The sequence below is a fragment of the Apodemus sylvaticus genome, chromosome 11, assembly GCF_947179515.1.
Source record: "Apodemus sylvaticus chromosome 11, mApoSyl1.1, whole genome shotgun sequence".
Taxonomy (NCBI): domain Eukaryota; kingdom Metazoa; phylum Chordata; class Mammalia; order Rodentia; family Muridae; genus Apodemus; species Apodemus sylvaticus.
This window is the reverse complement of record NC_067482.1, coordinates 81,300,750-81,435,762: the sequence shown is the minus strand read 5'-3', so window position 1 is coordinate 81,435,762 and position 135,013 is coordinate 81,300,750. Positions and strand designations below refer to the sequence as shown.

The window sequence follows — 135,013 nt, the reverse complement described above, 5'->3', positions numbered from 1 at the left end:
AAGAAGTTTGGGTTTGTTTTTGTTTGGTTGTTTGCCTTTCTTTCTTTTTTCTTTTATTTTAAAGATTTATTTATTTATTTATGCATATGAGTACACTGTAGCTGTACAGATGGTTGTGAGCCATCATGTGGTTGCTGGGAATTGAACTCAAGACCTCTGCTCGCTCTGGTCCAAAGATTTATTTATTATTATATGTTAAGTTCACTGTAGCTGTCTTCAGACACACCAGATGAGGGCGTCAAATCTCATTACAGATGGTTGTGAGCACCATGTGGTTGCTGAGATTTGAACTCAGGACCTTCAGAAGAGCAGTCAGCGAGCGGTCTTAACCACTGAGCCATCTCTCCAGCCCTAGTTGTTTGTCTTTCTTTTTTTTTTTCAAAGATTATTTATTTATTATATATAAGCACATTGTAGCTCTCTTCAGATATCCCAGATGAGGGCACCAGATCTCATTACAGATGGTTGTGAGCCACCATGTGGTTGCTGGGATTTGAACTCAGGACCTCTGGAAGAACAGTCAGTGCTTTTAATCATTGAGCCATTTCTCCAGCCCGTAGTTTGTCTTTCTTTTTCTTTTTTTTCTTTTTGTTTGTTTGTTTTTATTTTAGATTTGGTTTTTTTCGAGACAGGGTTTCTCTGTATAGCCCTGGCTGTCCTGGAACTCACTCTGTAGACCAGGCTGGCCTCAAACTCAGAAATCTGCCTGCCTCTGCCTCCCAGAGTGCTGGGATTACAGGCAGGCGCCACCACTGCCCAGCTCCCGTTGTTTGTCTTTCAAGACAGGGTCTCTCTGTGTAGCTGTGGCTGTCCTGGTGCTCACTCTGTAGACCTGGCTGGCCTCACTCTGCAGACCAGGCTGGCCTTACTTTGTAGACCAGGCTAGCCTTGAACTCAGAGATTCATCTGCTTTTGCCTCTCGTGTCCTGGGATTAAAGGCATTTGACAGCACACCTGGCTAATTTTTGACCAAAGATCATTTATCATACCAAGACTCAGGAAGATCTCAAATTAAATTTGTGAAGATAATTAATAGATACCAGCACCAATGTGACAGAGATTTTAGAATATCTGAAGAGATTTTAAAGTAGTCACTCTAAAATGCACTTTAACAACGGAGCTGGTGAGGTGGTTCAGCAGTTAAGAATGCTCACTGCTCCTCCAGGGGTGTTGAGTTGGGTTCACACCAGCACCCATGTTGGGTGCCTCACAACTGCCTGTTAGTTCAGCTCCAGGAAGTGGTGGTTCACACCTTTAGTCCCAGCACTCGGGAGGCAGAGACAGGTGGATTTCTGGGTTCAAGGCTAGCCTGGTCTACAGAGCTAGTTCTAGGACAGCCAGGGCTACACAAAGAAACCCTGTCTGGAAAACTATAGATAGATAGATAGATAGATAGATAGATAGATAGATAGATAGATAGACAGATAGAGCAAGCCTCGATGTTTAGAAAGATCTAGAAAGACATGGCACCCATACTTAAATCCTAGTGTATGATAACAGAGGCAGGATGGGAGTTCAAGGGTAACCTGAGCCAAATAACACACCTGGTTTAACAAAACAAAACACACACACACACACACACAGAGACAGAGAGAGACAGAGAGAGAGATAGAGAGTAGAAGAGCCAAAGAACTAGGCCAGACTAGCCTTGAGCTTGCCATACTTTGACAGTTTAACATTGAAAATCTTTAGAACCTGATACTTTACAACTAAGAAACATAGTAACTAAAAACTTAAAACTTGTGGGCAGGTTCAAAGGCAGGATGGACTGGAACCTCAGACAGGATCAGGAAGACAGAATATACAATAGTAGAAATTTCCTAGCCTAAAAAAAGATTTGATCTTTTTTTGATTTAGCTTTTTTTGAGACAGGGTTTCTCTGTGTAGCCCTGGCTGTCCTGGAACTCACTCTGTAGACCAGGCTGGCCTCGAACTCAGAAATCTGCCTGCCTCTGCCTCCCAGAATGCTGAGATTAAAGTCGTGCACCACCACCGCCCAGTATGAGAAAATTTCAACAACTTCAGCCCATGGTTGCTGGTTCCATCCTTTCTGTGACTATGGAGAGGGGATGTGCCAAGGAAAAAGAGCATGACAGAGCAAAGCTAGTTCCTGGCCAGGAACAGGGTCAAGAGCCATTGTCCAAGGTCATGCCTGCAGATACCCCTTCTTCAAACTAGACCCCGCCCTCGTCAGTGCTGCATCTCGGGTTTATCCAAATCTATGATTAAAGTCAACCTTTGACTAGGACAGAATCTAATCAGCTCTAGAAAACCTCCTGAGACAACCTCAGAGGTGTGCTTCATTAATCTCCTAGGTGTTCCTTAATGCAACCAAGATGATGGCCAAGATTAGCCATCATAAAAAAAAAACCAAAATAAGCCAGAGAGAGAGAGAGAGAGAGAGAGAGAGAGAGATTAACTATCATAGAGTTTTGGAAGAGGAGTTGAAAGAGAACAGCTGAAAAACACTCAAAGGAACCACCACTGCCTGCCCCCCATGGAAATACAACGAAAGGCATACGTGTGCAGACCCAAGACACTGAATGCAATTCTGGTGAGGATGAAGAAACCAAAACACATTAATGCCAGGAAACCCCACAAGCAAACGTCTGAAGCTAAAGATTGTTCAGCCGGATGTGGTCCTGTAGCCTGCAGTTCCAGGGCTTAGGAGATGGAGGCAGGAGGAAGGGTCATCCTCAGATACATAGAAAGTTTGGGGCCAGCCCAGACCAAATGAGACCTCGTTGTAAAAACAACAGAACTGAGAAGCTCCTAGGATCTCATTCTTCTCCTGCAGAGGGCCCAGGTCCAGTTCCTAGCACAAATATCAGAAGCTCACAGCTGCCTGGAACTCCAGCTTCTGCAGGCTCCTGCTTCAGTGTGCACCCCTCCCCCCCACATATGCATGCACATCATCAAAAATAATAAAAATAGCTGGAAGTGGTAGAGCTCTTGGGAGGCAGAAGCAGCACACCTCTATGAGTTCGAGACTAGCCTGGAACTCTACATAGAGTTCCAGTACATCCAGAGGTTTATAGTGCGACCCTGTCTACACAACAACAAAATAATAAAATAAAATATCTGGTGATGGTGGTTCACGCTTTAATCCCAGCACTAGGGAAGCAGAGACAAGAAGATCCCTGCGAGTTCGAGGCCAGTTTGGTCTTCATCGTGAGTTCCAGGACAGCCAGGGCTATGTGGAAAGACCCTTTCTCAAAGTAACAAGGATAACAAAAATAAATGAACAAATATAATCATAATATAAACAGAAACAAAAACCAAAACAGTACTGAAGGCCTGGCAAGATGATCCGGGGGTGTCTTAGGGTTTTACTGACAGACAACATGTGAACAGACACCATGACCAAGGCAACTCTTACAAGGATGACATTTGATTGGGGCTGGTTTACAGAGGTTCAGTCCATTATCATCAAGGCAGGAGCCTGGCAGCGGCCAGGCAGATGTGGGGCTGGAGGAACAGAGTTCCACCTTTTGTTCCGAAGGCAGTTAGCAGAAGGCTGGCTTCCAGGCAGCTAGGAGGAGGGTATTAAAGCCTCCCAGTGACACACCTACCCCAACACGGCCTCACCTCCTAACAGTGCCACTCCCTGTGCCAAGCATGCAAACCACCACGGTGGGTTAAAGTGCTCTCTTCCAAGCTCGGTGGTTTATACATAGGATCAAGGTGAAGGAAGGAGAACGGACTCCTCCATATATGTACTATGGCTTGCACACATGTATGTGCACCCACATGTGCATGCACTTCCGTGTGTGTGTGTGTGTGTGTGTGTGTGTGTGTGTGTGTGTGTGTGCTTTACTGTGTAATTTTATGACTGTGTAGCTTTACTGTGTTCAATACCCACAGTCCTTTGTCCATTGCTTTTTGTAGGCCCTCTGGTCACCACTACTCATATTATCTTCAGATGTTTGCCTTTTTCTCTTTCATTCTTTCTTTCTTTCTTTCTTTCTTTCTTTCTTTCTTTCTTTCTTTCTTTCTTTCTTTCTTTCTCTCTCTCTCTCTCTCTCTCCTTCCTTCCTTCCTTCCTTCCTTCCTTCCTTCCTTTCTTTCTTGGTCTTTTGAGACAGGGTTTCTCTGTGTAGCCCTGGCTGTCCTGGAACTCACTCTGTAGACCAGGCTGGCCTCCAACTCAGAAATCCTCCTGCCTCGGCCTCCCAGAGTACTGGGATTACAGGTGTGCACCACCACTGCCCGGCTTTTTTTTTTTTTTAGAAGATCAAAGAACTGGAGTCATGCATTATGGGTCCTTTTCAGATTGTCTTTTTCATGATTAATATATTAATATACATTCAATGTTTCTCAGTCTCATTTTGTGTGGTTCAATGGCTTTATTTTTTGTTTTTACCACTTGAATATTCTACTGTATAGTTTATCCATTCACCTATTGAAGGTCATTTTTTTTTTGCAAGTGTTTGCAAGTATGAACAAACCTGCCACAAGCAGTATATTCAGGTTTCTTTTTGGGCATGTCTTTTGCTCAGTTCAGCTGGGTTGATTACTAAGGGTGTAACCACGGGAATTAGCCTTGCACGAGAATTTTAGTTTTGTTTGAGCTACAGATCACTAGAGAAACCTGGAATGTCAATTACACAGGGACATCTCCTCAAAGGAGGAATTACCTGTTTTCCACCCAGGAGGCAGGGAGTGGATACTTTTGTTTGTTTGTTTAGTTTTGTTTTTGGAGACAGGGTTTTGAGACAGAGTTTCTCTGTATAGCCCGGGCTATCCTGGAACTCACTCTGTAGACCAGGCTGGCCTTGAACTCAGAAATCTGCCTGCCTCTGCCTCCCAAGTGCTGGGATTAAAGGCTTGTGGCACCACTGCTGGACTGAGAGTGGATACTTTTAACGACCTGTTGACCTTTTGCTATCTGTACAGGCAGACTTTACTCAAACCTCCCAGAATATTTATTCCAGACTCTCCCTCCCTATGCCTTTCTCCTCAGCTCCCGGGTAAAAGAACCGATGCTGGGGCTGGAGAGATGGCTCAGGAGTTAAAGAGCACTGACTGCTCTTCTGAAGGTCCTGAGTTCAAATCCCAGCAGCCACATGGTGGCTCACAACCATCCGTAATGAGATCTGACAACCTCTTCTGGTGTGTCTACAGTGCACTTAGGTATAATAATAAATAAATAAATCTTAAAAAAAAAAGAAAGTAGAGCCGGGCGGTGGTGGAGCACGCCTGTAATCCCAGCACTTGGGAGGCAGAGGCAGGCGGATTTCTGAGTTCGAGGCCAGCCTGGTCTACAGAGTGAGTTCCAGGACTGCCAGGGCTACACAGAGAAACCCTGTCTTGGAAAAAAAAAAAAAAAAAAAAAGAAAGTAAGTTGGCATCAGACTCTCTAGATTTCATCCAACCTGGCAGGCTGAATCAGGCTGAATTGAGTTTCCACTTTCACCTCTCTGAGGTTCATTTTCCTGCCCACTGTGCCTCCTGCAGGGACCCCCCCCTCAAGTTTTGAAAGAAAGTACTGTCTCTTTCCCAAAGTGCACGTGCCACCGTGTGTTCCCATGAGCAGTCAGTAGATGAGCTCCTGTTGTTCCACATCCTTGTCTGCATTTGATGACGTCAGGATCTGGAGTCCGGCCACACTACTCAGGGTGAAGTGAGATGTCACTGCTGCCAAGAGCACATTTTCTGAAAAAGATACAGGATCAGTCTTGCTGGTCTCAAAATTTGTCACTGTGACTTGTATTAGGCCTTTTGGCACTGTGACCAAATACTAGACAAAATAGCTTCAAGGGAGAATTGGTTTATTTATTTATTTTATTGTTTATTTTATTTTTGGTTTTCCAAGACAGGGTTTCCCTGGCTCTCCTGGAACTCACTCTGTAGACCAGGCTGGCCTCGAACTCAGAAATCTGCCTGCCTCTGCCTCCCAAGTGCAGGGATTGAAGGTGTGCCCCACCACTGCCTGGCCAGTTCTCCTACTTTCAACTAGACCATTCAAACTTTGAATCTGTCTGTGGATCATTCCACTCATGAGGACAGAGCCCTTATGATCCAGTCCCATCTCTGAACTCAGCTTGAACCAGGAACCAAGCTTTCAATACAAGAGCCTCTTGGGGCAAACACTCCATATTCAGACCATGGCATTAAGAAAGTAAGTTGGCATCAGACTCTCTAGATTCACTACACTCGGTGTGGTGTAGTGTTGTTGGAGAGAGCACAGAGATTGATGGGCAGAAACCTAGAAACAGATGCTAACGAATAATGCCCAGCTGATTTATTTTAGGGGTGTGTTTGTAGCTCAGGCTAGCCCATAATCTATGTAGATTAGATTAGTCTTGAATTTGTGACAAACCTTGCATTTCTGCTTTCGGAGTGATAGAATTACAGGTGTGGGCTCACACTCCTGGCTGGCCAGTTGATTCTTTTGTTTCAAACATACAAAATAAATTCAGCCAGGCCGTGGTGGCGCATGCCTGTAATTCCAGCACTCTGGGAGGCAGAGGCAGGCAGATTTCTGAGTTCAAGGCCAGCCTGGTCTACAGAGTGAGTTCCAGGACAGCCAGGGCTATACAGAGAAACCCTGTCTGGAAAAAACCAAATCCAAAAAAACCACAAAACAAAACAAAACAAAACCAAAATAAATTCAAGGGCTTGGAAATTTAGGTCAATAATTATAGTGGGGCTTTCTGGACCTGCTAACAGCTAAATAATGAAACAGAGACTTATTGATATTATATTAGGCCTTTAACTGAGCTGACTCTCAGCTAGCTCAATCTAAATCAGCCCAACTACCCTAGCCGACGGCCCACCACGTGACTAGTTCTCTATTAGCTATTGTTCACATAGAAACACCTCCACAAGAGTCGGCGAACATCCCCTTCGGTTTTCTTTTCCCAGAGACTCTTTCTCTGCCCGGAAGTTCGGCCTCTGATTCCTGTCTAGCTATAGATCTTTACTAAAGTCAATCAGCAAGCGAGGAAGGTGAATATTTACAGACTAGAGAACCCAGGGACAGGCCGCAGCTCTACACTGGTACAGAATTAATAATTGAATATAGAGAGACACACCTTCACACGGGGCGCCCCAATGAGTGGCAGTGTCTACTATACTTACCAAGTGCAAGGTTTTGAGTTTGGTTTTCCGCCTTAGGAACAACACAAAACAGACACAAATCAATACAGAAGCCTTGGTCTTTTTGTCAAATGGTGCTGGAACTGCTAGACACATGTGGCCAAAAAAAGAACCCTGACCTTAACTCCACTTCTTATACAATTACTCAAGATGAGTCACAGGCAGAATTAGAAACAACAAAACAAAACAAAAAGCCAACCGCAAATGTGGGAGGGAGCTGGGCCAGTGTCGCAGCTCAGCAGGGAAAGGCACGGTTTGAACCTGATAACTTGAGTCGTGGAACTGATTCCACGGAGCTGCCTTTTGACCACTACTTGTGTGCCGTGGCATGTGTGCGCACATATACATCAGGCATGCGCGCGCACACACCCATACACACAGACACATTGTTTTTTTTTTTTTTTTGGTATAGAATAGAGTTTATTCAGAATAGGGGATGGGAGTTAGTGGTAGAGAGAGAGAGGTAGAGAGAGAGAGAGTGGAGGCCAGCCATGACCACGTGGAGGGGGGCGGGGGAAGAGCCCTGCAGGGGCAGAGAGGTGAGAGAGTATGGGAGATCGGAGAGCAAAAGAGACACATTGTTTTTAGAGAGGAGACTACTTGGTGGGGGTTGGGCACTGGCGGGAGGTGAGGAGGCATAAAGAGGGTGGTCGCCTGGTGAAGATAGCTGGTTGAAAGGCATTGCACACACAGGTGACAAGGGCTTGAGGGAACACAGGCCCAGTGGTGCAGGTCTGCTGTGATAGTTAATGTTGGGCATCAATGGGGGCTGGTGAGATGGCTCAGTGGGTAAGAGCACTGGCTGCTCTTCTGAAGGTCCTGAGTTCAATTCCCAGCACACACATGGTGGCTCACAACCATCTGTAATGAGATCTAACACCCTCTTCTGGTGTGTCTGAAGACAGCTACCGTGTACTTATATAAAATAAAAAATCTTAAAATAAAAAAAGATGACATTTTAGCTGGGCAATGGTGGCGCATGCCTTTAATCCCAGCACTTGGGAGGCAGAGGCAGGCGGATTTCTGAGTTTCAGACCAGCTTGGTCCACAGAGAGAGTTCCAGGACAGCTGGGACTATACAGAGAAACCCTGTCTTGAAAAACAACAACAACAACAACAACAACAACAAAAAAAAAAGTTCAGATCCCAGAACCAATGGATTATATCCAAAGTTGTCCCCTAAAGTAGCAGTGCTGGTGACAATGTCCTAAACAGGATTTTGTCCGGGTAAACAGAAGGATCTTTGCTGGGAATTAAAGGTGGGCTTGTGTTTACCAGGAGCCTCTCTTCAGGCACCACCAAAGGTCAACAACCTGGGGTTAAAGCATCTAGTTCCCAAAAGGCCTGTACCAGCTCAAAGGCCATCTGCTAACTCTCAAATAACATCTTTTTGGGTTTCTGTCATTTTCCTTTTCTCAGCATCCCTTTGACCCTGCCAGGAGATGGTGTGGGCAGTTTGATCCCCAATAAACCTTTCTTTCTAGCCACGGAGTGGTCTAGTTTGGTGCTTACATTGTACCCTCTCTCCTACCATGTAAATGACTGGTGGGCTCGAAGGCCAAGCTGTGATTTTGGCTTCAGGAGGCGAAGCCACCAGAGTAAGGTGGCTAGGAAGAGTAGCCATCTTGGTGAGCTCTGTTAGTGAGAGACCAGGCCTTAGTGTACAAGGTGGAAGAGCTATTGATTCCCCCCAGCAACCTCAGGCTTCCGTATGCACGCACACACATGTCTGTGCATCCCACATGTGCAAAGCGCACATATGCAGGAAATGGGTGTCGGGGGAGCTGGGTATGGTGACACCTGCCTTTGTTCTCAGCATTCAGGAGGCAGAGGCATGTGGATATCTGTTAATTCAAGGCTGGCCTGGTCTGTGTAGAGGGTTCCAGGCCAACCAGAACTACAAAAACGACTCTGAGGAAGAATAGGTAAGCCAGAACAGCATTCTCTTTTCTCTGCTTCCTGGCTGCAGACACAATATGCATAGCTGTTTCACACGCCTGCCACCATGACACCCTCGAGCTATGAGGCAAAATAAGACTCCCTCTTCAAGATGTTTTGGTAACAGTGTGAGAAAAGGTATGAGACAGGGTTTCTCTGTGTAGCCCTGGCTGTCCTGGAACTCACTCTGTAGACCAGTCTGGCCTCAAACTCAGAAATTCGCCTGCCTCTGCCTCCCAAGTGCTGGGATTAAAGGTGTGCACCACCACTGCTTGGTTTTTAAAATTTTTAAAGATTTATTTATTATTATATGTAAGTACACTGTGGCTGTCTTCAGACACACCAGAAGAGGGCGTCAGATCTCATTATGGATGGTTGTGAGCCACCACATGGTTGCTGGGATTTGTAAAACTCCAGTCAAGGCATGGGCTTGCCATTTCTCCTGACTTTTTTTTTTTTTTGAGACAGGGTTTCTCTGTGTAGCCCTAGCTGTCCTGGAACTCACTCTGTAGACCAGGCTGGCCTCCAACTCAGAAATCCGCCTGCCTCTGCCTCCAACAGAGCTGGGATTACAGGCATGTGGTACCACCACGCGGCTTTTTTGGTTTTTCGAGACAGGGTTTCTCAGGGGCTGTCCTAGAATTCACTCTGTAGACCAGGCCACCTCACCACTTCTTCCTCATGTTCTTCCTCCTCCTTCTCCTCTTCTTCCAGACAGGTGTAGCCCTGGCTATCCTTGGAACTTACCGTTTCTTGACTAGGCTGGTTTCAAACTCACAGAGATCCCCGCCTCAGACCTCTCCTCCCCCCCTCCCCGGGCTCAAATTAAAGGGGTACTCCACCACAGCCAGGTCCAGCACTTCTTTTTAAATGTTTGCCAAACATCTGGGGTTGTAAGCGAGTTGTCTTTTCACAGAGAAATGACTTGGTGTTGTAAGGCTCGGGGGAGTCTTAACTTACCGGAGTGACCCCTGAGTGGACCACGCGGAGATGGGAATCGATGCAAAAAGTAAGAGGACTTTTATTATTATCCAGCATGCTGGGGTCGCCCTACAAAAGGAGACAGAAGGAAGCACACTCTCGTGGCCAAAAGACTCTGGGCCTTTCCTAGCCCCAGGGACCACACTGTGGCCTGAGGAATGTAATTTAGCCTCTCCCTTTTGGGAGGGGGAACACCTGCCCCTCTGGGAGGGACCAGTGTTCTATGACCTTTTCAAAGTTTCTGAGTTAACCCTTTCATTGTGACACAGGAACTGCACTAGCGTATTTCATATTTTTCGAAATGACATTCAGCATGGCTGCCTGGGTTTGCCTTTCCCTCTCATACAAGCCTTCGGGGTTCAAATTTAACAAATTAAAGTCGTGTTGCTTTGTCAAGGGCATTCTGAAGTGAACTTAGAGGTTTGGGCTAACTGGTTAAGCCATCTGAGGAAGTGTGGGGCCACACTGTGATGGTGCAGTTTTCATTCCGGGCCTTGTAACCATGGAAAGGCCCTCCTATTCCCAGCAAATAGTTCAATACAAGTCTTTTATTCTGGAAACTGACTTGACCTTATTGACCCTGACCAGACCTCAGAGACTGACAGGGTCTAACAGGTTAGGCCTGTTAGAAAGCCCCTGACCACCCACAAATATGGACTGTGTTAATGTGGGTAACCCCAGGACTCCTTCCTGCACAGCCCACCACAGCCTGCATCTTTGTACTGAGCAGGTTAGGCTGATTCCATGACAGACTTCAAGTTGGCAGTTAGGGAGACTAGGCCTAAGAACTGGGCAAGCCCAGGCAAGTCAATTCTTAACAGAAAAACCCCAGGCCCCAGCCTTCCCACCCAGGTACCGGAATGTAATGTCCCAGACACCTGGCCTGGGGCAAGGACTATGGGTCTGCAGCAGTTTCCACAAGTCCTCAGCTACTTCCTCAATATGAGCTCCAGACCTCTCCAGCAAGTTTCCAGCCCTACACCTCGGTAATGGAATGTGCGTAGAGATGGACCCAACAGGTGAACGTAGAAGAGGTCACCTACCCTGGAATTCCCTCACTTGCTTTAAATCAGGCCTGCAGGCTCCCTTGGGGGTCTCTCTCTAGCTTGGTAATGGGAGACTCAGCATGCTGGGCTTCAGAATAAAACACTCAATGTGGTTACACACTATTTGAGTCTGGTGTCATTCTTCAGAGAACCAGGGACCCTTACAGATTCCAGTTTCCTCACCTTCCCAGAGCCTGGCCAGTCACTATTTCTACAAGCCGGTCTGTTAACTGCCTCCCTATTCCCTCAGGGCCTGTGGGCAAGGCTGAGCGAGAGCTCCGTCCTGGCCCACGCATCCTTCCTGAACACTGTAGTGGAGAGCCTGACCTGGGTGTGTGGAACAACTGTCACCTATTTTCTACTTCCTTTCCCTTGATGTGTTCCTTCCATCATGTTCATCTTTATTTTTTATTTATTCTTTTATTTTTTGGTTTTTTGGTTTTTTGAGACAGGGTTTGTGTAGCCCTGGCTGTCCTGGAACTCACTCTGTAGACCAGGCTGGCCTCGAACTCAGAAATCCGCCTGCTTCTGCCTCCCAGAGTGCTGGGATTACAGGCGTGCGCCACCACCACCCAGTTAATCTTTATTTTAATATTTATTGGCCTTTATGATTTATTTTATAGGTGTATGCCTGAGTTTAAGTGTACTGTGTCATGTGTGCTCAAGGCCAGAGGGCACGGGATTCCTGGGGCTGGAGTTAATACGCAGTTGTGAGTACCATGTGGATAAACTGAACCCAACCTGGGTCGTCTGTAGGAACACTTAGTATTCTTAACCTTTGAGCCATTTCTTTACCTCGCTGTTTTCTTCTTTCATGCTGATTTTCCTGGCTTCAATTACCTACGGGGGAGGGGGTTGTCATGTGTCTAAACGCACACTGCTAATGTCCTGACTCTTCATATCCGACCGATTGCCTGCATACCTGTGAACTCCTGGCCCACGCTCTGCACACACTTTCCAGCTCCATTGCTCCCTGTGCTGCCCTCTGCTGCTGGAAACGATGCATGAAAAACTCACTTTATCAGGAAAGCCGGACACCTCGCCCAGGCACTGTTTCCGGTCTTACCGGAAGCCTGCGCTGAAAAACCCCAGGGCTTTTCCCAATAATCGGGTCAGCTGCTCAGCACGCAGTACACATGCGTGTGTCTGTAGTGCATGTGCACTGCTCTGTCATAACTTCACTGTAAGGCTCTCTCTTCTTTTTTTTTAAATATTTATTTATTATATGTGAGTACACTGCAACTGTCTTCAGACACCAGAAGAAAGCATCAGATGTCTTTTCTCTTTTCGGATGGTTACGAGCTACCATGTGGGTGCTAGGATTTGAACTCATGGAAAAACAGTCGGTGATCTTACCCACTGTGCCATCTCTCCAGCCCCAGGCTCTCACTTCTTCTTCTTCTTCTTCTTTTTTTTTTTTTTTTTTTTGATTTTTGGGTTTTTTTTTCGAGACAGGGTTTCTCTGTGTAGCCCTGGCTGTCCTGGAACTCACTCTGTAGACCAGGCTGGCCTTGAACTCAGAAACCCGCCTGCCTCTGCCTCCCAGAGTGCTGGGATTACAGGCGTGCGCCACCACTGCCCGGCCTCAGGCTCTCTCTTCTTAAAATAATTATTCATTTATTTATTTTTACTTCATGTGTATTGCCCGCTCGTATGTCTGTGTAGCATGTGCATGTAGAATCTGCATTCCCTGAAACTGAAGTTACAGGTAGTTGTTAACTGCCGAGTGCATGCTGGGAATTGAACCAGGGTCCTCTGGAAGAGCAACCAGTGCTCTTAACCACTGAGCCATCTCTCCAGTTGCTCCACCCCCAAAAGGTTCTCAAAGGCAAAAATGTTATTCTTCATTGTTAGTACAGTTTCCGACTTATTCATGTCTATCAGCATCCTCAAAAAGCCAACCACTCACCAGCTAACGCTTGGCCGCTCAGCAGCCGAGATGAGGATCTTCGTCCTTCCCTAGCTGGCTAACGGACCTGTTTAATGGACAAGCAATGCTGCCATCTTTCTGAGAAAGGAAGAGTGGTGTTGGGTGATGGCTCAGAATGACAGTGGGAAAGACCCAGCAAGACCACTGACAGATACTGATGTGATCCTAAGTGAGGGACATGAAGCAGGAAAATCAGGAACTTCAGGCCATCGCAATAGTTTAAATGAAAATGGCCCCGTAGTCCCCCATAGGGACTGGCTCTGTTGGGAGGTGTGGCCTTGTTGGAGGAACTGTGTCACTGTGGGCAGGCTTTGAGGTCTCAGAAGCTCAAACCAGGCCTCATGTGTCTCACTGTCTCTTCCTGTTGCCTGTGGATCCAGATGTAGCACTCTCAGCTACCTCTCCAGTGCCATGTCTGCCTGTTTGCCACCATGTTTAGCGCATGACCATAATGGTCTAAACCAGCCCAATTAAATGTTTTCCTTTGTAAGAGTTGCTGAGCTCATGTCTCTTCATAGCAATAAAACCCTAACTAAGACGGACATCCTTGGTTACATACCAAGTTCTACCATCTCTGACAGAGGGAGAGAGGGAATTTGGGGAGGTAGAGGCTGATCTCTTTGGTGGTTCATATATTCAAATGTGTAGTCACCAGGGAGTGGTACTATTTGAAAGGATTAAAGGGCTTAGGGGGTGTGCCCTGGGGGGTGAGCTTTGAGGTTCTATAAAGCCTATACCAATTTCAGAGTCTCTCTTGTTATTTAAAAACATCTATTTTCCTAAGCAAGAGTTAAATCTAAGTTACACACACATACAAGGACTGAATTATGTAGTAAACCTTTAGTTATAAGTTTTAAGCCAAGTTTTGTTACAGATTTTATAAATTTTACACCATATCCAATCCATATCCAATGAACTTACAAATCTTAAGATAGTTTATAGTATTAAGAGTTTTTTTTTGAGAGCAGAGTGCAGAGAAATCATAGGGATAAAAGTGTTTTTTTTTGTTGTTATTGTTGTTTTTTGTTTTGTTTTTATAAAGGACAACAATTGGGTGGGGGTGGGGGGAGTTGGCTTACAGGTTCAAAGGTTCAGTCCATTTTCATCAAGGCAGGAACAGAGCAGCAACCAGGCAGGTACTGTGTAGGAGGAGCTGAGAGTTCTACATCTTCATCCTAAGGTGGCTAGTGGAAGACTAACTTCCAGACAGCTAGGGTGAGGGTCTTAAGACTAAGCCCACAGTGACACACCCACTCCAACAAGGCCACACCTCCAAATAGTGCCACTCCTTGGGACAAGCATATACAAACTATCACACTCCACTCCCTGGTCCTCTTAGGCCTGTTCAAACACATGAGTCTATAGTAGCCATATGTAGCCATAGCATAATAAAAAAAGTACATTTAGTTCAACTTCCAAAGTTTCCATAGTCTATAGCAGTCTCAACAATGTTAAAAGTCCAAAGTTCAAATCTTCTGAAATTCATCCAGTCACTTAACTGTAATTCCCAAAGCAAGACAGGAAACTAACTGGGCAAACTCCAAACTCTGCATCTCCATGTCTGATGTCAAAGTGTTCTTCAGAGGGGGCTGGAGAGATGGCTCAGTGGTTAAGAACACTGACTGCTCTTTCCAAAGGTCCTGAGTTCAAATCCCAGCAACCTCATGGTTGCTTACAACCATCTGTAATGAGATCTGATGCCCTCCTCTGGGGTGTCTGAAGACAGCTACTTATAATAAATAAATAAATCTTCAAAAAAAAAAGTGAGCCGGGCAGTGGTGGCGCACGCCTGTAATCCCAGCATTTGGGAGGCAGAGGCAGGCAGATTTCTGAGTTCGTGGCCAGCCTGGTCTACTGAGTGAGTTCCAGGACAGCCAGGGCTACACAGAGAAACCCTGTCTCGAAAAACAAACAAACAAACAAACAAAAAAAGTGTTCTTCAGATCTCCAGTTCCTTTTCCATCTATGCTGACTGTAACAAACATCTCTTCCTGGGCTGGTTCCACTCCGTTAGCAGCCTTCCTCAGCAGCTATCCTGTGGCTCTGGCATCTAGAACATCTTGGGGTCTCCTGGGCAACTTCAGTGTTACAGCGTCTTGTTTCCTTGTATTTTTGTTTTGTTTTGTTTTTTGTTTTGTTTTTTTTTGGATTTGGTTTTTTCGAGACAGGGTTTCTCTGTGTAGCCCTGGCTGTCCTGGAACTCATTCTGTAGACCAGGCTGACCTCGAACTCAGAAATCCTCCTGCCTCTGCCTCCCTGAGTGCTAGGATTACAGATGTGCGCCACCACCTCCCGGCCAGCTTCTTGTTTCAATGTCTGGGATCCACACATGATCTTCTGGGCTCCTCCAAAGGGCTTGGGTCACTTCTCCAGCTCTGCCCTCTGTAGCACTCTAAGATCAGGTTGATCCACTCCACTGCTGCTGCTGTTTTTTTGGTACTGGCATCTGCAGTATGCTGGGGTCTTCCACTGCAACTAGGCTTTACCCACAGCCTCCCATAGTTTCTCACATGACCCCTTCCATCCTGAGCTGTCAGCTACAACTAGGGCTGCACACCTTTACCAATGGCCTACCAAGGCCTCTCACAGTGCTGAGCCTCAGTTGCTCTCCATGATCCCTTCATTCCTTCAAAGCCAGTAGCACCTGGGTGATGTTTATATTTATATGTTAGCAAGTCCAGCTGCGTTATGAAGTTCAACCTTGGCTATCTCTGGAACACAGCTTCTTTGAGCTCTCAGAAAACACTTCCCAGGTTTAAAACCTAACACCTAGCAATCCTGACTTAGGAATCCTAGTAGCTCTCAGCTACTGCTCGGGGGCTGCCTGCTCGCTGCCAGGCTCCCTGCCACGGTGACAAGGGACTAAACCAAAACTTCCCAATTAAATGGTTTCTTTCTTTTTTTTTTTTTTCCTTTGAGACAGGGTTTCTCTGTGTAATCCTGGCTCTGGCTGTCCTGGAACTCACTTTGTAGACCAAGCTGGCCTCAAACTCAGAAATCCTTCTGCTTCTGCCTCCCAAGTACTGGGATTAAAGGTGTGCCCGGCGAAATGGTTTTTCTTTTCTTTTCTTTCTTTTTTTTTTTTAAAGAATTATTTATTTATTTTGTGTATATGAGTACACTGTACCTGTCTTCAGACACACCAGAAGAGAGCACAGGATCCCATTACAGATGGTTGTGAGCCACCATGTGGTTGCTGGGAATTGAACTCAGGACCTTTGAAAGAGCAGTCGGTGCTCTTAACCACTGAGCCATCTCTCCGGCCTTTTTTTTTTTTTTAAAGATTTATTTATTATATGTAAGTACACTGTAGCTATCTTCAGACACCAGAAGAGAGTGTCAGATCTCTTTACAGATGGTTGTGAGCTACCATGTGGTTGCTGGGATTTGAAAACTCATGACATTCGGAAGAAGTCAGTGCTCTTACCTGCTGAGCCATCTCTCCAGCCCCAGAAATGGTTTCTTAATGAGAGCTGCCTTGGTCATGGTCTCTTCACAGTGAACTGTGCGTGACTAAGACCATCTCCAAACAAAATAAGTTATACATCCGACAATGCCCCTGAAGTAGGACCTTAAGGCTGAGCCCTGGCTGTCTCTGCTTGGTCGGTCGTGTCACCGCTGTTGCTAACCTACCGACCTGGACTGCTGGTGTAGTCATGAAGTGTTGTTACAAATGGCAAGAGCCACCACTGCTGACCTGGGAACTGAACTGCCTGTTTCCAGCCAACACAGACAGGAGCTGTCCCAAAGCACCTTCCTAAACTTACCCCACATCCTTTATTCCCCACCACCTCTGGTGATGGGCTAAAGGGAGGTTATTAAAGTGTTTAAGAACCATCATTAAAAATAAGGTTTGAAAAAAATTAAAGCCCCCCCTCCCAAACACCAAACAAAAACTAATAACCAAAACCCCCCAGGGGCTGGGGAAATATTCTAATCAGCCTGCAAACATGAAGTTGCGGTCCATCTTTCGAACCTGGGCTGAAAAGCTGTGCTTGACTGTATAGGTGTGTAATGCCAGGTAGATTCCTAGATTTGATGACCAGCCCCCAGGCAAGAGATTGCACCAAAAAGGGGAAAATCTTCACATTTGAGAGCATTAGTGTCAAGAATATATAATGAACTAAAAAAGTTAAACACTAAGAAAACATACAATTTAAAAATGGGTTACAGAATGAAACCCATTTCTCAAAAGAAGAAAGAAAAAAGGCTAGGGAACATTTTTAAAATGTTCACTATCCTTAGGCACTATGGAAATGCAGATTAAAACTGCTTTAAAATTCCATCTGGTGCTGGAAAGAAGGCTCAGTTGTTAAGAACACTTGTTGCTGTTACACAGAGGACCTGGGTTCATTTCCCACATGGTGGCTCACAAACATCTGTAACCCCCATTCCAGGGGATCCTACACTTCTGATTCCTACAGGCACCAGGGATACACATGGTTCACAGGCATACATGCAGCCAAAACACTCCTAAACATAAAATCTAATTAGCTGGGCAGTGGTGCACGTTTTTAATCTCAGTACTTGAGAGGCAGAGGCTGGTGGATCTCTTAGTTTTAGGTCTACATAGTCAGTTCCAGGACAGCCAGGGCTATACAGAGTTACTCTGACTGGAAAAACAAAACAGAAAACCAAAAAATTCCATCTGCCCTCAGTCTGAAAGGCTTTCAATGACCCTTTTGCTCCCAAGTAACTGCAGGCTGCTGTTTCTACACATTCTCTAGTTAGTTTTAGCTCCCGAGTAATGGCACAGAGACCTTTATTTTCTATTAATAAGCTGTTGGCACTGTTGGCTGTTAGAACTGTTGGCCGGGCAAGTTCTAAGCTATTCTAACCCTTTACAGTTAATACCCAGACCAATGCCCCGTCACTTGCCAATCCGGCTTTGCCCTGTCTCGCTCTGATCATAAGTACCCTCATGGCGACTTTTTAATCACAACCTCATGGCAAGTCGTCCCGTTCCCAGCACACAGTCTCTCCAAGTCTTCTCTCCTTGTGGTCCTTCTATACTTCCTCTCCTCTTGGGACCCCTGGTTAGGACCGGAAGTCCAGCCTTTCTGTCTCCTCCGCCCAGCTGATTGGCTGATCAGCTCTTTATTGACCAATCTTAAGATGAGTGGCTAGTGGGAGCGGCGGCACATATGCATAATACGACATTACTGCGTCCTACTCAGCAAACTGCCAATATGACGGTATGGAATTTCAGGTGTGGAACTGTCATTTTTAGGTTGGTGTGTGGACACACTTTTGTGTCAACTTGACACAAACTGGTCATTTTGGAAGAAGGAACCTCAGTGAAGTAAATGTCTCCAAATAGGCAACCTTGCAGGCATTTTCTTAGTGACTAATTGATGGAGGCGCGCTCATCACATTGTGGGTGGGGCCATCCCTGGCCGGTGGGCCTGAGCTCTATAAGTAAAGAAGCCATGAGAGGAAAGCCAGGGAGCAGCACCCTCCGTGGTCCCTGCATGGAGACCTCCTGCCCTCTTGGCTCCAGCCATGTTGGAGTTCTTGCCTGACTTGCATCGATGAATGATGGGAGTGATATGGAAGTGTAAGCCACATGAGTCCTAAGGTGAAACTTTGGTCATGATGTCTCATCACAGCAACAGAAACCCTAAGGCGGTTTGTGACATGTCTGAAATCGACTATCTTGATCATTAGTTGATATAGGAGGGCCAGTCCACTGCAGGCGGCCCCTCCCCTAGGCAGATGGTCTCGGTCTAGCTGCATGTGAGCCCAGACCACCAGTGAGCGAGCAAGAAGTATTCCTTCAGCCGGGCGGTGGTGGCGCACGCCTGTAGTCCCAGCACTCTGGGAGGCAGAGGCAGGCAGATTTCTGAGTTCGAGGCCAGCCTGGTCTACAGAGTGAGTTCCAGGACAGCCAGGGCTATACAGAGAAACCCTGTCTCCAAAAACAAATAAACAAAAACAAAAACCAAAAAGAAGTATTCCTTCACGGTTTCTGCTTCAAACTATTATTTTCTTAAGTATATGGGTGCTTTGTCTTTACGTTTGCACACCAGAAGAGATCACTGGATACCATAGGACTACAATAGTGGACAGTTGTGAGCCCCAATCTGGTGGGTGCTAGGAATTGAACTCAGAACCTCTTAATTCTTAATTGCTGAGCCATTTCTCCACCCCCCAGATTATGTTTACTTTTTAATGATTTTATTTATTTTACATGCATGGTTTTGCTTGCATGTGTGCGTAGCTGGAGTTACAGTTGTAAGCTGCCATGTGGGTGCTAGAAATTGAACCCAGGTCCTCTGGAAGAGCAGCCAGTACTCTTCTGATCCATCTCTCTAGCCCCCAAATCATATTTTTAAAAAGATTTATTTTTATGTGTGAAAGTGTGGGCCTGCTTAAATACTTGTATACTTTGCATGCATACCAAGTGCCAAAGGAGGGTATAAGGTGATGCTGGATCCTCTGGAACTGGAGTCACAGAAGACTGTGAGCCACTGACTGGTGCTGGGGATTGAACCTGGGCCCTCGGCCAGGATAACACAAGCTCTAAACTGCTAAGCCATCTCCCCAGCCCCCTACTTCCAGTTCTATTTTTTTTTTTAATTTATTCCCTTTACACCCCAATATCAGCCCTTCCTCTCCTCCCAGGACTCCCTCCCACAAGCCCTCCCCCATTCCCCTTTTCTGTTCTGAGGTAACTGAGGCCCCAAAGGACAAAGTGCATGCTCTCTTTCATGGACTTCTTAGGAGGGAGTGTCTAATGTGGAGTATATATACCAGCTGGGTGTGAGGGAAGGACATTCCTCATAGGAGAGGAGACAGGAGGACACAGGCAAAGAGGAAGGAGGGGAGGATGCCGTAGGTGGAGAACGCAGGCAGGTGAGAGGGAGGGTTAGCCAGGATAAAAGTACAAAGAAACCAAAAGGAACACCAAGATATGCCCATGTGTGCAAGGCCCTAGACTTGGGTGGGTGGTGGCCAGTGCCTGGTATTGTAAGCTTGGCTAACAAGCCAGGTCTGTGGAGGTAGCTGCCCCTGTGGAACTAACTAAACTGGCATAGTAGCCAGTTGCTTCCTAAATACCTGTTTAAACCCTTAGACGAAAGAGGTGCTAAGCTTTTGGAGAAGCATCTTCTCACACTGAGTGACGGTGAATGGACACAGAGGGCAGCTGTTAGCTGCTGAGGATGCAGAAAATGAGTAACAGATGTGAACCATAGTTACCTGCCCACACAAGGCCAGCCAGGGAAGAGAGATCGCCTCCAAGGACCCTACCCTCCATACAGCTCCACCCTGCTTATTAAATCCCCCTTTCTACTAGGTATATGAATAGGAAAAGCCAGTTTGATTCTACAAAAACAAAACAAACAAACAAAAACCCCAAACTCAAGTGTAGGTTCATAATGGCCCAGGGTACGGGATACCTTAAACATGAGGACCGCAGGGATTGGTCCCCTCCCCACTCTGAACCTGGCACCATACATCTGGCTTCCCACCATCAACCCCAGTAGAACTTATTACCCTGACAGTTATCAAGCCTCACTTGTTTGACCTTATAAAGTGCCGTGCCCTGAGCCCTGTCCTACAGTCCCTGAGTATGTAGATAAAGTATCTCCCAACACCCCTGTCCTGCTCAATGGTCCATGGCCATATAAACCTTGCCCCAGAGATCTTGGCTACCTCCCCAGGGGGCATAAATAGCCCTTCCCCCGAAAATAATGAACTAGTTCTTCAGTAGCTGTTCCCAGGTGTGTTTATTGCCAGCGCTTATTGCTTATGGAAGCCCTGTACTGCACTTAGCCACAACTGCCTAAGCTTCCCCCACTCTAGTCCAGCCGTGTGCAACACAGCCTGGCTGTTCCAAGGGAGAGGGGATATCAGACAGCAAACAGGTATATGCTGACCACAGGCAGATACAAACTACTGTCCTGTCCTTCCCGTCTCTGAGAGTAAGTTCCTATCCCAGGCCATTCTCTCCTGGGTGCTGACTGCAGCCATTAGACATGCCTACAATCGAGATACATGGGGGTGGTAGGAGAAAGGAGACGCTGAAGGCCCAGGCGGTGCTGGTGAAAACTAGGACCCATGCTGGAGCAAGGCTCATATTCAGGCTGGGTGCCGAGGCTTCAACCTTGCAGGCTAAGACTGTCACCTAAAGCCCACGTGGAATGCAGACTCAAATATAAAGTGCGCAGTCCAGAGTGCAGAGCACTGTCCAGGGAGGGCAGCTAACCCAGTGTGCACCAAGTACCTACTTATATGGCTGCTGCCCATGAGGGGGTTAGGAAGCTTGGGGCACACATCCAGTTGGCAAATGGCAGCTGGCCCCCACCCCAGTGAGAAGACTGTTGTCAGGCAGGTGGCAGGAGGCGAGCACAGAATGACAGCAGACAGGCTGGCCATGATAACTTAGTTTATGGGTCAAGCCGATGCAATGCGAAGTTGGTTGCTCTTTTTTTCATTTCCTTTTTTTTTTTTAACCAAAATAAATAAATCAGGTCTGTCCCTGTGGAGGTCAAAAGAGGGAGAAAGGACAGCTGGCTCCTTGGGACACCTTGCCCATATCCACTGATCTGCTTTCGACCTGCCTTGGCACAGTAAAGAAAAGAATTGTCAACAGCTTCCGAGTGTTCAAGGGAACAACAGAAACAATTAAGTGGCTGGGGGAGGGGCTAGGAGAGAGGAGTCAGCAGGACCAAGAGGCAGCCAGCGCCTGGGCTTTGGGACCCAAGGGAGCGTCTGGGCCTTACTCAGGGCCAATCACTCCAGGATGGCAGCTGGGGCCCAGTTCCCACATACAGCCCGGAACCCAGGAAGGGCAGCAGAGCTAGACCTGTCACCGCTTACGCCTCCCCAAGCGCCCCATGCCATTCTCCACTCAACATCTAGATGACACCCAAAACCTCCAGCTGCAGTTCCTCCATGAGCGCTCTCAGCTTGGCCCTAGCAAGAGGAAAGTCCTTCTGGTCTTGAGTCTGTGACTTGATGGTGATGAGAACTGAGTGCTAGTGTGCTGGGAAGCCACACAGGGTTTCTGTTCCCACCCTGGAGGAGTCCGCAGGGAGTATGGGTGGGGCCAGGGCTGCCTTCCCTAGGAAGTCCTGAGAGGGCTCCCTTTCCTCAGCCTGCTCCTTATGGTCTCCATGGGAGGTGTGCAGCCTGAGAGGCCAGCACAGGCCGGGCAGTATGTGGCCTGGGGGGCAGCTGAGCACTGGAGTGGACAACTTAATTCCTATGAGAACAGGGGCAGTGTGTGGCGCAGTGAAGGGGGCGTGGACAGTGCTGAGGCACTATTCTTTAGTAGAGAAGCAAAGAGCGTCATGGACATGGGGGCCATGGCCTCGTCAACTCCAGGAGCATCTAAGAGAATTTCTTGAAGGCGTCCAGGTCAAAGGCCGTGTCCAGAAAGCGCTGCAGCTCTGTCAGGTGAGTTTTCTTGTTGCCAGTGGCTGGAGCGGCTGCTGGGTCTCGGCCAGCATACCTGAGAGAAACAGAGGGAGCAGCCGGGTAAGGTCAGAGGTGGCTCCTGCCTGTCCTCTAGCTAGCTTCCTTCCAGGTCTGCCAGGCCTCCATCAGGGCCTTGGGTCTTACCAGACAGGCTTAGCACGGTCAATGGTGGTCCGAAGTCTTGGCTTGACGTAGTCATAGTAGCCCTGGTTCTTGTGCTCTTCCTGGCACCAGGCCAGCTCAGCGTTGGGATACTTCTGCGCCTCTTTCAGCAGGAGGTCAAAGGGGAATGGTGACAGCTGGAGAGAGCAGGGTGACATCAACTAGGGGACACTCAGGTGGGGTTAAGCAAAGGGAGGCTGGGGTTCCAGAAGGAAACGCTCCGCAGCTGCCCAGATGAGAAAGGTCAGGAAATGATGTGCCGTCAAAGCACCGCGGTGCAAAGCCCCCACAGGGGACACAACACCTACCCACCATGCCACTTGCTCTCACCTGCTCAATCCTTGTAATAGCCACCTCCTCTTCCATGTTCCTGGCTTTGCGCTCTCGGGTGAGGTCATAGTACACCTTGCCAGTGCAGAACAGAAGTCTTTTGACTTTGTGTGGGTCCTGAGCTGCAGGCCCATCTTCTGGGATCACACGCTGGAAGTGGGTTCCTAGAAGAAAGTTTCCACATCTGGACTGGTTCTTGCTCCAGGCCTATCCACAGCTGTTATGAATGCGCAGAGGGCTGTCTCACAGTGGCTGAGATCTGTGGTTTCTGAGAGTTACAGACACCTCTCCCTCTCCTGTCTGTGAGATTTGTTCAGACTAAGAATGATACAAAATCAGGCCTGGGGCTATACACCTTTAACTCAAGTACTCGGGAGACAGAAGCAGGTAAATCTCTGAGAATTTGAGGCTAGCCTGGTCTACATAGCAATTTTCAGGCCAGCTAAGGCTACATAGAGACAATAACACACACACACACACACACACACACACACACACACACAGAAAAGAAAAAAGGTGTAAGATACAATGTAAACAGGAACATCCTGTCCAGAGCGGGTTATTTTTAAAAGGCCTGCCTATTTTACACTTTAAGAACAAATAAATCAAATCATCTGATAGAGAGGACCTGGAGACGTGGCTCAGCAGTTAGGAGCCCTGGCTTCTCTTCCATGAAACCCAGGTTCAATTCCTAGCACCTACATGGCAGGTCACAACTGTCTAACTCCAGGGGAGTTAGGAGTTGCAGGTGATCTGATGCACTTAAACAGACACACAGCCAAAATACCAATGCACAGAAAAGACAAAGAAATTAAACAAACAACTCCTACCCTCCCAAATCCTACAGGGGGCTGAAGAATTGGCTCAGTGGTTAAGAACATTCGCTGCTCTGCTGCTCTTGCAGAGGACAGGCTCTGACTCTCTCTCTCTCACACACACACACACACACACACACACACACACACACACACACACACGGCAGCTCCCATGGGGATATTCTTCTGACCTCCTCAGACACCAGACATCCACATGGTACACATACATATGTACATCCTGGCAAAACATCTATATTCACAAACATATTTGTAAAAAATTGTTAATGTTTTTCATGTATACAGTATTCTGCATGCATGTATGCCTGCAGGCCAGAAGGAGGCATCAGATCTCATTGCGGATGGTTGTGGGTCACCATGTGGTTGCTGGGAATTGAACTCAGGACAGAGCAGTCAGTGCTCTTAACCTCTGAGCCATCTTTCTAGAGCTGTTCCCCCCAGTTTTTAAAAAGATGCATTTGTTTTATTTGTTAAGCACATTGTAGCTGTCTTCAGACATCCAGAAGAGAGGGCATCAGATCTCATTACAGATGGTTGTGAGCCACCATGTGGTTGCTGGGAATTGAACTCAGGACCTCTGGAAGATCAGATAGTGCTCTTAACTGCTGAGCCACCTCCCCAGCCCAATAAAACATATTTTTAAAAAGAATGAAAATGCCGGGTGGTGATGGCGCACGCCTGTAATCCCAGGACTTGGGAGGCAGAGGCAGGCAGATTTCTGAGTTCGAGGCCATCCTGGTCTACAGAGTGAGTTCCAGGATAGCCAGGGCTATACAGAGAAACCCTGTCTCAAAAAAACCAAATCCAAACAAAAAACCAAAAAAACAACAACAACAACAACAACAACAACAACAAAACCCCACCTTACAAGTTTACAAATAAAAAACGTTAACACTCAAGAGGACATAGCCAAACAATTGTTGCAAGAACTAGTGCTCACAAAACAGAAGAGACTTAAGAGACTGTTTTCACAATTAAACATTCAAGTCCAAATGACAGAAGGTATAGATGGAAATCCATGGCAGAAATTATAGTCAATGGTAAGAGACTGGAAACTGTTCCTCTAGGGTAAGAACGAAGCTAGCATGCCCACTCTCACCACTTCTATTCAACAAACTGTGTAAGTCCTAAAGAAAATGTAAGTGGGGAGGCAGAGGCAGGCGATTTCTGGTCCACAGAGTGAGTTCCAGGACAGCCAAGGCTACACAGAGAAACCCTGTCTCCAAAAACAAACAAACAAACAAACAAACAAAACCCAGAAAATTTAAGTGGCATCAAATGCACACCGGGGAGTGAGGTGGGTGAGATGTCTAAGCAGGCAGAGTACCTGCTATGCAACCTTCACACGGTTCAGTCCCGGAACCCACATAAAAGCAGAAGACCCAAGTCCTGCAAGTCGCCTCACTTTACACACACTACCCCTACACAAATAAATAAAAATAAAATCCAAATGATAACATTGTACAAGAGAGTATTACTCACTAAAATTCATATAACAACTCAAGGAACAATGAATAATCAAATTAAAAAAAATTCAGAAGAAACAGTTTCTGCTTTCAAAATGAACTATAAAAGCTACATTAACAGGGTGAGCTGGGCGTGGTGGCACACACCTGTAATCCCAGCACTTGGGAGGCAGAGGCAGGACGATTTCTGAGTTCGAGGCCAGCCTGGTCTACAGAGTGAGTTCCAGGACAGCCAGGGCTATACAGAGAAACCCTGTCTCGAAAAAAAACAAATTAAAAAAACCAAAAAACCAACCAACCAACCAACCAACCAACCAACCAACCAACCAACCAACCAACCAACTAACCAACCAAACAAACAAAAACCAACAACCAGTGTGGCACTGCCCAACAGGATGGACCAGAACAGAGCACAGGAATGAGCCTGTACACCCACAGTCAGATAACTTTGACCACAGGTATCAAGGCCATTGCATGGTAAAGAATAGTCTTGACTAATGGTGCTGGAAAACTGGAAACCCACATCCAATGTCAGGATCTTGAAGGATCTTGTATACCCATGTTCAAAACAGTGTTACTCATAGGAGCTAACCAAATGCAGCAGCTCTGTAAAACAGATCGTCTTTTGGATAAGATCAAGTGTGGATACTGTTCCATCTTAACAGGACAGGAGATGACAGCACACACTGTATCACACGTGAATCCTGTGGACATTACACTAACTGAAACAAGTCAGTTATAAAAAGACCTGTATAGACTGAGCTCTCCTATTCTTTAGATCCAAAATCTGAAAACTTTCTGAATACCAACATTACATCCCAAGCAGACTATTCATCTGTTATGTGACAGGCTTCAGTCAGAGCACAGGTACATTGGAGATACAGAGTGACTTTTATTGCATGTACATAAGCTACACGTAAAATAAGCGCAGCCTGCATTTAGACTTGAGTCTATACAAATATTCCAAAATCAAGAAAAATCCCAAGCATTTTGGAGAAGCATTGCTCCTCTTTCTGATTCTAGTAGAACGTGGTCACCAGAGCGAGAGTAGGAAGGCACGGTGTGTGGCAGAACTTACTGGGTGCAGAGTCTCAGTTCTGCCTGATATAAGTTCTAGAGACAGATGGTGAGATGGCTCAGTGGTTAAGAGCACTGACTACTCTTCCAGAGGTCCTGAGTTCAATTCCCAGCAACCACATGGTGGCTCACGACCACCCATAATGGGATCTGATGCCCTCTTCTGGGGTGTCTGAAGACAGTGACAGAGTACTCATATAAATAAAATAAATAAATCTCTTAAAAAAAAAGAAAGAAAGAAAAGAAAGAACATTCTCTAGTGACACTTAACACTTAAAAAAAGGTTGACAGTAGATTCTACATTATGTAAATTTTACTACATACAACAAATAGAAAATAACAAACAAGAGGTTCACTGTATAAGGCTCTAGGGACTGGTGGTTGAGAGGAAACAGCCTTTCTGGCTTCAGGAACCCAGGAGCATTTGGGTGGCTTCAAGCTGTATTAATTAGCACCTGCTTGTGCTTTCCACATAGAAATCTCAAGCCACAGACTGCTATCTCAGCAGTGCAGCTGGTCTGCCCCTGCCCTCCCCCATATCTTCTCCTCTTTGCAAAGAATTTACTAAGGCTTGTACTCCTGAGTTGTGGTGAGCTGTTGCCCATGTGCCTATTTGTGATCCGAGACTCACTGTGGTATCTTTTTTTTTTCCTTTTTTCTTTTTTTTTTGAGACAAGGTCTCACTATGTAACTCTGGCTGGCTTGGAACTTGCTCTGTAGAGTAGGCTAGCCCTGAATTCAGAGATGGGTTTGCCTCTGCCTCCAAAGTGCTGGGATGAAAGGCATTAGCCACCAATTCCTGCTACTTTATTATAGTTCCAGAGGAACTTACAGTCAGAGGTCTTTATATGATGACTAAAATTCTAGAAAGAGCCAAAGAAGATTGGTAAATACAAGACCCATAAACCCCACAGAACTTCAAAGAGCTCCCAGCACTGATACCCTCCAGGAAACACCCACGGCCCCACACCTACCTGGCAGCATCTCATCAAAGCTAGTTCTTGCCTCAGGGTGGCGCAGGAGGGATTTGGGAGTGAAGACGATTAACTGAAAGACAAAACATGCTCACAGTAGACTATATCTTAAAGATTCTAGAATGAGGGACCGAGATAAATGACATCTAAGCAGTGACCTCATGGGAGACTCACTGGCAAATTGCAGGAAGAAAGAAACACTAATTTCTCTGCTCTTCACCTCCTCTGGGGGTTGTTTACTCTCCAGGGTCATCTTCCTGGCCTGTAGCATCTCCTAGGTGTCTCAGAGATAACACACCTTTAGCTGCTCTATAGCTGGGACAAGGCCTATCCCCAGGGCTGTTCTGACTTGTAGACCTGCAGGCAACTAGGGACACAGCAGTCCTGAGGTGAGTTAGCCCTGCATGCCGCTCTGACAGTATCCTAGGGTGGCAGGGCTCTCCCTGTGTCCTTATCCCTCTTTCTGACCATTTTGCTCACTTGCACAATATAACATCACATCTATTCATGCTTCAACACCCAGCTCAAGAGCTACTTTCCGGGGTTCCTGGAATTCCTTGGTCCCTGCTGGGGACTTTATACCAGGACTATACTTGTCTTCCTGGCTGGACCGAGGACTGTATCTTGTCTGACTCTTACATGCTGTGTTTGCCAGCACATGAGGACTCAGTTGGGAGTGAGAATGTTTAGTTCCCACATCTCATTCGTATTCCCCTTTAGGTATCACTCAACCAACCTAAAGCAAAAGACACCAGGGCAGGCCTTCCTGTTTTAACACAGGAGGCTGACACCCTGGTCATTCTGGAGACCCCAGCACTGACCGGCTTCCGGAAGGGCAGCAAGATCTGTCGTCGCAGCACATGAAAGAAGTTTCCAGGGGTAGAACAGTTGACAACAATCCAGTTGCAGTCATAGAGTTGATTGATGTCAAAGTTTTCTTCCTGCAGGTCCTAGTGCATGGAAGGAAATGGCCAGAGGCCAACAGCAGTTGTGAGCCTTCTGCCTGGGACAAGAGGCGACATGAGGCAGAGGGGACTCAGGATGTCGCACAGGAGACTCAAGGACTCACTGAAGACAGTGAGGAACAGGTTCCACAGGTTCCCTGAGTCTGAGCCCCATTTAATCCTTGGCAGCTCCTGAAGGCTGCTGTTTAGCAGTGGATGCATGGGATACAGGCGACAAGGGTGCTGGTACAGTCAAGTCTACTTTTCCTTAGAAATGGACTCCTAGTAGTCCTGAGTTCTTTTAAAACTGCCTGAAAGCAAGGGCAGTGTCACCTAAGAGTTCACGCTGAGGTTTGTTGGCTTTCTGCAACAACAGGGAAAACATGAAGTAGTCTATTTCAGTGAGCTCATGGGGCCACACTGGTCCGCCCACTCTAATTCCTAAGGCAGAGAAGGGTGAACTGAGATCTGACCCCTTGGGACATTCAAACGGAACTCTGTCCTAGACACCCAGGCAGCGGAGGATCAGGGTCTGCTTTACTCACAGGCAGGACATCTGGGTCATCATTGCACATCTGCAGAAACCGCTCTGGGCGGGCAGAGGAATGCTCGGGACCCTGAAACCAGACACACAGGTTACCTCTCAAGCCCTTTCTTTTCTTTAATGTCAGAACTCATTTGATTTCTCCCCTTCCACTAGCAAAGTGCAGAGCAGCAGGGAGGAGGGAACTGAGCACTTGAAAGACAGCATCAGCGCCATCTGCTGTTTGCCCAGAGGTGGCCATGCACCAGGGTGCATGCAGATGGGCCCCTCATGCCCTCCACAGTGTTAGCTAGTCCTCCCATCTAAAATGGGTGGGACGCACCAACAGAAAGAACCCTCTGGTCTTGTTAGGGATGGGTCTTGAGTGCTGTGGACAAGGGAAGCTCTCACCATGCCTTCCATGCCGTGAGGTAGCAGGAGCACAATGCCGTTCTGCCGCACCCACTTTGCCTGCCCTGGGCAGATGAACTGGTCAATGATGCACTGTGCCATGTTGTTGAAGTCACCAAACTGGGCCTCCCAGAGAACCAGAGCGTTAGGGCTAGCCATGGCAAAGCCCAGCTCAAAGCCTACAATGGACAGAAAGGAAGAAAGACACTTTCAGGACTACCATGCAAGGACTGCAGAAGACTGAGGTGGGGATGGGGTTGGCCTTACCCAGAACACCATACTCAGACAGCGAGCTGTTGCATACGGTATAAGGGGCCTGATTTGGCCAAAGGTGGTTCATGGGGATGCAGGTTCTTTTGTCAACATTCTGATCATGGAGCACATGGTGGCGATGGCTGAGGCAGAATGACAAGATTAATAAGCAAGAGTACAGGCATCTGAGCCAACCATTTGAGCCTTGAAGCACTAACAGACCTATTGTGACAACCTGGCTTCTGCCAGATACTGCAGGGTAGAGCCCTCGCAGTACATAAACGGAGCATCCTCAACAGGAGAGGTGAGGTGGCCTAGACACTGAGAATACAGTGCCTTCTGGAAACGACCCTCCCATCCCTGGAATACAGATTCCAAAGCCCTTCCCTTCCTTTTCGACCTGAAGGATACACATTTGTGTTTACCTGAAGGTGCCCCGCTCCACATCCTGGCCACTCAGCCGGACGTGGATGCCTTCCTTCAGGAGTGATCCAAACGCCATGTACTCTGCCAGGGCCCAGTCCACAGTCCGGTTCGTCACGAGCTCTCTGCGAGTCTTCAAGATCCGGCTCAGCCCTGCAGAGAAGAGAGCATTCCCAGCAGTGCAGGCTGAGCTCCTGTACTCCAATGACACAGCACAGCCTTTGCCCCCCAGTGTAAGGAGAGCAAAGTGGTGCCCTCTCCGTTGCTGCTCTGCTGCTTTCCATGTGAAGGAACTTCAGTGGGAGCTGGGTCTATCAACACACCCTCGGGCTCTGGACAGGGAGGTTCCAAAGGGCATGGCTAGGGACACCATCTTCAAGGTGTTGATCTAGGCCAATGTTTCCACATGCAAGTGCAGGGTTGCTTACCTCCATGGATAGTAAAGTTCTCCACAGGTACAGAGCTGGCCACTTTCCCAATGTGGCTTAGGACATCCTCCTCCAGACCAGTGGAGGGGCAGGTCATGCTCCTGGGCTGGCCATCCAGGGTGAAAAAGCCTAGGGGAACAAACACAAGTCATTAGCTTTGGAAGGGACAGCTACAGCACAGACTTCAACAGCAGCCCTGCCTTTCTAGAAACTCTACCACAGCATCACATGGCTTTGGGCAAATAAAAGGTAGGAGACAATAAAGCCTGGATGGCCTCTGTGGGGACCACAGAGGCTCTGCTGAAACAGAACATTCACTGCATGTTATATACACAGGAGGGGAGCAAGAACTTTTTCTGGGAAGAGGATTCGTGGTTACATCCACTTTCACAAGGAGTCTGTCGACTGTGATGATCCCTTGCTTACCAGGCCACGGGGAATCCAGCCAGTGCTTGATGTGCAAGATCTTCTCGTCTTTGGATCTGGTAAATGCTTCCTCACAGATCTTATCGTACTTGGAGATTTCCTCCTGGAAGAGTGGGTACATGGAGCTAACTGAGCACAGCACTCTCACGTTGTGAGGCCTACTGCACCCGGCCTTCCAGTCCTTCCATACTTTTGCATACCCAGCTACATCTGTATTAAGACTTGCCAGTCTCCAACACACACACAGCCTCTTCAACATCTAAATTCTGCTCCTCATTCCTACATCACCTGGCTGGAGATTCTGTTCAGTCTGAGTCCTGAACATGATTTTTCTTTTCTTTCTTTTCTTTTCTCTTTTTCTTTTCTTTTCTCTTTCTTTCTTTTTTCTTTTTTTTGTTTTTTCGAGACAGGGTTTCTCTGTATAGCCCTGGCTGTCCTGGAACTCTGTAGACCAGGCTGGCCTCGAACTCAGAAATCCGCCTGCCTCTCTGAACATGTTTTCATAAGAACTGGCTTCAGAGCTGTGCCATCAGCAGCTGTCCCCTGTGGCCCGTGTGTCTGGACTGCTGCTCATACTGCCTGCGTGTGGCAGAGTGCTTGCTCTGTGCAGGTCACACAGGATCTTTAGTGAGCGGGATGGATCCTTGCTCATACATCTCTCCACCCAAACAGTGTCAACAGCGAGCCTATCGGGTAGACACCTCACCTCATTTTTACAATACCTTTCTCCGCCTCTACTACTTCAACAAACATTTTGATATCCCAGATCCTCACTGAAGCTGAAATGCTGTAACTGTCAAGACTTCACATGTTTTTACTTGGGTCCTAATAAGACTGGCCTGGAACAATCTCTAGCTTGCCATGACCTAGGCCTGCCAGGACAGACCTCATATTCAGGCTGGTTGACGACGCCCTGCGACACTAGCAGCTCCGCATACTTCTGCAGCACAGGCTTCTGCTTGCGGATCTGCTTGTACATGAGTGGCTGTGTAAACATAGGTTCGTCCATCTCGTTGTGGCCATTTCGTCGATAACACACCTAGTCAGAGTAGCAAGAGAGGGCCGTCAGCGACTGACCGGTCTGTGAAAAAGAACCCCACTGTATGTGTGGTTATCTGACATCTCATCTGTGCCATACATACAACAAGGCTGTCACTACTCTGCCTTAACTTCTGCTACAGTTAAGATCTTGTTTTCTCTTTTACACGGTGGATTTGGCCCTGGCTGTCCTGGAACTCACTCTGTAGACCAGGCTGGCCTTGAACTCAGAAATCCACCTGCCTCTGCCTCCCACAGTGCTGGGATTACAGGTGTGTGCCACCAGCGCCCGGCGAGAATAGAAATTCTTGATTTGTAAACCAGTCTTAGATAGGACCACATGGGTTACACAGCCCTCACCGAGGAGTATTCAGAGGAGAGCCTGGGCAAACACTCTGGGACCAGAAGGATGCTGTCTTATGAGTGGCATTATAAAGCCCCATGTGACTTAGCAAGAGTGGGAAGACAGGCCAGAGACTCACTGGCACACTTACCCTGGCATCACTTACCAGATCAACAACAACATCCTTGTGGAAGGTGTTTCTCCACTCAGCTGCCACCTTGCATACATACATGACAGCTTCAGGGTCATCTGAGTTGACATGGAAAATGGGGGCATTCACCACTCGGGCCACATCAGTGGGGTAGGGAGAGGAGCGGGCCATTCGAGGGTCTGTGGTGAAGCCAATCTGTAATTATGGAACACAAGATCTGGAACAAAAGTCTGTCTTATCAAACAATCTGTAATAACTACTTTTACTAGTGTGGTAAATAAAGAATGGATAGTAAGATATGTATATAGGGCTCTAGTTTCTTTCTTTTTTTTTTTTATTTTTGGTTTTTTAGATTTGGTTTTTTTTTTGAGACAGGGTTTCTCTGTATAACCCTGGCTGTCCTGGAACTCACTCTGTAGACCAGGCTGGCCTCAAACTCAGAAATCCGCCTGTCTCTGCCTCCCAGAGTACTGGGATTAAAGGTGTGTGCCACCACCGCTGGGCTTCCAGTTTCTCAAAGAAAAAACCAATTACCTATAACTGTGGCTCAAGACAGAAAAACTCTAAAACAATAATGCCTCCTCCTTAAATAATATAATTAAGACCTTTCCACTGTAAAAAGTAGCTGTGTTATTCAAAGACATTTCTTTTTAGCTATTTATTGTGTATGGGTGCACCAGAAGATGGCACCGTAGTCTTAGGACTATAGTTACAGAAGGGTGTAAGCAGGCCTGTAGGTGCTGGGAATTGAACTCAGGACATCTGGAAGAACAGTCAATGGTCTTACCTGCTGGGCCAGCTCTCTAATCCCATGTGTTACCCAAACATAATAAAACCCCACTTTTGTATATTATCATAAAACAGTGAAGGTTTTGAATGACCAGGAGGACATATCAGGGGCTAATCAGACACCCTGGGTTACCTGGTTGTTGACAACCACATGAACAGTGCCATGGGTGGTGTAGGACGGCAGGTCGCTGAGATGGAAGGTCTCATACACGATGCCCTGGCCAGCAAAGGCAGCATCCCCATGCAGCAGGATAGACATCACCTGCAAAAGACCCCAGATGTAACACATTTGACTGTTAAGTCTGAAAAACAAGCAGTTGAGATGAGTTTCTATTTGTTTTTTCTGGTGTGTTTAAGTGCACGATCCGGGAAGAAGGGTGCACAGCACAGGGCATGTGTGCAGCTCAGAAGACAACCTTGTGGAGTTCTGGGGAACAAGGAAGCTCCTTTACCCACTGACCTGTCCCATGCAGTAATTCACAACCCACAAAGTAACAGGAGTTCAGAAGGCTCCCATCCTTTCTACCCAACATGCTTACCACATCCACATGCCACCATTTGCCAACACCTGCCCAGAGAAAGCCACACACCTATTATGTCATCCCTTCTGCATCCTGTTAGAATCCTCCTACACCTTACAAAACCTCCCATCCAAGAAGCAACTCCAGCCCTAGACACCCAACTACCCCAGGAAACGGGTTTCTTTAAGTGTCATGTCTCTGGCTGCTCCAACATACCAGCCTGGTCTGATTACTTGGCCTAGTCACTGCCTGCCAATTTCCCATCAAATCATCTTCTTGGCAATGAGTATTACAGTGATTTTGGTGGGAAGAACTATATTGATTCCTTCTTAAACCTTTGACCAGCCTCAGCAACATGTAGCCCCACCTCAGCTAGTTCCTTGAGTGGCCAGTGGACGATTGTGATGGTTTGTATGTGCTCAGCCCAGGGAGTAGCACTATTAGATGGGGTGGCTCTGTGGAGTAGGTGCACCACTGTGGGCATAGGCTTTAAGATCCTCATCCTAGCTGTCTGGAAGTCAGCCTTCCACTAGCTGCTTTCAGATGAAGATGTAGAACTCCCCACTCCTCCTGCACCATGCCTGCCTGAATGCTGCCATATTCCTGACTTAATGACAACCGGTAAGTCAGACCCAATTAAATGTTGTCCTTTATAAGAGTTGCCTTGGTGATGGTGTCTGTTCACAGCAGTGAAACCCTCAGACAACGATGATCCTGATTTCTTACTCCTGCATCTATTAGTTGGCATCCTCTCCTTTCTCTCTAATTTATGATCATATGCTCGCAATTCCCATTTTATTCTACAGGTGCACATAAGAGATCCTGAATGTCATCAGTCACTCTACAGGTGCTCACAGCACTGCAATGTGCCTTTCAGGGTGCCTTACTTCTTGGCACCATAGCGCGGCAGCCCAGATGTGCTATTACCAGCCCTGATTCCTCCAGGAAAGGATGTGAACTTAGAACTCACAGCTGTTTGTTTACCAACACTAGTCTCTAAGCATAGAGCTAGTAAATATATAGTTGTGTATACCACATTTATATACTACTTATTTATTTATATAAATATATACTTGTATAAAAATAAATATTTTATATATTATAAATAAAATATAAAAAGAACACAGGTTATTTCTGTGTCTTTGCATTCCACACCTATCAACATCTCCGGCTACCCAGTGTTTACCTATTGGCTTAGCATCTCTGGTAGGAACCATTCTTTGGCTATATAGCCCATGCTTCTCCCAACCCCTTATACTAGTCAAGAGTTCTCCAAAAACACAGAACCAGTCAGCGAAGATGGGCATGGGATGCTTAGCCGGTCTGAGAAAGTGAGCTGGCATGTGTAAGTATGAGGCTGGGCAGGGCAGATACAGGGAAGAGGTGAGGGTGCAGTGAGTCTGAAACTACTGAAGAGGCAGAATTGCTTCACCTTTTGGTACTCCGGTGTTTAAAAGACTTCCAATGAAGTGGAATGACTATTCATGATCCAAGAATAGTCTAAAACTTGCTGTAGACAAGAATATCTTTGTGTGATTTTCCAGCTAACCAGCTCCTTTGACTGAGATTTTTAAAAAAGACCAATAATGTTGAATATTTCTCTGCAACCTTTCCCATTATTTCATTCCTTCAGGACACTTCTAACATTGTAAATAATGTCTACCTTATTGGCTTTTCTTTTCTTTTTTTTTTTTTAGTTTTTTAAGACAGGGTTTCTCTATGTAGCTCTGGCTGTCCTGGAACTCACTCTGTAGCCCAGGCTAGCCTCGAACTCAGAAATCCGCCTGCCTCTACCTCCCAAATTCTGGGATGAAAGGCGTGCACCACCACCGCCAGGTGCCTCAGTGGCTTTTCCCCACATTTTCAAATGCAGAAGTCACCGAAACCTATTTACAATCTCATTTTATTACCCAGTACCAAATATCTGGGCCAGTCCCATCACATAACCCTAGTGGTTTATTTATTTTTTATTTTTTTTTAAGATTTATTCATTTAAGTACACTGTAGCTGTCTTCAGACACCCCAGAAGAAGGCATCAGATCTCATTATGGATGGTTGTGAGCCACCATGTGATTGCTGGGATTTGAACTCAGGACCTTCGGAAGAGCATTCAGTGCTCTTAACCGCTGAGCCATCTCTCCAGTCCCATATCAAGTATTTTTAACCATGGAGTCATCTCTCCAGCCCTGATATGTCTGACTGCCTTATTTCTCACCTAACTACTCTACATCTATGGCTGTTTATTCTAAAGTGCTTCACAGTTCACTGTGCAATTCCGCTTCACTTACAACATGTTCACTGACTTCCTGACATTTCCCTCCTTCTATTAATCCCTAAAGTTCCTTGAAAGAAAGTTAACAGTGTCTTTTTGTTTGTTTGTTTTTTCTGAGACAGGGTTTCTCTGTATAGCCCTGGCTGTCTGGGAACTCACTCTGTAGACCAGGCTAGCCTCAGACTCAGAAATCTGCCTGCCTCTGCCTCCCAAGTGCTGGTATTAAAGGCATGTACTACCACTATCTGGCTAACAGTGTCTTTTTAATTTATCAATCAATGTATATTACCATGTACACTGATTTTTTTCATTTTTACATCACAATTAGTAAGAACTATACAATTTACTATGCAAATATAAAATTTGCTACAACTAAGAATTATATCTTAAAGTTAAATAATAATAAGATTACAGTCAGATAAGGGATTTTATATTTGAGCAAGCCAGCCAACCAATACCCAGCATTCTCTGTGACAAAAAGGAAATGCCGTCTGCACCCCACTCCTTTTCCTTGCAGTCCCCCTTTCTGTCCACAACTAATGGACAGAGAATAATACTATTGATGGTTCCTCCACCAACACTGTGAAGACACAGGTAGCGCCTCCCCCAGTCTTGGTGATTGTAAGTGTAGGAGGGCAGTGTGATGACGTCTGTACTCAGACCTCCCAGGGGCCTCACCTTCTTCCCTTCAGTGTCTCCACAGTAGAACTGCTCAGCTTTGGTCTTTCCCATCACTACAGGGTCAGCAGCCTCCAGGTGGGAAGGGTTAGCCACCAAGGACAGAGTGATGTTCCTGTCAGTCACACGGTTGATCCTGCGGTGATACATGCCCAGGTGGTACTTCATGTCCCCGGAACCCTGACGATAAAAATAACAAGTGATGCCGGGCAGTGGTGGTCAAACCTTTAGTCCCAGTGCTTGGGAGGCAGAGACAGGTGGATCTTTGAGTTTGAGGCCAGCCTGGTCTACAGAGTGAGTTCCAGGACTGCCAGTGTTGAAAGAAAAAACATTTTAAAAAATCAAAAAGACAAGTGATATTGGTTGGAGAGGTTCATTCTCAATGGCAGGTCCACATATGGGATTCTGACTCTTAGGGCCTAACTGCAGGAGGATAGGAGACTCTCCCCAATAGTATGACTCCCAGGCACAAATATATAGTTACTTGGGCAGAAGGAATATTCTTGCCCCGGCAGGAGGACTATAAGGTTGCAGGGTAGAGGAGGCTGCAGTTTCCAATAAGGAAGGCAAACTGTAAATGGTGTGCAAGAGCAGAGCTTCAGTTAAGAGGATTTTGAGAAACCTGTGGCTCCAGGGGGTCTCAAGCAAGCTGAGACAACTGCAGTGGACATATCTCCATACAGAACCTCACCTCATCAGCTGCCTCCAGCTTTGAGTCAAATTGACAGAATATTTGCTCCAGCTCCTTCCTGATGACATTTGCAAGCACGTTCAGTCGCCCTCTGGGACACAGGGAACAGTGAGTAAGCCCCAGGACAAGGCTGCTCCACCCTGCCCCTACCCAGGACACAGGAGCTCCTTGGTTTGTAGTCCCAGAATTGCTGTGATTCAAAGCTGACACGAACAGCAACTCTCTGGCCATTGGGCTTGTTGAGCCAAAATCCACAGACAAGAGAAAGGCAGAAAGTGCAGAACTACTTGCCCAGCTACCCGCCTCTCCCAAATCTCAGAGAACAGCCACTGTTACAAGTGAGATAGCAGGAATGGCACTGGGGTTGGTTTACTACGAGATACACTTTCATTATGTAGCAAAAGCTAGTTTAGAACTTACTGTAGCCCAGGATAGACTGCAATTTTGTGATTTTCCTGTCCTAGCCTCTCAAGAACTGTGACTATAGGCACACACTATGATGTCCACCTGGATTTAATTTGAACAAAATTCTCTCTAGAATGAAATCCAAGTGTAAGCATGTTTAGCTTGGAGAATGACTCTGCAGTCGTCCTGATGTGAGAGTGTAAGGCCCTTGAAAAGCAACCCATCTTAATACTCTCAGATCTTCCACCCCATGAAGGAGCAGCTGGGCCTTCTGTGCCTTCCAGGCCCCGAGGGCCTCAAGTACCTGTGCGGCATCCCCATGATCACATAGTCCACTCCATTTGCACTTGACATGTCAATGATTGTCTTGAGGGCAGGGATCAGCACCTCACAGCCTTCCAGACCAAAGCGCTTCTCAGAGGACCACTTTCGCTGTAGGAACTCCTCAAACCTGGATGGAGAACCAAGTAACTTGAGGAGCAGTGTCCATAGAGCCAGCCTCATTGTAAGCATTCTCAAGTGACAAGAGGGTACAATGCAGGCCAACTCTATTCTCCTGGCCAAACTTAACACATACTTGTTGCTATAGTCATTTTCATGCCTGGAGGACAGGCTACCTACACCCCATAAATGGGCCTGGGCACCCATGGCCAAAACCACACCTCTTTACCTGGTGGACCGTACAAGCCTGGCCAGCAGGGTCCGCTTCTCCTCATTGGTGAACTGCATGATTCCAGGGGTCTCAAACTTCTGCCGGATCCACTGGCATTGCTCCAAATCATTAATGAACATGAACTCCACACCAATGTGCTGGCAGTAGGCCATCTGTTCACATAGATACAAGGACACAAGAGTCATTGGCGAACATGGACTGCATTCCAGTGTGCCAGCCATAGGCCATTTGCCTGTCCACCACCCTCCATACCAGCAAGGGTATGTTTAAACCAGTCGAACTCTATGAAGATACCACTGCCCTCTTATTCAGACCAGAGGGAAGCAAACTTCCTTTTCCCATGCAAGGTACTGTGACAGAAGGCAGAAATCAAGTTGCAATCCTCCTGCCTCAGCCTCCCTAGTTCCGGAATCAGCCACACTTAGCTCCTGAGGTCCTTCTAACAGAGCCAAGTAACACTTTCTTAGCATCTGGGTCAGGGTACACTGAGAACCTGAGAGATAAGGGTCAGGCTAATGAACAACAAACGCATTATCTTCATGGTAAGTAGCAAAGACCATGCTAGCTTTGGACTGGATCCTTTTCTAAGAAAGGTAGGCTGTCTTTACAGCATGTCCACCATCTATGAGGAGCAAAGCCAGTGAGCTTGTTGGCTGCTTAAAGATTTTGAACTCACTATGTAGAGCAACTTGGCTTTGAACTCATGAAGATTCACCTACCTCTGCCTACCAAATGCTTGGATTAAAGGTATTCACCACCACCACTACCACCACTACAACGGCATGTGACACCATGCCTGGATGAAAGCACAGGTCTTGAATAGATCCAGCAAGTCTACTTGAATCACACCTGAGAAAGGAGGGACAGTCAGTTCTGCAAAGGTGGAGACCAGCAATGGAGCTGGCTCTTAGGGAGAGAAAGTTAAGCAGGGAAGAGAGACAGCTATAAAACTGGAGGGACCGTGTTCATTCCCCTCAGGGATGCCCAGCTCCAGCGTTCTTGCAGACTCGAGGTCCTTGCTGAGCCTTTACCATCTACACTGCTATCTTGGAGGCCCAGACCATGGGCAAGAAAGCAAGCCAGGAGCAGCGCTGAGCTAGCAAGGCAACAGCGGGGTGTCCGATGCTGCGATGCCAAAGACCCACAACCTCAGCCATCTTCAGAGTGCCCAGGGACTCATCTGGTCTACACAAATGTGCCCACCTGGCATTGGTAGGTAAAAGCGTATTGAATTTATGGTCAGATGCCTGCTCTTTGAACAGTGGGGATTAAGCAGGCTTTGCCTAAACTTCTGTTCACAACATACTACAGCTTTTGTAGCCAAAAGAAAAATCATATTGCTGGGAAGACTTTTGAAATTAAAGGTATTTTAATCAATATATATGACATTTCTTTTTCCTTTCAGTTTTTTTGAGACAGGGTCTCACTATGCAGGCTTGGCACTTTGCTATTAGACCAGGCTGGCCTCAAACTGAGAGATCTTTCTGCCTCTGCTTCCCAGGAACTTCTAAATTAGACTAAGCTATCCAGAGCCTCATAGCTCTCACCAACCTATCGTCATGTCTCAGGTTTTGCACACGACGACAGCAGAGTAAGGTGTGATTCTGTATAATTCAGCCCCAGAGAAGCTATTAACACCAAATGTCTTCCTAGCACACCAACAACTGGCGTATCTGCCTCTCATTGCCATATGTGTCCTCCTGATGGGGCAGTGCTGAGGACAGAAGACTTCCCTTGGTCACTACTGAGCTGACCTCTGCAGCTGTCTATTGCCTAGGTCCAGCCTTTGGTTTGTATGAGGGTGGTGTGTGCCCATATCATCAAGACTCCTAGAAAGTGACACAGGTTCTTGGTGTAAATGGCTTTCATCTGATTGCTGTCACTAGTAAGTAAGAAAGATGAAAGCTGGGACATACAGAAAAGCCCAGTCACTTGGGACACGGCTTCTTATGGGAGAACTGGCTTGTATGGGGCATTATCTGTGTGGTTTGGACGGGAGAACTTCCACGCCAATAGGAGCCACTAGAAATACACGAAACCCAGAAAGCCTAAGCCATAACTGTTATCCACAGAGCAACCCCAACTCAAAATAAGGAATGCACATAAACCCTCTCATTGTCATACAGGTTGTGACACTTAACTTACATGTGATGTGTGCATGTGTTAAGTTGTGGCACAAACAGAGCTTAGCAAATATATTTTCAGTAAGCTCAGTTTTCCAAGTAGAAGTGGGTGAGATGAATTTTCCTATTTTATTTGAGCCAATATATTAAACACATCATTTCAATAGTTAAAAGCTATTCAGGCATTTCAAGTTCTGTAGGCCAGGTTGGCTCAAACTCAGAGACCTGCCTGCCTCTGCCTCCTGAGCATTAGAACTAAAGGTGCATCCCATCACCACCCAGCATCGAGTGCTCAAGAGGGAACAGGCGGCTCCCAGGCGGAAGGAGGCAGGCTTAGACGGCATAGTCAGTGCGCTGACAGTAACACACAGGTGAGACCCCAAGTTAAACATGTCCTCAAGTTTATCACTCCTTCTTAACTGTTCTTCCTGATACCGATACAAGCAGTTTCTCCTTCTTGCTCTCCTGTGAAGGGCCCACAGATGAGGCAGCTCCTAGTTGAGATGCTTTTGACGGACACAGAAAGTTTCCCCCCTGACATTCAAATATTTTCTACCACTTGTGCTAAGTGTAGACTTGGAACATGCAAAAGATGAGCTCACTGGAATAAACATTAATCACTGGGGGAAGGAAAGGTTCTGACTTAGGGGACCCAGGCTGACTCTGACGTCCAACCAGGGCAGGTGCCCTTCAGAGTTCCATGACTGTGGCTGTTTCACACTGGGTTCATGAATCTGAATACCATAAGCAGCAACATCTAATAATGGTCCAGGGCCTCTCAGCAAATCCACTCTCTTCTGGAACATGCACCACAGCTGCCCTTATATACAGAGCTCAGGTAAAACCTTGTCCAAGAGAGACGGGCAACACACAAGCAGCCTGACACACGTCAGGCTCTCAGCTGCTGTTGGCAGTGCATACAAACGGGTCCCTAAGTACTAACAAAGTTCAGGGAGAAATGAAAGGAAGTGGTAGAACAGGGGCAGCCACCACTGTGTAGTGCACACTGGCTTGAGGCCTGTATAAAGGTTAGAGGACATTTTTCAGAATGACAACTTGCACCTGAAATAAAATCTAGAGGGATTCAAAAACAGTTTTTAAAAATGTTTTAATTGGCTCTTTGTGCTCCGCTCTCCCACATACTCTTACCTCTCTGCCCCTTGGGCTCTCCTCCCCCCTCTCCATGTGGTCATGGCCGGCCTCCACTTCACTTCTCTCTCTCCTCTCTCTCTCTCCTCTCTCTCTCTCTCTCTCTCTCTCTCTCTCTCTCTCTCTCTCTCTCTCTCTCTCCCAATAACTCCCATCCCCTATTCTGAATAAACTCTATTCTATACCAAAAAAAAATTTTTTTTAATTGAAAAGTAGGTTTCTAGCTATAAAACGGGAAAAAAAATATTATCTTTTACTTTCTTAAAAACACAGGACTGCTGGGCGGTGGTGGCGCACGCCTGTAATCCCAGCACTCTGGGAGGCAGAGGCAGGCGGATTTCTGAGTTTGAGGCCAGCCTGGTCTATAGAGTGAGTTCCAGGACAGCCAGGGCTATACAGAGACATCCTGTCTCAAAAAAACCAAAAAAAAAAAAAAAAAAAAAAATCTAAAAAACCAAAACCAACCAACCAACCAACCAACCAACCAAAAAACACAGAACCAAAACCAAACAAATAGCCAGGTCTGACATCTGTTAGATTTTTCCAAGAACTGTTCTTACCTCTAGCCGACGGATGATCTCCCGAAGAGGAAGTGCTGGCTCCTGTCCCCCGATGAAAGTGGTAGTGGGTAATTGGAAGACCTTGTCAAGATCAGACTCGTGTAGGCCATAGAACCCTACAGACGATGAGGGACAAGGCATACCCATGCAGGGATCACAGTTTAGAAAGGGAAGAGAAGGATACCCCCAAGGAGCAAAAAAAAAAAAAAAAAAGAAAGAAAGAAAGAAAGAAAAAATATCACATACCACTGATGTATATGAAAACAAGCAATATTTATCATCAGAACCAGAAACCTTAACAATAACTACACACTAAGATTATTACTAGGTAAACCAGAATAAAGCTATTATGCGCATATTAGTCTAGTGCTTGGCAATTATTTACAATTTAGAGTTAAATTTATTTGAAGGTTCAAAGATAAAAGCCAATTTGGGGAGGTGGAAAGAGTCAAAAGAAATCAATCAAAAAGTAAATAAAAAGTTAAGAATTATAGTAGAAAATGGGAACTGATAGAGAACAGCAGACCATATACATGAGTAGTCATTCAGCAGTAATGTGAGTACATATTACATAGTGAGTGACAAGGCTGTGAGGGAGAAATAGTCACTAGGAGCCAAGCGGCTGGTGGGAGACTGTTCTTCAGGACACAACTAGGGTAGCAGAGAAAAGGTTAAAAGCCTTTAACCTTGGACTAAGGGCAAGCGTTTCCCTGGAATACCCAAACTGCTAGGTGTTCTAGGGTGTTCTGCAGTGCCAGTCAGTTACAGCTCCAAGCCTCACTTTCCCTCTCCACTCTCCCTCGAGCAGTCACTACAGGGGATCCCCGTCATCTGAAAGCTGTTTCAGACTGGACAGAGCACCAGGCTTGCTTCATCTTGAAACCAGTAAAGGAGCAAACTATCAAATGACACCATCAGTCTGTTTCCAGTTTGGCGCGTACTCTGGGTGTTTTGTTTTTGTTTTTTTTTTAAGATTTATTTAGTACTGCCGGGCAGTGGTGGCGCAAGCCTGTAATCCCAGCACTCTGGGAGGCAGAGACAGGTGGATTTCTGAGTTTGAGGCCAGCCTAGTCTACAGAGTGAATTCCAGGACAGCCAGGGCTACACAGAGAAACCCTGTCTCGGGAAAAAAAAAAAAAGATTTATTTAGTATTATATCTTAAGTACACTGAGGCCTTCAGATGTACCAGAAGAGGGCGTCAGATATCATTACAAGATGTTTGTGAGACACCATGTGGTTGCTGGGATTTGAACTCAGGTCCTTCAGAAAAGCATTCGGTGCTCAGGGAACGAGAAAAATGCAAAAAGCCTGCAAACACACGCATGGACACAAGCCCCAGGGGGACTTTTTTGTTAGGTTCCCTGACAGCTGTTCATTAGTTCTGAATTTGCCTTGCTATGTAGACCAGGACGGCTTTGAACTTTAGGTAAGCTTTCTGCCTCTGTAGTGGAATTACAGGTGTGCACTAACATGTATGTCATTGTCAGTCTTCAACATGAGTGGCCCGGGAACCTATCTCTTCATGATTCTCATTCACTCAAGCTACGTCACCACCACCACCCCTTGCCTTTTTTGAGACAGGGTCTTTAAGCACAGCCCTAGATGTCCTCAAATCACAGATAAGCCTACTTCTGCCTCCTGAGTGCTGGGACTAAAGACATGCACCACCATGCCTGGCTTGGGGTATTACATCCTTAAGTCTTAAAGATCAAGTTATATCCAAACCCCTTTAATTTCATTAAAGCAAAAGGGAAAAAAACAAACCAAATCAAACTAAACAAAGTCCCCCACCCCCAACCCCCAGCCTGCAGGAAGCTGGTGGAGAATGTGGGTTACCCAGGCCCACTCACTTGTCTCTTATTTATTTTTTTTAAAGATTTATTTATTAAATAAGTACACTGTAGCTGTCTTCAGACACTCCAGAAGAGGGCGTCAGAGCTTGTTACAGATGTTTGTAAGCCACCATGTGGTTGCTGGGATTTGAACTCAGGACCTTCAGAAGAGCAGTCAGTGCTCTTAATCGCTAGGCCATCTCTCCAGCCCCCACTTGTCTCTTATTAATATATCATCAATAATGGACCAGCAGTTATGGGCGTCTGTCTCCTATAACCCAGCTTGTAAGCAACAGCTCCATGGTATTCATGGAGAAAAGCTAAAATATTTCTGTAGTTGTGCTTTTTAAGACAGGCTCATGTTATACGGACTGAATTAGCTTTGATCCAGTAGTAGTCTCCTAAATACTTTGATTACAGGGGAGCACTACTATGCTTGGTTTAATAATATTGTTTTTAAGAAACTACTTAGGTTCATAAAGCCCTGCCCAGGCTAGGCATGGCTATCAGAATCCCAACACTTTGGAGCTGAAAGCAAGAGGACCAGGAACTCACATCAGTGCTGGCTTCAGGAAGACTGTATCTCAGACAAAGCAGCAATAGCCACCAAGTAAAACAAGACAAAATACCAGAAATCTCCTGGTCAGTAGAAGGTCAGGGGCCAGAGTGACAACAGTAGACTATTCAGTATACAAAGTATCCAGGTCAGGACTGACGTTAGCAGTCACATATTCACATGCAGATGAGAACTGTGTGGCTACACTGGCAGCAGAAGGAGGCGTGACTCTTGGAAGGTCCTTTAGGTATAACACTGGGTTGTAATTCACAGCTCTTGGGTCTTACTGATCAGAAGGGCTGGATCCATTTCTACATCTTCAGTCATCTGGGAATGAGTCCCACATACATGCTTTGGGGAGGTGGAAAAAAAATCACTCTTTTCTTTCTTTTACTTTACTAATTCTAACTACAAACTTTAGACTTTGTTAAAACAAAAACAAAAATGGTAAAAGAGCCCTGCTGAAAGGGTGAAGGAAGGAAGGACAGCCAGGGAAGCCCTGGGTTCTCCTCCGCTCCCACGTCCTAGACAGGAAGCAGAGACTGAGCAGCAGAGAAACCTCAAGAAGTACAGACAGCAAAGCCTGCGGAGGGGCTCGAGGGGACAGTCAGGAGGGCGGCTCCGCAGACCAGAACACTCCTGACCAGTCCTGCTGCACTCTGGCCCACTGTCTCTCACTAACTTGTGACAAGCCTGAGCATCCACATCGAGGTTTTAGGGAAGACCCAAGAGTGAGTCTAAAACTGCCTCTTCTCGGAGGAAAAAACAGGAACAAGGCAATGCTCCTGACAGAGAAGTGTCCAGAGAAGATCTGTTATGACAAACCTATATGATTCCAAAATTCACAATACCAAAATGTTTTTGTTTCTATTAAAAAAATTCAGAATACATAACAGAGCTGGTGAGATGGTCCGTGGGTGAAAGGCACTTGCCCCCAAGCCAGATGGATGAGCTGATCCCCTGGTCCCATGCCGTGGGAGAAGAGAACGGATGCCTTTATGTTGTCTTCCAATGGCCACAGCACTCTACACACTAAACAGAGCATGGCAACGTATTCCAGACTTGGGAGGTGAGTAGGAGGTTAAGGTTAGCCTCGGGTACACAATGAATGAGGTTAGCCTAGGCTACATGAAAAAGCCAAATACAAATAGCAATCATCACTATCACCCTACTGTATAAAAATAGAAATGGAAACTTTAAAAGGTAGGCATAGAGCGGGGCGGTGGTGGCGCACACCTGTAATCCCAGCACTCTGGGAGGCAGAGGCAGGCGGATTTCTGAGTTCAAGGCCAGCCTGGACTACAGAGTGAGTTCCAGGACAGCCAGGGCTACACAGAGAAACCCTGTCTTGGGGGGGGGGGGGAGGTAAGCATAAAATTCCTAGCATAACAAGAAATAAAAGGAAAGAAATGAAATGAAGCAGAAATATTTTGGCAGAAGTAGTGGCACATGCTTTTAATTGTACATTTAGAGGCAAATAGAAGGATCTCTGTAAGTATGACACAAGCCTGGTCTATGTGACAAGATTCTGTCTCAAACAAACCAAAAAACCCAAAACAAAAACTAAAAGCAAAACCAAAGCAAGAATATTTCAAAATGGCTGGGCAGTGGGGGTGCATGCCTTTAATCCCAGCTCTTGGGAGGCAGAGGCAGGAGGATTTCTGAGTTCAAGGCCAGCCTGGTCCACAGAGTGAGTTCCCAGAAAGCCAGGGCTACACAGAGAAACCCTGTCTGGGGGTGGGGGGGAAGAATATTTCAAAATGAGTGAGGTGCAATAGCCAACAGTCATCCCATAAACAGATGTTAGAATTATCTAAGAATCAAATAACGTCATCACAAAACCATCTCAATGAGTAATTATAAATACAGTGACAAAAAAGCTGACTCACAAATTGAAATTCTTATTCTTACAAAGTGTCCTCTGACCTCCACAGGTGTACTATAGCACGTGTGCCCACACGTATACATACACAGAAAGATTAGTAAATACATTTTTAAAAAAGGAAATAAAAACCCCCAAAATACATTCACTAGATAGGCTCAATGTCACAGGTAAAGAGACTTAGTGGATCTGAAAATAGAAAAATAGACGCCTACCTACTGGATGAAAGCTAACATTAAAAAGCACTGAGGACATATGACAATGTAATTAAAGATTTTCCATTTATGTGGGGGCAAACTTCTGAAAGAGGGTACCTGAAAGGATACTTAGAAAATAGCTGAAAACTTCCTTAAATACATCAAAAGAGTTAAACTCCTAGATTCAGAAAGCTGACTGAATCCACAGGATAAGGCACAGATGCCAAAATGTGTAACTTGAGAAAATTTAAAACAAAGGAGAGTCTCCACTTACAGAGAAAAACAATACAAAGTAAAAAGAGATTTAGAGATTTTCTCAACATAAATCCTAGAAGCTAGAAAGTGGTACGCTGCTCCACAGCTGAAAGCAATCATATCTGTCTACTTAGAATCTTACAAACAAAACAAGGGGGATTAAGAGTTTTTCAGGTAAGAAAAACAAAACAATGTGTCTGCCCTGTCCCTCAAGAAAATCAGCTAAGAGCACAGGGGATGGCCCTAAAAGAATGGGCAAAGGAAATTAATTCTTCAGACAGATGGAGACAAGAGAAAGAAGCGATCTCACAAAGAAAGCAAGCACACAGAGCAGGAGTAAACATGACAGACCCTCCTGTTCATGGGCCTGCTGAATAGCTGGTGGTGGAGGCAAATGTCTTCAACACTGTCTGCTGTGGCTCCACTTCAAATGTAGGAAAAATATTTAGGACAGACACATTATAAATGGAGATAAAAGGAGGTAAGTTTTGTACTCTAGCTGACCTGAGAAATAATGTCATAAGCAGACTGGTAAGCTATGTCTATAGAGTGTAATTCATTTGAGCAGCTAAAAGAGCTAAACAAATAGATACATTCATAGAGATGGGGCTTTAAAATAAGAGTTTAAAAATCCAGGGGCTGGTTCAGTGGGTAAAGGTGCTTGCTGCACAAGACTGACCACCCGGGTTTACCTCTTGGAACGTATGTAAAGGTGGAAGGAGAGAACTCCTTACGCTGTGCTCGGATCTCTGCATCTGTACCACGGCTTGCACATGCCCCTCTCCTGCCCCTTATAACACATTTTTCTAAAAACCAACATTCTTTTTAACCATTTTTCAAGAATAAAGATATTCTATAGTGGTACTTATAACCCTCCCTTTGGCTTATACAAAATAAACTGGAATTTCCCTAGGAGTTTCTTCTAGGGAAAAGGCAAAGGCTGAAGCAGAGCCAGAGCTGCACTGGTCTCCTGGACAGATTCTCACAGCTCTGACAGACGTCAGAGAGCACACCCGAGATGAGGGCTGCAGCGAAGCTTGGCCAGCCTTCTGGGTTATACACAGCTCTCGCCCTCCTACTTAAACCTAGACTTTACGTTCAGATCCCAGAGATGGTCTGAGGAGGGTCACTTTACTCCTCTTCCCAATGTGACCAAAAAGAATTGAATAATTTTTGTTTCTCACCATTGCTTTTTTTTCTTTGTTTGAGGATGAGTAGCTGAACCTAGCTTGTTATGGCTTCCAGGGCCCTAACTGACACTAATAACTCCATAACAAAATGAAAAATACAAAAAACAGCAAAGAATAAAACAGTACACGTACACTCTTAATATATCAGTAACCACACTAAATATAAATGACATAAATAAAGAGAATTGGCAGAGTAGATTTTTAAAAACTAACAAAATAAAAATTCCACAGAAAAACTAGGACCTAAGCACATGATTGTTTATAAGAAACCTACAATACTGTGACATGACTAGATGGAAAATATTAGAACAGGATATTATGTAACATCAAAACAATACAAAGTAGGGAATATAGTACCAGGTAAAGTACACTTCAGAGTAAACATTTACTAGAAGGACAAAAAGATACATTATGACAAAAGGATCAATATATATACTGAGAAGACAGCAATTCTAAATGCAGGAGCAACAGATTTTATATAAATGTAACATATCAAAAGCTTGTATTCCCAACACTGAGGACAAGGCAGGAGGATTTCGACAAGTTTAGAGGCTAGCCTAGGTTGCACAGTGAGTACAAAGCCAACTGGGCTACACAGTGAGACCATGTCTCAAAGGGAAAAAAGCTACAAACAATCTGACCCAAAAATTAATAAGAAACTCAAGAAATGGGCAAATCTACATACATAGGTAATTGGAAGATTTCAAAAACCCCCCTTCTCTCTCTTAAGAGTATTTTTTTTTAAAAAATCAGAAAATTGTTATAGATCTAGGAGAACAAACTTCAAACAAGACTTAAGTGATGTTTACAGAACACTTCACCCTACAACAAGCAGCACTCTTCAGAAATGACCATGGGCCACACATCAAGACGGATGACAGACTAGGCCATTAGAACTAACAAAATATGTAGAAGGACTGAAATCATAACAGAATCAAATTAGAAACCAGTAACCCTTAGATACTAAACAATAACATTTACAAAACAAAACACCAGTATGGGGTAGGAGAAGGCACTGGATTTATTTATCAAAGCTTTCAGGAAATCAAAGGAGTACCAATATAGAAACTTAAAGTAGAAAAATATATACATCAGAAAACAAACAAACAAAAAGGCTTTAATCAATAATCTGTTTCTAACCCTGGCCCCAGGACTAAACAGGAAAAACAGACAGAAACCAACAGACAGACATAAAAACTAAAAGAACAGAAATCAGTGTAGTTGAAGGGCACAAAACAGTGAAAACCCAGGGAAACCCAGGGCAGCTGCTTTAAGATCTGCACACAGACTCGCCCTTTGTAAAACAAAGACAGCACAACTTATGGGCTGTGGGCGAAATAAGATGTCACTAAAGACCCCCAAGATATCAACAAGATAAAAAGGGAATATCATAAACAATCCAAGTAGCGGGGCGGTGGTGGCGCATACCTTTAATCCCAGCACTTGGGAGGCAGAAGCAGGCGGATTTCTGAGTTCGAGGCCAGCCTGGTCTACAGAGTGAGTTCCAGGACAGCCAGGGCTACACAGAGAAACTCTGTCTCAAACCCCCCCCCCCCCAAAAAAAAAAAAAAAACCAACATCAAAAAAATAAACTCTCCAGGTATTTTACAACTTAGAAGAAATGAACCATGGAGGAACACTTCTCACGTTACCTGTAAGTTTAACCTAATTCCTAACAAAATAAGGTTTCATGTAGACAGAAACATTTATTCTAAATGAAAGACTCTAAAACTGTCACAATAATAGTAAAAATAAAGCTTAATAATTACAATAATATAAATGTGAAATTGGTGAGAGGAGATGAACAACTAAAAAAGAAATCTGAAAATCCAAAGTAGATCCACGCAGATAAGACCTACCTTTCTTTTTTAACTTATTTTTTTTGGGGGGGGGGGGGGGGAAGAGTTCGAGACAGAGTTTCTTTGTGTAGCCCGGGCTGTCTTGGAACTCATCTGTAGAGCAGGCTGGCCTTGAACTCAGAAATTCACCTGCCTCTGCCTCCCAAGTGCTGGGACTAAATAAAGGTGTGTATCACCACTGCCAGGCAAGACCTATTTTTTTGAAACATGAATTTTTGAGAAAGTATTATACGTAGTTATCTGTATATGTGAGACATCCAGGTCCCAAGGCATGTGTGTGGAGGTCAAAGGCTCTCTCCTTCCACCATGTGAGTCCCAAGAATGAAACTCAGAGGGCTGGAGAGATAGCTCAGCAGTTTAGAGCATGGCTGCTCTTCCAGAGGTCCTGAGTTCAATTCCCAGCAACCACATGGTGGCTCACAACCATCTGTGATGGAATCTGATGCCCTCTTCTGGTGTGTCTGAAAATAGCTACAGTATATTTATATAAATATAATAAATAAATCTTTAAAAAAAAAACACAAAAAGAATGAAATGGGTTTGTTAGGCTTGGCTGCAAGTGCTTTAACTCACTAGCCAGATTCTACTTAATTTTGAGAAAAGTGCAAAAATCTTACTCAAGGAGAGACTTTCCAGCTAACAATGCCAAACAATTAGAGACTACGGGCAAAGTAAATATTTAAATACATCTCAATTTAGACACTGATCTTGTATACAGAGACATTTAAAATGGATTCTAAGCTTAAAGTTATAAGACATTTATAGCCCAGGCTGGCCTCAAACTTAAAGCAACACTCCTGCCTTGCTTCCCAAGTGGTAGGATTATAGGTGCAGTCCACTGCACCAATCAAAATATATAAAGGGAGATCTCTGGGATCTAAGGCTATGGGAAAAGTTAAAATTGACAACAAAAGTACAATGAGATGGAAAGTTTAATAAAGTGTACAACACAAAAGTGAAATCTTTTTGCTTAGTAGAAGAGCAGAAGTCTTCACCATGTGAATCCTTTAAAACAACTGCAATTCTATACCATGTGATACTATTCATCGCTAAAACACTAACAACCTTGGGGTGTCTCTACATACCAACCTCAAATGTTAACCCTGACGTTCCATTTTTATAGCCCTCATAAGATGACACCATCACAGAGATGGAGAAGACAGAGCAGTTCACAGGGGGTTACACTTTGAGGCAGGGTGAGGCTTGACTCTGGTGTGACATGCGCTACAGTCACAACAATACTGTAGAGGATAACTACTAAAGGTTGTGAAAGTCATTAATTCTTACAGATGCATGAGTCTTCATTTGTCTCAAAACACAAAGTTTAATATTTCTTAAATATTATGAAAAAGACAAAGGAAAAGAAAAATGTCTAAGAGAAGCCTGAAGAGAAAGAAACTGGCCAAATGAAAGTACGGCATAGGTAAAGATAGCAGGCAGATGGCCCCACCACCTCAACTCTGGATTCCTCAAGGGCATTCTCCCCAGAAACAAGGGTCACAAAGCACCCCCAGAAAGCTTTGACTACTACTACTCTGGTTGTTGTTTAATAAGAGAATGGTTTAGAAACCTTGTTCAAAATGCCCTGGAAGCAGAACCTGAAGGAATCCAGAGTCTAGCAAAACCCACAAACAACACAGAGGAGAGCACAAGCCACCATGCAGAGCTCATGTGGCCGCAGGCTGCCCTCGGGCTCCTGCAGGAACTAAGGGTGAATAAATAACGCTGCAAATGGACGTTGACAGCACGGTGACAATGAAGCATGGATAAGGTGAAATGCTCTTCAGAACACAAAATGAGCAGAAATGACCCTACACTAGGTCACAGTTCTACTTGCTGGTTATTAACTAAGTGAAAGGAAAAATATTTTAAAACAATTAAAGAATTGTAAAACACTGATTGATGGTGTGTCAACTTTCCCAAAATAACATGCTAGGAAAAGTTGCACATACTAATCAAATGAAGTCCTCAACTCCAGAAAGGTCAAAGGCTCATTATTTTCATACCTCCTACTGTTAGCATTCGAAGTCGTTCCTTGAAAACTGCAAGATCTGAGAGGCAGAGTGGGGTAGCATGGGTGAGCGCAGAAGGAAAAAGACAGGTGAGAGTTAGTTTAAAACCTCAACACCAAAATTCTATACCATCACCACAGAAATAGGCAACACAGACACTGTAATACCAACGAAGGGATGGAGGAACAGATGGATGGACACACACACACACACACACACACACACACAAAAGGATACAAGGATGGGTTTTGTGATCAAGGGTTCAATCACTGTGACCCGTTTTGGCATGTTTTGACTTGTTCATAGAAGAGCTGGAATATGGTAAATCAAAGGACAGGAAGGCCACTCCTTTGACACTGGAAAGCCACCAGGCAGCATCATTTGATCCCATCGCTCTAACCTAACCTCAAGAAGCCACCGACAATTACGTGTTTCTAGACCACTAGGTGGTAAAAGACAGAGGAAAAGAAAGTGAAAAGACCTGATGGGTGAAGCAGCCACCATTCAGAACTGGATTCAGGGAGCAGTCGATTATAAAGAGTAAGAGAATCTTTGGTCTTCCTGCATAAGACGGCAGAACTGGAACAGAAGAATTTAACACCCAATGATCCTAAACAACACACAGCTATGCACACCTTACACTCCTTCTACCTGGGAGCTTTCAGGAATTTCTGCCCCAGCTTTCCTGGCCACCAGCAAAGCTCAAAACACCAGATATATAAAACTCTTCACCCATGGTCACCATGGTCAGAGTGTGCACATGATGGGCAGCCAGGCACTTCCCTTCAAACAGAGGTTCAAACTAACTGAACAGATCTCAGTCAGCAGGCAGTCTCATTAAGACACTGATGCAAACACCAGGCAAAGTTCTGCCTTCTTCCTCCAGGGGCAAGCATCTCAGACCTAAGCATGCAAGCTCTGCACAAAGGCAGCACTGCTCGCTTAAGGCGAGGGTGGCAATTTTAAGTTTAGAATCAAGACAGGTCAACAACCTGATCCTCCAAAGCTCACACAGGGAAGGCTTCAAAGGGAACAGAAATTGCTCATTCTTGTTAAAAAATCTGAATACCATATGGGATATCTGGGTTGCTATCTGGGTACTAGGTATGCAGATACTTTTATTCCCTTTTTTGTACTTTGAAAAAAAAAAAAGACAAAAGGATGCAACCAAAAAGTGAATGAGAACTACTGTGTTGTCATTATAGAAAGCACAACTGTCTGCCAGCATATCTGAGTACTGTGAAGCCTTCTTAGCAATTACATTTTGGGTGTAGCTGTGTCACTGGAGTAGACAAGCTGCTAGGGACACAGCTGTGTTACTTCTAAAAGATAAGGATGCACATGGGGCTCAGGGTGACAGATTTACCAGTCCTCAGGCATACACAAAAAATCCCTGTTGAACACCTAGTGGCTTTGATGCCCTTTGAATACAGCTTCGGGAGACCTGTTTGCAGTCACCTAAGGAAGCTTACTGACTACTACTCTCCAGCTAACTGAGGTTACACAGCAGGCAATGCTAAACCAACTGGCATTACTCCAAAACTGTGATTAAAAAGCAATTCTAGAACCAGGTGGGATGGCACACACGTGTAGCTCAGCTCCGCGAAAGGCTGAGGTCGGAGGGTCGTGTGAACACACGGCTCTGAGACCAATCTGAGCAGGAAGAATGACTGCAGCTCAAAAACCCCAGGCAGTTGGGCGGTAGTGGCGCAGCCTGTAATCCCAGCACTGGGGAGGCAGAGGCCAGCCTGGTCTACAGAGAGAGTTCCAGGACACCCAGGGCTACACAGAGAAACCCTGCGCTGGGAAATAACAACAACAACAACAACAAAAATAATTTACAAATAGTAAAGGTACAATATGTTTGAGAATTTTCATATTTTTCCTTATATTTGTTTACAAAATGTTAATCTGAATTCTTTAATTATACTTAAATCTCAGATTAGGAAAGTAGTCATTATGTCCATGTGAAGTTACCATGGAATACATAACATGAGTCACAGATTTAGTTTGGGTACGATACTTGAAATGAAAAATTGAGGACAAAAGATCATGAGAACAAGATGCCAACCGTCCCTTCTCTGTGGCAAACTAAGCAAGAAGGAAATGACAGCACAGGGCACAAAGCCTGCAACAGCGGGTGCCACACTGCAGTTAGCACTGCAGGCTGACTGGCTTCTGATTAAGCTGCGACAATGACAAGCTCATTGTCCAGAACTCTGTCATTATGTAACATACGCTTGTTTCAACCTTGGCTCCTAAACCCAGGAGCCTTCTTTACGGTCATCTTGGAAAAGCCTCAAGTACCCTCTTGCCAGGAGAATGTGGGAAGCTACCTGCACTACAGCAGAAGCAGAAAACCCACGGAGCAAACCATGGCTATGGAGGACGGGAAATGTGTCCTTAAGGGAAGTCCATAACCTTGCACACATGAAAAATGTGCCCCTAGTCCAGACTCATGAGTACAATCCTAGAATATAACCCATAACTAAAATCATCTGTAAAATTTTAATGAAAAGCCTGTAGTCCTAGTTATTCAAGAGGATGAGGTAGTGGGGCCCTCTGAGTCTAGCCTAGGTGAGGGGTTGGGGGGCGGTGGGGGGAGTGGAAGGCATGGAGACAGACAGGAAGGAGAGAGATAGATACCAGAGGTGCTGGCTCACAAATAAAAGCCCAGCATTCCAGAGACAGAAAGATTAAGCTGGCCGACACCACAGAGACATACAATATAGGTGTGTTCCTCTAGAATTACAATATAGGTGTGTTCCTCTAGACTTACAATATAGGTATGTTCCTCTAGAATTACAATATAGGTATGTTCCTCTAGACTTACAATATAGGTGTGTTCCTCTAGAATTACAATATAGGTATGTTCCTCTAGAAGGCTTTTTTTTTTTTGGTTTCTTTTGGTTTTATCCAGACAGGGTTTCTCTGTGTAGCCCTGGCTGTCCTGGAACTCACTCTGTAGACCAGGCTGGCCTCAAACCCAGAAATCCATCTGCCTCTGCCTCCCAAGTGCTGGGATTAAAGGTGTGTGCCACCACTGCTCAGCTTTAATTCTTAATCTTAGGTGATATCATCACATCTGTCTTAAAGATGAGGTAACCGGCTGGGTGTGATGGCATACGCCTATAATCCCAGCACTTGGGAAGGCTGGCGGATTTCTGAGTTCAAGGCCAGCCTGGTCTACAGAGTGAGTTCCAGGACAGCCAGAGCTATACAGAGAAACCCTGTCCCGAAAAACCAAAAAAAAAAAAAAAAAAAAAAAGATGAGGTAATCTGGGGCTGGAGAAATGGCTCATCGGTTAAGAGCACTGACTGCTCTGCCAAAAAGTCCTGAGTTCAAATCCCAGCAATCACATGGTGGCTCACAACCATCCATAGTGAGATCAGACGCCCTCTTCTGATGTGCCTGAAGACAGCTACAGTGTACTTACATGTAATAAATAAATCTTTGGGCCGGAACGGGCAGGGACTGAACGAGCAAGATTGACTGGATCGGGCAGAGGTCCTAAATTCAATCCCCAGCAACCACATGAAGGCTCACAACCATCTGTACAGTTCCAGTGTTCTCATATACATAAAAATAAAATAAAAGATGAGGTGACTTGGGACACAGAAAGGTTAAGCATCTAGTTTAAGGTTATCCAGTCAGGGATTATAAAGTTTGTATTACAGTAAAAAGGAGATGCTGGGATTTACATGCTGTCTAAACTTAGTATCAGACCTATGTACATCAAAGGTGGCTGTTCATACTACTTCTCCTAGTTTCAAACATCTGACAATTGACACCTTTTTAACTTACAGATACTTTAAGTCATCATTTAAAATTCAGAGTATCAGAGATGGGATGTAGCTAAATGTATTTGCCCTGTTTCCCAGAGGCCCTCAGCTGATGGGGTGGGACTTAGGAGGAAGGTCACCATGGTGGCAAAGGGCTGCATTGACCAACACCTGGAAAACCCAGGCAGGAAAACCTTAAGTTTCAGACCAGGCAAGGCTATACAGAGAGAGTAAGATCTGCTTAGAAGTTTATAAATTTTCTTATTAAAATGAATAAAATTTACAGGATCAGGTGGCACATCTTTGTAATCCCAGAACCTGGGAGACGGAAACAGGAAAACTGAGGAGTTTGATGCCAACCTGGGCTACAGAGCAAGTTCTATTCCAGCTTGGGTGACATGAGACCCTATCGTAAAAACAAACCAACAACACCAAATGTGCGTTTCTCCTCCCTGACTCTTAGCTCACCCACATGCTCCTGGTCACAGGGAAGTGTCAGAGGATTTTAGAGAGCTCTGGGCCATTTCTATGTACTTGAGTTTTATGATTTATATCCTCACAGAAGCACAAACACACTGAGGACATCATCCAAAGTGGATATGAAGCAAGACTCCAGGAAGGCGGGAAAAAGGCAGGGCAGACTACTGGAACAGAAACTCAGAAGCTGGACTCTATTGGAAATCCTTAAGGTTTTTAACTCTTCAAAGACTGCTAATCTTGCCTTGACCTACAAGTCTGAAAGGGGAAATGGTAGCTTGAAGGCCCCCAATTTTTCTAATGTGCAGATAGAGAGGTACATTTTAATGCAGGTTCTATTGGTATAGGGAAGGGCCAGTTTTTGTCTCTGCTTCTCTCTAGTACAAATTTTTATCATAAATGGAAAACTAGCATTTTGTGGTCTCTAGCCTGACTGATTGATATAGGAGGGTCCTAGAAGGTCTCTGTTCACAGTGGGGTAAGAAGTCCACAGCCAGTGGCTCACTCTGAATGAAGCACATGGAGGGGACTGTACAAGTCTGAAGGTTTCAGAGTATTCACTAAACTCATGTGACACAAACAGGAGGATGAAGATTCCTACACAGTGGAAGGACGACACGAGGGAGAAGGCACTAGTACCACCTAGGAACCATGCAAAAAGACCATGGCTTATGAGCACAAACGTTTGCATCACTGAATCCCAGAGCAAGGCTGAACTCACAAGTTTACATCTAGAATCTGGTCCTGTTTGGTCAGATTCAGAGAAGTTCTACTTTGCTCCCGTGGTATTTTATATCCATGTTTTGTTCATGGTTCCTGTCTCATAACTTTCTCTTCCAAGCTAGGTCACAGACACTAGAGTTCCTCTTTCTCAAGGAAGAACATAATCTTCCCCAGTCTTTCTACCACAATTGACCATAAATTCCTTGATCTACTCTCTGACTGCAGTTCAGGCCTCCTTTCAGAAGGTTCCAGCAATGTCTGAGAGCAAGGAATGGCAAGAAAATGGTAAGCGTTAAGTCCCTGGTACCCAACTGCATTTTAGCATGCTGGTTCTTGCTTTGATCACACCTGTGCAATAACGGCTCCACAGAAGCCCACAAGGGTTGTGTACTGCAGACTACATACTGTGAAACACGTGACAGCTGAACAAAACTACATGAGAAGATGGTGGTGCACTCCAAATCCATGCTAGAGTATTTGAGACACTTCCAGAGTTGCCCTCAGCTTCTCTTCACCTGACAGATTCATTCTTAAAATAGCCTTTATAATAAGGTAGTAAATACATCCAAGCGTTTTGCTGGGTTCTGCACACTATTTGAACATCCAGAGTATGGTGACACAAACCTTTAATGCCAGCACTCGGAAGGAGACAGACTTGGGAAGTAAGCCCCCTTCCTGAACCTGATTCCAACTCCAGGTAGACAGAAGTTAGATTGTCTTTACATTTACTTGACTGTCATCTAAATGCCAGCTTGGGTGCCTGTCTAGCTGTCATCTGTCTGTCTGTATGCATGTACATACCACAATGGAAGTATGGAGGTCAGAGTACTAGTTGCCGGAGTAGTACTTTTTCCACCATTTGGGTTCCAGGGACCAACTCAGGCTGTCAGGCTTGGCACCAAGCACCTGCTGTGCCATCTAGGTAGCCTCAAGTAGTTGGGTTTCATCCATGGTTCCTGGCTCATAATTTCTTCCCTAACACAGGCCATTGAAGCTAGAATTCCTCTTATCCAACATGGATAATACTAATCTTTTCCCACACTTTCTGTTTTGGAATTCACCATAAATAAATTCTTTTCATGGAACAATCTATCAGAACTGAATTAAATGAGAGGAAACTCAGCTAGTACTGACTGCTGATTAGCTGGTGGGGAGAAGTCTCTATACCTTCTCTCTCTCTCATTCACTCAATGTGTGTGCGTGTGCATGTGTGTGCAGAGTAACTCGTTAGGTATCTCTGCCTTATTGCCTTGAGATGGGGTCTTTCACTTAACCTGGAGCTAGGCTAACAACACCAAGACCCCAGTAACCTTCCTGCCTGCACTTTCTGCACTGCTGGTTCACATGTCCATGTGCCCTTGCATGAGGCTTTACATAGGGCTTGTCCTCAGATCCTCATGCTTGCATAGCTTGTAGCCACGGAGCGGCTGGTCCAATGTTACTGGGGGGGGGGGGGGGGGCGGGGCGTGGGTAATCGTATACCTTTTGAGATCACAAGCTTTTTGTGTAGATTACCAAGAAAAAACAAAAGGCTTGTTTTTCTACATATTTCCTAAGTCTGCTAAAAGGGAATACAATACAGAGGAAATCCTGTAATATCCATGAGTATTCTTGAAAACTAAAGAATTTATAAACTGTCAATGCCAATTCCAAGGTCAATAATGTCCACTGTCTAACTGTAGCTGTAAAAAAATCCTTGGTTACCACTCACCAATGCCTATAAGACCACAGGACACGTAAAACTCCAGAGACTATTCCTCAAAGTGCCTTCAAGGATACTAATTTCATCTTCTCCCTCAGAGTACTATTAGCAAGTTGGTGATCATCGATTCATTAGCATGCAAGGTGCCTACTGTGAACACTCTGGTCATTTCATAATTAGTCACATCATCATTTCTTTAGTACAGGTTAGCAGCATGGTGACATAAGCAAATTAACTCTGGAAGCAGCTTCAGTGAGCACTGGAATGCCGATTTACCTCACAAGGAGGACCAGGTACAGGCTGGCATATATTCCATCAACAGTGACAAAACCCCAATTCTCCATACATGCACCTCCCAAAGGCCCTGGTCTCCTGACGCTGTAGGGAACGCCTCCCAAAGTTTCCTCAGTGTGATCACCAGCGTTTACAAATCAGGAAACCCAAATAGCACACCTTGCTCTGGAATTCCTTCCTTAGGAATATGAACACCCTCTAGCCCGACCAGGCCCCACCATACTCCAGAATGGGACAGTGGTGACAACAGCAGCCTTGCAAGGCTCATCGTGGCCTTGGAAAGGCAGTGTTGTGCAGGATATGAAAAGCTGGAGTCAGAAGAGCTATTGTCTGAAGCAGTTGGCCAGGTTTTCTCGGTGCCACAGACCCTTTGAAATTTTTTTCCAGATTGAGACTTAAAACAATCTGGCTGAAAATTGGGATAATTAATATCCTTAAGATACACTAAGACTATGAAATTATTGCTGAATTTCAAGTGATCAGAACGAAGGAAACTTAAGAGTCTTTCCCTCCTGTCTGGATGTCCTGGCTAGCACAGGCTGTGCACAGCGAGAGGAGCTCAAGCAGCGCAGCTGACTGCTCGCAGACCCTCACCAAGTTTGTCTGTGGATGAGATAATGTCAGCGGGCACGGAGGAGTCCAGATCAGCATCCAAAATCCCCAGGGGGTCCAGCTGCGCTACATGGTGCCCTCGTATCTATGAGTGGGCCAACGATGAGAGGGGAGGACAGACACAAAAGGACAGGAGAAAAAAAAGAGGGAAGGGGCAAAAAAAAGTAAAATTACATTAAAATTAGCATTTACATATTAATTCTCACCCACGTTTGAAGAAACAGTTACCGGAGCATCATCAAAATTTACACAACTAATTCCGAGAGGATCAAGTTTTGCAATGTGGTGACCCCTGACCTGGAATAATAACACAAGCAAGTCATTAAGCAGATCCAGTGAGCTGTGGGGAGGGGTAAAAGACTTATAATTCATACAAATCTTTCTTAGAAAGGAACATAGCTCAATGAACCCATACAACAGAGGTTTTCCTTTTTTTTAAATTTATTTTATGTATGTGAGTACACGGTAGCTGTCTTCAGACACACCAGAAGAGGGTGTCAGATCTCATTACAGATGGTGTGAGCCACCATGTGGTTGCTAGGAATTGAACTCAAGTCCTCTGGAAGAACAGTCAGTGCTCTTAATGTCTGAGCCATCTTTCCAACCCCAGAATTAGTTTTTTTTTCAAAAAGTTTAGAATAGTTAATTTCTAAAAGCATTACTGTGAGCTGGGCCTGGTAGCACAGACCTATAATCTAACTCACTCACAAGGCTGAAGCAAAGAATCAAAAACTTAAGACCTCCCTGGGCAACTTAGTTAGAGCCTGTCTCAACATAAAGAGAGCTAAAGATGTATCCAGCTCAGCCTCCATGGCAGAGCACTGCTTTACAAAATGCAAAGCCCAGTATAAAACACACACACACACACACACACACACACACACACACAGCATTATTGTGTTTAACTGCTCTTTTATGAAGATAAAAAAAAATGAACAAATTTCTCAAGTCATAATAAACTTGGATATTTGAAAAGTGATTCTTTAGATCAATAGAAATGAGATACGCTGGGAGATCTGTTACTCCAGTGTGGAGACAATTTCCCTGAGGAGGGAAATGAAAGCTCAGGCTGTGACTCGAAAGGGATAAACAAGGTACCATCTTATTAAGAGAAGGTTTGCCTACATTATATTATTATTATTATTATTATTATTATTATTATTATTATTATATTGTGTGTCTGTCTGTGTCTATGTGTATGGAGGAGTAAGGTTTATGGTCCTAATGAGCACTACATGGATTAAAAAACACTTGATTTGAACTATTTTAAAACGCAGAAGATGGGCCTAGAGAGGTTGCTCAGCACTTAAAAGAGTTTCCATATGACCCAGGTTCCATTCCCAGCACCTACACGGGGGCAGACAACCACATATGACCCAATGCTCTCATATGGTCTCTATGGGCACCAGGCAAACATGTGGTGCACATACATACATGTAGGCAAAATACCCAGATACGTAAAATAATACAAAATTAAAAATCAAATAAGAGGATGGGGTATAACTCAGTGGCAGAGCCCCTGCAAACCATCTATGTGCATCTCTGTGCTGTGTACAGCCTCCAGCACCTTCAAAATAGAAACGCGCAGGAGGCTTGTGCTGTTGCAATGTATTATAATATTGAATTCTGTACCCGAAGGCCTACAAGTGGATTCTCACATTTACCAGCCTTTGTTGCACAAGCCGTGCTCCTTAATTTAAAACTGATGAGGTTTGGTCTATAGCTATGTACTGTAATGCCCAATACTGGCCCCTGCTGCCTAGGGAGGAGGGGATTCTTACTTAGACCAAGTAAGGCCATGTAACACTGCCCCCAAGTTATCCCTAATGGGGAATAAAGATGCCTACAGTCAAGAGCTGGGCAGAAGGGACATAGGGAGAGCTTGGGTTCAGAGGCAGGGACGACGAAGAGACACAAGTCTCCAAGTGAATGATGCAAACATGGCCACGAGGGCTGTCCAGTTGGAGTGGGAGTGGTCCAGGCAGAACAGAGCAAATCGTGTAATTATTGATAGGGAGGCAGATACTAATAGCTTAGAGGGTAGATATCTGCCCAGCTCTAGTGCTTTAAAGGTTTATTGTAAATGTAAAGGTTTTATTTCTTTTTTTCTGGGAACTGAATGATCAAAGGCAGGACAGAAACCCCAAACTGGGATTAAATATATTCCCTTAGGTGGTTTTTGTTGTTGTTGATGTTGTTTTAAGTTCTAGATATTTCTATCACAAGTTCTTGCTAGCAACTTGAGACTAGCAAGTGCTGAGAAATCACTGGGAAATTAGATTAAAAATGTTACTGTAGCCAACTGTATGAAGGATATGGTCAGGACATTATATTTATCCATTTATAGCGCTCTGTATTTCTCCTTCCCATATGAGCACACACGTCCTAAGAAGAGGCCTCGAGGAAGAACACGGCAGGAAGATGACTGAGGACCCAGAACACTCCTGAGCAGCCACCACAGGAAACTGAAGCATGAGGCAGAAGTGAAAGCTCAAGGCAAGCTCCTGGGCAGCCTTCTAGAGAAGCCTGTGGGCCTGGACTCACTCCCACTGGAGCTTCTAAAAGGAAGGTGGGTGACTTGGTTCTTGGTACTTTTCCTCCTCATATCTACTTTAAGGTCAGAATTCTGGCTTCCCAACAGAGGCAGCCACGGAGGAAGGCCTTCGCTTACTGTGCTCGGACAGAGGAAGGAGAGCGCTAAGCCCAGTCAGTCCTGCTGGCCATGTGTGGGAGGCTGGCTGCTTACTGGCAGAATTCAGGTATGGCCTCCTTATTTCACCCACATTTTACAGACTCAGTTCCTCTTCTCTACCCCTGGTTTCTGTCTCCAAACTGTATGGATTTACTTTCATACAGTATACAGATATCAATCCATCCATAGCCCTGCCCCCTCACCAGCTGTGAACACCTCCCTTTCCACGCCCACATCCTGACTTGCCTTGAGCTATTATGAGACAGAACATTAGAGTGGAAGATTTGCTCAGTTAGATGTCTTGCTTCTTTTCTCTTGTACTTGATTTAGCCTCACTAAGATCAAAGAAAAGGAAAAAGCTGGCATTTGGAAGAGAAGGAAATCCATGCACGCCCAGAGAGGCCCAGGAACACTGTATCTGATATGATGTCGACGGCCAGCCCCTGCTCACCTGATATGCCCTGATGAGAGATTGCACCGCCAAATGGTCCTCCACGAGTTTGTCGACGTTAGGTTGTGCTTCCACCAGGGACTGTGCATGGGCCATGGTAGCCAGGGAGCTTCGACTCAGGGAAAGGGGGCTCTGGTAGGCAGTGCCCGGAGGGGCTCCAGCATTGGTGTTTCGGAAGAAAATGTCCCATGACTAAAGACAAAAAAGCAGAGTTACCTGACTCTCCCTTAAATGTCATATATAACTGTTCTCTGTAAGAAGGCAACATTGCCCTTTCCTCATAGTCTTTAGATTTCAATAATGCATTTTGTATTGTAAATTATATATTATGTAACCCACCTCACACAAGATGTAAATTTTAAAATATTTAAAGCTATAGGAGTTTATATGTGTTTTATATTGTATTTAATATATTATATATTTTATATATATTTAAAGTTTTGCTTTTTTTTTAAATTACAGGAACTCTTTTTTTTTTAATGACTTATTTATTTATTATCTATAAGTACACTATAGCTGTCTTCAGATACTCCAGAAGAGGGAGTTAGATCTCATTACAGATGGTTGTGAGCCACCATGTGGTTGCTGGGAATTGAACTCAGTACCTTTGGAAGAGCAGTCAGTGCTCTTAACCGCTGAGCCATCTCTCCAGCCCAAGTTTTGCTTATTTTTATTTCTGTGTATATGGGCATGCATGCTTATCTGTATGTACACCACGTGTGCCTGAGGAAACCAGGTGAGGGTGCTGGATTGCCCTAGAAGTGCAGTTCCAGGAAGTTATTAGTTGCCCAATGTGGATGCTGGGAAACAAACTAAGTCCCATTAATGCTCCTAACTGCTGTGCCACCTCAGGAGCCCCTTGTAAGTTTAGAGATAGAGATGAAGACTTATTTCCATGCAGAAAAAAAATGTTGTTAAAAGAAAGAGCTTTGAGTGGGATGGTGAGGTTTGAGGGCACGACCTGACGATGGGAGACACACTATCTGGCTTTGAATTCAAGATCCCCTTGCTTAGGTCTTCCCAGTGCTGGGGTTACAGGCTCAAACTACCATAACACACCCCTGGACAGTGAAACACTGACTTTCCATCAGTAACTGATTAGATTGTCTTGATTTTTTTTTTTTCAAGACAAGGTTTCTCTGTGTAGCCCTGGCTGTCCTGGAACTCATTCTGTAGACCAGGCTAGCCTCGAACTCAAAAATCCACCTGCCTCTGCCTCCCAAGCACTGGGATTAAAGGCATGTGCCACCACCGCCCGGCTGACTGTCTTGAAATTTAAGAGAGGTGGATTAGACTTCTGTGCTCCCTACAATCTCTGCAAAGATACGCCCCCAGATGTGTTTTCAGGGTGTGGTGATGTCTGTCTATCAAAAGTATTCTGTCTGTGCCTGGGGCAACTGGCAAAGATGACTTAATAATGTAATTGTTTTATCATGCTAGGAATCAAACCCCAGACCCTAATGCTAGGCATGTGATCTGCCAGTGACCCTCCTCCCCACTCCCACCCTCATCCCATTTGGTCATCTGGTTTTGTGGACTCAGCTCTTTCATAATGCTATCCAGGTACCAACATAACAGATTTATGAATATATCTATCAGTTCTTGGTATACAAACCAGAAGGCTCTTTGCAACCACAGACAAGCCTGACTAACTCTTACAGATCGGGATAGTCTGTCATTCTAAAATATTTATGAAGAATTTTCTGAAATGTTACAGTAAGAATGTATTCCTTTGGTATTCATTAAAACATTTTTTTTTTTTTTTTTTTTTTTTGCTTTTTGAGACAGGGTTTCTCTGTGTAGCCCTGGCTGTACTCGAACTCAAGAAATCTGCCTGCCTCTGCCTCCCAAGTGCTGGGATTAAAGGTGTGTGCCACTACTACCCGGTCATTAAAACAATTTTTAAGGGCGCTGGAGAGTCGGCTCAGCAGTTAAGAGCACTGGCTGCTGGTCCAGATGACTGGGCTCAGTTCTCAGCACCCACGTGGCAGCTCACAGCTGTCTGTAACTCCAGTTCCAGGGCATCTGGCATCCTTACAGTTGTACATGCACGCAAACATCAATGCAAATAAAAATAAATCTTAAAAAAGTAAAAACAAGCCGGGTGGTGGTGGCGCACGCCTGTAATCCCAGCACTCTGGGAGGCAGAGGCAGGCAGATCTCTGAGTTCAAAGCCAGCCTGGTCTACAGAGCGAGTTCCAGGACAGCCAGGGCTACACATAGAAACCCTGTCTCGGAAAAAAAAAAAACAAAAACCAAATCCAAACAACCAAACCAAAAAAAAAAAAAAAAAAAAAAAGTAAAAACAATTAAAAAACAAAAACCCCAGAACCATTTGGGCCAGGCAGGTGGAGCATAGCTTTAATTCTTGCACTTTGGAGGCAGAGGCAAGGTGAATGATCTCTGTGCATTAGAAGCCAGCCTGGTTTACAAAGTAAGTTTTAGGTAAGCTAAGGCTGCCAAGTAAAACCTTCTCTCAAAAACTAACAAGCAAACAAAAACCATTGAGAATATGACTACATACCCTTATGAATATGGTAAAAACACTGTATGCTTTAAAATGACATTTGTACTATTAAACTATACTCCAATGAAAATTTTTATAACAAGTATAACCTTTCTGGTTAATTGCTGGAAACTGACTAGGGAAGAGAGATCTGATTGTTATCTTCAGATTCCTACTATGAAACCTACTATAAAACATTCAGACAAAAGCTGATTGTCTGAAACATCAAAAGAGTTACAACTTTCCTTTCAAAAGAGTTTATCAAGTGTTTGCAATTTCAAGATATCAATTTCTCAAAACCAGGATCTCAACCATGCTCTCTGAATTTGGCATCCACCAAAATTCACTCTGGCTCTTTCTCTAATGTGAGAGAAAACACTATTTCCACTGAGGTGGTGGGGAATGGAACAGAGGACTGTTAGCATCCCACTCAGACCCTGTCAGGTTCTACCTAAGGTACTAAAATGTGTACCTAAGGTACACATGACACTTGATGGATGTCCCCAGGGGCTTTTGACTTCATGGCGCCTTTCCAGCAGGTCCAACAGATCCCCACATTTTGGAAGCAAAAATGACCAATGACAGCATACTTTGGCTGTTCATCCTTCTTCTGGAAGCAGACATTAATAAAGACTGCATGCCTTGGCTATAGGTGCGTGTTCTAGAAGCAGAGACGACCAGGGAACCGCAACTGTCCATCCTCGTGCTAGAAGCTGAGGTGATCAATGACAGCACAGGGGAGTGAGTGTTTATCCTTGCTCTAGAAGAAGAGATGACCATGGGCCACAGTCCAAGAAATCATTAGATAGCTCTCCCTGGCCTAACCAAAGCCTCTCCAAAGCAAATTAGGCAGGAGATAATCCAACCTTATCTCATCCCAGCACCACATGAACTAACAGAACCTCGGGAAGGCTCTATCACTCCAAACAAGCCACAGAAGCTGGCTTAACTTAGTCCAAGCCTCTCAGCAAGTAGCCCATGAAGAGCAGTATAACCCAAACCACCTTCTTTTTACCTTTATAGCACCCCACAGGGTGGAGGAATCAAACCCAGAGCCTCTCACACACTAAGTGGGCTCTCTACTATTAAACCAATGCCAAGCATGGTTTCTTCATTTATTTTCTGACAAGGTCTCAAGTGTCCCAGGCTGGTCTTAAACTTGCTACACAGCTAAGGATGATGTTCAACTTCTTCTCTTGCCTCCATTCCTTTAGAATGCTAGAATTCTAATGGTGTGCCACGGGCACAGGAAGAAGAGTTCAATGCTAGAGCTGGGGTATAGATCCGTTGATACATAAGTGCGAGGACCTGAGTGAGATCCTCACATAAAAGAGCTATGCAAGATGGTGTGTACCTATAATTGTTATGCTGAGGAGGTAAAGATCATCCCTGAGGCCTGCTAGCCAGCCAGTTTAGTCAAAAAACAAGGTAGGGAAGCTAAGGTCAGCGCTCAGTGCTGGCTGCACAAGCACGAAGGCCTGAGTTCAGACCCCAATCACACATGTGAAGGGGTCAGGGTGGCATCACACCCAGCTCCCTGTGACCTTTTGTGTTTTCTAAAACTCCAGTGATTTTCAGTAATACAACAGACAAACTCTGCTTGCACTAGAGCCAACCAGGGAAGCAAACCAACCAACCCAAGTTCATACCAGTTCTCTTGAGTGTCCATCAAGGAAAACAAAAGGAGAGCAGCTCTACTGGATCTCTTCTCAGGCAAGTGGCACAAACAGAGCGGCTCCCAGACTGGGTTGGGACTGCTCCTGAAGATCCCCTTTGCACCATGACTGGTGTCACACTAATAGGTTTTCTGATGTGGGTAATCATCAAAGGCTTTACTTTACTATACAGCAATCTCACTACACTTACTTGGCAAAACTCACACTACATACAAGTAAATTTAAACACGTTAGATCTTTTAAACAGAAAGGGAAGGTCATTATTTGGCCCACAGATAGCCAAAACACCTGTTCAAGGCTAGAAGTTCCACTACCTGCTGACCACACTTTCTTCCCAGCAGCCTTAAGAAAACTTCCCCCTTCTCTCTTGCCCCTGCAAGTCTGCATTTTAGCCATGACTCCCATTTCCCCAGCCCTACCTTCATCTCTTCTACCCTGCTGCCAACATCCATGCCGATTAATATCCCAGCTCTGAGTCTGGGATTTGCTGTAGTCTTTAGAGACCTTACTGACCACCTACTTTGAGACCCTCGCTGGCCTTCCCTCCAGCGTCCTGAGATGACCAGTTATTCACCTCACACAGGTGTACTTCAACTCCTGCATTTATCTCTATCTTGAAAGTTTCCTTTACCCTAATAGTCCAGCTCTGCTGTCTCCTCCTACACATATCTCAACAAAGATTCTATGTATTTATCATTACTTTGTCCCATGTTGCCACTGAGATATTAGTGTCTGGCCAGCACAAGAGGAAACCTTTATGGGCTGGAGAGATGGCTCAGAGGGTAAGAGCACTGACTGCTCTTCCAGAGGTCCTGAGTTCAATTCCCAGCAACCACATGGTGGCTCACAACCATCCGTAATGAGATCTGATGCCCTCTTCTGGTGTGTCTGAAGAAAACTACAATGTACTCACATATAATAAATCTTTTTTTTTTAAAAAAAGAGGAAACCTTTGCAAATGTTAGAAAACCTTCAGGGGAAAAATATCAATCCCTCCACCTCCATCCCTGCTCAGTGTGAACTGGAGGACAGAGACCACCCACTAAGAAAAGTAGCAGCAGTGGCGACATCAACAAGAACCTACCCGCTGGGCAGTGGTGGCACACGCCTGTGATTCCAGCACTCTGGGAGGCAGAGGCAGGCAGATTTCTGAGTTTGAGGCCAGCCTGGTCTAAAGAGTGAGCTCCAGGACAGCCAGGGCTATACAGAGAAACCCTGTCTTGAAAAAACAAACAAACAAACAACCCCCCCCCAAAAAAACCCCAAAAAACAAACAAAACCCAAGAACCGGCCCAACCCCAATCTTCTGGTGAAATGACGAAAAGCCTGGGCAACCCACTTCAGGTCCGTTTGTGTGAACCAAATTCCCTCCCTCCCTAGCTCTGCTAGCACCTGACCAAAGCCCACGGCCAACATTGAAAAGGGCAGCAATGTCTACTATCAGAAACAGCTCCATATACCAGCCAGAAGCTAAAAGGAAAACCACAGCTGCTCCCTGGGGATGTGATTTCACAGCACAGAAGCAAACTCATCCTACAACAGGAGTGGGTTCTTGTCCACGAGACGAACAGAGCTGGACTCTGACTCCAGAAGGATGAAAGGTGGAGACTGAGTAATGCTGACCTGGGCTCCGGTCTCCAGGTCCACCATGCCCATTTCTAAGGTCATCTGCCTCTCGAATCTCTTACTTGGCATGTTTTGTAATTAATGAGGAAAACATCAGTCTCTTTACCTAGATTAGTACTAGACCGTACAAAGTTCACAACACTCAAATCTCATGAGAGATGAAGCTGTTTGTAAAAAGAAAACAGTAAAATATCACATGGTATATGGGCAAGGCTACAAATGACACTCAAGGGACATGAAGCTGTCAGGAAAATTAGTTCTGGACAAGACAGGGGCTTTAGGTAGAAGTGCCTATCTCAGGGCACTAGTCTCTGCAATTCTCAGAGTATGCATAGCTGTCTCCTTTTTCTTGTGTATGGTACATGTATGCATACATGATCATGTATATGCAAATATAGGTCATATGTGTGCATGTGGAGATGGAAGTCAGGGGTATCATCTTTCTCAAATGTTCTTTACAACAACCTTTTCAGACAGGGTCTCTCAATGTACTCTGGGCTCACTGGTACTGCTAGGCTGGCTTGTTAAGAAAGTCCCAGAGATCCAATTGTCCCCCCGCCCAGGTGTGATGGGACTATAGGTGAGCACTGACCACTGTGCCTCGTTTTTTTTTCACCGGTGTTAGGGGATCAATTTAAGTCTTTGCTCTACTAACTGAACTGATCCATTGCACTAGCCCAAAATACACTTTTTTTTTTTCATTTAAAAGAGTTGAGCGGAGCAGTAGTGGCGCATGCCTTTAATCCCAGCACTTGGGAGGCAGAGGCAGGTGGATTTCTGAGTTCGAGGCCAGCCTGGTCTACAGAGTGAGTTCCAGGACAGCCAGGGCTATACAGAGAAGCCCTGTCTTGAAAAACAGAAAGAAAGAAAGAAAGAAAGAAAGAAAGAAAGAAAGAAAGAAAGAAAGAAAGAAAGGAAGGAAGGAAGGAAGGAAGGAAGGAAGGAAGGAAGGAAGGAAGGAAGGAAGGAAGGAAAGAAGGAAGGAAGGGTTGTATAGCATGTGGGTGGGTGGTGGGGCACTGTTTTTGTTTTGTGACAGGGTCTCCCTCTAGTCTCCTAAACATTGGAGTTAAAGGTGTATAACTACCATGCCCAGCAAAAACATGGGTTTTTTGTTTTTGTTTTTGACTGGTGTCACACTCAGAAATTCGCCTGCCTCTGCCTCCCGAGTGCTGGCATTAAAGGCATGTGCCACCACTGCCTGGCAAAACATGGGTTTTTAAAAGTCCATTCCTGGGGCTAATGGTATGATTTTGTGGTTAAGGGCACTTGCTACCAGGCCTGGCAACCTGAGTTCGGTCGCTGGAACCCACGGTGGAGGGAAAGAACCAGCTCCCAAGAGCTGCCCTCTGACTTCCATATGCACGCCATGGCACCTACCCCCACTCTCAAAACAAGTACAAAAACAATGTTTAAAACTCCATTTCTGGTCCAATTCAAGAAACACCCATTAAAGGTCAACTACCTGCATCATGCTCAAAGGTTTTAGGAACAAGACGACAAATTAAAATGAGCTTCTCACTCTCAAGAAACACAAGAAAAGTAACTATGTGAATGCACAGAATGCCCAGTGTACAAATGCTGAGAAGGGACAGCACCATTTAAAGGGAATCTCAGGCCCCGCCCGAGGCTTGTAGAGCAGGTGGGACCTGAGGAAGCTGAGGGAAGAACCACAGCTGAGCGACAGTGAGTCCAGGACAGCCAGGGCTACACAGAGAAACCCTGTCTCAGAAAACAGAAAGAGAGAGAGAGAGAGGGGGGGGGGAGGAGGGGGAGGAGGAAAGAAAGAAAGAGAGAGAGAGAGAAAGAAAGAAAGAAAGAAAGAGAGAGAGGGGGAGGAGGAAAGAAAGAAAGAGAGAGAGAGAAAGAGAGAGAGGGGGGGAGGAAAGAAAGAAAGAAAGAAAGAAAGAAAGAAAGAAAGAAAGAAAGAAAGAAAGAAAGAAAGAAAGAAAGAAAGAAAGAAAACAAACCAAGGGGGCTCACACCGACTGCTCTTCCAGAGGTCCTGAGTTCAATACCCAGCAACCACATGGTGGCTCACAACCATCTGGAATGGGGTCTGGTGCCCTCTTCTAGTGTCTCTGAAGAGAGCAATGGAGTACTTATATACATAAAATAAATCAATAAATCTTTTTTAAAAAGAAAAGAAAGAAAACCAAAAGCACTTAGTGTTCCTGTACTAGTGCCAGCCAAGGACTAATTAAGAACGTGACAATAATCTAGGGATATGGGTGTGGCAGGCTCAAAGGCCAATTTACCATGGATAAGTTTTTGATAAAGCCCAGCACTATCAAAAACACCCTCAATTATTAAGTTCAAATGCTAATTATACTTACTGTTATCAAAATAAGCTACAGGGAAATGAGTCAAAGACAGAAGAAAGCTTCCTTTTAGCTTTCTGACCCAAAGAAAAGGCAAATAAATAGATGTTCCCTAAATGACCCAGTGTCCACCAATGTCACCTACCTACAGGATGGCTAGTGCTACTCTGAGGGGCAAACCCTGCTGTCCTAGCCACAGCATGCAGACAAGGTCAGCTTCCTGATTTCTGCCTGCCCCTCCAACCTGTGAATCTGTTCTGACCTGTGGGCTCTTGAGTTCTTCCAGGAAATGTCCTGGGAATGATTTTAAATGTGAATGTGTGACTGACTACCTTATGTGAACAGGTCTCAAGACCAAGGCAAGAGAAGCCAGAGAAAAGGCGAACTACAAATGTTCAAAAGAATTCCAGAGGAAGAGCTGAACCTGGGACGCTTCTATCCACTCAGTCAATCCCCAGGCAGGAAGCTTCTTTCCCAGTCAGGACAGGACCACTGCCCATCACCACCCCATTTATGAGGCAAAACTTCATGGTATGCTGTGAGTCATGCTTACCTTTGCCCACTGCAACAAGCCAGTGAAAACCAGAGACCTGATGGAAGCAAGCCTGTAATCCTACTACTTTTGAGGCTGAGGTATTGTTACACGCAGGCAAAAACAAAAAAAACAAAAAACAAAAAACAAAACATAAACCAAGCAACCAACCAAACAAACAAAAACCTAGAGTAATCATTAATTAGATGTCAGTAAAAACACCAAATGAACACAAGCACCATTACGATAACATTGTTGTTTTTATGGTGTAGTATGGGTGACAGACCAAACTTTCTGTCTGGGTACAAGAATTGTGATGAATACCCAAGAATAACAAAGCAAAGCTGCCTTAGCTCTGACCTATAGCATGTCACTGTAAGCATAAGTCATGCTGTAGTAAACTATAGGTGGCCACGGTATCAGATCACAGTGAAGCAGGCTGGCGGCTAGCCAGTCAGTCAGCCCTACATGATCTTCCATCCACACACATTCCCTGCCTCTCCATCTCTCAATGTGTTCCAATGTCATGAGCAGCCGTCTGAAAACTGAACCCAGATCTCAGGGAATCTGCAACCACTCCTCACCACGGAAACTTCCCTATGTACTGAGGAGGTCAGTGATTACTACTAGCTCTGACTGAGGTTCTCACAGACTTTCCTGGAGATGTCTTGGCTACATGGGGCTACTATGAGACAGAGGGGCCTTCAGCTGATTTAATCAAGAAATACAACACACTGATACCACTTGAAGATGCAGTTGGTAGAGGAGGCTGAAGAGATGGCTCAGCAGTTAAGAGCACTGGCTGCTTTTCCTGAGGTCCTGAGTTCAATTCCCTGCAACCATATGGTGGTGGCTCACAACCATCTATAATGGATCTGATCTCCTGGTGTGCATGTAAACAGTACTCATATGCATAAAATAAATAAGTCTTTTTTTTTTAAGGTGCAGTTTGGGAATGGTTTGTTATACCAACACTCTTGGAAACCAGGCTTTTCCCATAGGGAAGAATTATAGGCAATATACCATACTCTTAAGCAGACAGAGGACATTCTGTAGAAAGGGCCCAGATCTGCACGTGACACAACTCATGAGGCCATTGAAAAGCAATTATCTGTGGTCACATGTGCTGATTTGGCTCGGGCCCACCCTCACAGCCTTCACAGCAGAGGCAGGGCCTTTTAAGGGGAGTCCGGGTGTGGCTGGGTAGGTAAACTGCTGTTCCAAGGTTTCAGGTAGAGTGCCGAAGTCTTCAAGTCATCACCTCCTCACAATCTAAACACCGAGTCAGCAAGAGTCTCAAGGGCCTCAAGAAAGCATTGAATGGGGGGGAGGAAGCCAAGTACAGGAAGTCTCAAGAATGAACAGGCTGGCTCTACAATGTGCTATCTTCTGCTTTCTAAACATTGGCATCAGCCCCTTAGGAAACCTCTCCTAGTCACCACGCCATGTGGAGAAAATGAGCTGCTTCTTGGACTTACAAAGCCAGCTCTTTGATTTCCTCACAAGGAGAACATTCTGGCTGCTCAAGGATAAAGTGCCCTGAAGCAACTCAATTATCTTCATTCTTGGGGTTTACCTTTCTCTCAAGATCTATTTTGGGGCCGGGAAGTGGTGGCGCACACCTTTAATCCCAGCACTTGGGAGGCAGAAACAGGGGGATCCCTGAGTTTGAGGCCAGCCTGGTCTACAGAGTGAGTTCCAGGACAGCTAGGGCTACACAGAGAAACCCTGTCTCGAAAAACAAAACAAACAAACAAACAAAAATCTATTTTGGTTTCTCCCTTTTCTATTCTGATTTTTTTGTTTTTATTTTTGCTTTAAAATATAGTAGTACAAGGGGACAATCAAAAAACAAACAAACAAAAAAGTGTGTCCTGAAAGCTATAAGTAATCCTCAGAGTAGCTTCTCCATTTCCACTTGGCCTGACTCAGTTCTCAAGGCCGCCCTGCCAGTATCACTCTCCTACTGAAGAGGGTTCACACACTCATGGCACCTAACAAAATACAAAATAAGCAAGCTCCTTTTGACTTAAGGGGAGCTGTGAAAGTTCTTTTAGATTCCTTTAGAACCTAACTATTCTTCTGTCTGAGGGCCTTTCCTCTCAAGTCGCCTCTTGATGAGGTGGTTCTAAGCCCTTGCTAAGTCCCCCACCTCCAGCCCTGCCCTTCCTCATCTCTCACAGCACAGAACAATGCGCACGTCCCTTCAGAAGTTCAAGGGTTCTCCTTTCTGCTGACCCAACTCACACACAGCTAGTTAACAGACACCTATCAACATAGTTCTCACACCAACGAAACTGACACACGAGACAGGTGAAGAGGCTGCTTTACAATTCCTGCTTTTAGGAGTATCCCTAGTTGAATCATAAATGTATACCCAGTAGAAGTACAAATACTGTGAACAAGTCTAGGCTGGCATAGTTTAACACAAAAAGCTGCAATTGCTGAAATCACTCTTCATAGAAGTTGTTGAAGATCATTAAGAAGGTAGCTTTCAAGTCCTGATTGTTGAAATTCTATCTAAGTTGACTACAGACTTTATATATTATTTTCATAATTATTCAAAATCAACTACAAGCTTCCATGGTAACCACTTTACTGATGTCTTCTCAGCCCAGGCAGTAAAGTGGTTATCATGCAAGCACAAGGACCTGAATTTGATCCCTACATCCCATACAAAACAGAAAACAAAGCAAAAAAAAAAGGCAGAGGGGCACCACCTACCTCTAGCATCAGACTTCAGAGATGGGCTACCTGGCACTCACTGACCATCCAGCTCAACCTACTTGATGACCTCCAGGAGAGTAAGAAACCCTACCTCAAAACAAAGGTAAATGGCTCCTGAGGAATAACACCTGAGGCTGACCTCTGACTCCATATGTGCAGTCATGTGCATATGTGCACATACACAGACACGTGAGTAATATACTTAAAAATAAAGTGGTACTGGGCTAGGGGTAGAGCTCAGTGGCCCAGTACTTACTTGGTGTGGGTCTAGACACCACAAAGATAGGGGAGAGTGCAGGAATGCACTCCAGAGTGCATACTGGATTCCAAGCACCCTGGAAATAAAAATGAATCACAAATAAAATAAAAAATCTTTGCAGGTCGGGGAGATGGCTTAGAAGATAAAATGCTTGCCATGCAAACACAAAGCCCTGAGTTCAGACCCGCAGCCATGTAAGAGCTGGGTGTGGCAGCACATGCCTATACTCTCCACACAGGATGGAGTGGGGTTGAGATGGGCAGACACTCAGAGCTCACTAGTGTCAGTAAGTTCTGTCTGAATTTAGTTAGAGAACCCGTCTCAAAAGATAAGGTGGGCAGCAAAAAAGACCCCAACAATGACCTCTGACCCACAAAAACACGAGTGCACATACATGCACACCAAAAACAAAACAAAACAGAAACCACCCCAGAAAATGCCTTTTAAATGCAAAAGGACGTTACCTAAAATGTTTTCTAGCCAGGTGCCTTTAATCCCAGCACTCAGAATGTAGAAGCACGCTGATCTCTATTTGAGGCCAGTCTGCTCTACATGGCTAGTTTCAGACCAACTGGGGCTACATAAGACTAAAAAGAAAAAATAATTAACTGGAAAAACTGTTTTCTGAATTCCTTCCAGAATAACCAGTAAAACATCGCCAAAGCAGTGTCCTGTAGACTGTTCGGCATAGCCACTCCCTTTCAAAGAGCACAGGAGGAAGCCCTTTTCCACCACCATGTACAATGAACATACTAACCGCAAGACTAGCGAACCTGTAGGTCCCTGCCTTACGGACACTTAGGCAGCACAGCAGCGGGCAAATGTAGATTAGGGATAGAAATGGTCCTATTTTTCTAGGTACAGTCAAAGCAGTATCACTCCAGTGGAGTGAAAGGTGAATGTGACTTGTCATGTGGACTAGGACTTGGATCTTTCCCCTGCTGCCTAGTTCACTCACAGAAAATAAGAAAATAATTGTTTCATGAGCATGGAAGGAGGGGCGGGCCTGAAAGGGCAATATGCCAAAGGAAAATGACAGTTCTCCACCTAGTTTCTGAATGCAAAGTCCCTCACTCCTGCAGCAGCCACCTGAACCATGGTTCTTACTAGCCTTTAGGAGTGGATGAGCAAGAGACATGAAAAACACCAATCAGAAATGCAGAGCTGAGCCAGGCGGTAGTGGCGCACACCTGTAATCCCAGCACTTGGGAGGTAGAGGCAGGCGGATTTCTGAGTTCGAGGCCAGCCTGGTCTACAGAGAGAGTTCCAGGACAGCCAGGGCTACACAGAGAAACCCTGTTTCGGGGGGAAAAAAAAGAGGTGTTGCATAATGGCGCATACCTGTAACCCTAAAAACAACAAACAACAACAAAACAAGGGAGGGAGGGAAGGAAGGAGGGAAGGAGGTAGAGGGAAGAGTGGGTATCAATGGACGAACTTAGAAAGAAGGGAGACTGAAGTGAGGAGATGTAAGGGGTAGAGGCTGCAGTCGTGAGCTGTGAGAAACTCCATGGTAGGACAGGCAGGAAGGGAATGCAGGACCAGCATCATCAAGATGAGTGCTGGAGCACCAAGGAAAAGGACCTAGTGCTTCTACCCTTTCAGGACTAACCCTACATTTATCTTAGCCAGGCAAGAACCTGGAAGTCACATCAGAGAGACCAGGATACAGTCCTCAAGCTTGGGTACTGTCTCTACTGAGTAAAACAAGACCCAGGGGCTTAGCAGTCCTCAACTTGTTTTAAGACTATTGAAGCCGGGCGTGGTGGCGCATGCCTGTAATCCAGCACTTGGGAGGCAGAGGCAGGAGGATTTCTGAGTTCGAGGCCAGCCTGATCTACAGAGTGAGTTCCAGGACAGCCAGGACTACACAGAGAAACGCTGACTCAAAAAACCAAAAAAAAAAAAAAAAAAAAAAAGACTATTGAGATTACACATGAGTCATCATGCTTGGCTAGTTCTGTTTTTAAAATATAAATGCAGATGTCATTATTCTATGTGTCCCCAAAATGGTTGTTAAGATATTAAAGGAAGCTTTAAATGCTAAAACAGGCCATTGGCAAAATTCTTAAATGCCTAGGCTAGGCTAGAACAGACAGTCTCAGAGAGACACTAGACCCAGTACAAAGGTAGATCAAGTTAGGAGATAGAATACCGTGGAGCAGCACAGGAAGAAGGGACAGAGTTCTAGCCCACTGCGATACTTCCACCAGACTAATTTTCACAATCACACAGACTTTCACTTTTCTGAGGAATGCTGGGGACTAAATCAGGGCGGCGTATATGAGGGGCAAACACAGTACTAATAAACTACATACACCCCCTAACCATCTGAAAAGTTGTTTCTGTGGCTATTGTTTTAAATAGAGATGGCCAAGCATGCTGCCTCATGTCTATAATCCCAGAGTTTGAGAGACAAAGGGATATGGATCTCCAAGTTTGAGGTCAGCCAGGGCTACACAGAGACTCTTGTCTCAAACCAAACCAAACCAAAAAAAAAAAAAAAAAAAACACCAAAAAACAAAACAAAACCCTCTTTCTGGTACTGGGGATTAAAGCATTCTTTTTGTCCCCTTCTTTACTTTGGGGTCAGGTCCCCTGGAACTGGAGTTACAGATGGTTGTGTACCATGCGGCTGCTGAGAACTCAACTTAGGTCCTCTGCAAGAGCAACAAGTGCTCTTACACTGCACAGCCATCTCTGTAGTTCCTTTATCTATAGACAGTTGTCTCATGTATCCCTCCCTCCCTGTGCTGTCCTCTAACTCTAGTAGCCAAGGTCCTCCCAAGTACACCCTGAGTCACCATCACCATCATGGTGAGTTGCCATCACCATGCCCAGTTTACACAGTCCTAAGGACTGAAAGCAGGGGGTTCTACATGCCTGGCAAGCACTCTACCAACTGAGTTCCACCCCAAGTATTCTCTTTGTACGTGTTGTTTTCATGCACATGTGTGTGCAGAGGCTAGAAGCTGACATAGCGTATCTTTGTTGACACACTTTTTTTTTCTTTTTTTGGTTTTTTCGAGACAGGGTTTCTCTGTGTAGCCGTGACTGTTCTGGAGCTCACTCTGTAGACCAGGCTGGCCTCGAACTCAGAAATCTGCCTGCCTCTGCCTCCCAAGTGCTGGGATTAAAGGCATGCGTCACCACCACCCAGTTGCTTTCTTATTTTTTAAGGCAAGTTAAACTTTGCCAGTTGGTTAAACTAGCTAGCTAGGCAAACTCACAAGGACCCTCTAATTCCCACCCCAGCACTGGAATTATAGGCATGCTGTCATGCCTAGCTTTTCATGTGGATGGTAGGGGCAGTGTGTGTGTGTGTGTGTGAGTGTGTGTGTGTGTGTGTGTGAACTTAGGTCCTCATGGCTGTACATCAAGCACTTCACCAACTGGATCATCTTCCCAGCCCAAAAGCATTTTTTAATAAAATGAAGTATTTCTAAGGTTATAGGACATAACATTCTATAGTCAGAGACATCTCTGAAAATGTGACTTAAATCATGGGTCATCTCCCTCAAAAAATGCACATGCACTGTGCATGTACAATTTGAAGAGGACTACTCAGCTGTGAACAAGGCAGAAGAGAGATCAAAGTCCTGTCAGTCTACAACCAGGATCTCTAGTGGGCCCAGCCCTTCAGTCAGTCCTCTTGCTCATCTTTCCACAGGGAGCAGAGCAGAGTAATGCCTAAGTCTGGAAGAGTAACCCAAACTCTTAGTAACAGACACAGGCATAAATTCTGCTCCAAGGACCTTCAACATGCACACATCTTCAATTAAAGAACAAAATCTCTTACATGTACACACTATCACCCTCCCAACAGTGTTTCCAAGAAACACTCATATTGACCCCAAGACTCCAACTCCACCAACAGTCTCTATGGGGACCAGGCAGATGGTAGCTGAGTATTCTTGCCCCCCTCTTAGTGTCATGACAGACTTTCTTCAATACCCTCTCACCCTAATTATCACATGCTGCTTTTCTAATAACTACAAGCATTCAGGAAGAAGGAAGAACAAAACAAAATCCTTTTCAAGGAATACTATCCACCTGCTTAGAGAACAAAAGCTATCATACCCCTCAAAAATCTCCTCCTTTAGTAGGTAGGCATACCAGCTCTGCAATCTCAATATACAACAGTAAAGGCAAGAGGATTCAGAGTTCAAGGACAACCTGGACAACCTAACACATTTCAGGTTAGGCTGACGACATGGCCCAGGGGTTCCTTGGCTACACGTCCTTCAAAGTCCACAAGGAGAAAATGCAGAGGGTTGCTAGGAATTTCAGAGCAGTAACAATTTAAAAGTTTGGGGGTTGGGGCTGGAGAGATGGCTCAGCGGTTAAGAGCTCTTCCAAAGGTCCTGAGTTCAAATCCCAGCAGCCACAACCATCTAGAACAAGATCTGACACCCTCTTCTGGAGTGTCTGAAGACAGCTACAGTGAATGTACTCATATATAATAAATAAATAAATCTGACAAAAAAAAATCTTGGTTTAAAAAAAAAAAAGTAGGCGGATTTCTGAGTTCGAGGCCAGCCTGGTATATAGAGTGAGTTCTAGGATAGTCAAGGCTATACAGAGAAACCCTGTCTCAAAAAAACGAGGGAAAAAAAAAGGTTTGGAGGTGAGTAGGCAAAGTGTGGCCCTCCCTCCTGCACAATAAAGTCCTGAATTTAAAACAAACAAGCAAAAAAAAAATAGACAAATAAACAAACAAAAACTAAAAACCTCCTCGCAAGTCAATGGATAGCAGATGCCTTCTGGTAAGATGACTGATTCAGTAGTACAAATAGGCCTGGTCCCCAGCAAAGACAAACATCTTGGCTGCGCACGACCTCCATGAAAACAATCATCATGACTGTGCCATTTCCTCCCATTCTCCCAAAGACTTAGCGATGAAGAGCAGGTGGGGAGCTGTGGAGTATTTACTCTTACCATTGCACCACACTGCAACCCCTACATGAGCCAGCTTCTATAGCCAAAAACTAAGAAATGACCATAACCCATAAACAGTCATTGGCCATGAACAGAACAAACTGATGCTACCACTAGCCCAGGGGAGGTACATGCAATGTGGTAGGTTTGGGATGCCCCAATTAAGCACAGCACAGCTCCACATAGTCTGCACTAGTCACTCTCAGAAAGGGTTCAGCAAATATCAAAGAAAAGGGTGTAAGAAGAAAAGTGCCGCCGGGTGGTGGTGGCGCATGCCTGTAATCCCAGCACTCTGGGAGGCAGAGGCAGGCCGAGTTCTGAGTTCGAGGCCAGCCTGGTCTACAGAGTGAGTTCCAGGACAGCCAGGGCTACACAGAGAAACCCTGTCTTGAAAAAAAACAAAAAAAAAACAAAAAAAAAACAAAAAAAAAAAGAAGAAGAAGAAAGAAAGAAAGAAAGAAAGAAAGAAAGAAAAAGAAAAGTGCTCATGCAGATGATACAGAGAAATCAAAGACAGGAGAAAAATAGAAACACAAGGATCTAAACAGCTGTTTATATAGAAAGTACATGTGGTAAATTTAAATGTCACAAATACACGTTCTCTCCGAGTAGTCAGGATGGAAGAGCATCTCGAGGTTCCATTCTTTCCCACAGACTTTCTTTCTTCAGAGAGCGTCATCCTCTGAACCGTCAGGGAGATTCCAGAGGCCAGTCTTGTGCTTCCTCACAGGCTCGCAGGACCACACTTGTATTTCCTCACATCCTTGAAGGGCTACACAGGCTTCGCTATGTGCTTTCAATGGTGAGCTCACTGCTGGATAACTCAAGAGGACTGTGGTTTCCACTGAGGCCACGCTGAGTCTGATGAGTTGACACGGTGGATGGTGGCGGGTTCTGGTTGCCTGCCTGCCTGCCTGCCCACAACTCTTCTGGATATATACTCACTTACCTGGCTGTCAGTGAGCACCTGACCAACATGCAGAGCGGCGAACTACTCTGTGAGCCTTACCTTATGTACACTTTTGGGATTCTCCAACCAGGCACAGTACATTTCCTCCACATAGTTCGAACTAGTCCCACTAAGAAATGGTTCAGCAGCTACAGGTGCAGAATAGCACCGAATCTGTTGAAACGTCCTAATTGCTGCTGGTTTGTTTTGTGAAAATGTCTTAACAGTCTGGGAGGCTGTCAATGGCCTTAACTTAGCAGCACAAGTCCTTAAATGAAACATTTTGTCCTGAAGCCTTCCACAAGTACCTGTTTAAAAAAAAAGAAAAGTTTTAAAAGAATATCAAAAAGATAAAACTTGCCCAGCTGTTCAGGAAAAAGATACTAGCTTAAAAAGTGTTCACAACATCCAATGACTTGTTCAGAGCCTAGCTCACATGCCCAAGAGCAAGACAGAGCACGGCTGTCAGACTAGCATACCCACTTCCCCTAAGATGCCTGGACTAGCCCCAGGGATGTAGGCACAATCTTTACCTTCTGACTTAGGATCTTTACATTTCTATAAGATATGAAATGACTGCAGGAAAGACAATAAGGGTTAGTTAAGAATTATCGTTAACTGCAAAATGGCATTCTCTAACGTATCCAAAACCATTGCATGTTCTCTGTGCTCTTAGTATTGGAAGTAGAAGAACCTGACTTTGCTTATTCTCAAGTAAGTTACCCTTTGAGAAATAAATGTAAAATGCCAGAGAAAGCTTGGCTCCAAAAGAAATACAGAACTAAAGAGCTTCAAACCCTCCTTAAAATGATGCATCATAAAGTTGGTTCTTCAGCAAATGGCACAACAGTCTACCTAAAAATGACCAGAATACCTGCCTTTTCTCCACACTGACATTTACATTCCAATTAGCTTAGGATATGTAGCCTGTCCTTCAGCCTTCTCTCTTACATATGTGGTAAGAAAGCTGTGTGCAGGTCTTAATCCCAGCGGCTTTGCCTAATGCATTAAGAACAGTACATTAGGGCTGGGGGACGATGCAGCAATTAAGAGCGTTTGTGGTTTTCATAAAGGACCCAGGTGTGAGTCCCAGGACTGATATGGCTCACAACATTCTGTAACTCCAGTTCCAGGGGATCTTGTGTCTTCTGACTTCACGTGGTACGCATAAGGTTAGGGTTAGGGTTAGGACTTCTTCCTAAATCAGAGCAAAGGCTTAAAATATGCACTCAGGCACCTGTTGAGCCAGCTGGATGCAGTGGAGTACCAGGTAAATGGTTTGTCTCTCCCTCCTAAGGTCCCTGGTTCGGATCCCCTCCTCTCTACCTCTCCTGGGTTAGGGTTAGGGTATGCACATATATACATGCAGGTAAAACAAAACAAAAAACTAAAAAATTAAAATAAAAAGAACACATCAATGGGGGAGTGGTGGTACATGCCTTTATTCCCAAGAGGAGGCAGAAAGAAACAGGTAGATAGTTGAATTCCAAACCATCTTGGTCTACAGAGTTACATAATGAGACTCTGTCTCAAAACAAACAACAAATAAATAATAAAAAAGAAAAAGAAAAAAGATTTGGAACCCTTTACATATGAAATTTAAAATGGATCCAAGTCTTAACTGTAAGAAGTAAAATTGGAGCTGGGGAGCTGGCTCAATGATTAAGAGAGCTTCTACTGTTCCTTCAGATAAAATCAGGTTAGATTCCCAACACCCACAGGGCCACTCCAGATCCAGGGAATCTGACACCCACTTCTAACCTTCACAAGCACCAGGCATATACATGGCATAAACACACACAGAAAACATTTTAAAGAGAAGATGCATTTGGAAGAAAAAGGATGGAAAAAAAAAATAACAGTGGCCTAGGCTCCAAGGTATAGTGTTTGTCTAGTATAGGCAAGACCTTGGATTAGAAATCAGAAACCTAAAAAAAAAAAAAAGAGGGGGGCTGGAGAGATAGCTCAGTGGTTAAGAGCACGGGCTGCTCTTCCGAAGATCCTGAGTTCAAATCCCAACAACCACATAGTGGGTCACAACCATTCGTAATGAAATCTGACACCTTCTGGTGTGTCCGAAGACAGTTACAGTGTACTTACATATAATAAATAAATCTTAAAAAAAAATTAGAAGCCTACTGCAGTTGGGATGCTAATATATGACAGAATTAAAAAAATGAAAAAACAGAACCAAGAAAAACATATTTTTAAGTGTTAAATGGCATAACCTTAGGAAAGATAAACAAAATATTTAGGCAGGTGTCAAAAGCAGATAGACCAGTGGGGCTGGATGTGAAGAGGCATTTTTAAGAGGTGTTGCATAAAAACCAACACCTGTAATCCTAGTACTCTAGAGACTGAGGCAGGAACATTTAAATGTTATTATATATATTGTATATATGGTATGTATACTTATATATTAGATAATATAGCCTATTAAATGGGTATATATTGAATATAAATATGTGTACATATAGGTGCATGCACTGAAGCACATGCATGTATAGGCCCCAGGTCAGCTTCTGATATCACTCCTCAAGTGCTGTGCTCTTTTGGAGACAGTGTAGCTCACTTGTCTACATCTTGTCAAATTAGCTAGGCTTGCTGGCCAGGGAGCCCCAGGGAGTCACCCTCTTCTGCCTCCCCAGCCCTAGGACTACAAGCTGTACTACCACACCCAGGTCCTTGCCCAGTAAGCATTTTACTGATAGATAGGGCCACAGGTATCAATGACACCAACTTGCTATGTAAGCATTACATACTAGGCCTGACCTGTTTCTGTCTCTTTGAACCAGACTAGAGACAGTAATACTTTTTTCTCTCTCATTTTTTTAAATTATAATACAAACATTAAAGCACGTTGTAAACTTCAAGTATTTCTATGTCTAAAGAATTATAACTTACAAGAAGAGATGCTTGAGAAATTTAAGGGCACAAGATAGGTAAACATCAACTACCTTGGTCCGACAGTTACTCTGACATCTAAAACTGCTTAGCCCACCTAACTACAGGCTCTCATCCAGGAGCACTTCCAAAGTCAGACACTGAGCAAGCTTCTTTAGATAAGGCTGAAGACTGCTGCGGTGTTTCTCTAGCTGTGGCTCTACAGCATCAGAGGTGCCCAAGACTGCAGAGGTCTAAGCAGGTGCACTGGTAAAGGTGGAAGTGGAGAGGCACTATTAAGAGGTGTTGCAAGCCAGGCATGGTGGCACACATCTGTAATCCCAGCACTTGGGAGGCAGAGGCAGGCGGATTTCTGTGTTCCAGGCCAGCCTGGTCTACAGAGAGTTCCAGGACAGCCAGGACTACACAGAGAAACCCTGTTTCGGGGAAGAAAAAAAAAGAGGTGTTGCATAATGGCGCATACCTGTAACTCTAGCAGAATGAAACATTTAGATCTCCAGACCAGTCTGAGTTACTTACTTATCTCAAAGAGAACCACAATGTATGTTCTTAAAGAGTGAAAACTATGAAGTCTTTATAGAAAGCATGATAATCTGTCAATATTTTATTAAATGTTGACATACAGAATTTCTTTTTTTTTTTTTTTTTTTTGATTTGGTTTTTTTGAGACAGGGTTTCTCTGTATAGCCCTGGCTGTCCTGGAACTCACTCTGTAGACCAGGCTGGCCTCCAACTCAGAAATCCGCTTGCCTCTGCCTCCCAGAGTGCTGGAATTATAGGCGTGGGCCACCACTGCCCCGGCGACATACAGAATTTCTGTTTCTTGCTAAATTCAGCCCCAAACATAAATGTTAAATTTAAAGCAAATGTCTCTGAAAGGTTTGACGGATGAAGTAAACTGACCTGAACCTCGAATCTTGGAACCTGGAGACACAGACAGAACACCCCCTGAAGTCCGTGTCTCGGATTAATTAGTAGAGAAGCTCTAAGACATGCCAACTTTGGGGACAAAGGGAACCACGAAGCCTATGCTCCTAAGCCAGAGGACAGTGACAGGTGAAACAAGGTGGAAAACTTAAACAACGGTCCTAACACCATTGTCCCATCCTCAGGACATCGAAATACACATCAGAAACTTATCTGCAGCCTACTCCAGCAACAATCAGCGGGAGCCTCATTCCAGCAGTGAGGGCACGGGCCTTACTGGGTGGGACTCATAGCTACAGTAGTTCTTAGATGCTTAGTAGCATTCCCTGCCACTTAGCAGTCAGAAAGACCCTGCTCTACTCTGCTTAGAAACTTAAGGGGCAGGTGTAATTATGCACGCTTTTTCTTAGCACTGGGAGGCAGAGGCAAGAGGATCACTGAATTCCAGGCCAGTCAGAGATGCACAGTGAAACCCTACCTCAAAAATAAATAAGCTGGAGCTGGGCAGTGGTGGCACACACCTGTAATCCCAGCACTTGGGAGGCAGAAGCAGGCGGATTTCTGTGTTGTGAGGCCAGCCTGGTCTACAGAGTGAGTTCCAGGATAGCCAAGGCTACACAGAGAAACCCTGTCTCAAAAAACCAGATAAATAAATAAATAAACAAACAAACAAACTGGGCGGTGGTGGTGCACGTTTATAATCCCAGCACTCTGGGAGGCAGAGACAGGCGGACTTCTGAGTCTGGTCTGCAGAGTGAGTTCCAGGACAGCCAGGGTTATACAGAGAAACCCTGTCTCGAGAAAAACAAATCCAAAACAAACAAACAAGAGAAATTTCATAACCTCTCCACTTATACTAACTCCAATATATTACAGCTGTTAGGACTACCAGATAGGGCTAGATTGGGTAGTAAATACCTTTAATTCCTGCAGTTGGGTAACAGAAGCAGACAGATATTTGGTAAAAGGCTTAAGCATATAGATTCAAGCAGACCCTAAAGCAAAGCACTATAGACATATCAACTTATGAAAACCTTGTGAATCGCTACAATAATGCTTCATGCCCACAAAAATAAAATTAAAAGGAAAAGAAGGCCTAAGGAGATTCCCTAAGTGGGTGAGTGTGCTTGCAAGCATGAGGATTTGAGTTCAAATCCCTAGGACCTACTCTATGGGAGGCAGAGATTACTGGGGTTTGCTGTCAGTCTAGCTCCTGGAAGAACAAGAAAAACTGACACAGTTTTCAAATACTAAAGGAACAGAACTGTCAGTCTGAAATCACCAAACAAAAACTGCTACGAAAGCTTAGCACTTTGATGGAGTTGCTTGCTCCCAAGTATGGCAACCCAAATTGCATCCTGAGAGTCCTTGTTGGCTGGATCTCTTTAGAAGTGAAGTGACTTTCTAAAGTTGTCCTCTGATCTATACACACACACACACACACACACACACACACACACACACAGTGCCAAGTGTAGTGAGGCAAGCCTGCAAATACCAGCATTTAGTAAGCTGAGGCAGGAGGATAACTGAGGATTCAAGACCAGCCTAGGCTGTACGTGTGTATGCTAAAGTGCTAAAGTAACCCAAAGAAAGTCAGCAGAAAGAAGAGAGACATGACATTAGAAGAAAATAAGCAAAATGGAAAATTTAAATTTTAACACATCACTATAAATCCTAACACATCATCATCAGAAGCCCAATAGGCAGGTGGATAAAACAGAATGAAGTATATGCTTGTCTACAAGAGTATCATTTCTAAGACAGCAACACTCCAAGTTGGGCTGAAAATATACATTTCATGGAAATATTAACCATATTTCCAAGAATAGCCCCATTATTATTTGATAAACAGTACAGAAAAAGCAATTACCAGTGACTGAAAGGCACATAAGTAATGAAAAGATCAACCTACCAAAGAGATAAGCAAGACTAATATGTATATACCAAGAAAAAAAAAAGTAGGGCCTGCAAGGGCTCAATGTCACCAAACCTGATCACCTGCAGTCAATCCCCACAACCCACAGGATGAAAGGAGAGAATCAGAGATCACAAGTTGCCCCATGACATCTACACAAGCACTGTCACAGGTGCATGTCTCCCTACCCACAAATAAAAGTAACCTTTTAAGTTAAAGAAAGTAAGCAAGCAAGCTGCATAATATGTAATGTAAAGTGACAAGGATAAAAAAAAAGAGAAAAAGACATAGTGTCACTCATCCTAATGCTACTCCCCCTACAAATCTACCTGGTTCCACCTTCAAGGGCAAGGCTAGAGAATCAGACACACAGAGAAACTCCAACGGTGTCCTCTGCTCAATGTCACACAGACACAAGTAGGGCCTGTAAGTGTAATGAAATCCACAGAAAAGCTGGAAAAAAATTTTACTTCTGTTTTTAGTTATATATGCTTCTATTTAAGGTCACGGAGCCCAATTGCACATTCGCAATGGCTTCACTATATACAGATAACACGTACGTACTTAGAGACCTCAATCGAAAACTGGTTGACCCCACTGACCCCACTTGGGCCTGTAGAGGTGTTCCTTGAGTGACCTTTTGACGTCAAGGGTCTAAAACTCCACCCTCCAATGATGACTAACGCCGCCATTTTCTGGTCTTACAGTCAGGAAGTTGGGTTACGCATGCGCACAACACCTAGCCCGTCACTTCTCATTACCTTTAATCCCCCTTTTCCACACCTCACCCTGCTCCTTCACCGTGTAGATACTCCTATGCCCTACTCTCGGCTCTCCTGCCTTAACACTTGTATCCACGTGAGGATTCTTCCCGGACTTGTCATCTCAGAGACTGGCACACTGCTCGGTGGGCAAAAGAAACATGATCTGGTAACTCATGCGAGAGCACAGTAGCAGGCTTCCCAGTCACTCTGCGGATAACTCACATCTGTCACACACTCTCGCGAGGAAAGCGGTGCGTGGATGGTGTTTCTAGGGAAACCAGTGTCACCTTGGCCGACAGCCTGGTTTACCTCATACCGGCAGGTGGGGCTGCCGCAGGCACCAAGGTCAGCGCCGTGACCGGGGCGCGGTGAACACAAGGACGGCGGCCTGCTAGGGCCAGAGCACGCAGGACAAAAGAACGCGCGCGGGCCGGAGGAAGCGATCGGGCCACGTGACACGCCGCGACCTTGGGGCTCTCCCGGGCCGGCCGGGCCACCTACACCCTAGCCCGCCGCCTTCGCGGCTCCTCCGCCAGAACCAATAGCGCTCGGCCCCGCGACCCCCGGCGCGCGTCCCCGTCCGCCAATCTCCGCCCGCCCGGCGGACCCTGCCATGCCATTGGCTACAACGCCTGTCCGTCAGGTCTCGTCCCCCGCCCACCATCGCAGCCCTCCGCCAGCCCGGCTCTGTCCGGCTTCACACCCGTCACTCAGGCACTCAGACTGCAAGGACGCAGAGGCCTCAGCCTCGGCCGCGAGCTCCGGGTGTCAAGCGCCGAGCCTCCCAGCCCTGAACGGAGCCCGTCCGCCGCACCAGGTTACCTGTCTCCCGTTCAGCTCCACCCGAGTGAGGCGCCGACACCCCACTCCGGGCTCCAAACTCTCGGCCCCGCCCCGGCGTGTGGCGTCAACGCGTAGCCCGGCCCCAGAGGCGCGGCCTGCCGGATGGGCTGTGGGCGTAGCATGACGTCACAGAATTGGGTTTCTGTCGCTTGGGCTTGGCGCCAAGGTAGAGCTTTGCAGCTGGCCAAAGCCGGCCTGTTGCACACTGCCTTTCGGCTGTCATTAAAGTTACACGTGAGAAGCTTCCAAAGCTTGTTAAGAACCTAGTAAATTCAGGGCGTGTGATGCAGTCTGATAATTGCAGTGTTTGGCAAGCGGGCGGGCCGGAGCAGGAGCGTTGAGACTTTGAGGCCTGCAGGCTGTGTATCCAAAACAAGCTGCACTAAATAATAACTGAGTTGGTAAAATTTATCACTGCACAAAATAATTTCGATAACATGATTGACTATTTTGAAGACTTGTTTCGCAACAGTCTTTGGGAAGATTAGTTAGCGAGGCCTAATGTATAGTAGCATGTGGCTTGGGTGTTCCTACTAGTATTTTGACAGAAAGCTATGCTGGCATCCCCCTGTGTCGTCCTTGCTCCAGAGACTGCTATAAATAGGTAAAATCGACTAGTTCACCTATTACACTTCATTAATATGAAATGTTCGTGTGAAAATGTTCAGCCAGAGCCTGGTCATGGTGGTGCACACCTTAAGTCCGAGCACTCGGGAGGCAGAGGCAGGCTCATCTCTGAATTTGAGGTCAGCCTGATCTACAGAGAGAGAATTTCAGGGTCGCACACAGAAACCCTGTCTTGGGAAACAAACAAAATAAAAAACAAATATTCAGCCAGGTTTTAAGGTACACACCTAAATAAATAATAAAGAACCAAGAAAAACTGACCAATTGGAGGTCGAGATGGACTAAGTAACAGTTCTTGTGGGCAGCCTGGGCTACATAGTTGGATCAAGTCTCAAAAAGGAGTTTGGTTCATTCTGTACTCATGTCTTTTGTTGTCCTTTGTTTGAGACAATGGCATGGAACTCAGGCTGGCTTCAAATCCACAAAGTAGGTTGGCCTTGCACTCCTGTTTCTTTTGCCTCCACATACCAAGTGCGGGGACGATAGCTAGAAGTCACCGTGCCCAGCCTCATGCTCATGGCCTTTAACTTTCCTCTAGCTTCTCTTTTTAACACAGTACGGTTTTTGATGGACAGTAATACAGACTGTCAAAATACTTCATGATTTGAGGCAGTTTATCCTTGCTATGTATGGCAGATGGCACCAGTGCTGAGTGAGCTGGCCGCGAGTCCTCTTGACTGACTGAAATAGAAGCCGCAGGTATGCCAGAAGCTCTCCAAGCTTTGGTAGCAGTGACAGGCTATGGTACAAGGGCAGAAGCACCAGCAATGATACATGTGAGTTGTCCTCCCACGGACATCAGCTATATGGCCCTCCAGGTGATACTGTTCTTAGGCAGGCCCAAGAAGCCAGATTCCTCAGCCCTTAGTTAGAACTTGCTATTGCAGCTTAAATGTGGCCTAGGTACTCAAATTCCTCTATCCGGATTACATAAAGAGTTATAGAGGGGCTGGAGAGATGGCTCAGCAGTTAAGAGCACTGACTGCTCTTCTAGAGGTTCTGAGTTCAGTTCCCAGCAACCACATGGTGGCTCACAACCATCTGTAATGGGATTCAATGTCCTCTTCTGGTGTGTCTGAAGATAGCTACAGTGTATTACTCATAAACATAAAATACATAAGTCTTTAAAAAAATAAGTTACAGAGAGGTGTCAAGTCCTGATGGCAGAAGGTCTTATAGCCCACCCTACAATACTGGCTGATATTGAGTGCTGAGGAATCCTGCTTTCCTGTGCCTTCAAAAAAGGCTTTCTTTGTGTTATAGCCTCAGCCCAGAAATAGTCAAGAAAGGACCACTCCAGAGAATCCTATTAAAATTTGGCCTGACTAAGCAATTGTTTCCAATGCCTTTAATCCCAGTACTCAAAAGGCAGAGACAGGTGGATCTCTGAGTTGGAGGCTGGCCTGATTTCTAGATTGAGTTCCAGGACAGTCAGAGCTACACAGAAACCCTGTGTCTTATTTAGGGTTTCCATTGCTGTGAAGAGACATCATGACCAAGGCAACTTTTATAAAGGACAACATTTAGTTGGGGCTGACTTACAGTTTTAGAGCTTTAGTCCATTACAATCGTGGCAGGAAGCATGGCAGCATCCAAGCAGACATGGGGCTAGAATAGCCTGAAGTTCTACATCTTGATCCAAAGGCGGCCAAGAGAGGATTGTCTTCTAGGCAGCTAGGAGAAGGGTCTCAAAGCCCACCCCTATAGTGACACACTTCCTCCATCAAGGCCATACCTCCTAATAATGCCATTCCCTGAGCCAAGCGTATTCAAACCACCACATCCTGTCTAAAAAAACAAACAACCCCCCAAAAAACCAAAACCAAAAAAACCAACCAGCAAACAAATATATAAAATAAAACTGAGCCTGCTGGTGCAACACCAGGGAAGCAGCACTGGGCAGCATGTCCCAGTGACCTTGGGACGGGAACTTGGGCATCCTGCTTAAGCCATATAAAGGGATTGTTTGGTCCAACCCCAGCCATGCCTCTTAGCACCACTGAACTTGTATATTGAACCACTCTTTGCTTTGCCTTCCTAGCACCTTCAAGCAGCCCTTCCACTGGGCCCCCAGGGAAAATGCTCGCTGTGTGACCTACTTGGAAGTGGTTTATGGCCATTTAGGGCTCTCTAAGGTTTATGATAGCAGAGCATGTCATACCTACTGCTTCAAACAACCCTGCCTGCCTCTGGACCTTCTCCGGTCAGGGCAATCAGCTAGGATCATTGTTTAGTTTTCTCAGGGCCACTGCGGAGTGTTTCAGATGGCTGGTACTGACTGATAAACAGTGCTAGGGGAGGTGGCTGAGTCCGTGAGGACCTGAGTTCAGATCCTTAGCATCCACATAAAAGAGTAGCTGTGCTCACTCTTGTCTGCAATACTAACATAAAAAGGCTAAAACAGAGGGTCCAGAGAGGTCCCTGCTCAGCCACGTCAGCCAGTCAGTGGGTGCTGGCTTCAGTGAGAGATCCTTTTTCAAAAGATAAGGTCAGGGGAAAGGAGGAAGACAGCCAACATCAGTCGCTAGCTTCTAGAGTGTCTTACAAGCAAGGAGGCACACACACATAGGACACAGACACACAGACTTCCTGAAAGCTAGCCTCTCACATACCCTTCCCTGAAAGCTAGGCATATCAGGTACCCTTTCAAATATTTCTTGCCCAGCCCCCTTTTTTCCCATCTGTATACATTCTACTCTTGTCAGAATTCAAAATTTGTAGCTGTTGTCCTTGCTTTGTGAGGTTGTAGGAGTTATTTACATGCTTTGGATATTTAAACCCTGCCAAATATGTGACTTGCAAATATTTCCCACTCCCACACCCATTTTGAATGTTGTCTTCATTTTCTTGATAATGTTCCTTAAAAACAAAACTACTGGGCTGGAGAGATGGCTCAGCTGGTAAGAGCACCAACTGCTCTTCCAAAAGTCATGAGTTCAAATCCCAGCATCCACATGGTGGCTCACAACCATCCGTAAAGAGATCTGACACCCTCTTCTGGCTATCTGAAGACAGCTACAGTGTACTTACATATAATAAATAAATACATTAAAAAAAAAACTACTACAGGAGTTTTTTGTTGGTTTGTTACCTGTTTTTTATTCTTTGAAGGCAGGGCTTAACTATATAAATGTCCTAGCCAGGTCTTGAATTCCTGATCCTCTTATCTCTCTCTGACTTCTGACTTTTTAAATTGTGATGGGTCCTACTTTTTAACCCAGGCTGTCCTTTAACTCCTGGACATAAGCCATCCTCCTGTCTTCCAAATAGCTGGCGCTGCATGCATATGCTATCCCACCCGCTTAAACCATTTGTTCTTTTTTTTTTTTTAAGATTTTATTTTATGTTTTATGAGTACATTGGAGCTGTCTTCAGACACACCAGAATCTATTACAGATAGTTGTGAGCCACCATGTGGTTGCTGGGAATTGAACTCAGGACCTCTGGAAGAGCAGTCTGTGCTCTTAACTACTGAGCCATCTCTCCAGCCCAAACCATTCATTCTTATAGCTTTCTTTTAGTCAGTCTGGGAGAGAGGTGAGCCTTGGCATAGTTTGTTTCCTATTGCTATAATAAACACCATGACCAAAGAGAAACACAGAAAGAAAGGATTTATTTTATTTTACACCTATTGAAGAGAATTCAGAATAGAACCTCAAGGCAGACACGTGAAGGCAGAAAAGGAAGCAGAGACAGAGAGGAACACTCCTTACTGTCTTGTTCCCCACGGCTGGGCTGGCTCAGATAGCTTTCTTACACACCTGCTCTGGAGTGGCACCACCCACAGTGGCAGGGTCCCTCCCATGTCAATCATAACTCAAGACAATGTACCACGGGCCAATCTGATGGAGGAATTTTCTCAATTGAGATTTCCTCTTTTAGAATGGTTCTAGCTTGTATCAAGTGGACAAAAATCTAACTAACACAGCCCACACCTAGAAGTTTCTGGAGTTCTTGGCGGGGAAGCAGAGCTCTCCTGACACTGAAGAACCCATTGGGTAGTTGGAGCTCCACAAAGAGAGTGGAACTATTTGACAGTAGCCAGTGGAGGTCTCCTCTGCCTTCAGAATGTGAACTGTGAACTGTCGGTCAGCCGGTCAGCCGGGCGGTGGTGGCGCACGCCTTTAATCCCAGCACTCTGGGAGGCAGAGGCAGGTGGATTTCTGAGTTCGAGGCCAGCCTGGTCTACAGAGTGAGTTCCAGGACAGCCAGAGCTACACAGAGAAACCCTGTCTCGAAAAAAAACAAAATCCAAAAAAAAAAAAAAAAAAAAAAAAAAAAGAAAAGAAAAGAAAAAAAGATTGTGACCGGGACCGGGTTATCCTGGCAATCGGCACTGTGCAGCGGCTGTGGGGACAAAGTCACCAGAAGGTAGTGCTGCCATCTCGCCTGTCCAGGTCCTACACCTACGAAGAGCATTCTTCAACACCTGCTCATAAGGATAGAATTTTCTTCAAAGACTCCATTCCTGGCCAAGACACAGAGTTCTAGAGGCTGGAAGACCCACAGTAAAGAACTATGGACCGTTGGGAATGTGTAGGAAGTTCTCAACTCCTTGAACAGCCTCTTCCCATGTTTGTTGCTACCCACAAAAAAAAAGTTAAAATGTATTTATCTATTTATTTATCTATTTGTTTATTTGTTTATTTATTTGTTTATAGAAAGGATTTATTTGTAGAGAAACAGGAATATAACCAAGAAGCCAAATCCTGCTGGCTAGCCGGCCCGCACTCTGGGTGATGGCGGCTTCAGTACTTTTCCCATTCAGGTCACTACTGAGCCTGTTGCTGGTCATCGTCCCCCTTGATGGCCAGCTGTCTGGGCTCTCTGGTATCTTTGGTCTTGGAAGAGAAGTTGTCCCCAAGGGCGGCCAGCAGGCAAGAGGCCATGTATCACATGTCTGTCAGCTGAGGCTGACAGGTCCCACAAAGTCTCGGGTGTAGGGAAGCAGAAAAAAAAAGGTTTGGGTTTTTTTTTTTTTTAATGTTGCTCATGTAATATCTAAGAATTCACTGACAAATCTAAAGTCATGAAGATTTGTTTATTTTTTTTTCTAAAAGTTTTGTGATTTTTAGCTCATATTTAGATTGTCCTTCTGTCTGTTCATTTGTTTTATTTGTTTGTTGAGACAACAGTTCAGTCTTTCCCAGGCTGGCTCCCAACTGGAGACATCACGTTATTCTCCTGCCTTGTGAGTAGCTGAGACTACAGGCCCATGCTACTGTCACCGGCCTGTGTCCGTTTTGAGTTAACTTTTCCATAAGGTCTGCACAACGGTCCAACTTCATTCTTTTGCATATGGAACTCTAGCTATCTCTGTGCCCTTTAAGATGATTCTTTCCCTTACTAAGTGGACTTGGCACTCTTTATGTGACACAAGGCCTCTTGTAATTCAGACGATTTGAGGATTAGATTTCCCACTTCTCAAAAGATTCTTAGAACTTGACAGGAAGAAACTGTTGACTCTATAGGTGATTCTGGGTAGTACTGACATCTTAGCACTGGTAAATTTTCCAGTCCACAAATTCTGGATTTTTTTTCCTCCCTTTATTAGGACTTCTTTAATTTTTTGGAGCATTGTTTTATAGTTTTTATTTTGTAAGTTGTTTACCTCTTTTGTTAAATTTATTTCTACAGAGCTGTGATTCTGTGATAGAACGTTTGCCTTGCCCCACATGCAGTGAGGAGCAGGCTCAGTCACCACACCAAACAGTTTTTATTTTGTTTTTGTTTCTTTTGTTTGTTTGTTTGGTTTTTTGTTTTGTTTTGTTTTGTTTTGTTTTCGAGACAGGGTTTCTCTGTGTAGCCCTGGCTATCCTGGAACTCACTCTGTAGACCAGGATGGCCTGGAACTCAGAAATTCACCTGCCTCTGCCTCCTTAGTGCTGAGATTAAACCCAGGAGTCACCAGTTGGCCACAGCAAAATATTTTTAAAAATCTCTGCTGACTTCTTTTTTGAAGCAGGGTCTCATTGAATAGCCCTGGGTGGCATGGAACTCACTATGTAAAGCAGGCCAATCTTGAACTCATAGATTCACCTACCTCAGCCTGACTCTGCCTCCCAAGAGCTAAACTTAAACACCTGTGTCACCAGATCCAGCTTTGTAAAACTCTTTACTCCAAGATGCTTTTACTCTTTCCAATGGACTTACAGGTGGACGCTCTCTTCATTTTCATTTTGGGTTGGTTTTTATTTGTGTATTGATTTGGGGGTATATATATGTGCCTTGAAACTGAACTTATTAGTTTTAGCAGGTTTTTTTTTTAATTCTTGAATTTACTATATATAGGATGATACCTATATATATCATTCACAGATGATACCATCTGTGAATAGAAACAGTTTCCTTTCCAGGCTGGATGCCTTCTGTTCTTGCTTCTTACCTAACTGTTCTGACTAGAGTGCTCATACAGTACGGAGCAGCAGTGAAGTGGGGCTCTTGCCTTGTCGCTAGTTACAGGAGAAGGACGATCGTTCTTTCACCTGGAATTTGCTTTCTGTGGGGTCTTACTTCATGGATGCCAGGCATAAAGTAGGAGTTAAAGAAAACAAAACAAAACAGGAAAAACTAAAGGAACATGGAGCTGGGGAATCCCCTCACCTGGAATTCAGTTTAGATTTCCTTCTGACCAAAAATAAAAAAAACTTCAACATAACAGATAAAACCAAAATTGCCTACATAAAATGTGCCTTTCCCCAACTCAGAGGGCAAGAGAGCAGATTTAAGAGCTGCAGGGGAGAAAGCATTCAACAGTGTAGGTGGGAAGGGAATGAGGCCCTAGGGTATGTGTGTTTGTGTAAGACCCCCCAAAAAACAGAGGGTGCCCCAGCACCCCACACCCCGGAAGGCGACACCCAAATCACTCTCGAGAAACGGTCTCGATGCAATAGCATGAGGATTTCTTTATTTCCAGAATTCTGGGCTCCACAGCCGTACCCCATGCAGGGGTAGAGGACTGAAGACCCTGAGTGCCAAATTGCAACAGCTTTTATAAGTTTATGACAAAGCCCACGAATTACAAACCAATCATTTCTTAGCATGGAGAGCCCTCGAAATGGAAGCCAATTGATTTGTACCACTCCATAGTTTTTAGGCCAATCAGTTTAATTATCGGAGCCCGTGCTCAGTGGACCAATTAGTTTCCTATAATGTCTACAGCTTCATGAACTCCTGCTTAGGGGCAAAAGTTTACAGAAGCAAGCTTAGCCCATTTCCAGTTACCTTATGGGGCCAGGATCACCTATTCAAGGCCTTTCTGCTAGGTCTAAATAAAGGGCGGGCTCTGGAATGTATTGTAACCTTTTACCTAGTTTCTAACAAAGCGAGATAGCATTTTAAACTCCTGATTTCTTGGGGTCTTTAGAGTTAGGCTGTATTATTTTCTATCCTTTCATTTGTGTCTGTCTGTGTGTGTGATTGTGTCTGTGTGTTTGTGTGTTTGTGTGTGTGTGTCTGTGTGTGTCTATGTGCTGCCCAGAAGGTAACAGGGCAATGGCCAGTCCGTCCACAGGGTCTTGAGGGAGGGAGGATTAAAGAAAGAAAAGACAGACAACATTATAACATGACTCCAGCCAGTGCTGAAGCTGAAGCCCCTTTATTTCTTCCCAGTCTGCCTTGATGCCATTCTAGGTACATTCAAAGAATAGAGTCAGTTCTTAGATCAAAGACAGAGTAGTCAAACCAGGCAATAAACAAAGTCCCATGGCCCTGAGTCTAGGGGCTTATCATGATGACCAAGATGAAAGGAATACCATACATTCCTTGGCTCTATTAACCATAAGCCTACTTTCTTGACCTAGCCCAAGGACAAATTCTTGCCAAATTCCTAGAAGCAGCATCTAAGGCTCTCCACTCAGCAATAAAGATAAAATACGAATTTAGAAGGTGTTAAGCTAGGAATACTGGTGGGGGACTGGAGCTCTGACAGTTATGAGCAGTTAAGAGCACTGACTGCTCTTCCAAAGGTCCTGAGTTCAAATCCCAGCAACTACATGTTGGCTCACAACCATCGTGATGAGATCTGATGCCCTCTTCTGGTGTGTCTGAAGACAGCTGCAGTGTATTTACATATAATAATAAATAAATCTTTTTTTTTTTAAAGGAACACCAGAGGGAAGTGTTTGTTAACAGAGGGGCCATTTAGAAGTGTCTGGCCATTGAACTAGTCAAGGCACATCAAAATCAGCTGGCGCGCGCGCGTGTGTGTGTGTGTGTGTGTGTGTGTGTGTGTCTTTCATTCTTGAATCCAGAGAGCTCTTGGGTGTGTGCAGCATGTTCGGACCATGAGGAGCCAAAGTGGTTTAACTAATTTATTGCTACAGGAGCTCTTGCAGAGAAACCAGGTTTCATTCCCACATCCACAGCTGCCACAACAATCACACAACCACCTGTAACTCCTCCATCTCCAGAAGACTGCACCCCGTCTTCTGGTCTCCACCTGTACCTCATTCACATGGTATATGTAAGACAAATATATATAAACATATATAAGGACATAGTCATATGTCCTTATTGACTGACATGACTGCCCAAATGTGAACTGAACAAGGACACCACAAATGGACAAGCCAAAGTGAAGAAAAGCCCTTAAATCATACATACAAATAACATTGTACAGGCTGAGCAGGTTATATTTAGAAAAAAGAATACACACACACACACATATATGCCATAACAATAAAAATGAGGCTATTAATTTGAAAGAGAACAAGAAAGGATATATGGGAGTGTTTAGAGAGAGAAAAGGGAAGGAAGAAATGTGTAGTTAATATCAGAAATCAAAGCTGGGTGTGCCACATGCCATTAAATCCAGAACTCAGGAGGCAGAGGCAGGCAGATCTCTGTGAATCAAAGGCCAGCCCGGTGTCAAAAGAGTTTCAGGACAGCCAGGGCTACACAGAGAAACTCTGCCTCAAAAGAGAAAAGGGAAGGAAGAAATGTGTAGTTAATATCAGAAATCAAAGCTGGGTGTGCCACATGCCATTAAATCCAGAACTCAGGAGGCAGAGGCAGGCAGATCTCTGTGAATCAAAGGCCAGCCTGGTGTCAAAAGAGTTTCAGGACAGCCAGGGCTACACAGAGAAACTCTGCCTCAAAAAGCATAACAAGCCAGCAGTGGTGGCACACGCCTTTAATCCCAGCACTTGGGAGGCAGAGGCAGGCAGATTTCTGAGTTCAAGGCCAGCCTGGTCTACAGAGTGAGTTCCAGGACAGCCTACACAGAGAGACCCTGTCTCAAAAAAAAAGAAAAAAGAAAAGAAAAGAAAAGAAAAACAAAACGAAACAAATGTTTAAAAGGGGAGCTAGAGAGATGGTCCAGTAATACAGTACAAATACCAATAGACATAAAATAAAAGATGAAAATTAATTACAAAAATGCAAAAAAGATAAGAACATTAAATTAAAATAATGACAAATTGTTTACTTAGGGCCAAAATATCGGTGGCATTGAGTTTAACTGTATTAGCCCGCCCCACTCATCCATGCACCTCATGAAAACACCTTATAATTTCATTTACAAAATGAAATTATATTAAGAAAATAAGGAGACCAGACCATATATTTTCCTTATTTTTTAAACTTCATATAATCCATAAACTTTATTGTAAATGACATCCTTTGATTAGTGGGATTTGGACAGCCACAGACTCACACATAACTGTTGGAAGCACACCAAAGTCCTTCCTTCACATGTCTGTACCTGCCAGGCATGGTGGGTGCCATGTGTCTTTAATCTCCTCACTTAGAAAGCCCAGAAAGGTGGGTTTCTGTGACTTCTAGGCTAGTCAGGGCTACATAGTTAGACTCTGTCCCAAACAAACAACAGCTAAATTAATTAATTAATTATTAATTAACTAAGTATATTATCTTCGGTGTGTACTGATTTTCATATATGTCTCACTATAGGTCACATTTAAATCTAAAGTGTGCACTACCTCCTCACTACTTAATACATTTGCTGACCCGATTTTACTTCTTGGCATTCTCTTCTGTGATATAGTCTAGAATTTGGCTTTTCTTAAGGTCTGTAGCATGTATATAATATAGACTATCCTACATTACCCTCTGCTTTCTTAGATCCTAGTTACGCCCTGAGGAGTAACCTCCACTTGCCCAGGAATGCCACAGTCAAGTTGTCTCCTTTCCCAAGTTTAGTGCATTCGAGGATATTATGCAAATAGCCCCAATTTAGTTTCAGACATTCTGCTCCCTGAACACATCTGGGACAGAAAGTCTTATTAGTGGTTCAGTAGAGAACCACTTGGCGTGTTCATTGTTGCTTCTCTGTTCATGCTTTGAACCCTGAGCTATCCTGAAATAAAAGCTTCAGAGAATCTGCCTTACTTAATTTTCTATAGCTGTGTAGAGACACCATGACCAAAGCAACTTACAGAAGAAACAGTTTACTGGGACTTATCATTTTAGTGAGTTCATGACCATCCTGGTGAGGAGCATGGTCACAGCAGGCAGGCATGGCATTGGAGCAGTAGCTGAGAGCTTACAACCTGATCCACAAGCAGAAGGCAGAGAGAGAGAGAGAGAGAGAGAGAGAGAGAGAGAGAGATGGGAATGGTAGGTTACTTTTGAAACCACAAAGTCACCCCAAGTAACATCCCCTCCTCCAACAAGGCCACACCTCCCAATCCTTCCCAAACAATTCCACCAACTGGGGATCAAACATTCAAATTATGAACACAAGAGGACCATTCTCATTCAAACCACCACAGAAACCCAGTGAAAGATTCTTGAACAGCATCACCAAAGAGTCTCCTGGTTCTGTTGAATCTATAATTCAGCTTCAGTTCCTCTCCACTGATCACTGGTGAGTCAAGATAGCAGTGCCTAGCAAAGAGCTCTTCAGGCTACTGGGGGGCGTACTAAGCTGTCTCTCTGCCATTGCTGTGATGGTAGTTCTAGTACTGGAAGATTGATCAGGAGGCCAGTCTAGGCTACAAGTTACAGAGCAACCCGGACTGCATAAGACTCTATCTCAGAAGATGAAAAAGGAAGAAAAAAAAAAGAAAGAAAATTATTGAGCTGGTATTGTAGTTCAGTGGTAGAACATATAGTGGAAGGATAGAAAATAATACAGCCTAACTCTAATGACCCCAAGAAGTCAGAAGTTTAAAATGCTATCTTGCTTTGTTAGAAACTAGGTCAAAGGTCACATTCCAGAGCCCGCCCTTCGTTTAGAGCTAGCAGAAAGGCCTTGAATAGGTGATCCTGGCCCCATAAGGTAACTGGAAATGGGCTAAGCTTATCTTCTGTAAATTGCTTACGCCAGGAGGAGTTCACGCAGCTATAGACATTCAAGAAAATAGGAAACTAGCCGGGCGGTGATGGCGCACGCCTGTAATACCAGCACTCTAGGAGGCAGGGGCAGGCGAATTTCTGAGTTCGAGGCCAGCCTGGTCTCCAGAGTGAGTTCCAGGACAGCCAGGGCTACACAGAGAAACCCTGTCTTGAAAAATACCAAAAAACTAAGACCCCAAAAACCGAGGGTGCCCCAGCACCCCACGCCCCGGAAGGCGACACCCAAATCACTCGTGAGAAACGGTCTCAATGCAATAACATGAGGGTTTCTTTATTCCAGAATTCTGGGTTCCACAGCCGTACACCATGTAGGGCTAGAGGACTGTGGAGTGCCGAATAGCGACAGCTTTTATAAGTTTACGACAAAGCCGTGAATCACAAACCAATCATTTGTTAGCATGGAGAGCCCTTGAAATGCAAGCCAATCACTACAGCTTTTATAAGTTTATGACAAAGCCCTGCCCGCGCTCAGTGGACCAATTAGTTTCCTATTTTCTTGAATGTCTATAGCTGCATGAACTCCTGTATAGGGGTAATGGCGTAAGCAGTTTACAGTAAGGCAATTTTCATGTTAAAATTTAAGGATTGGCTTCCCGTTTTCAAACTGATCCAGAAAGGTCAGCTCAGGAACTTTGGAAAAGTCATGTTACACTTGCCCCTCCCAGGAGGGAGAGGCTAAATTACATTCCTCAGACCACAGGGATGTCCTGCCGCTAGGGGAGGCCCAGAGTTATTCTGAGGCCTTTGGCTACTGCGGTTGCCCTGAGGACTGTATAAAGGCCTGCTGTGCATGCTGCCCACGGTCGCTCTCTCCCCATGTGCAGGGAGACCCCAGAAGGGTGGATTAAATAGAATTCCTCTCTGGTAAGTTAAGGTTCCTCAGAATCTAACCATGCCACACCCACTTCCCAACTGTAGTTCCCTAAATGTGTGGAGATGCAACCTCCTGGTAAAAAGGACGTAACCAGAAAGAACCTGTTTGGTTCCAGTCTTCCCTTGAAACAGGATATCCTTCTGTGTTTAGCCAAGTGTCATATGGTCCCCAGGATAGGAAATCCTGAGGTGGAATTCTTTCCTGGACTCTCAGCTGCGGTAAAAAAAACAGGGCAACTACAAATAAGACTCCACCCACTTCAGGAAGTTTACCTGAGCCCAGAGGTAACCTTGTTTGCCCTCAGTCCATGCCATCTGTGGTCCCCTGGTGCCTCATATAGTTTCATTGCACCTGTGTTTGGACCTCACTGAGTTCAGACACGTAGCAACCATGCAGTCCAAAGAACACATCTTCTTGGAGGAAATGATATGTGCTCTGAGTTGAGTTTCTTTCTTTTTTTCTTTTTTTTTTTTTGGTTTTTTGGATTTGTTTTTTTTGAAACAGGGTTTCTCTGTGTAGCCCTGGCTGTCCTGGAACTCACTCTGTAGACCAGGCTGACCTCAAACTCAGAAAAATTTCAATGTAATTATGCTTTCTTGGGCATTGGATATTGTATTATGCCAGGAATCTTTTTTTCCCAAATTATTCTGTGTTTAAATTTGTTGGGAATAAACTGCTTGGCATCAGACTACCCTTTTGATCTAGGTTTGATGAAGTCCATCTTTTTTTTTTTTAAGATTTATTTATTTATTTAATGTGAGTACACTGTAGCCTGTCCTCAGACACACCAGAAGAGGGCATCGGACCCCACCACAGAGACTTGTGAGCCACCACGTGGTTGCTTGGAATTGAACCTAGGACCCCAGGAAAAGCATCTCCCCAGGCCCCTGATGAAGTCAATTGTAACAAAGGTTTAATTTCTCACCTCTTTGTGGATTACATCCCTGCCTGCTGCGACCACCTGAAGGCCCATCTCAGTGTTTTCTCACCCCTCTTCAAAACATTTAGAAAAGATCAATGCTGTTTCTTTGAAAAATGTTTGGTAGAAGTCATTGGGGAGCCGGGCGTGGTGGCGCAGCAGGACAGCCAGGGCTACACAGAGAAACCCTGTCTCGAAAAACAAAACAAAAACAAAACAAAACAAAACAAGTCACTGGGGAAGTGTGTGGTTTGTCTTCTAGCAGTTTTGCCTGTTGGAAGCAGTGTAGCTAGTGAATAGAACTTGAAGTTTTGCTCATGTGGTGGTCCACGCCTGTAATTCCAGTACTTGGGAGGTGGAATGAGGAAGATCATTAGTTCAAAGTCATCCTCTTATTTGTAGTCAGTTTGAGGCTAGCTTGGACTACATACATGACAAGCCGGCCCAAACAAAATAGTTAGAACTTAATGAGGGATTCATAGACCAATTAAGAGTGCAATCAGTCCCCACCCCCCTTTCTCACTTCCTGATCTGTGGTGTACTCTTTCTTTTACACATACTCCATTGTGAGTCCATACGTCCTGAGTCCTCAGCAGGGCTGAACAAGTACCACTGCTGTGGAGTCAGACTTTGCAGAACTGTGACCCAAATGAAACTTTTCCTTGTAGAGTTACCTGCCATGCTCAGGTTGGCAGTATGTACACTAACACTGAAGCACACAGAGAGTAGCATGGCCCCGCACAAGGACGGCATGCAAATTTGTGAAGTGTTCCATATTTTTGAACCACCAACCAGAGAACATGTATAGGACAGACCTAGGCCCCTACACGTTTGTAACAGATGTGAAGCTTAGTCCTCATGCAGGACTCCTAACAGCAGGAGCAGAGCTGCTTCTGACTCGCTGCCTGCCTTCAGATCCCTTTCCTGACTGGGATACCTTGTGCAGCCTTAGTAGAAGATACACCTAGTCCTTCTGCAAGGTGACATGCCAAGGTGAGTTGATATTCCTGGGAGGGGGAGTGAGGAGAGGGGAGGGGAGAGGGTGGGCCTGGGAGGAGAGAAGGGAGGGGGAGGCTGCTATCAGAACGTAAAGTTAATTAATTAATTAATTAATTGAAAAATACTGAAAACTTTCAGAAATCAATATAAAAATAAAGTCATCCACCCTCAGTTACTTCATTCTATCAATGAAACATGGATTAATCCAGAATTCATCTACTTGGCTGGTATTTATTGTGTGATAGTTTAGGCACTAGCCTAAACTGACTGAAGGTTAAGTGAGGTGGCTCAGCAGATAAACACACTTGACTTTAAATTCAATCTCAGACCAACATGGTGGAAAGGGAGAACCAATACCTGCAAATTGTCTGCCTTCTCTATTTCTAGGCGGCAATATGCATGTGGCACACACACACTAATACATACATGTAAAACAAAAGCAAATGAGCAAACCACTAACCAAAAACAACTGGGGGTGAAGAGTAAAGGGTTTATTTCATTTGGCTTATGAGGAATTAGAGTCTGTCATAGAGGGAAGCCAGGGCAGGAACCTAGAGGTAGGAACTCAAGCAGATGTCACAAGCAGATACCCCGGAGTTTACTGGCTTGCTCTCCACAGATTACTCCGCTTCTTTCCTTTCTTTCTTTCTTTCTTTCTTTCTTTCTTTCTTTCTTTCTTTCTTTCTTTCTTTCTTTCTCTCTCTCTCTCTCTCTCTCTCTCTCTCTCTCTCTCTCTCTCCCTCCCTCCCTTCCTTCCTTCCTTCCTTCCTTCCTTCCTTCCTTCCTTCCTTCCTTCCTTTCTTCCTTTTTTTTTTTTTTTTTTTGGTTATTTCAAGACAGGGTTTCTCTGTGTAGCCCTGGCTGTCCTGGAGCTCACTCTGTAGACCAGGCTGGCCTCGAACTCAGAAATCTGCCTGCCTCTGCCTCCCAGAGTGCTGGGATTACAGGCGTGCGCCACCACCGCCCGGCCTGAGACCCCTTATTCTTATCTTTCATGTCACTGTGATCTCTCCAGCCCCCTCTTTCTTTCTTTCTTTCAAAATTTATTTATTTATTATATGTAAGTACACTGTAGCTGTCTTCAGACACTCCAGAAGAGAGTGTCAGATCTCATTAAAGATGGCTGTGAGCCACCATGTGATTGCTGGAAATTGAACTCAGGACCTCTGGAAGAGCAGTCAGTCAGTGCTCTTCACCACTGAGCCATCTCTCCAGCTTGCTTTCTTTCTTTCTTTCTTTCTTTCTTTCTTTCTTTCTTTCTTTCTTTCTTTCTTTCTTTCTTTCTTTCTGTTGTTTGTTTGCTTGCTTGTTTGTTTGTTTTCCGAGACAGAGTTTCTCTGTATTGCCCTGGCTGTCCTGGAACTCACTCTGTAGACCAGGCTGGCCTCAAACTCAGAAATCCTCCTGCCTCTGCCTCCCAAGTGCTGGGATGAAAGGCGTGTGCCACCACGGGCCGGTTGTTTGTTTGACACAGGGTTTTTCTGTACAGCCCTGGCTGTCCTAGAACTTGCTCTGTAGACCAGGCTGCCCTACTTCTGAGTCCTGGATTAAAGTGCACCACCACTGTTCAGCTCAGCTTTCATTCTTTTGTATTTTATTTTATTTACCGAGTGTTACCTGAATGTATATATGTTAATCACATGTTTGTCCTTAGAGGCCAGAAGAGGACCTCAGATTTCCTGCAACTGAAGTTACAGATGCTTGTGAGCTTCACGTGTATTCTGGGACGTGAACCCAGATCCTTGCAAGAGCAGCAGTTCTCTTAAGCACTTTGACATCTCTCCAGCCCCTCTTTTACTTTTCAAAATGAAGACATTTGCCAAGGGTGGTGACTCAAGTCTGTAATCCAAGCATCTAGAGGCTGGGCTGGAGCATTGGTGGGAATTTATTTTATGTCTATGAGTGTTCTGTCTGCATGTGGAGGTCAGAAAAGGACATCAAACCCCCCAGAGTTTGGAGGTACATATGGTTGTGAACCACCCTGTGGGTACTGGGAATCTTCTAGATCCTCTGGAAGAGCAGCCAGTGTTCTAACCTCTGAGAAATCTCTTCAGTGTGTCCCTTCCACACACAGAATCTCACTGTGCAGGCAAAATACCTATATAAATTAATATATATGTATATATTTAGTTAATAGGCATTTGGGCAGGGGAGATGGCTTGTCTTGGCACTTGGCCACCAAAACTGATGGCCTGAGTTTTGCTCTTGGATCCCACAGGGCACATAAGAACTGATTCTCAAAGGTTGTCATCTGGCCAGGCAGTGGTGGCACACACCTTTAATCCCAGCACTTGGGAGGCAGAGGCAGGAGGATTTCTGAGTTTGAGGGCACCCTGGTCTACAGAGTGAGTTCCAGGTCAGCCAGGGCTACACAGAGAGAACCTGTCTCAAAAAACAAACAGAACAAAACAAAACAAGAAATCCCAGCATTTGGGAGGAAGAGGCAGAGGCAGGCAGATTTCTGAGTTGGAGGCCAGCCTGGTCTATAGAGTGAGTTCCAGGACAGCTAGGGCTACACAGAGAAACCCTGTCTTGAAAAACAAAACAAAACAAAACAAAAAAACAAAAAACCCTGAAAATCAAACAAACAAGACAAAACAAAAAAAGGAACTGATTCTCTCAAAAGCTGTCATCTGACCTCTATGTACACAAGTATGTGTGAACACACCTATACATACACACATATACACACACTATACACACATATATATACACACACATATACACACACATATATACATACACATATACAGACACACATGCATACACACACACACACACACACACACACTGAATGAAAAATGTTTGGGGGATTCATAACTGAGGCTGTGTTTTGTGGGTCACCATATAGTGATATGTACTCTGTTTCCTTCTCTGTGCCTTAGTTCTTTTCTTGACGATTATCTGTGGATGACCTGCTGTGTATTTATTTATTTTCTTATACATAGCAGGTAAGAATTGAGACTAATGCATAGGAAGGAAAACTTCTGTGTCCTGGTCACCTGTTCCCCTGGGACCATGGCCTCACCTCACACCCTGGCTGGGTGAGGAAAGGAAAGAGCATGCCTGGACACAGAACTCCAGCAAACACTCACCAATGTGGATCCAGTCTTTGAAGAAAAATTAATTAGATTGCCTCAGGTAAATTTCCTTTTTATTTGTGTGCTTGGTATATGTGTATGTACATGTGTGTGTGCAGGTGCATGCGAACATGTTTACACACAGATGTGGAAACCTAATAGCAATTGCTGCTTCTTCAGGACTGCTATGCACTACACTTCATCTTTTAATTTCTTAAATTACCTTTTCTCTCTTTAGTGTGCATCTGTGTGAGCATGTGTGTGTGTGTGTGTGTGTGTGTGTGTGTGTGTGTGTAAGTGCCCCAGCCCACCAGTTTCAAAACAACCTGCAGGAGCTGGCTCCCTCCTTCTAGCATGTGGATCCTCGAGTTTGAACTCAGGTCCTCTGGCTTGGCACCAAGTGTGTTAACTCCTGATGAACTCTTGACAGTGCCTACCTTGTTTGAGACAGGGTCTCTGACTGGGATCCAAACCTGCCAATTCATCTAGACTGGCTGCCCAAGCCCCAGAGATCTCCGTGTCTCTGCCTCCACAGACCCAGGATTACAATCATGTACTGTTACACTCGCCTGCCTCAGTTTCTTCTTCTTTAAAATGATTTATTTATTTTTTATTTTATGTACAGTGGTGTTTGCCTGTTGCCTACATGAAAGAGTTGGGCCCTTTGGTATTGGAATCACAGACAGCTGAGACCTGCCAGGTGGGTGATAGGGAATTCCTTTGAAAGAGCAGCCAGTGCCCTTCCCTGCCAAGCTGTCTCTCAGGTCCCTGCCTTTGCTTAAGTGGTGGTATTAAACTCATATACCAACATGTATGACTTTGTTTTACTTAAATTTTTGAGATATTATTATTACTATTATTAATATTATTATTTGTTTTTCAAGACAGGGTTTCTCCTCTGTGTAGCCCTTTCTGTCCTTGAACTCTTTGTAGAACAGACTGGCCTCGAACTCAGATATCTCCAGAGAACCCAGGCTCCCTAGTGCTGGGATTAAAGGCCTGGGCCACCATGCCCAGCTTGAGGTTTATTTTTATTTTATTTGTCTTGCCTGCATGCATATCTGTGCATCACATGCTCATGGTTCTAGAGGCCAGAAGAAAATGTCAAGTCCTTTTGGAACTGTCCTCTACTGGATTTTGACAGAGATCACAAGTAGTCTACCCTGTTGCTTTATTTCATTTAAACTTTACTGATTTACTATTATGACATATAATTTATTATAACAATAATTATTAAATATATAACATACAATAATTGTTAATTATATAATATAGAGCAATATAATAATTGTCAATTATTCTTATTAAGATGGCTCAGCAGTTGAGAGCACAAGCTGCTCTTCCAAAGGTACGAGGAGGTCAGAAGACAACTGTTGGAAGTTGGTTCTCTTCACCACGGATTCGGGGAATAGAACCTAGGTTGTCAGGCTTACCTGGTAGCCGTCTTGCCAGTTCTACTTGATGGCAGGGGTTTCTGTTTGTTTGTTTGGTTTTTTGTTTTGTTTTGTTTTGTTTTGTTTTGAGACAGGGTTTCTCTGAATAGCCCTGGCTGTCCTGGAACTCACTCTGTAGACCAGGCTGGCCTCGAACTCAGAAATTCGTCTGCCTCTGCCTCCCAGAGTGCTGGGATTACAGGCGTGCGCCACCACCGCCTGGCTCTGTTCTTTTTTTATTTGACAGGCAGGGTCTATATAGCCCTGGCTGCCCTGGAACTAGTTATGTAGACCAGGCCGACTTCAAGCTCACAGAGCTCTGCCTGCTTCTGTCCACTAAGTACTAGAATTTACTGTATATTCCATCGTAGCCAGTGCATGATTGCTTTTAATGTTGGCTACTTTGTGTTTCATTGTTTCCCAGCAAATAAAGGCTGAGTTAGATACTTAGATGTAAAAGTCAGAGGATTTTCTGTCAAAATTCAAACTACTAGTTTTTTGTTTTTTGTTTTTGTCTTTGAGACATAGTTTCTCTATGTAAAACTGATATTGTGTAAAACTGTCTACTTTGGGCTATAACTTGCCTGAGTCACTTCATTTTATATCTGTAAATGTTTGGTTCCTTCTTCAATGTAACCGCAGAAATATGATGATTCTGTACCTCACTGTGCACATAAACATTATCACCTGTACCACCCATGAAACATAGACCAATAAACATTTATTCCTAAAGAACTACCTATAAACCTACCAAAGCAGATTGGAACCATATGAATGTCCTGGTATATTAAAACAGTATCAGACTCTCAGCCGTAGTGCCGGCTTCCTTGCAACTCCGGCCCCATGAGAACAAAGTGGCAGAAGCCAGTGCATAGGCTGAAGCTCAGGGGAAGAAAGATGAGGCAGAGGTCCAAGTCAGCCACCAAGCCTGCAGGAGCAGAGTGGGGTGCTGAAGGCCAGGACCCTGTACAAGCTGCTGGACTGTGGATAATAAATCTCAGTGGACACTGAGAGTCATCTCACTGAGATCACCTGGGAAACAGACTGCCTTTCTTACAACCAAGCAGTCCTGCTGGCCCTCTGCCTGGACCTGGGGCATTCTGGACTTGCTCTGTTCTCACTCGTGATCAAGAAAACAGTATCAGAAAACCAGTGGCCTAAGGACTTACCAAACGTATCAGACTGAGTGAGGGCCCAACATTCTTACCTTAACCCCATACAGAGGAGCACTCCTGGTGAGGTGGTGGTGACCTATGCTTTTAATCCCAGACCTTGGGAGGTAGAGGCAGGCAGATCTCTGTGAGTTCGAGGCCACCCTGGTCTCCAGAGCAAGCTCCAAGATAGCCAGGGCTACAGAGAGAAATCGCAAAAAACAAAACAAACAAACAAACAAAAACCAAACAAAAGGGGAAAGGAACAGTCCTCACGCTGTAATGGCAACTGCCCTACTGACTTGCTTTCTTATTATGGGATTTCAAGGGATTGGCAGGCAGGGGACTCCTGACTATGCCCAGTGGTTAGCTCTGCTGCTCGGCATCCCCTTGGTTCGTTTGGACCTAGTCCTGAACTTGGTATTCGTGGTCCTGTGAGCTTGTGTTTCAGTTCTGCTCCTGCTTGGTTCAACTCTGACTCAGCTCTAAAACTTCAACAGCAGCTCTGTGACTCGTTCAGTTCATCTGGCAGAACTGCCGCAGTGCCGATGGGCTCCGTGCCTCTGCCTCCCGCTAAGACCTCTTATCCTTTTAAACCTTTTTGTATGGCTTCTCTAACACACACACACACACACACACACACACACACACACGCACGCACGCACAGTTCTAGTTTGCTTTCTGTTGCTGTGATAAACACCACGACCAAAAGCAAAATGGGAGGAAAGAGTTTATTGGTTTTTGGGTTACAGTCCATACTGAGAGAAGCCAGGACAAGAACCCATGGCAGAAATGTGGGCGCAGAAACCGAAGCAGCAGCCATGGAGAAGCGCAGCCTACTGGCCTGATCCCTCTGGCTTGCCCAGCTACTTTTGCGGTACAACCCAGGACTATCTGCCCAGGGATGCTGCTACCCACAGTGGGCTAGGCCCTCCATCAACTAACAACCAAGAAAAAGGCACATAGACAAGCTCTTAAGCTAGTCCAACGGAGGCCAGTCCTCAATTGAGGTTCCCTCTTCCCTGTTGTGTCAAATTGACAGCTGATGCTAGAACATAGACATAGACATAACCACTGTATGATGTATAATTTATGACCTGAGGGATAATAATTAAAATTGGATAGGGGGCTGGAGAGATGGCTTATCGGGTAAGAGTATGGACTGCTCTTCCGAAGGTCATGAGTTCAAATCCCAGCACCCACATGGTGGCTCACAACCATCTGTAAAGAGATCTGACACCAGCTGGGCAGTGGTGGCGCACGACTGTAATCCCAGCACTTTGGGAGGCAGAGGCAGGCAGATTTCTGAGTTCGAGGCCAGCCTGGTCTATAGAGTGAACTACAGGACAACCAGGGCTACACAGAGAAACCCTGTCTTGAAAAAATCAAATCCAAAAAACCAAAAAAAAAAAAAAAAAAAAAAAAAAAAAAAAAGAAAGAAAGAAAGAAAAGAAAAGAAAAAAAAAGAGATCTGACGCCCTCTTCTGGTGTCTGAAGACAGCTACAGTGTGCTTACATATAATAAATAAATCTTAAAAAAAAAAAAAACAACTGGATAAAAGAACCTTTGTTTGAGTTGGTGGTAGCTCAGTTGGTAGAGTGCTCGGTCAGCTTGCAGGAAGCTCCAGCCTTAGCACTCAGTATCACCATACTGCTCAGTGATAACACACTGCGCAGGAGGCTGTGTAAGCTAAGCTAACTGTGAATTTATTGTGGCTCAGTAAGTCCTGCGATTGTGAAATGACAGAATGTATTCTCTTGTGTAGGGGGTGCTCAAAAGAAACGTTTATTTTACTGGGGTCTTGGGGACCAGAAGAACTCTCGCTGTCCAGGTTAACTATCTCAAGCCACCTAGCACTCACCACGGATAAGTACTCTTGCGGCGCCTTACACAGGGCGCAGGAGCAGAGCGGTGCATAACAAGGACATTCAAGTTCAAAGACAAGGGACAGAAGCCCTGGGCAGCTTCACTGCGCAGGCTTTTTCTCTCTGTAAGGCTAGTCTGCGCTAGGAGGCGCTCGGGCGCAGAGCAGTGCAAGCCTGGTGTCGGTGTTGAGTGGACCGGGCTGGTAAGGGGGAGCTGCCGGACTGCGACATTGCGCAGGCGCACGTTCCATTTTCAAGCCTGTGCGCAAACGCTGAGCCGTTCGCAAGTGTGCGCATGTGCAAGGTTGAGGCGCGATGGCAGGTGTCGGGGTCCGACCGCTGCAGGGGATGGTGCGATTTGTGCTGCTGGTGCTTACTGTGTGTGCCGCGGGTGCCCGTGGGCTCTATTTCCACATCGGCGAGACTGAGAAGCGCTGCTTCATCGAGGAAATACCCGACGAGACCATGGTCATCGGTCAGGGGGCTGAGGGTGGAGAGGCCCTTTGTTTTCGCCTGGCCCTCGGAAGCACCCCTCCTTCCCTGTCAGCTCGACCCCATCCTGGGGATGCCTTGAGGGCCCCAGGTCCCCCGCGCAGCGCCCTGGGGCCACTTGCTGAGGCTAGGTTGTGACTGTGTGTCTACCCTGCAGGCAACTATCGAACTCAGATGTGGGACAAGCAGAAAGAGGTCTTCCTGCCATCGACCCCCGGCCTGGGCATGCATGTAGAGGTGAAGGACCCGGACAGCAAGGTGAGCCCCCACCGCCTCGCTGGAAAGGCTCTAGCTGGCGTCAGCTGTCAGTTAATGTCTTTATGGGATGGAAATTACCGCTGTGGTCCTGAGAAAAAGTCCCTCGGTCCCGGGTCTCGCCTTTTGAGAGATCATTGTAAAGTTGGGGCTTGATGTATATTGCAGGTAGTACTGTCCCGGCAATACGGCTCCGAGGGCCGTTTCACGTTCACTTCCCACACTCCCGGCGACCATCAGATTTGTCTGCACTCCAACTCCACCAGGATGGCTCTCTTTGCTGGAGGCAAACTGGTAAGAGGCTCAGCTGTAGAGTTGCTCACTTGATTCCAAGGGTGATGTATTGCCGTGTTCTTTTTATTCTTTTAAATTTGCAATTTGAGAGGAGCAAGTGGGTACAGTTAGAACAGTCGGACTCCATAACAGTAACAGATGGTGGGCGGCACCCCCTCATTCAGTCCTGTTTCCTTGTAGCGTGTACACTTGGACATCCAGGTTGGGGAGCATGCCAACAACTATCCAGAGATCGCTGCTAAGGATAAGTTAACAGAGCTCCAGCTTCGTGCTCGCCAGTTGCTGGATCAGGTGGAACAGATCCAGAAGGAGCAGGACTATCAAAGGGTAAGGGACCTGCTCTTAGAAGGTATAATTGACCTTTAAACCCACTGCTGCAACGTGTCTGCTGGGGCCTTCTCTACTCGGGAATGGTGTGGGAGGGAGTTACCAGTCTACATAGGAGAGGTTTGCTTATGGATTTCTTTCTTTGCTCTCTGTATATGTCTACAGTGCCAGAGATCGAATGCTAGGCAAGCCCTCTGACACTGAGCCACACCTTCAGTCATGTGTCTGTATTATATACACATACATACATTTTATGATATTTATTGTAATATGATTATATGAGTTATATAAATACATATATATGTCCCTATGTTCTAAAAGCCTACACCACTCAATTTTTCCAGGTGGTCTTCCATCCAAGTACTAACCAGTCCTGGCCCTGCTTAGCTTCTGAGATCAGATCTCAAGTGTTCAGGATGGTGTGGCTGTAGACCACCATTAATATTTTTTTCTGTTTGTTATGAAATACATATAAAACTTAACGTTTTACCTATCTGTAAATGTGCAGAGTTGTACGTAGGTTCGTGTCCTGTTGCTACCATCACTGCCCTCTAGTTGTGTAACCTTCCCAGAGACTCTGACCCACTAATCCCTTCTCTCCCCGGCTGAGGTTTGGATGTTTCGCCTGTCATCCTGATTAGCGGTAAACACAGACTCCTCTCTGCTTCCCATGTTCTGCTGCAGTTCTACTTTTTGCCTACGGTCTTGATCACCAACTCAGCTACGTGGAATCCTTTCGTGTCTGTCTTAGTTTATTTAGCACAACGTGCCCAGGATTTATCCGCCTTGTAGTTTGTCAGAACTCCTGTTCTTTATATTTATTTTCACAGTGCTAGAAATTGGAACCTAGGTCATCACACATGCTAGATAAGGTCTCTGAACTCCGTCATGCCCTACCCCTTTAAATATTTGTCTTCTTATTAAGTGCGTGTATCTATGTATGGGTTTATGTATGTGTGTGTGCAGGTGTCCTGTGAGTTCTGATGAGGGCTTGAGTTACAGGTGGTTTCCAGCTACCTGACATGGGTGCTGAGATGTGAACTCAGGTCCTCTACAAGTATGAGCTCTTGAACACTGGGTTGTCTTTCCATCCTATAGAACTATCATTGTCCCTCCCTGTCCTTAAGACATGGTTTCTCTGCGAAGCCCTGACTGTCCTGGAACTTGCTCTGTAGTCCAGACTGGCCTGGAATTCAGAGAGTGGCCTCCCTCTGCCTCCTGAGAGCTGGAATTAAAGTCATGTACCACCACCTCTAGCTATAGAATTCTCCTTTTTTTTTTTTTTTTTTTTTTTTTTTTTTTTGAGACAGGGTTTCTCTGTATAGCCCTGGCTGTCCTGGAACTCACTCTGTAGACCAGGCTGGCCTCGAACTCAGAAATCCACCTGCCTCTGCCTCCCAAGTGCTGGGATTACAGGCATGCGCCACCACGCCCGGCTTAGAATTCTCCTTTTAAGGTTGAATAATAGTCTGTTATATGTATAGACCTCACCTTGTTTTGGATAGTTATTTCTAAACTATATGGACCAGTCCAGGGAGGACAGTGTACAATCTAGTAACACCCACTGCTTGCACGTTTTTCCATGGTCTCTTGCTGGAGAAAGCATGATCTGAGTCCTAACAGAAATGGTTGTAGAGAACATTACTTTCCTTCCTAGGTGCAGTCTCAGTGGAAGGACTAGCCTCCTCTGAATGGAATTACCAGCTTGTCCTCCAGAGGCATTTTGTCTAAAGTTGTGTGGTCACACCAATGGAGAGCCTTGTAATTCCAGGTTCTGTTTTCCTACCCATTCTAATTCTTTGTTCACTGTCCCATGCAGTATCGTGAAGAGCGCTTCCGTCTGACCAGTGAGAGCACCAATCAGAGGGTCCTGTGGTGGTCCATCGCCCAGACTGTCATCCTCATCCTCACTGGCATCTGGCAGATGCGTCACCTCAAGAGCTTCTTTGAGGCCAAGAAGCTGGTGTAGAGATTTTGCCCTATAACCTTTCCCTTTTACCTCAATTATTTGATAATTTCCCCACCCAGCCCCTCGTCACCTGGATTTTGAGGAGGAAAAATGTAAAACAATGCTGTCATTGGTACCTTGGCATTAAGCCATTCAGATCAGCTACCTTTGACCCTGGGACCCTGGTTCTCCAAGAAGCAGACCTTGGTCTAAGCCTTCAAAACCTGCCTTAGGGTTTGGGAGAAGTTGGAATTAACCCAAGATCAAGTCATTTCTTTTGCCTCTGGTGATTCTCCTGTTTTCGAAGAGATGACCAAATGCACTTCTGTTTTCCGTTTGTCTGCTTGTTCAGTAAGCAGCTGGCATGCCCATGGAGGAGGCCTAGCCTTGATGTTCCTGGGTCAGTCCTGAGTTCTCCCAATGGCTTTGTGAATGTAAATTAGGGGCATTTTGGGGCCCTGAAGGATGGAGATGTTTTTCTATATTTTAGAACTATTTTTGGATAAATTATATATTTTCCTTCCTGATTGAATTATCATCACTGCCTGTAACTAGCCAAAAACACCAGTCCAGACCTTATCCATTCTACTTATTCACAGTTTTAATAACTGCCATGCAGTGATTTTGGCAGTCTGGGGGCAGAAAGCAGATCCCAGTCAGAAGGCCAACGAGAGTTCTCTTGACTGCTTGCGAGTCCGAGCCCACAGGGTCACACTGTCAGGAAAGAGTGGCAGAGTAGCTTGGCGCCCTGCACTCTTTCCTCAAGTTTCACTTAAGCAATGATACATGTTTTGAAGGTTCGTTTTTGTTGGAACTCCGTATGCAGACTAGCCTAGCCTCAGCTCCACCATGTATGTGCATGCCTACCAAATGTGATGAAAGAGGCACGCGCCACCACACCTGACAAATCTTCAAGGGAACCAGAATTTTGTTCTTTATGCAGATTATTTTCCAATGAAATAAAACATAGTTAACTGTGTTTGATATGAAATAATAGGTTGTGGGTAGGGGTAAGGCCAAAACAAGGTGGTGGGGTGGGAGGAAAGAAGACAGCTGCCTGGACTGCTTACCTTTGTAGAAAACCTGGAGTAGGAATCCGTAGGCACTCCCGCTAAGGATTGGCCTGAATGGGTGGAGGGTGGGGATGGATGATTGCCTAACCATTCTGAGAGGTCACCCTAGTCGGCAAAGAGCTAGCAAGAGGTTGGTTTCTTGACTCCTGAATTGTCCTGAAACAGCTCTGACTGAACCTTACTCACCACTTCTCTATAAGCCTCATGTAATTAGTTGCCCATTCTCGATATTTTATTTCATATTTATTTATTTGGAATATTTATTAAATTTATTTTTCTGACTTATAGAACTAAACTCTCCCTTTGTTTTTTCATGTATGTACTCTACCATATATGCAAACATATTTTACACTTAGAGTATATGCAGTTTTTTGTTGTTGTTGTTGTTGTTGTTGTTTTTTAGTTTGTAAAGTGGAAGGCAAAAAAGTGAAAATAATCTATGTATCCCTATTTCCATTCTGGATGGCCACTTCACCACCAGAAAACTTCCTCTGGTATTTAAAATAGCTTTGTAGTTTTTTCTGGATTAGAGTTAGTATTAGAAGTTAGATGTTGGGGCTGCAGAGTTGGCTCAGTGGTTAAGGGCACTGACTGTTCTTCCAGAGGTCCTGAGTTCTACTCCCAGAAACTACATGGTGGCTCACAACCATCTGTAGTGGGATCTGACACCTTCTTGAGATGTCTGAAGTGTGTCTGAAGACAGCAAGTGTTCTTAGATAATAAAATAAATCTTTTTTAAAAAAGTAGTTAGAGATGTTAGACTTTTTTTTTTTTTCTTTTCTTGGCTTTTTGGATTTGGTTTTTCTGAGACAGGCTTTCTCTGTGTAGCCCTGGCTGTCCTGGAACTCACTCTGTAGACCAGGCTGGCCTCAAACTCAGAAATCCGCCTGCCTCTGCCTCCCAGAGTGCTGGGATTACAGGCGTGCACCACCACCGCCCGGGCGATGTTAGACTTTTTTTTGTTTTTTGAGACAGGGTAGTTATATATAGCTTTGGTTTAAACCAGGGTGGCCTTGAACTCATAGAAATCCACTTGCCTCTGCCACTAGAGAGCTGGGATTAAAGGCCTGTGCCACCATTCCAGCAAAGAGAATGCCGTGGATTGATTGTTTTTGAGACCTTCCTGAGGTAGAGTTTGTGCTGGTTGAGCAGGTTGAGAACTGCTGCTCTGGATCATCAGGATTAGCGGCTCACTACAGCCACAGGTGCCAGAGTCCAGCTTTTTGCAATTAGGCTTCTAGCGCTGCCACCATGAGTCTCCCACTTCTTTCCTTTGCTGCTGATCGAGAAGGCGGGAAGTGGTGGCCCACGCCTTTAATCCCAGCACTTGGGAGGCAGAGGCATGCCGATTTCTGAGTTCAAGGCTAGTCTGGTCTACAAAGTGAGTTCCAGGCTGGGCAGTGGTGGCGCACGCCTGTAATCCCAGCACTCTGGGAGGCAGAGGCAGGTGGATTTCTGAGTTCGAGGCCAGCCTGGTCTACAGAGAGTTCCAGGACAGCTAAGGCTACACAGAGAAACTGTCTCGAAAAAAACAAATCAAAAAAAAAAAAAAAAAAAGGATTGCAGGGCGTGTGGCAGTATTTGTGAAATAGTAGCTGGAGGCCTCATATAACATTTATCTTCGGTTAGCAACTTATGCCGCGATTTCTGCCCAGTGAGATTTGCCTCTGTGGTTACCCACAGAACCCTAATTGCTCTGCGCATGTGGCGGCTGGCTGCCTCCCCTTAGCCAAAACGCGGTCGGATCCTAACCATAACAAGCAAAGTCCTGCCCACGTGCCTCTATGGGTCACGGAAGGCTGGGACGCCTGCGAAGAGGCACCCACAATTAGGAGGGTGTTCAAGGGACAACATTGCGGAACGCGCCTGCGCACAGTAAGCTTCATAAGTCGGTAGCACCGCCCAACATCAGGAGGAAGAACTTCCAGGAAGTGACGTATACTCCGGAGCTGATTTGTGGTTGGTTTGTCCCGCCCTACGCGTGCGCACTGTCTGTGTAGAGACACGCTATGGAGGACCAAGAGGCACTGGGTTTTGAACACATGGGACTGGATCCCCGGCTCCTGCAGGTATGGGGAAAGCTATGGAACTGGGACCTGGCGTGAGGAAAGCTGGGACCCGGCGTGCCGCGGCACTTCACACCGCTTGAGCCGTGTCCTCTTCCTTTGTAGGCTGTCAGCGACTTGGGCTGGTCGCGACCTACGTTGATCCAGGAAAAGGCCATACCTCTGGCGCTGGAGGGGAAGGACCTCCTGGCCCGCGCCCGCACAGGCTCCGGGAAGACCGCAGCTTATGCTATTCCGATGCTGCAGTTGCTTCTCCACAAGAAGGCGGTGGGTAGCGAGAGGAGCAGTGGGCATGAGGCAGGAAGCTCCAAAAAAACTAGGGAGGGAAGTGCCCGTCTGTGCCAAGGTTCCTATCGGTTCTTTATCTGTGTTAGGCCGGCCATAGAAAACTTGGTATATTTGCAGCATAATCTTTGAGCTGGAGACTGGCTCTCAACCCGAACCTTGGTGACACTACCACCAACCTGTTGTAATTTTGAGTAAACTTTTTATCTAGAGAGGCTCATCAGCTGTGTAATATGTTAAGTGATTTCAGACATGCAGCAAGTTAGTTCTAGATTTCAGTGCCTGGGAAAGCTCTGTGTCCTGTGTTGTGAGGTGGGCAGAAGTAAGAGTTTATCAGAACACAGCTAGGTGATTGTGGTGCAGTACGTGGTTCTGTTTGGAAGAAGTGGAGAAAAGCTTCAGGCGGACCGAATGCTTTGAACGGTCTTTAATTCGTGCTCTTACAGACAGGTCCTGTAATGGAACAAGCTGTGAGAGGCCTTGTCCTTGTTCCTACCAAGGAGCTGGCACGGCAGGCCCAGTCCATGATCCAGCAGCTGGCTGCCTACTGTGCTCGGGATGTGCGAGTGGCTAACGTCTCAGCTGCTGAAGACTCGGCTTCGCAGAGGTGAGTGAAAAGCGCAGAGGTGTGGTATTGGTGTGAGTGGCCAGACAGGGCAGGTCTGCCAGGGGGAGGTTCTGGCTGCTAAATTCTTGCCACCCAAAACTTGCCACTTGCAGGGCTGTGTTGATGGAGAAGCCAGATGTGGTGGTGGGGACCCCATCCAGAATCTTAAACCACTTGCAGCAGAGCAGCTTGAAGCTCCGGGACTCTCTGGAGCTGCTGGTGGTAGACGAAGCTGACCTTCTTTTTTCCTTTGGCTTTGAGGATGAACTCAAGAGTCTTCTCTGGTAAGGAAAAGAACGGCGGTGGTTCTTAGACCGCTGGCAGGGGTCTAGACTTGGGACTGGGATGGGTAGACTGGAGCCTGATCGGGCTCTGTTCTTTCTTTCAGTCACTTGCCTCGGATTTACCAGGCTTTCCTCATGTCGGCTACTTTCAATGAGGATGTGCAAACTCTGAAGGAGCTGGTGCTACACAACCCGGTAAGTGGTGCCCAGAAGCACCTGGAACTGAGACACTCAGAGACTCGCCGATCCTTCTTGGAGGAAACTGCTGGTGCTTGCAGAGGCACTAATTTTGTTAGGTGTGTCATTCCAAATTCTTAGTCACTGAAAGGAAGTCACTTAAAGTCATTATATATTTATAGGTTTCCCTAATCCAAACGGGGCTTTGCCTGCAAGGCTTACTTGAGGGTCACTGTTTTCAAAGGGAGCCAGATTCTAAGCCCAGAGTTCTCTTGTATACATTTAAGTCTTCAGAACCATTGTGCAGGCCTTCTGTCCTGTTTATGTATATTGTCACCTCCCGATGTTTGTCTTTGCGGTGTACACTGATGCTGTATGCATAGTTTGTTTCTAATACCACAATAGTTAGGGCACTTTGAGTTCTTAGGTTACAGCCCTGGAGGTGGGGTGAGGGATGGAGCGATGGCTCACACACCAGAAATCCTTAAAGGCCTGTCTGCCCTGTACTCACGTAGGTTCTTGGGTTGGTGAGGCAGTGGCCATAGAACCGCTTCTCTTTTCCTGATCGCAGGTCTGTCCTTCTAGGTTACCCTCAAGTTACAGGAGTCCCAGCTGCCGGGGCCAGACCAGCTCCAGCAGTTTCAGGTGGTCTGTGAGACAGAAGAAGACAAGTTCTTGCTGCTCTATGCCCTGCTCAAGCTGTCACTGATTCGGGGCAAAGCCTTGCTCTTTGTCAACACCCTGGAGAGGGGTTACCGGCTCCGGCTCTTCCTGGAACAGTTCAGCATTCCCTCCTGCGTGCTCAACGGAGAACTCCCGCTGCGCTCCAGGTCGGCTGTGGCCTGTCTTGATAAAGATAAGCTGAGAGAAACATGGGAGGAGAACCCAGTTGGTTCTTGCACTTTTTACAGATGGGTTTTACACTTTATTTGTAGTCTAAGTTAGCCTTGAACTTACAGCGGTCCTTCTGTCTCATCTTTCTAAGTTCTGAGATTAAACTTATGGGCCACCTCACACAGCTGGCCTTATTTCTTCTCTTCTCTCCTGCCTTTTTGCAGTGTGAGGGGTTAAACCCAGAGCCTTGTTCATGCTAGATAAGGACCACTGAGCTATATGCTACGCTAGGCCCTTCTGTTCGTAACCACTCGCTGGGGCTAGACTGTCAGTGTCATGACAACTCTGAAATACATTTTCCCCCCCCTGAGACAGAGTTTCTCTGTATAGCCCTGGCTGTCCTGGAACTCACTCTGCCTCCACTACCCTGGCAACTCTGAAATACTTAACTGCTGCTTAAATACTTTACTTCCTTAAATAAAGGAAGAAGGGCTGGGCAGTGGTGGCTCACGCCTGTAATCCTAGCACTTGAGAGGCAGAGGCAGGCAGATTTCTGAGTTTAAGGCCAGCCTGGTCTGCAGAGTGAGTTCCAGGACATCCAGGGCTACACAGAGAAGTCCTGTCTCAAAACAAAACAAAACAAAACAAAAAACAAAAAAAGGAAGAAAGAGAGGAAAAAAAAGAATTATTATGATGTGTGTGGGTGTTTTCTTGCCTGCATTGTTTATGTGTCCCACGTGCATACTTGATGCATATAGAGGCCATCAAGGGTGTTGGATCCCCTGACGTTGGAGGTACAAAGTATTAGCTGCCATGTTGGTGCTGGGACTAGACACTGGGTCCTCTGGAGAGCAGCCAGTGCATTTAGTCATTGAGCCATCTCTCCAGCTCATTGCTTTATTTTTCAGATCTGCTGGGGCTCAGATCTGAAGATGATAAAGGAGATAAAGAGGGGAGAGCAGAGAGGGTTGATGGTTAGGGTGGTTAGGATGATTAGGATTGGGAAGAGTCTCTTGTGCCCATCAGGCTGATCATTCCTCTTGGATTGCAGGTGCCACATCATCTCACAGTTCAACCAAGGCTTGTATGATTGCGTCATAGCGACAGATGCTGAAATCTTGGCACCTCAAGTCAAAGGCAAACGGCGAGGCCGCGGGTCGAAAGGAGACAAGTGAGTCCACGGTTCTCTTTTCTCCAAATTGCCCCAGAAGGACTGTTTTCAGCATCTGTAAAACCGAAGCCAATGTGTATAGAGAGTGGGTTGCCAGACATTCTTGATGGTTATACCCGGCAGTCCCACGGGCCCTTGCTTAGCTTCCTGGACAGACGGAGAAATGGGGCGGTAGAGGGCGATGTCTGCATGTGCAGCACAGTGTCAGGCTGGCGTGGGTGAGCCGACTTACGTAGGAGATGGTCCAGGCAGCCTGGGCTTGTGGCCATGATGTGCAGAGAATGTGTGTCTGCGGGGAAAGGGACACTCTAGGTGTTGCCTGCTTGAAGAGTCCAGGGTCCCAGAGTGGTTTATGGGTCAGTGTGTTCTGCTATTGCCCAGAGCTGAGGTTCGAGCACCTGTTTCGCCACATGTCAGAACTCCAGGCCACCGTGTGACACCTCAGCCCCTGGAATGACTCTGATGTCTGATAGCTTGACGGTCTTTCAGCTTTGCTTAGAAGAGCTGGCTTGGGGATAATATGTGAGAACACCTTCCCAGAGGATGAGGATCTGTCTGATGCTAGGTTATTTTCTCAGGGCCTCCGATCCAGAGTCAGGTGTGGCCCGGGGCATAGACTTCCACCATGTGTCTGCAGTACTCAATTTTGATCTTCCTCCCACTGCAGAAGCCTATGTCCATCGAGCTGGCAGGTAGGAGGGTGGGGTACGGGGCGAGCCGGGGCCTGCAGAAGACAGCCCCTGTGGGCTGGTGATACACGCTTGATCTTCTCCCTCTGCAGGACAGCTCGAGCCAACAACCCAGGCATAGTTCTGACCTTTGTGCTGCCCACAGAGCAGTCTTCCTTAGGAAAGATTGAGGAGCTTCTCAGTGGAGGTAAGAGCCTTGCTCTGTGACTGGGAGTCAGGAGCAGCTTCTCCCATTGTACCTTGCAATCAACTCTAGCATCTAGTATGATACTGCACATCTGTCATTGCAGAACACAGGGGTGAGACGGGATGATTGACAATTTGAGGCTAGCCTAGGATACATAGCAAGAACCCTTTTCCCCCCTTCTTTGCCATTTTTAAATCAAAGAATGGCACTTGAGAGGTGACTCAGTGGTTAAGAGCACTTGCTATTCTTTTCTTTTTTAAGATTTACTCATGTATGGATGTGAGGACACTGGAGCTGTCTTCAGACACAGCAGAAGAGGGCATCAGGTCCCACCAAGTGGTTGCTGGGAATTGAACTCAGAACCTCTGGAAGAGCAGTCTTAACTAACCTCTGAACCATCTCTCCAGCCCCACTTGCTGCTCTTTTAGAGGACCCAGGTTCAGTTCCTAGCACCCTTTGGACAGTTCATAGACATCTGTGTTGTGGGAAATATTAAAAAACCAACCTGCCAACTCTTATAGCAGCACCGAGTGTGGTATCACATACTGTAATCCTAGTACTGAGGTGGGAAGATTGAGAGTTCTAGGTCAGCCTAGGCTACATAGCTAGTTGGAGGCTACCATGGGTTATGAAATGAGACCCTGTGTAAAATGCTGAGAAATCTGTAGTGATGGCAGACTCCTACCACTGTCTGTTATTACGTTGCCTGGTGACAGACACTGTCCTTTCACATAGTGACTGAAGTAGTATTCTGTCATGTTCTCTGACTGCTTCATAGTCTGGGACTAATTAAATACTCTGCTGTCTGGACTCAGATGCTTTGAGTGGGTGAAGTGTCTTGTCTGCAGGCAGTGGCCATCATCGTGAGGGCTCTTGTGGCCACAGCAGCCTGGTGGGTGGTGGGCTGTGAGCTGGCAGCTTCGATGGCGCATCAGGCCGAAGCACACAGCCCTGGCCCAACGTCTTGGGAGCTGCGCTTAGACAGGAGCATAGTGATGCGCGTAGTCCCGTGGTACAGCCTCATTTCCGCAGAGAGGAGCGGGAGGCATCCAGGGGAAGGCCTTACGTGGGCCCTGCCCTCAACCCTCACTGCTGCCTTTTCCTCAGAGGGTGAGGCCCCGGTCCTGCTTCCCTACCAGTTCCAGATGGAGGAGATTGAAAGCTTTCGCTATCGCTGCAGGGTGAGCTCCACAGGTGGGGAGGAGGGTAGTCGAGGAATGGCCTGTGACCCAGGCCTGGCTTGTTCCCAGTGCTGAGCACGGGGTGAGGCAGTCGATCTCCCCCCATCTCCCCGCAGGATGCCATGCGCTCGGTGACTAAGCAGGCCATTCGAGAGGCGAGGCTGAAGGAGATCAAGGAGGAGCTTCTGCACTCTGAAAAGCTCAAGGTGAGGGCAAGCCTGGAGCTGGCCTTTGGCAGGGAGAGATAGAAAACCAGCTGAAGACAGCTGTTGGTGCTGGGAGGGTGGTAGACACAACTTCACAGTGTACGCTCAGTATTAATCACCAGTGAACATACATAGCGTATGTGTACACAGTACTATTAGGAACACCATTCGAATCACTGCAGCATTGTTTGGAAGCCTCATAGGGCTCATACTATGGTCCTTAGAATGTACCAGCCATGCCTAGATGTTACACAGACATGGGAAAGGGTGAGGAGATTGTTGGTGTTGATGAGGAACAGTCTGAGATGAGTCAGGGTGCCTCTGTTTGTTTCTCAGAGAAGGAAACAGACATGTCCTGTAAAGGGGATATCCTTGTACCCATTTTAGACACTCAGTAGTCTAGTATCAGTGAATGAAGTTGTGAAACTCTGGCGTGTGAGAAGGGACCACATTCCAGAGCCTCAGGAGTAGACAGATTCCCAGAAGGTAATCAAGTGCCTTGCTTGGCCAGCAGAGCACGCCCTGAGAAGCCGGACATGGTTCCTCCTAGGCTGTGGCTATCAATGAGGATGAAGAACAAAGCCCTAGGCAAACCTCATGGCGACACTTTTTGTGCATCTTAAACCTTGTGCTCTCTACCTGTCAGACATACTTTGAAGACAACCCCAGAGACCTTCAGCTGCTGCGCCATGATCTGCCCTTGCACCCAGCAGTAGTGAAACCTCATTTGGGCAATGTCCCTGACTACTTGGGTGAGTGTTGCTGAGGGTCAGGAGATGGAGGAAATGGCCTAGCCCTCTCGGCCACCTTCCACCGGCCCCCCCCGTGCTTGTGTGAGAGGACAGCTTGTGTGTGAGAGGACCTAGAGACCCAGGCAGCACAGCATGTGTGAACATGAACAGCCGTGCACCACAGTCTAGCTCATGCAGACTTGCGCAGCATGTCCATCTCATGATAACTGCTGCATGTGGAGATGAGGAATATGCCGCAGAGTTGGCTGCATGTTCTGGGGTTGGCTAAGGAGGAGAATGAGCCAGTGATTAGCTTTCTGTTCTCAAGAGGCTGAGCACATTTGAGGGAGAGCCCTGGGCTCAGGACCCTTGTGCTGGAGAAACTCTAGATTGGCAGGCACCAAGCAGAAACCTCCATGGTCCGCAGGTAGGAGCTGATGAGGGAGAACAGTGCCGAGGGAGGGAGGGAGGAAAGGAGGGAAGGAGGGTGAGCTCTGGGCTCTGGATGTCTAGTGTGGGATATTTTTGGCAGTGAGTATCCATGCCTTCTCTGCTTACAATAAACATAAAGGAGAAGAGTGGATGGATGAGAAGGTGGCTGGCCAGTTAGCGAAGGCCCTCCACCGTTCCTGGCCCTGCCTGCCTGCAGTGGAGGCAGTTTGCTAATGTGACGTTGCTTTGGAAGTGACAGGAAGGGGTGGGCAGTTGTGGTGCACACCTTTAATCCCAAAACCCAAGAGGCAGAGACAGGCAGATCTTTGTGCATTTGAGGCCAGCCTGGTCTACAGATCAAGTTTCACAGCAGCCAGGGATATAGAGAAAAACCCTGTCTCCAAAAAAAAAAAAAATAAAAATAAAAAAATAAAAAACAGTGAGAGGAAAGTATAGGAGGGACATACCAGGGCAGAAAAGCTGTGAGTGTGGGAGGGCCCAGGAAAGGGGAGGCCAGAGCAAGGCTGGAGGCAGCTTCCCAAGGGATTGTGAGCTGGAGAAGACCCCACCCTGGTCTGTGTCAGGAATGCTAGGAGGCTCCTTTTGGCCTAAAGCGCCTACTAAGAGCAAAGCCTCTCACTAAGGGTGTGCCAGAAGCTTGCCAGAGCCAGGGGAAGGTATGATGGGTTCCAGATGTGGCCAGTCCTGATGGGGTTGAGGTGAGTGTGCTGAGGCTAGACCCAAGATCTCCTGAAGTTGGGGTGGAATGGAGAGGGGAGGGGCAGGGCGGTAACAGGGACAAGAGAATTACAGTTCAGGGGCAGCACAGAAAGAACCCACCCTCTGACTTCTCTCTTTAAATGCCTCATCCTTGAAGGTGTTCCTTCCCTCCCTCCCTCCCTTCCTCCCTCCCTCCCTCTTTCCTTCCCTCCCTCCCGTTCTCTGTGCTATGTACACACTCTGCTATGAATATGCCATAGCTTCTCTCTTTTCTGGTTGTGTCCTTTCATTAAATGTAAGCACTACAGATGTGCTTTAGAGGTGGGAGCCTGTGAAGCCAGCTCTGGTCTTTTGTCTGTGCACCTAGAACACGTAACTGAGTGTGGATGCTCTTCCTCCTCCTGTCCATTCCCCCAAACCCCTTCTTTTTCCTTATGGGTTTCCGAGACAGGGTTTCTCTGTGTAGCCCTGGCTGTCCTGGAACTCACTCCGTAGACCAGCCTGGCCTTGAACTCAGATCCTCCTGCCTCTGCCTCCTGATTACTGAGATTAAAGGTGTGCATCACCACTGTTGGGCTGGATTGGAATCCGTGCTGTGAGTGTACAGGCTAGTGCTGTACAGTGTAGGTGGGCCGACACTGGAAGCCATGTCTCATGGGGTAGAAAGAACTGTGTAGCTGACGCTTAGAATGGGGGTGAAGCTGTTATCCCTGAGGCCCAGCATCTCTTCCAGTTCCTGCTGCTCTCCGTGGCCTTGTACATCCTCGAAAGAGACGGAGAAAGATACCCTTCTCTAGGAAGGCTAAGGTATGTCTCCCGCAGTTCCTGGGGCAGGAGCACTGCTCCTTTCCACCTTGCCCTTCATTTTCAGCAGCTGGGGAGGGAGAGGACTCCCAGGAAGGGCTGTGGGTTTGTGGTATTCGCAAAACTGCCTGAAGGCCCTGTGTCTGCACTCAGTGGCCTCCCTTAGGTTGTCTGCAGCAGCTAGCGGTTTCTGGCTTGTGGCACAGGGATTTGGTCAGGCGCCAGCACTGCTCACTCAGTTGGGACCATTTGACTCATTCCCCAAACTAACTTTCGACTCTGCCCTGTAGAAGGTGAAGACCCAGAACCCGCTGCGCGACTTCAAGCACAGGGGAAGGAAGCCTAAACCCACAGCGAAGCCTTCTTGAGGTGCCTGAGCCTGAGGACCTGAAGTGGCCCTCCTGGCCTGGATGGAGTGGCTTCCCACTCTGGGCACATTCTGGTGCTCGCTGTCTGGACAGACTGAACTTTGAGGAAGCAGCTTTGGACACCCCATCTCCTTGGTACTGCTGGGCTACCATTTTGTCCATTAGCAGAATAAAGATTCCAGCTGCCCCAGGCTGTGACCCTCTGGAATGTGGGAAGAGACTGCTTTCCCAAATCTCCAGAGGTGACAGACTTTGAAACGGTGCAATTGTCTGGTTCTGTTGCTGCATGCAGTGCCTCAGTCAGCAGGCAAAGGTCTGGTGTCCTGGTTCTGCTGGTCCCGTGCTGGGCTGTGGCTGACCTGAGCCCTGTATCTAGTTCTGCAGTTCTACTGATCCCGATGGGCGGGCGGGCAGCGGGCTTGTATTCTTCTATATGGCATCCTAACATAAGCCCCTGGATCTCACCAGCATATACATGTTCATATTCAGAGGAAAACTTTACTAAGCCCTGGGAACCAAGGCAGCTAGCTCCCCTCCTGGATGAAAGATCGTGCGTGAGTTTGTGTTTGCTTCAGAAACACAAGTGGTAACATAAGGAATGCACACCAGAGACCTTCCTCCATGTCCCAGCCTGAGCGTCGGCTACAGGGGCGTTCAGAGGAGGTGACTCTATCTTCACGCAGCATCCCCGTCCCATAGACCACAGTGTTGCCCTAAGGCTGGGCCGGGCTGGGAAGAGACACTGGGAGGTGAGACGAGAGAAGTCAATCTGAAGCGAGGCTTTGGTTATAGTTAGGGTGTGTGGCTGGAGTGACGGGATAAGGCTGGGGGTTTCTCTATCTTAACTCCAAGGATCTCCAGAAAGCTGAAGTATGTAGCCTGGGAAGACAGATTGTCAGTGGTAGATGTATTCCAGAGCCTCGAAGCCCATGGTGTCATAGAGTCGTGTGCTCTACTGAGGAAAGCTCAAGAACAACCTTGGGGCTGGGAAGATGTAGATAAAGGGTTTGCTTTGCAAGTACTGAGGGCCTGGGTTTGCATCCTTAGCGTCCATGTAAGCTGAGCGTGGCGGTCTGCATCTCCAGTTCCATTGTGTGCCTAGGCAGTGCAGGCAGAACAGGAAGAAGCTCTAGGCTCAGGGAAAGACTGGGTCCTAAAAACTAAGATGGACAGCGAGCGATAGAATGGGAGTCTCAACTTGGGACCTTGCATGCAAAACAGCATGTACCAGAACATGCAAGGAAAGGGCTTCCCATCCTGCTTTGCTGCCCGCCCTGGACAGTTGAGTGTACGGAGGTGAATGTTGCATCCTTGCCTGCTGTTCCTGTGACATTGTGATTCCGTCACTTTTGTTGCCATGGTGCAGACACTAGCCCAGAACCACCCAGTGGAGAGATTGGGTTTCCCTGGTGAGGGTTCCTGTGGGGCAAAGAAGCTGGTACTGTGCTGTGTGAGCTCTCCAAGGCGTAGGACCGGAGCTGTGCTGCAGAGTATGGCAACAGTTACATGCATGTTCCCTTCTAACTAGAGCAGCTGTGGGAAGCCTTCTCATGTTCTAGTCAGGGTAGCTGAGGCTTAAAATAGCTCAGCGGGACCCGTATGGCTCAGCAGGTAAAGGTGCCTGCCTATAGGGTGTGTGAACCCAGGTCAGTCCTCAGCACCCACATGGAAGAGCTGATTCCCACAAACTCTCATAAATACATTCAAAATCAAAGCAACCCAGTGAAGAGGAGGTCACACAGCAAGCAGGTAGCAGGGGCTAGGGAGGGTTTGGAGTCTGGCCTGGTCAGCAGTACTGGACCAGCTGTGTGGGTTCTTATTACGGTAGCTAATGTCCCTGGGAGTTCTGCCATTACTCCACCCCCTCCCGTGAATATGACCGAGTGTTTGAGTGGCTGTTCCACGCCTTTGCTAGCAGCAGCAGGCTCTACGCTTAGGGGGGAAGATGATGGGCTGTGGAGTAAGTAGGAGCGTGTGTGTGTGTGTGTGTGTGTGTGTGTGTGTGTGTGTGTGTGTGTGTGTGTGTAGGGGGGGCTCATTGATGATGGGCTGTGGAGTAAGTAGGAGCGTGTGTGTGTGTGTGTGTGTGTGTGTGTGTGTGTGAGTGTGTGTAGGGGGGGCTCATTGCCTTTTTGTAATGTGTTGATTCTCCCTAAGTGTCACATCGTGCCCCCCCAGTCCCACCCATCTCCTTGTCCTCCCACCCCTGCAGCCTCCCCCACAAAATAAACAGCATAGAAAGCATTGAGGGACCGGGTGGTGGCACACGCCTTTAATCCTAGCACTTGGGAGGCAGAGGCAGGCGGATTTCTGAGTTTGAGGCCAGCCTGGTCTACAGAGTGAGTTCCAGGACAGCCAGGACTGCACAGAGAAACCCTGTCTCAAACAAACAAATAAATAAATAAAAAAAAATTAAGCATTGAGGGAGCTGTCGTATCAGTGTGTCCTATGCTTTACCCCGCTGTCCTCACTTGCGAATGTTCATTGCAATTGGTCTTTGCTTTGAGGCCTCTGGCTTCTGCAACATCATCAATATAGGATTCTCACTGGGACTCCTCCCAGTTAGCCTGTGTGTCACAGAGAGCCTGTCGCTCGGGGTCAGCAGGACTGGCCATTTCATGATCCCCAACAGTTCACAAATGGTGTAGATTTTTGAGGTGGCCCACCTCAGAGCCCTGGACCTACAGGGACCCAAGCTGGTCAGCCTGCCAGCTCTCCCTTATCCTCACCACCAGGGTGAGCTCTCCAGCTACGTCCAGCCAGGCTACCCAGTGACATCATTGGTAGGAGGCAGGATCAGCTGTCCTGCTCATGACCTTCAAGCCAGCTCACCCACACCCATGCATCCAGAGCCAGCTCCACTGTGCTGCCCAGTCAAGACTTTACCAAGCATAGCCTGTGAGGGGCTAGGAGAGCTCTGCCGCTCTGGCACTCTAGAGGCTGGTCCACACCTCCAAGCCCCAGCCCCCACAAGCCTTCACCTTCAGGGACAGCTCCATTGTATTGCCCAGATAAGGTGTAGGACCTGCTCCTGCCAAGTGCCTCAAGCAATAAAGGGCAGTGCCAGCTCACCTACTCTCATGACCCAGGGACCGGCTTTCCTGACAGCTACAGGTGGTAAGGAGCAAGGGGCACTAAAGGGGGTCACACACACCACCTAGGTGACCTCACAGCAGACGAGTGGCAGGGCCAGCTCTCCTGCACTCACGCCCTCTGGCTTGCTCCTCCATATCCCTGTCACTAGGGCCAGCACTACTGTGCTGCCCAGGTGAGGCCCAGGGCCTGCTCTCCTGAGGGCTGCAGCTGGTGAGGGGCAGGGAGTCCCTGCCCTGGTGGAGGGTGGTTACTGTTGTGAGGAAACCCCATAACCAAAGCAACCTAGGGAGGAAAGGGTTTCTTTTGCTTACAGCTCCATATAGTGGTTCATCGTCAAAAGCAGTGAGGGCAGGAACCTGGGCACAGGGTCTGACGCAGAGGCCATGGAGGAGTGCTACATACTAGCGTGTCCCTATGGATTGTTCAAACTGCTTTCTTAGAGAATTCAGACCACCAGCCCAGGCGCCACCCACAATGGACTGGGCCCTCCCACATCCATCACTAAGAAAATGCCCTGCACTCTGGGAGGCAGAGGCAGGCGGATTTCTGAGTTCAAGGCCAGCCTGGTCTACAGAGTGAGTTCCAGGACAGCCAGGGCTACACAGAAAAACCCTGTCTCAGAAAAAAAAACAAAAACAAAAACAAAAACAAAACAAAACCAAAAACCCAAACCCAAAACAAACAAACAAAAAAGAAAATGCCCTGTAGTCTTACCCAGTCTGATTTCATGGAGATATTTTTCTTAATGAGAATCCCTCCTCTCAGATGACTTTAGCTTGTATCAATTTGATAATGTAAAACTGTCGAGCCTACTCATCTCATGGCCAGATGATCTTGTGGATGTGCAAAGGTTCAGTTGCTTTGGTTGCCAGGGTTGCTCCCAAGCCTCTGTTTGGGAATGAAGTCTGTTTTATTAACTTTACAAGAGCACGTCTATACTTAGTCGGGGGTGAGCCTGTGGCTAGGTACAGTCCCAGACTCAGGAATGGGCTACCGAGGACTAGGAGGCACTTGGCCACAAGCCCAGTAAAGAAGAGGTAGGGCTTGCTGGAAACTTGAGGTGTCACCAAGCAGTAGAAGAGCCCAGGTGGCCTCCAGACTGGGGAAGCCCTACAGTAGGACATTTTCATTTACACCTGGTTGACCTTGGCCATGACCTTGTCTAGAGTCTGGAACAAGGCAGTCTTTGTGCAGGAACTTTATGGGAACCAAGAATGGAACCCCAAGGTGGCAGTTGACTTCCTAGGTTGGGGCTTACAGCATCTGTTTTAGCCTGTAGGAGGAAAGGCACTGCGTGAACCTCAAGGCCTATGTTCTAGGGTAGACGTTTGGGCAGTGCACAAACTGGGAGGTAGTTATGGTGTGGGGAGCCAGGATGCTGGAGGTGTGAGAAGGGCCACAGATGGTTGGAGAGGCAGCTGAGGTAGGAAGGGCAGGAGGAAATGGTGGTCCTGGCAGGTGACAGGTACTAATCCCCTGGTACATTTGAAGGTTAAAAGACCAGTGTGGTTGTAACCAAAACATGTGAGAGGTTAAAAGGTGCTCTGCTTGACCTTGGAAACTTGAAGGACTTCTGTTAAAAAGCGAAAGGAGTGCCAGGTTTTAGAGGACAACACCCTGACCAGACAGTTAGATCCTCAGTGCCCTATGGACTTAGAACATGGAAGGCTCCATGGTCCATACTAAATCTCTGTTTGCATCTGCCAAGGATTAATGACTCAGCTTTGAGGAACCATTGTGGGACTTTGGCCCATACAGTTGGTGTCCCCAGGAGGCAGTAAGTGATAAGATTGAACTCCCAGGGTGACGCCTCAGTTCATGTCACCCCACTTTCCCAACAAAAGAATCACTATGAGATGCCCATCTGACAGAAGGGGCTACAAACTGTTACTTTTCCTTCTATGACTGCCCCTTCCATCCTCCCTCCCTCCCTCTGCCACCCCCTCTTTTTAACAAAATTAAAGGAAGGAGAAAGTTGGCTTACTAAACAGGGCTAAGTAGATTTACTGTGTGTTTGGCATACACAGTCATTGCTTATTCTTCTTGAGATGCTTCCAGAACTGGATAGTTCCAGCTCTTCTGGCTCAACCACCTTACTGCCCACACATGCATCAACAAAGCACAGGATAGGCAATGAATGCAACTAAGGTGTCATCAGCTATAACAGGTACAGAGCAAGACATGCCAAGAGGGTCTGTCATGGTAGAGCAACACCCTTCACGTGCCCGGCATGCCATGGTCATAGCGGCTGGGCTGGATCATCACAGCCACTTACGGCCATATGGCCTCATGAGGAGAGACACTGTCCTTTTTTGAATACCCTGTAAGTGGTGGCAACGTGCTGTCTGGAGGGCTCCTCTGAAGGCTAATGCAGCAGAAAGGTGAACTGCTGGTGTGACCTGGTCACCTAGCATCCTTATTGTGGCCTTACTCTGTGCTGACACCTAATCCTTCTCCAGTGTTCATACAGTGCTCCCTCCCACCCCAACTCCCATGTACACTGAATCACAAAGGGATCCTCTAAAACACTGGGGCTTCGGGCTGAGGTAGGCTGAGTGGTGCTTGGCCGGCATGCCAAAGATTTCAGGTTCTGTTTCCAGGGACACCAAGCAAGTACTCATTCTGCAAATCTAGGGCACAGTTTGGGAGTCTGTGGTCCTGACAACTCTCTTCCAAGGTGAGGCCAATCCTATGCTGCCTAGGCCACAATTTAAGGTTTACTGCTCATCTGTCTTGAGAGTGGACACACATGTTCTGGTTATAAACACAGCTCAGGCCAATCATCTGGCTAAGCGAGGCTAAAGGAGGGCACTGTCTGCATGGCTCTAGCCCAGGTTAAGGTTTGCTGGGAGGCTGCTCTTTCAGCCAGGAGCAGCAGAGACATTCATCTCCTTTGAATTTTCAGGAGGGTGAGGGATGTAACCACAGAACCATGTCCCACCCAGTATTTGGAATGTAATTACATTAAAAAATTATTTGGGGGGCTGGAGAGATGGATTAGCGGGTAAGAGCACTGACTGCTCTTCCGAAGGTCCTGAGTTCAGATCCCAGCAACAACATGGTGGCTCACAACTATCCGTAAAGAGATCTGATGCCCTCTTCTGGAGTGTCTGAAGACAGTTACAGTGTACTTAGATATAATAATAAATAAATCTTAAAAAAACAAAACAAAACCCACAAATAGTTAAAAAAAATTATTTGGGGCTGAGTAGTTCAGTTGAAGAGCGCTTGCCTAATGTATGAGGTTCCAAATTTTAACTCCCAGCAGCACAGAAAATGGAGGGGGCATTGTTTTCTGTGAAATTCAAGTTTAGCGGTGTCCTGTGTCCTTCTATGTGGCAGGTCTAGAGCGTCATTCCTTTCTCAGCCAGCAAGGCTTCCTCCTTCAGGACTCCCGGACTCAGTCTGTGCTTCTTATAACTGTCTTAACTCATGAACCGTCACTTTCCAGTGGTTTGCTCCACCCTCCGAGGGGGCATGCTCCAGACGCAGGCTCATGCTGTGCTGTTGATGTGATTCTGGGTGCAGCTACTCACTACTCAAAGCTTTGCCCGGACACTATTAACACCTCTCTTTCCATATCCTTCTCCTGCCCCAAGGATCTTGAAGGAAATATCCAGTTAAAGGGGCAGGAGAGCTCATGGAAAGAACTCTCTTGGCAGGGTTGGACTCTGAACCCAGTACAGCAGGCATGACCCAGGCTCTCGTGACATCTCCATGTCTCAGAGCTTAGACGGGAGGTCCCAACTGCACTCTTCTCAAAGGCAGAGATGTGCCAGAGGCCCCAAGTGTGACAAGGCTGGGTAACAGATAGGGGTGCTCAGATGCCCTTAAATGCCAGCTCTTTAGGCAGACTGTCCGTCTGAGATGTCTTGCTGCAGGCCTTTTTCATGCTCCTTTGGGTCCTGATAGTCCACAGCGCAAGTGTTGGCATAAGGTTAGAATGCAGTGCAGTGATAGATGACAGTCTAGAGTTCTTGCGTGAAGGCTCCCAACCAGCCCTCAAGGCTACTTTGAGGATTAGATGCTTCACTAAGTCTCCCTGGCCTCATCCCAGCTCAGGGTGGACACAGGACACATGGTCTCCATCTTCTGCTCAGCAATCTAGATCTACCCTCTCCTGTTCTGTGGTCCATGTGTTCAGTGTTCTTGACCCTGCCCAGGTCAAGACTCACTGCTAGACCCTATAACTGAGGAAGAGGGTGCTGGGGTCACTGGTCAAGACTGATGCACTGAACTGCCTACTCTCTCTTCCAAGAAGTCCTCAAGGAAGTGCAAGCTGCCTCTCCATTCAGAGGAATGATAGCCTCATTCTTCTACTTCAGCGTGGGCTGGCACAGCAGGTCCATGCTGTGAGTCCCCAGAGGATGGGAATAAGGAACCAGCTAGCAGTGTCACTGTAGAGATCCAGCTATAGCCTCACTCTTGGAGCAAAAAGCCTTATACATTCGTGGAAATGTGAAGATTGGCCCCTTGTACAAGATAGGATCCTTTATGGAAGAGGCATGCACACGCCTTCTTAGGAGCCAGGACCTCAGTCTCAGCAACAGAAGGCTACTCGAGGTGATGGGTAAGCTGAATGCTCAGGGAAGAGGTGCAGATCTACCGCGGCACCAAGAACAGGGTGAAAGAGACTGTTGCAAAACCAGAGTCGACAGGCAAGATTTGGAAGGAACCCAGAGATGGCCTCAGGCCCATCCTGTGGAAGAGTTGGTGGGGGTAGATCAGAAACTTAATGAAGGTTTCATGTGGGGTGGGCATCCTCAACTAGAGGCTCTCTGTAGCACGGAGCACTTGGCAAGGCGTGGAGACATTTTAGGTTGTCATGTCTGTGTGATGGCAGCTCTGGGGGAGCTAGGGTTTGCTGCTGAAGTTAACAGTACAACAGACACCAGCTGACATCTCCCAGTGGTTGTCCAGTTGCAAGGAGTGCAAGGAGGTGGGAGACACACACACACACACACACACACACACACACACACACACACACACACACAGAGAGAGAGAGAGAGAGAGAGAGAGAGAAATGGAGCTAGGCTTTGGGAGGGGGAGAGCAGGGACCCCTGGGACATCAGTAAGGAGTGTTCACAGGTCTAGAAAACCCATGACAGGTATGGGAGGAAGCAATACCTCATTCTTGCAGGCCAAGTGGCCCTAATGGTAGAAAATATCACCATGTGCCACTGAGGTGGGGCAGTAAGGTCTGTCACATCTTCCTGCTCTATCTACTATGTTTTTACATCGGGGCAAAATATGTACCAAATTAGTATTTTAATCATTTTAAGTGTATGATTCAATAACATTAAGAACATTCACAAGTGGGTGTGGAGATGCACATCTGTATTCCTAGCTCCTTGTGAGGCTCCGGTAAGAGGGTCGTGAGCTTGAGGCCAGCCTCAGCTACAGGGTGAGACCCTGTCTCCCCCTGACCCCAACATCAACAAAACAAAACAAAATGCCACTCATGAATCATTATGACACCTGACTTAAGGTTTTAAGCTTTTTTTTTTTTAGGATGAAAACCAATTACCAGTCTAATGAGATGGCTCAGCAGAGAAAAAGTCTTCTTGCGTAAGATTGATTACTCAGCTTCAGCCCTCACTCAGAACCCTCCATGGAACGAGAGAACTGACTCCTCAAGGTTGTCTTCTGGCCGCCGTGAGACCCACCTTCCCTATGTAATAATGTCATTCACATTCACTCACACAGGAGCAAATGATTTAAAAAAGAAAAGAAAAGAAAAAAGAAAAGGAAAGGAAAGAAGAGGAAAGAAAAGAAAAGAAAAGAAAAGAAAAAAAAGGAAGAAACCAAAAGTTTTCCTTTTCTTGTCTGTTTGCTTTTGATGGACAAGAAATCACCGGGATGGTTTTAGTCTAAGTCAGCACTTCTCAACCTTCTTCATGCTGCAGCCTTAATACAGTTGCTCAAGCTGTGACGACACCCAAACCATACAATTATTATTATTTTAATTAATTAATTCATTTTATGTGCCCTGGTGTTTTGCCTGTGTGTATGTCTGTGTGAGGGTGTCGGATCTTGGACTTACAGACAGTTATGAGCTGCCATGTGGTTGCTGGGAATTGAACCCAGGTCCTCTGGAAGAGCAGTCAGTGCTCTTAACTGCTGAGCCATCTCTCCAGACCCCCATAAAATCATTTTCATCGCTACTTCATAACTGTAATTTTGCTACTGTTATGAATTGTAAATATCTGATACCTAATAGCTTAGTGTCAGTGCCGTGGGAGCTTCATGGTGGGTTCCAGTGTTGAGGGCTTAGTCAAAGAGAAGACAAGAGCCAAACCCAGGCTTTTACAACAATGTGCTGTAAAGATCCATTAGTGCCAGGAGATCTGTCATTTTAGGTTTTTTTGTTTTTTTGTTTTTGATTTTTTTTTGTTTTTGTTTTGTTTTGTTTTTTTTGTTTGTTTGTTTTGAGACAGAGTTTCTCTGTATAACCCTGGCTGTCCTGGAATTCACTCTGTAGACCAGGCTGGCCTCGAACTCAGAAATCTGCCTGCCTCTGCCTCCCAGAGTGCCAGGATTACAGGCGTGCACAACCACTGCACGGCAAGATCTGTCATTTTAAAACAAAGCAAAACACCTAACTTTTAAATGATTCTGGCAAATTTCACATCACTCTCCCCAATTCTATTCATCTCCCAGTCCCTCATATCCAACCTCCACCCTAGCAATCCCCCCACCAAAAAACCCTCAACAACAACAACAACAAAACCCCACCTCACCATGGAAGCAGTTGTGTGTCACAGTGTGGCCCACAGTTCTTTCCCCCCCACACTTCTTTACTTGCAAATGTTGATTGCAGTGAGTCCTTGGTCTGGTTCAAGGCCTCTGGCTTCTGCTACACTATCAATACTGGATCCTCTTGGACATTCTGTTGCTGCCCTGTGTCATGGCAATCCTGCTGCTTTAGATGTGCAAGACCTGCGCCTTCACTCCAGCAGATCATAGGTGACATAGATGTTGAGGTAAGCCTACTCAGAGCCTTGGATCTGGGTCTGCTGGTACCTGAGTTGATTAGCCTGCCGGCTCTC

The 135,013-nt window shown here is 45.9% G+C and overlaps 3 protein-coding genes and 1 non-coding gene across 6 annotated transcripts; 3 read left to right on the top strand and 1 right to left on the bottom strand.

Annotated features, from left to right (window-relative positions):
* Window positions 1-21,368: 21,368 nt before the first annotated feature.
* Window positions 21,369-87,542, bottom strand: Ogdh (oxoglutarate dehydrogenase). Of its 3 annotated transcripts, none has more exons than XM_052199618.1 (23): window positions 87,449-87,542; window positions 80,174-80,421; window positions 62,580-62,771; window positions 59,643-59,733; window positions 42,062-42,177; window positions 38,227-38,381; window positions 37,861-38,007; window positions 37,152-37,242; window positions 36,461-36,640; window positions 33,123-33,251; window positions 32,216-32,395; window positions 31,555-31,707; window positions 30,669-30,771; window positions 30,243-30,371; window positions 29,817-29,967; window positions 29,407-29,534; window positions 29,140-29,318; window positions 28,751-28,822; window positions 28,083-28,211; window positions 27,262-27,334; window positions 22,912-23,075; window positions 22,564-22,718; window positions 21,369-22,453 (listed from the first exon to the last, which is right to left on the bottom strand). In XM_052199618.1, exons 2-23 carry the CDS (start codon window positions 80,393-80,395, stop codon window positions 22,333-22,335), a joined length of 3,060 nt encoding a protein of 1,019 aa, XP_052055578.1. In that variant the 5' UTR covers window positions 80,396-80,421; window positions 87,449-87,542; the 3' UTR covers window positions 21,369-22,332. The 3 variants fall into 3 exon arrangements, with proteins under 3 accessions (XP_052055578.1, XP_052055575.1, XP_052055576.1); XM_052199615.1 differs by lacking the exon at window positions 59,643-59,733 and adding an exon at window positions 59,419-59,521; XM_052199616.1 differs by lacking the exons at window positions 59,643-59,733; window positions 87,449-87,542 and adding exons at window positions 59,419-59,521; window positions 86,849-86,991.
* Window positions 87,543-101,884: 14,342 nt separating this feature from the next.
* Window positions 101,885-101,986, top strand: LOC127696861 (U6 spliceosomal RNA). Its single transcript, XR_007980316.1, has one exon. It is a non-coding gene; the product is annotated as a U6 spliceosomal RNA (small nuclear RNA).
* An 8,022-nt stretch (window positions 101,987-110,008) lies between these two features.
* Window positions 110,009-114,029, top strand: Tmed4 (transmembrane p24 trafficking protein 4). The gene is made up of 5 exons (XM_052199174.1): window positions 110,009-110,209; window positions 110,384-110,484; window positions 110,650-110,775; window positions 110,956-111,102; window positions 112,922-114,029. The coding sequence occupies exons 1-5, from the start codon at window positions 110,050-110,052 to the stop codon at window positions 113,069-113,071; spliced, it is 684 nt and encodes a 227-aa protein (XP_052055134.1). The 5' UTR covers window positions 110,009-110,049; the 3' UTR covers window positions 113,072-114,029.
* A 2,053-nt stretch (window positions 114,030-116,082) lies between these two features.
* On the top strand, window positions 116,083-125,123 carry Ddx56 (DEAD-box helicase 56). Its single transcript, XM_052198863.1, has 14 exons — window positions 116,083-116,192; window positions 116,295-116,456; window positions 116,921-117,081; window positions 117,195-117,365; window positions 117,470-117,560; window positions 118,128-118,372; window positions 119,428-119,547; window positions 120,126-120,239; window positions 120,329-120,423; window positions 121,531-121,604; window positions 121,721-121,810; window positions 122,457-122,562; window positions 124,427-124,500; window positions 124,788-125,123. Exons 1-14 carry the CDS (start codon window positions 116,133-116,135, stop codon window positions 124,863-124,865), a joined length of 1,641 nt encoding a protein of 546 aa, XP_052054823.1. The 5' UTR covers window positions 116,083-116,132; the 3' UTR covers window positions 124,866-125,123.
* The last annotated feature ends 9,890 nt before the right edge of the window (window positions 125,124-135,013 follow it).

Coding starts and splice junctions, on each gene's coding strand:
- Ddx56 (XM_052198863.1), top strand. CDS start 116,133: ATGGAGGACCAAGAGGCACTGGGTTTTGAACACATGGGACTGGATCCC. Junction 120,424..121,530: donor TGAGGAGCTTCTCAGTGGAG/GTAAGAGCCTTG, acceptor CCTTTTCCTCAG/AGGGTGAGGCCCCGGTCCTG. Junction 124,501..124,787: donor CCTTCTCTAGGAAGGCTAAG/GTATGTCTCCCG, acceptor TCTGCCCTGTAG/AAGGTGAAGACCCAGAACCC.
- Ogdh (XM_052199615.1), bottom strand. CDS start 80,395: ATGTTTCATTTAAGGACTTGTGCTGCTAAGTTAAGGCCATTGACAGCC. Junction 32,396..33,122: donor ATGTGGTTGTCAACAACCAG/GTAACCCAGGGT, acceptor CCATAATTACAG/ATTGGCTTCACCACAGACCC. Junction 28,823..29,139: donor CTCACGGCATGGAAGGCATG/GTGAGAGCTTCC, acceptor GTCTGGTTTCAG/GGTCCCGAGCATTCCTCTGC.
- Tmed4 (XM_052199174.1), top strand. CDS start 110,050: ATGGCAGGTGTCGGGGTCCGACCGCTGCAGGGGATGGTGCGATTTGTG. Junction 110,485..110,649: donor TGAAGGACCCGGACAGCAAG/GTGAGCCCCCAC, acceptor TGTATATTGCAG/GTAGTACTGTCCCGGCAATA. Junction 110,776..110,955: donor TCTTTGCTGGAGGCAAACTG/GTAAGAGGCTCA, acceptor GTTTCCTTGTAG/CGTGTACACTTGGACATCCA.